Source organism: Leptosomus discolor, chromosome 1, assembly GCF_034619465.1.
Source record: "Leptosomus discolor isolate bLepDis1 chromosome 1, bLepDis1.hap2, whole genome shotgun sequence".
Lineage (NCBI taxonomy): Eukaryota > Metazoa > Chordata > Aves > Leptosomiformes > Leptosomidae > Leptosomus > Leptosomus discolor.
The window spans coordinates 184973731-185117909 of record NC_141391.1 but is presented as its reverse complement, the minus strand read 5'-3'; the positions used below and the strand labels follow the sequence as shown (position 1 = coordinate 185117909).

The following is a 144179-nucleotide window of genomic DNA, read 5'->3' as shown; positions in this document are numbered from 1 at the left end:
AGCATGAACCAGTGTTAGTATTTGTTGTCCTAACCATAGAGTTACACAAGTCTTATAAGTCCAATATAAAAATGAAGTTCTGTCTCGCTTTTGTTTTGAATCTTACCCAATTTGGACATTTGACTTAGAAAATTCATAAATGAAAATTAGTGAAAAGATCTTTATCTATTTTACAAATACTTCTTTTCAAATTAGAAGAGTGTTCATTGTCTTGGTGTACTGATGGCTTTTTCCTGACGTGGAATGCTATTTCAAGCATGTGTTGATACTGTTAAGCTTTCATTTAAGATCAGGGTTATACCTTAAATATTTTAAGAGTGATGGGATTCAGAGTGTCATGGGGTGCATGGCTGTGTGCATAAAACTGTGCTGGGGTGAAAACACAGGGCTGCATATAAGAAATCCTCTTTTTCTTCTTTTCATACCTTACAGGTTGGCATGAAAAGAATTGTGATTTCTGTAGATTAGAAGCTCCTGAGATGAGAGATACTCTCTGCTACTACCTGTGCTTGGTGTCTTGCATTCTTCACTTGTCTGCTTTTAATGTGCTGCCAAATTAGCATACCAAGCCATAGATGTTCATTTACATTTTGCTCTCCAAACAAATAGCAAAAGAAGCTATTTCCTTTCCCAGATTTTTACAAGTGTCAAGCAATGTATTTGAATTTCTGTTATTACTCTAAAAACCTTTTTCTGATTATTTTCACAGAAACGCGAGAATAAATTTTGACAATAAATACGATCTAAGATTCCTTACTTTAAAATATCTATCTTTTCCAATACTTTCAGCCATTCATTTTCTTTCTCTTCACTAAAATTCAGCCTTACAATTTTTTTCTGCTTTGCACAAATGCGTATCTGTTACGGAGTGTTTATATATTACTGGAAAAAATGCTGTACCTAATTGCAATTCTTATGACGTCCCTCAATTTATATCCATTTAATACAGCTCTCATTTCATTTAAGGAACCATTTTTCCCCAGTGTAAAATGTCACCATCAATACCTCATTTGATGATGTTACATATCAATCTTTTATGTGATGCTAAATCAAAAAGCCTCTTTGTAGTCAACTTCGGATGTCTCCTACTTCACACCTGTCGGTTTTCATTGTGTTTCCCATGAAGAAGTTAATCACGTTAGTTAAACACAATTCTCCTTTTATATAGCCATCCTGACTAGTGTGTATATGTTCATATGTTTCCCAGTTATCTTTCCAAATAATTACTGAAACAATTTTTGTGGTTTAGTTTTCTTTTAATATAACAAATCATACCTCGGTAGCATGTATTTGGGACACCAGTTAAGAGAGACCCTGGGCCAACAGGGAGAAATTATTTAGGAGATATCCTAATGTTGCAAAGAGATGTAACTGCCAGGGAATGGCCCTCTGACATGTTTACCATGTGTTATTTGACCTATCACTGTCAGTCTGTCTGTCCTAGGTACCTAAACTCTGAGTCTGCATTAGCCAACTGTAAGCACATCACTGAACCCAGTAACCCCTGTTTAACCCCTCTTCCCAGGTCATTGAAACAGAAGTCAAAAGGATGTGATCAATTACTCAGTTAAGGTAGATCGTCATCTAGCCAGGTGCTTGCATAGCACCTACTCCCTTGTATACAATTACTTCATCTCCTCTATCTTCCCCACACACTCAGGTTATTTGAATGTCTTATTTTTTTACTCTGCAGAAGGATGAATAACACCTCGATGGTACCATGTAAAAACCATTCGCTTTTCATTATTGAGGGCATTACAGCTAGCCAGATGCTTGCTGACGAAATGTTTTTGCTTGGAAGACACCCATTTGAAAATACCACAATAATTTTTGTCTAGAAGTTCATTAACAAAACTGAAAACTTACATTTTGTTACTATTGGCACTATTTTAGCAGCTAAAATACTGAGCAATCGCTCTCATCAACATGACACAGTAGGATCATCTACGTGTTTCAGGGGCAACGCTCACCTGAAATCTCCCTTTGTAGGAAACAATAATGTCCAAAGTTATTATTCCAGTTGGGAATGCAATTTCAAAAAGTCAGAAGTGATCATTAAATAGATTACTTGCAGGGTCTATGGCTCTGGTTTTCTGACTGTCTTCATGGCAGCCTCAACCGGCGGGCCATTTTTTATTCTCTCAAACCACTTGAAATACAATATTGCTGGTCACTACTACAGGATCTTCCCTTTGACACTTACAGGCAATACCTCATCAGCTGCTGACAATGTGGGGTTTTCTTACTATCATGTCTAACTTACAAAAATGTTACCCAGTTTCGATTGGAAGTCCAGTCAGCTCTTCGTTTTTTCACTAGAGATCAGACCCATACCTGTACTTCAGTATGCTTTCATAACTCAGCTTAAAGAGGCATTTGCAATATCCTCACATCATCTGTCCTCACTAGACCCCTACCCAATGTCTTGCACCTCATACAATACATTTCTTTTTCTTTTTGGATCTCATGCAATCAACCTTTTGTTTGATCTTAGCTAGACTCACCTTTGTGGATTTTTTGCCGTTTTATACCACTTCAGAAGGCCTACCACTCTTTTATCACTGTGCGAGATCGTACCATTGTACGGGGATTCTGTTCAATTTCACGTATGGTCCTTTATAGGTGCTGGACATCTGGTTTGGTTTTTTATAGAGGTAACGCTGGAACAAGTCGATTTATTTTACACCTGTTCTAATTGTCCTATTAGTTGTACTAATTACTGTTATTGTGTTATACTTACTATATTACATGGTTTTTCATTATTAGTGGTAATATGATTGGAAAGTCTAGAGATCAGCTGTTCATGGTCCATTGTGCAAAGAGCTGTAACTCACTGGTAGCACTTAGAAACCTCAATTTCAATTTCAAGTCTGAAGAAAACTTTGAACTAGAGCATGGACCCTTGAAACACAGCAGTGAGGGTCCAGTGCTATATGTAAGATTTTAATACATTATTACTTTATTTCTTGCTTCTGTGGTGGTGTGCAGCAGATACTCGTTTTTAGCTTCTCCCTTCTCACCAAGGCCTTGGCCCTAGGCACCTGGCAGTGAAATTCTGGTGAACACAACAGAACCCAGAGTAAAGATGCAGCTTATTCCAAGTAACGATTTCATCTAATATAAAAATATTATCCTGAAAAGCATTGAAAGAATAATGTTACACACAGCCTCTGCCTGTGTAAGAATGCCAATAAATCCATACAGGAAACATTAAAATCGTCAATGACCTACTGGTGATTTTTATGCTACAATTTATCTAACATGCCTTCAAGCCGTATAATTTTGCTGTTAAAGAGCAATGACTTTTAGTGGACTCAGTTCAATTAACTGCTGACTTAACTTTTCCTCTGTGTTGTAATTAAAAACAACAGCAGCTGGAAGAACAGTTTCTGTGTTTGTTTGTTTGTGCTGCTTCTGAGAGAACAAAGTGAAAATCCCAGATTATTGATGTGATAGCTTGAGGAGCCTTCCTGTTTACAGTGTCTTGACCATGTCTCAGATCAAACATATTTGGAGGCCAAAGGCCAAAATCCCAGGCCACAATCAGACATTCACTGCAGATATGACAGTGCTTGTTCAAATGCTGCTATGCGCCCCACCACCCCACCCCCTTTCTCTGCATCCCCAAAGCAGAAATGCCAAAGTAAATGTGTAAGCAGCTCTGCATCTTCCTGAATCCAAGTATCAGCAATACCAGGTAAATTTAGTTGGCTGTGAAAAACTGTTTAAGATAAACGCAATGACTTTACAATGAAGACAGTTTGAGTCCTCACGTGAGCCATTTTGGACAAGCTGCTGTTGGAAGCTATGTTGAAATTGCTGTTAACTGGTTTCATGTTGTGTCCTTTGGCCCTCCCACTTGTCAAAGGTACTGTGAAGTTGCAGGTGGCTGCTGTCTTCAGACATTCCCCATTCATACTGTGCATGACCCACACAACCAGTGGTTCCTGCCCTTTTCTACCTCACCTAATTGCACTCTTCTCAGCATCTCCCTTCACTCTTTTAATTGCCTTTGAATGAAGCGCAGAATTTTCCATTGGCCTCTCCCTCCCCCCTGTAATTCTTTTCAAAACTGTATTAACTATTTTGGCTTGGTTAAAGGTAAGCTGAGATGAAACATTTTGGGGCTGGAGCTAAGGAACTACAAGATTTGTAATCTTATGAGTCAAGGCTGTTATACAGAGATGGTGTAGTAACTAAAAAAATAACCAAACTGTAGCTGTGGAAATCCTGGGATTTTGCTTTGTAATGGCTCTCAAACAAGCAGGACACAGGCTTTTTCTATGGTAGGCAATGAACGTGAATAAATCACACCTGATTTGCCATGCAGGGTCCATTGACCACGAATTGACTATGAACTTATTTGTCAGCAAAGGTACAGCATTCCTGCACTGTGCCAGTGACCCAAATCCGTTCTGGTGAGTCTGAAGGGGTATGACATTTCCTTAGCAGATTATTTTGTTTGTATTCCTTTTACATTGTATCCACTGGTGGCACCAAACTGACTTACACAGTAGCTCGATTTAAAGCAGAAAAATTCTACACTGACTAACAAAACTAGTTTTGCTCACAGTGAAGATATGCAGGTGTCATGCAGTGCTACTTTCATCTTGCTGTTATATTAAAACAGAATAACAAATACTTGCCATATATTTCTCTGCTGATTTCATAGCATAATGTAAATCAATGTAAGGGAATACCCCACCTAGATGCCATTTATGTGCAAACAGCACTTTTCTTACTTCATCTTCCCACACCTAGCCAAACCCAAAGCTGTAGTTATTTTAATATTGGTTGCCCTTCTGAGAGCAAAACCTTGGACAGTGAATGGGGGAAATGGCCAGGAATCTAAAAGGTTCTCCTGATGGAAAGATACCTTATTGTGAAATATTAAAAGGAGTCTTTGACTGACAAAATTATCTACAAAATTTTCCTGTTTCCCTGGAAAATAAAAAGCCCTTAGGGCCCCTTTGGTTTGCAAATCTGTTGTTACTGTCTTTACAGAAAGTGGGGAAATTCTGAAAAGGATACCAAAGGCTGCAGTCTGGTGAGCTGCCTGCTGCTGCCCGAGGCAATGAGCACCAGCTTTCAAAGAAAGAAAAACGATTTAAAAAGCAGTACTTCGGGTTTTCACGTCAGAGTCTTAAATACAAAAAAACCCCAACCCACACTGTTTAAAATATGGTCCAGACACTACCTACATCATTGTGCTCAGAGGCTGAACACTACAAAAGCCCTAACGATCCACTGTCTTATATAGTGAGATGTTTTATACTGCACCCAAAGCCATAGTGAATGTGTTATCGTCCGCTAATGGCACACAGGATATTTGCCAAAGATGCTGACACTTTGTGGAGACAGGTAGACAGATGGACTATGGCCCGAGAAGAGCAAACTTGTTTTGTTAATGTCAGAAGAGTAGTTCTTTATTCTTATCTTTGTTAGGGTCAGACTCCAACAGCCTTCTGCAGCTTTTGCAGTGCCTTACTCCTTCAGTAACTCAACTGCAATCCAGGAGAAAAGGAGCATTATTCAAGGCAGGTAAACAGAGCAGAACCTGGCCCTCAGTCAATAAGTGATTTGCAGAAAGCTCTTTTAAAAACGTACTGTGAATGACTGTTTACTTGCCTTGTAAAACAAAGACAACCTCCAAATCCCACTGTAGCGGTTGGCAAGTGTAATCCTAGCCAGCGTATTTCAGTTCATTTCAAATACACTGTCCTAAGTGAAACGTGAATCTCAAGGAAGCAAAGTTAAAAGATGCTGGCAAATGAATCTCTGCTACAAAGGCTGAAATGGGGGATTACAAATGAGGGATCCCTTTAGTTAGCCTGCTAAATTGGTGTGCAGGCCTGGAAAAAGAGAACAATGAACACCTCCTGACACCAGGCTGTTTGTCTGGTGAGTATCCCTCAGTGCAAATGTTGGTAGTGTGTGAGTATTTTTTGTGTTTCTATAAAGTCCTAATGAGCTCCTTGGGTGAGAGTGAAACCCTTTGCTTTTTCACACTGTGCTCAAGACCCTTAAACTTCATGGGGTCAGGCCTAAAGAAAGGGTAATGGACCATGAGGTCCAGCTTAATAGACCCGATATTAACACAGCAGCAAGAATGTCACCAAATGCAAAGTTTAGGGCAGGCCATGAATGAAGTATTTGTTACACTTAAATAATATACAAAGATTATAACAGAGTAGTAGCACTATATCAATGTCATCACGCAGGACTTTGAAAATCTCCCATGTATGAAATAACTTTGCAATGCATCCGTGTATTATAAACACCACAATTTACCTACATGCCCTAAATGATTAATCAGATTAATGTGTGTTAAAAGTCATATCTAGCCAATAACACTCATCAGAACTTCTCGTTAATGTTGGATCTTGAAAAACCTATGTGTAAGAAAACCTCTCTAATCTATCAGGTCACAGTAAGAGAATATTTGCATATGAGAAGCAAAGAATTTATTCATTCCCTAGCTGAGATTCTAGTACAACGATTTTACTGGAAAGTGAATGAGATTTCTCACTTTGATTTTATCCCTGAAATGCTTATTTGTGCAAATCATGTTTCATCTGGCTAATGAAGTTAATTGATAACTCATGTTAAATTAGGAATCAATGTGAGGCCTGAGCCTTTGTGACTCTAACATTCATTTTAACATGAAACAATAAAGTAGCATGTGCTAATGAAAGCCCTAATAAAGCAAAGGAATAAATATAGATATTTAGGAACACCAGGAATCAGCAGTTCAACAGCCTATTTAATAATTATTTAACTTCTTTTCATAGACATACATTTGTAAGCCCGAAACTGTTTAACACTATATTTGAAATAGTCCTATATTAAACTTTATTTGCAGATAAGGAGCTTTTATTATTGTCTCCACTTTAAGTAGAAGAATTAAAATGTAGATATAAATAGTGATTTTGTGAGCTTTCTGAATGTGGCAAAAAAGCATTTCTAAAAAAAATGTTTTTCATTGGGCAGAGGTTACTTTCTCTTTTAATGACTTTCCAATAATATACTTCAAGCAGCAGCTACTCTATGAGGAATATGTACTGTGACTTTGAAACAAGGCCCCACACGACATATGGTGCTTGAAATGGAAAACAGAAAAATTAAGCAAAGCAAATATTGGTAAAGTTAGTGACTATATGTAATTTGACAAAAATAAAAAATATCTTTTTACTTTGGAAAAAAGAAATTTCCGGACATGTAGATGCCTGACATGATTCTGACCTAACATTTACCAGTATGTGCTTGCAGGTGATGGGAATGAAGAATGGCCCCGACCCACCTGGGGACTCTGGAGGGGCAGGAAGGCTGGTCTCTTCTCTTGGTGAGCACATGAAAATAACGAAGCAGCATTGCCTCCTTTTCTGCCACAGGACAGTTGCAAACAGGTTGTGTAAAACATAGATTGTTTTTTTCCTTCTGAGGGTAATTAAGGTTGATGAGTTGATGGAGAACAGGCCTTCTTCTGGGGGACTTTGTAGAAACTTGTACGCTGCTGAGCTTTCCCTGAGTTGGCCAGGGAGATGGAGGGAGATGCTGAGCTGGGCTGGTCCAACATCTGGAGGTGTCAGCAGAGACTGCACAAAACCATGGTCGTCTCACTGGAGGACTCCGGAGGAGACCTCCTTGTCCAGCACAAAAACTAAGCCCACAGCAGTGGTGTTTCTAAAGCCAACTTTAGATGTTAGTCTAACCTCAGTTCCTGGAAAAATTATGGAGAAGATTATACTGGGTACTGTCGAAAGATATTTAAAGCATAATGCCATCATCGGGCACAGTCCACATGGGTTCACAAAAGGAAAGTCCTGTTTAACTAATTTGATATCCTTCTATGATAATGTCACCTGCCCAGTGCATGAAGGGAAGGCAGTGGGTGTAGGTTTTCTGGATTTTAGTAAGGCTTTTGATAATGTCCCTCACAGCATCCTTCTCAACAAGTTGTCCAGTGTGGGATGAGCGGGTTCAGTGTGCTGGGTGAAGAACTGGTGGAAGGGCAGAGCTCACACAGTTGTAGTGAATGGGGATACAACTGGCTGGTGACCAGTCACCAGCAGTGTTCCTCAGGGCTCAATTCTGGGGCCGATTCTGTTCAATATATTTATCAAGGATCTGGATGCAGGAGTTGAATGTACCGTTTGCAAGTTTGCTGATGATACCAAACTGGGAGGTGCTGTTGGCTCTCTTGAGGGAGAAGAGGCCTTGCAGAGGGATCTAGTTAGGTTAGAGCATTGGGCAATGATTAGTGGGATGAAATTTAACAAGTCTAAATGCCGAATCCTGCACTTAGGATGGACTAGCGCCAGGCACAAATATAAATTGGGAGAGAATGTGGCTGGAGAGCAGCTCTGCAGAAAGGGATCTGGGGGTGCTGGTCAACAGCAGGCTCAGCATGAGCCAGCAGGGTGCCCTGGCAGCCAAGAGGACAAACCCCATCCTGGGGTGCATCAAACAGCATAACCAGCTGATCAAGAGAGGTGATTATCCTCCTGTATTCAGTGTTGGTGTGGGCTCACCTCGAGTACTGGGTGCAGTTCTGGGCCCCACCATTTAATAAGGATGTGAGGGTCCTTGTATGTGTCCAGAGGAAGGCAACAAAGCTGATGAAAGGTCTGGAAGGAATGTCCTGTAAGGAGTGGCTGAGGACTGTGGATTTGTCTGGTTTGGAAAAAAGGAGGCTGAGGGGTGACCTCATTGCTCTCTACAGCTTCTTGAGGAGGGGAAGGGGAGAGGGAGGTGCTGATCTCTTCTCCCTGGTGTCCAGTGACAGGACGTGTGGGAATGGTGCAAAGCTGTGCCGGGGCAGGTTTAGACTGGACATTAGGAAGCATTTCTTTACCAAGAGGGTGGTCAAACACTGGAGCAGGCTTCCTAGAGAAGTGGTTGATGCCCCAAGGCTGTCAGTGTTTAGGAGGCATTTGGACAATGCCCTTAATAACATGCTTTAACTTTTGGTCAGCCCTGAATTGGTCAGGCAGTTGGACTAGATGATTGTTGTTAGTCCCTTCCAACTGAAATTATTCTATTCTATTCTATTCTATTCTATTCTATTCTATTCTATTCTATTCTATTCTATTCTACTCTGTTCTATTCCAGCTGATGAGCCTGTCCGCATTTCCAGACCTCTCAGGCCTGGAGAGCACCCCAGGCTGTACAATGGAAGAGGAGACCATGAAAAGCAAAGAGACAAATTGCTTTACTGACCTCTCTCTTGTGGCTGCTAAAGTTGAGGAACCAAGGTAATTGCCAGGGTACCCAAAGAGGGTTAATATTACTGACCTTACTATTTGCTGCCTCTTGCAGAAATATTTAGTTCTTATCCTCCATTTTTGAAAGTTAGTGGTTTAGCCTTTCATTTAATGATTAAAACATCCTAAAACATAATAATCCTTTAAATATTAATAATTATTTTTAAATTATTTTGAAAAAGATGGTTCTCTGTGTTTTAAAACTTTGAATTTGGTGTTCTTGAGTAGGGAAGGAAAGCTCGTTCAACTCATGTATTCTAATATAATGTCCCAGACTTCAGTATAGCTCAAAGCTTTGCATGGAGAAGCCCTACCTGGCTGATCCTGGCGCTTTCTAGTAGCAGCATTGCTGCCAAGTTACCTCAAGAACAAGGCCACCAAAATTGTAGTCAAGAAAGTGAGGCTCTGCTAGACCACCATGCTGGATGGAAATGTAGCTCTAGTGCAGGAATATGCATGTCTGCATGAATTATGAGCTTAAGTTTTATCAATATTGAATGAAATTAAAGTAACATCTTCAGAACACCTTCCCTGACTTTGGATTTTGTTCCATTTTGAATTTGACTCGGGCACTTAAAAAACCAGCTTCCTCCATCTGTCAGTGAGGACATACTCAGAGATCCAGGGCAGCAGGTGCCTTTTTCGCTGCTGCAATGTGAGCAGTGACCAGAGACTATCAGATCAGAAAGAGAACAAAGCGACTTTTGAGATTGTCATCTGAGGTTACTTCATACCATCCACAGTTGGTGAACATATGTTACAGCCTTGAAAGAAAACTACTCTGCAGGTTTTTAAGCTTTTTATTTGAAAATTATGAAACCAGCAATTCAAAGTTAATTAAAATCTGAACCAAACTATTCTGACTTTAGGAAAACTAACTACAATGAAACAATTCAGTTATGAATCAAGCTTAATGAGAATCAAAGTAATTATTGTATAAATAAAAAGTCACAAATTTTTTTGAGCAATGAGTGAAATCATCAAGGAAACACTGTGTGCATTAAATCACGAATTTATGTAACACAAACTCAGAGGAAGACTTGAAACCTGCTCTCTCAGTTCTTGAACAAGTGGTACGTGAAGTATCGAAATGTGAGTATATGCAAGTATATGAAATATGCCTTAGCTAAAGAGGCAAGTAGAGGGGTTAGGCTTTTCTGTCTTACATTTTCCACTGGTCAAGCTTAGACAGCTTCCTGCTCATCATTTAGGTCATCTAGATCACTTTTCAGGTGTGATTTCAGGTAGTGGGTTTGAGATTCTCTGACTGAATGGGGACCTATGCTCTGATTTTTGACAATCTGGCTCAGACTGCATGCCTTGTGAGGTCTGGTGTAGATGATGCAGTAGGTAAGGAAAAAGATAACATCTTCAAGTTGTACGGTCTTTCAAACATGAGGGTTAGAGCTGTGACCAGCCAATTTCATTTCTGTTTGATATTTCGTACCGTGTGGTTTACTTTAATCATCAGGTTCCTCAGGCTAGCATGATATGTGGCTTCCTGCTGTTCTTATTTGGCCTGAAGACATTGGCATTTTCCAGAGAAAACCACATGTCCCAGGTTTTCTTACTCACTAAGAAAGTACCATCCATACGCAGAGGCACATACTCAACTGGACGTCAGTCTAGCATGCAGCAGACTTGCACTCAAAATATAAAAGTCATGAACTCCAAAAGGGGTTACTCCAGAAATTGTTTTGTCTGTCTCCCAGCTTCTCTATAAGGAATAAAAATCCCTCCTAAGGAGTAAGAACAATATGTGTATACATATATGTATACATATATATGTGTGTGTATTTTAAAGAAATACAACATACTTAGAAAAAATAATAAACCTTTCAAAATACTGGAATCTGAAGTTTATACATAGTAGGTTTTATTCCAGTTTATTTCTCTGTGCCTGGATATAAGGGCTTGACCTATGTGTCTATGCAAGTTTTGAAAAGGAACTAGTAATTTTGAAAATCTATTATATTATGCAGGGCTCTGAAGAGCAGGAGTGTAAACACACTCTGAGTCTCTTGCGGAACGGAAGCAGAACGTCCCATTTGTAGGCAAGGAATGTGCTTTTGTAATGTTTTTTTCTCTCTCAGGAGCTGTGTAACTTCTGTATTATATTTTAACATTTATACTCCTATTACTATTAATAAAACAGTCACTTTGCCAGATGTTGCTCCATTTTGCTTTACTGTAAATCCAAAAACCCTATTGTTTCCCTGGGTTTATACTGTTACAAATAGATAAGAAACGTCTAGCAAACCCTGGGCAACTGGACCACACTCTCCAGAACATGCAGTGCTGTATGTCTTGGATCTTGAAGTCTCTTGTATTTAGATTGTAAGTATTCATTCCGATAATGTAGTATTTCGTGTACCATTTAGGTTTTAGCTGAAGTTTTTCTTACTCTCAGCAGTCAAACACGTACTGTAAGTGCTGGTGCGCTTATATAAATGCCCACAGAGTCCAGAACAGATCTTATCAGAGGTGGTACATCTCACTTCTGGTGATGGAGAGAACAGAAACAGGATGCAAAAGCCATTGCCACAAAATTCTAGCTTTGTAGGAAGCCTTCCTCAGGAGTGATGTAGTGTCTAATATATGTTACCATACTTAGATCAACAACATATGCCATTTTGCAGTAGTCTGACAGCAAACATAGTACAGTCTTCTCCCTGACAAAGATGACAGAAGAAACATACAGCATTAACCTGTTGTCCTGTTACATTCCTTTGCAACGACAGAGCTTGGTGAATGCATTTCCAGTAACAGCCTCCGCACAGGGCTGTGCACTAACGCCAACCAACGAGACAGCTGGCAAACAACCATGCAGGTCTCTGGCCAGGTTTCTCACCGAGCTGCCACCAAAATCCTGGACTGCATCTGCCAGGTGGAGAGGAATGGTTGTGGTAAGGCTAACTCGACTTACTTCATAATAGTCAAGAGTACAAGTAGGTGTGACTACAAACCAAAAGGCTTCCATCTGTTGAAGGTTATAGTGTAAACAATGAAATTAGCAATGCCATTCCTTTCCTGGAAGTCTAGAATCTGTTTTTTCATAATGAAAAAATGCCATTTTTCAGTATAGCAATAGTAGCAAGAGCTCTGCCCACAAAAGTTTCTGAGATTATAAGCAATCTGGAGGAAAAGCCTGCCTGTTCAACAGTCAATGTCCTGGGCTTAGATTGTCTCTCCAGTAATTATAAGCTAACAGTTATTTACTTAAACAAAGTTTAAACAAAAACAGTGACAAAGCTAAGAATAAATACTTCATTCTCAAACCTCGGCAAATATTCAAAATTTTACACTTGAATTATTGGTATAATGGATCTTCTTTTCTTAGTGTGAAGGTGCAAAATGTATAATAACAAATATTTTCCCGTTCAGTTAAGTACAGAAGGGTCTCTTACTTCTACACTCGAAGAAGAATCACGTCAATATATCACCTCTCTTTTGTATTGTGCTAGAGGGAAGCCTTGAAAGGGCTCTGAGAGACAACACAGGGCATGTGAGCACCACTAACTCGCTTCTATTTTTATAGTCCATGAGACATCATTTCCCTTGTAGGCAAAATCAAACATCTGAATCACTCCTGCATAATGGTTGCATCCTGTCTGATTTCCTTTTATTTACAAATGGATTCACAGTCTAGTGAGTCAGATTAAGTACCAGTCTGTCACAATGAAAACAGAGATAATGCACTTCACGTGGCTGAGAGTAGGGGAAGAAGATTGTAAAATGTAAAGACAAACACTTTGAATACAGCCACTTTACTTCAGCACACAGAACTTAAGGAGATTACTTTCAGCAAAATGGAGTCCCATAGTGGGTCCTATACGGACCCCATTTCTTCTGTTAAGGCAACTGCTTCTAATTAAATGTTTGGCAAAGATGTGAATGCTGGATGAGGGTAACCTCCATCTGGAATTAGTATTTTCTGGGGAAAAAAATAGTGCCTGTTACAGACAGAGACAGAGGACAATACATTAAACTGAAAAGATGTCGTGAACATGCAACCTCTAATCATCACTCGCAACTCCAAAATCTTGTTATCCAGCACAAGGGACTCATGGTCAGAACTGTTTTTGCATTTGAAAGCAAACAAATGAGCAGCCCCCAAATGTTGTTGCATAGTCCTGCTTCCTTTTCTATTGCTAAGGGAAAGTTCCTATAGGAGTTCATCTGCTGTTACTTTAACTTAGTGTCTCTCCACACTGGAGGTTCCCTCTGTTTCCGTAGAATCTGCATTGAGATACAGCTGGTGAAAGCTGCTGCTTTTCTGTCTGAGCCTGATTCTTACATGCTGAAGAGGGGAAATGGCCATGTCAGGGCCGAGGAAGGAGCTTGTCAGGCACTGGGAGTAGCTGGACATGGCAAACTGGAACTTCACAACTTTGGTTTTCCAGCAATGAGAGATCCAGACAGACCTCGCTTCAACAGGACAAGACAGGACATGCCCGTCTCTGAATGTGATTTTCTAACAGCATTAAGTGAATTAAACTCAATAAATTGCTATAAGCTCCCTGACAGCGTCTCCTTTACCCTCCTTCTCCTGCTGAATTGTACTGAATGAAACTTAGAGTGGCCCAGCTGAAAAAAAAAAAAAAAAAAAAAAGTATTTTGAAAAAACCCGTGGGATAATGCATTTTTCTCTTTGGTGGAGTGGATTCAGTGGGCTAAGGCTTGGAAAGGCAAGAAAGTAAATCTAAAAAAAAGGGTTTAAAGTTGACTGAAATGTTCAGGATTTCACTCTTTATTTTCTCTTTGTTAAATTTTGCCTATTTTTTCATTCTTGGTATGAGGATCTGCAGGAGGAATGGATGGAGACTCCATGAATACACTGCACCAGGGCAGCTTCTCCTTGTGGCAAATTTGCTTGCACTACACGGATGCCAAGAAAGGACTACCTGGGACCAACACCACTATTTTGGGGATCAATTTTCCAGAAGTCTGTTTCTCGGATTCTTGTGTGATGAACAGGAGTGCTGTTCCGTGTTGCACTCCCCATGCTGTGTTGGCAAACCCAAATTTTCAGTACTACAAGTCAATTTATGCATGTGAAGTCTTTTCTTTCATTTGAAAAATCATCTACTAGGCACTGGAGTAACTAACTGGGAGGCAAAATCTGACCAGCACTTGCGTATTTTCTTGTGTATTAATCCTTTGCATGGTCAGAAATACCAAAACATTCTTATTCAGTGTAAGTTATGAGTTAAATACTGTTTACTAAAGTAACTTACATACAGGGGAAATGAATTAGTATATTCAAACACAGAGTGCGTAAAGGACACAGAATGTTTTCCTCCTTTCATTGTGTGTGGTCAAATTTACATCAAAATGCCAACAAATGTCTAATATTTTTTAATTGTTTAAGGCTGCCAGGGGTTTAAAACAATAATTAAATGCATTTTTGTTTTCCTGGAGACATGTCACCTTACCTGCTCTGTTTAATAAGATTTCCAAACACCAGCCTGTCAGTATAATGAGCCTCTCTTCTCTTCTCTTCTCTTCTCTTCTCTTCTCTTCTCTTCTCTTCTCTTCTCTTCTCTTCTCTTCTCTTCTCTTCTCTTCTCTTCTCTTCTCTTCTCTTCTCTTCTCTTCTCTTCTCTTCTCTTCTCTTCTCTTCTCTTCTCTTCTCTTCTCTTCTCTTCTCTTCTCTTCTCTTCTCTTCTCTTCTCTTCTCTTCTCTTCTCTTCTCTTTTTTTTTTCTCTCTTTTTTTTTTCTTTTGTTTCCTTTTCCTTCTTCCTCCCCCGCCTCGATAACTGCTGCCACTTCCCTGCCAGTCGCAGTGGACAGCGAGCGAACTCCGTCACAGCTGTGGGCTGAGGTGGTAGGTGAGAGCATGCTGCCACCCGGAGGCTGCCTGGCTTGCTCTGGGTTTCACTCCAGCGGCTTGCCTTCTGCTTCGAAGGTAGCCACAAACAATCCCCAGCTCTTTGACAAGGCTCGTGGGTATATAAATAGCAATGAGAGAGAACTAATGAGCTACCCCAGGGCTGCATATAAATTACGGCTAAAAGTGACTTTAGTTAAGTGGCTATTAGTGCCTACACTGGGCACGCATGAGTGAATGTGTGTTTAATTGCAGCAACACGACTGCCACATACTGCTAAATACAGCAGTGGAAATCACTGCACGCTAGCGGGGACTCTTTCAAACCTGAATCAGGAAACTAAGACATGCCCAGATGAAATAACTATGACAATTTGATATTACTAATCTTATTATTTAAACTTTGTATTAGGATTTTTTTTTTCAGTTACTTTCAGTAGCAATTTAAGTATGTTTCTAGATTACAGACATATACATACATACTGGGCAGGTGTAACCTAATGCAATTGGAGTCACTGGAGCTACCTCAGTATGTAACAGTTGAAGAGCTTTTCCTAAGAATTTCTCTGTAGAAAAACGCTGGTACTAGAGCCACATGCTGCCCTCACAGTCTCTGATAATTTATTTAATGTTATTTGGGGAAAAATTGGTACATAAAAAAATATTTTCTCTAAAGCTAATGAGGGCATTAATATGCCCTCAATAATGAGCTAATTTTTCTAGAGAATCTAGCTATCCGGTCCTGGACTATTCAGCTGATATTTTCCATAAAGATCCATTTTTACAGGCAGGAACAAGTACTCGTACTTGTTTTTACCAAACTGCATCTGCATTTTTTCCATTGCCATTCAATGATCTACCAGTGATTTGTCCTGTAGCCTTGAAAGAGTTTCTTAGCCTAGAGGTGTCTTGTAATACTTATATCAAGATCAACTAAATAATTGTCAGGAATTATTACCCTCTGTGGGACTGGAAAGGAGTTCTGAAGCATAATGATCTTTCCCTCCAGCTGAAGTGCCGAATGGCATCCCTTCTCCTGGAGAGTGCAATAATATCTGCCGAGGCTTTCTAGTAGCAGCTCAGTTCTGACAGCGGTGAGTGACATTATAGGGGTGAAGGAGCTTACAAATACCATTTTCACACACACCATCTCCGTACCATTATTACACACACCATTTTACAGATCCTAATGAACACTAGTTAATAAACTACCTATGTTTCCATGAAAAGCCATCCCAGGTGTGACTGGGGAAAGGGCTCATTTATAGTTCTGATTAGCAATATGATTCATCTAGACTCCTTAGAAACCCCAAATAGCCATAATACCAGGTAGACAACTGGCTCCTTCACTGAACGATGAGACCATCTGAAGGTAGCCAGTGTGATCCCAAGCTCCCAAAAGCAGCCAGAAGACGTGGTTTTCCTGTGCCCGTAGCTCTGCCTTCCTGCACCCTTCCCAAAAGCCAGGCAGATCCCAGCAGTTTGGCTTACTTCATGTGCACGTCTCCTGAATTAGGAAGGGGCAACTTCTCAGTGTCCAGATATTCAAAGTCCGTAACATTTGTATGGCCATATTTATTTCAAATTGTAAATAGAAACAGCCAAATTTCAAGGGCCATTCTATTTTCTTTAAAACAATCGCCTATTTTCTAGTTTTATTAGGAGCTAATGGCAGCCTTATTTTCTTTTGTACTGCTGGTATTGTTCTAAGACTATTTCCTCTACTAAGATGTTCTCCTGTTCACAAGAGGTAGCAGCTCTCCTTTGAATTTCTGAGTGCGTTGTACCACTGGCTATAACTAAAGCAGCCAGAACCATCTGGTAATTCATTCTTAAATGAAAGCATCTGCTTAGAAAATTATCATTTTGCTTTGTTTTCTGTCCGTACCCTGTTAGTGTCAGCACCCTCTTCCCATGTTCTGCACTTCAAAAACAATAAACACATTTTGAATACTAAGCCTAGCCTGGATTTTCAGAGATGAGTGCAACAACAGAAAGTTTCAAAGAGCGCTAGGATGTGGAAATTCACTAAAGGACTAACTAGTCCCACAAGGCTCAGGCTAACGAATGCACAAACAAACTTCAGAGGAGCTGCTAGTCTGCTCCCAGGCTTGAGCTTCCAACCAACTTTCACTTTAGTACACAGTTTCCCTTGATGATTCACCTGGTCTGCACAACCCCCTGAGGGCCACCTGCTACATCCACCCTTACCTTGCTTACACATCATGGTGTATGGAGCCTCTTTAAACTTTGACCAGTCGAGTCAAAAGGTTGTTCCAGAGGTGCTGGCCCTTTGACCTCACAGGAAAGGAAGGTTTTTCACATCTGAAGAAGCTTTGCAGATTATGTAGTAACAGGCTTTCCTCAAGGAAGCCCAAGCTACTGGACAGGCCAGAAACCCACCAAAGGTAAATCTGATGCTCAAACTCAGACCTAGTGGCTGACCTTCTGTGGTCCACTATAGGTCTTTGTGGGACCAGAAAAAAACTCTATTCCTGGTGTTCAAGGCTCCAAGTGCTACTTGAAGCCAGTTAGTCTGGAAACAGCGTTACTTTTCCCAGTAAGAGACAAAGGGAGGTTCCTCCAGGCTGACTGAAGTAGGAGCACCTGGGTGAGACACCCTGCTCCTGCTGGCTAGGTGCAGCACGTCTCAGTGAAGAGGAGCTACCACCGCCTGCTTGATCTCTTCTAGCTCGGTGGGAAAGTAAGGAGGAGAGGCGGAGTCATTCTAGTTGAGGCATGGAACAAGCACAGGCTTGGTTGATGTTCATCTGTTGCTCTTGTTACTGTCCTGTTAATTATTCATGGCATAGTACATCGGAGTTTCACACTTTTTAAATAGTTACAATTTCATTTTTTTAACCTTTTTTTTCCAAAAAAATTTTTTGGATGGTTACAATGTTTTTAAATTGTTACAATTTGAATTCCCCTCTGCCTGGCAGGACTGTGGCTGCCCCAGCCCATCTCCTGGACAGAGCTTGCTGGAACAATGGCAAGATTCTGGGGAAAGACGTTTTTCCTTTCTGGATACAAACTGCTATTCAGTGTTTAGAGTCTTGCTGGAAGTTTCCTTCAGGAAGAAAGGCTGATGTTAAAGTTAGATCTTTTTCTGACTTCTGTCCTTTTTATGTACAGAGACTAAAAACAAAGTTATCAAAAAAGGGCAAGCACTTGATTCTCAATTTCAAAATCCTTTCAGCAGAGCTCTCATGGAAAGATGTCTCTGGCTATAGACTTATATACTTGCTATGGTTATCTCCTTGCTTTTCTGATGTTTCTGTGTCAGCCTGTGATAGTTTTGCTGCTTCTCTTCACATCTAGCTCCATCAAACTGTGCTCACACCTCTGCATTTGTATTCAGCCCAGAGAAAACCTTCTCTTTTATCTGGGATCCTTACAATGGTATATATTGATATGTTCTTGGCAATAGCTCTTTTTGTTTCAGCTATCTAATTCCACAAAGGAGCTTTACTGTTTCTTACATTTTACTCTGAATGAAAAACAGCTGTGATGACCAACAGCTACAAGGAGATTTTGTCCAAGCCCTAGGCTAATGTACCCTAACCCTCACTGAAACCGCCTTTCAGAATGAAATTCTGAGTTTGAGATTTGACCTTTACAAAGGTTTGAGGTTCCTAGAGAAAACTTCTTGCACTAATGGGATATATCAAAGTTGAAAGTTCAGGCTATAGAGTCAGAAATATTCTTCTTCAACAAAAAGAAATAAAAAACCAGACCAAAATACTGTATCATGTTACTGCAAAGCAGACACTACAGCTGGTCTGGGAATTCCAGGCTTATAGCATGTCAATTTGTTCCCCTCATGGCCACAGGAGACTCTTATCTTACACTGGGCTCCTTCCACCATCAACTGACCCATCACTGCATCAGTCTCAGCTCACAATCAGGTGTGCCTGGCTGTAACTTCAAAGAGCAGTGCTGTCTGATGTCCCTTGCATCTCATCTGCACACTCAGATGTCTCTTGCACGTCAGAGTGCATCACTGTTCCTTATCACTGGAAGGCCACACTGGGAGGATGCTGTTGAAAAAACCTGGAAATTATATGGTCAGGGATCTCCAAGTTAGAAAAGGCTTTTGCAACTTACATTTTGTCACTAACTGAGGTTACTTTATAAAATACTGTTTTTACAGCAGGATCCTTGCTTCACCAATCCAGTAGAATGTGAGACCCACTTGGAGAAGAAACCATTCAGTGCTTTGCTTTAGCCGTGTTATCCTGTATCTACCATGGTCCGTATGCAGGGCTCTCTTCAGCTAATTTTCTATGGGCTCTGCTCTGACACTTGTGACTCTGTCAAAAGCACTCACCCGGCTTCTCATGGCAAGGCTCTAATGCTATCTTATTTTAGCTTGCTAAGGCTTCATTCCTGAGAGAACCAGTTATTATGTGGTCCTTTTTGTCCACGTTATAATTATATGTAATTATCTTGTTGTTGTAGTTGTTATTATTGTTGTTGTTGTTTTCCCATAAGACTTATGAGGGAAAAGTAGCATGATGCTGTTTTGTGGAGTGTAAATGAAAGTACATACACTGGGTAAATCCCCTAAGGATGTGCAGACAGCCAGCATTTTGACATTTCCTAAATTCTTCACAACTAATATTGCGACCATTTAACGGTTTTTAATTATTTTTAATGTCATTTTAGAAAGAGTGACAAATAGAGTAGTTTGACATGCCACATTCCTACAGCCAAGCCAAATTACTCCTGCTTAAATAACTGTACCAGAAAACAATGGATTATTGAAAAAAAAAGTTTAGCAGAAATTAACTTTAACAGAATTAATATTAGTCTTGTCCAGTTAAGGGAGGAAGCTTAAGAGAAACTGATGTTTGCAGTTTAGGCATGGATAACTAGAAAGAAGGTAAGCTCCTAGCGCAGAAGTAAATAAAAGTAAGTGAGACAGATCTAATATTAGACTTTGCTGGAACAGTTCATGTACAGAGCAATTGGAGTGTGTGGCCAACAAAAAAAACACTAAAAGTGAACACAACCTCTTGGAGGGTCTTGAGGCCTGCCCATGGTGAGATGAAGGCTGTGCTGCAGTATTTCCAGAGAATTTACTGTATCTGTCTAGAAACTGAACTTCATAATTGGTGCAATACAAAAATATGGTGGTGAAATTGCAAATAAGAAGGTAGTGAAGGTGTAGATAGATGTCTCTGAAGCGAACTTGCAAGTTAATATAAGCAGAGTTGATTTTCTTTTCACTTGTTAGCAAGGCTGTAACTCTATCCATGACTCTGCAGGGTACGCACAAAATCAATCAATGCAGAGCTGAACACTTCACTTGAGCTGTGGTTACTGAAAACCATCATCTGCTTTCAGGGGAATCAAAGTTGCTGATGGCAATACAAACACAGTAAAAGCACCCCATATCACATAATGGGGAACCAACCGATCGTTCAACAGTTGCTTCCACGAATGTGTTGCTGTGAGAGTTAGCATGATTTAATGAGCTATCCAGCGTGGAAGGAGTATGCCTCAAACAACCTGAATTTACTGAACTGATTCTCATTAAGCTGGTTTTGAAAGGGCCACAGCAACCATATAACTTCATTTCTGCATACTTCAGTATCATGTGGGAAATAATATGCAGGGATATTTTGGGTTGCAAGGGCATATTGGCTTAGAAACAGACAACAACACTTCAGGCATGCTACCATGTTTATGTAGCTTCTGGACTGGCTGGCTGGCATCTAGTTATCTCATAGCTCGGCCAAAATGAGCTCAAATCTGCTCACACCCTTCTGTGCATTGGCAGTGATGTGTCTCCACTCACATCACCATACTGAACCATTGAATTTAACAAAAAAATATTCTTGTGGTATTTGACTTTGGATTTACTGTTTCTCTAGTGATTTTCCTTCAGAATGGAAGGTTAGGAAACATAAGAATGAAGAAGCAGGAGCTTTAGTGATTTGGTGTCTCAGACCCACATTTGAGAATGGTCACATCTGTAAACAGGGAGGAAGATTTCTTGCTTTGAAACATTAATTACTAATTGCAACAAGCAGAGTTACTGTTCAGCATGGCTTCAAATTGCAGATCTGGAAAACTGCTGCAAAGAATTAAATAGATCTTCCAGTACTCTGCAGGATCACAGTATGGCCTTGATCACTTTGTGATCTACCAGTTCATCAGCACTGTGGACCGTGTGCTTAGGTACCTTGTTTCTGTAAGGAACTAGATGGGTATAGTACCTTTCAGAAGGAAGCTAGCTTTGAGATTGAAGGGGAATGGTGATAACCTTCACCTGGAAAAGTTCAAGCCAGAGAAGAGCATTACGTATTTGCTGTATTTCTCCTGGCTTGAACACAATACCTGATGTAAGGATGTTTCTGCTGCAGCCTATGCAGTCACAATGGAGAGGAGCTTCAAGTCTTCATACACCAGCCAGAGAAACATTTCTGGTTTTCCTTAGAGAAAGTCAACAAGTTCCTCGTCTGCATGGTTAGAGTTTAACACAACAGTGCTTGAACCCAACTAGCTGATTTCAGGAACCTGGGAGTCAGGAAAAATGCTCGTGCTATTTCTTGCACTTTTTTCCACAAGCCGCTCCAGGCCACTTCTGAGTACAGGATACTGGCATAGTCATACCTTTAGTTTGACCAGCCACCACTGATTTTCACCTCAATCATCAGGTGAGTGCTTTCAAAGGCTTTTATTTCTTGTTTGTGGAATTTTATGTGCCTGCATTTGGGGGAGAACAAGGTTCCATTTTATTGCAGTTTTTCTCACTCTTGAGTTTCTCTGGATTGGTAATAAGTCAGAGGCAAGTTGTTTGTAAGGTGTCATTTCACAGCTCAGTTGTGAGCATGTTCACGTAAAGCCACATTCTGCCCTTGTTTACACTCTGCAGCTCCGGTGGTTTCGCCGGGGATTTGATGGAGGAAATAAGGTCGGGATGCATCTCTGAGTCCAATCCCACGGAACTTACTCCAGCAAAAAAAAACCTTGTGGGTTTTTTCCTCCTAATACCCAACGCAATGGAAGGAAACATATGCACCTCCAAGTGACCATGGAAACTGGTGCCTGGGTTTCCAAGGCGATTTTCTGGCAAGTGGCCGAAGGAGGAAGCAGTAACAAAACAGGATCCTGGGCAGCAGAAAGCATCCACATTCCTGGTGGTGCAGCAGCCTGCGCTGAGGAAGCCGAAGCCCCAGAAACAAACAGATCAAACTCCTCACTTTAAAATTGCTGTAGGTGTCAAACACACGGCAAGGGATGCGTAACTTGGTCGGTGGTCCCAGCTTCCTCGCAGATCTTTCTGTTTCCTTTCCTGCTTCTATCTGGTGAATGATATCGGTCTTACCCAACTAATATCTTAAGGCTCATGTAAGCTTACTTTGAATAGAAAATAAAAGAGAAAAATTACACAGGGAAAGAAAAAAGAAGTAGCTTAGAACCAGCTCATAGCTTGAGGTTAGGAAATTCCCACACTCCGTAGCTAGATCTATGTTTTTAATGCTTCATAGCAGTAAATAAGAGTGTTTTTCTGTCTTGCATTTTGCAAGGCATGGAAGATATGTGGAAAAGGATCAATGTCTCTTTCAAGTGCAATGAGGAGACTTTGCAGAGCACATCAATATTCCTCTTGGAGCTCCAAACCAGCATACAGCACAACCCCTCCTTCCATATCTTTCAGAAGGATCAGGACTCTCCCTGTCTGCCTGTCAGCGTAATTCCTTGTGGACTAAAGGTGAAACACATTGAGGTGCACCATGGCACAACAGAGTGGAGAAGGAGGAAGGACTGGTGACCAGATTGTTTTCTTTTGCAGCAGAGAGGAAGGGGAGTTGACATGCACATACAGACAGACATACGGCCTCCTCCAACTCCTGCGCAAGCGTTAAAGCCTGTCACAGGATGCTCTCACATCATGAGTTATGGAGTCCGCTGATGTACACCAGTTACATGACCACAAGCAAGTATAGACATAACATCTAACAGCAGAACAACGCAGCAGCAGGAATGTTGCTGAAGATTAGATGAGGGACTGTTGCAGATGAAGACCAGCCCCAGCAGCAGAGTTGCCTATACGGATATACAAAGTCTGATCTGGAAACAGCAGAAAGCCATTTCCTTTCTGCTGGAAGAAAAAGAGCAAAAGGAGCTTGAAGCTTCCCTCTACCTGCCGGGGAGGAACTGCTGAGGAGCAAAATTGCAAACATGAATCAAACTGTTGCTAAGTGTTTTCTTGTGCGTTTATATTCATGCTTTCAGCTACAAGTAAAGCCTTATGAAGCTTGATTGCCACATTTTTCATTAAAGCCAGAAGGTCTTACTCTATCCCTGCAGGATACAGTTATTGACAAGTTATTTTAAGACTGTTTCATGGCCACAGGATAGAACCAAATTATTCTTAAAGTGCTGTGAAGTATTTTGACATTAAGTCTTCACTTATCTAATTGTGGGGTTGATTTCAGAATTCCTTTCTTCCTCTCTCTTCACCTTTCAATGGGAAATCTGTGCTTGCAAGTGGTGGGGGACATGTACAACAGCAGTCACCGAAAGCACTTTGCTTACCACAAACACAGAGCCTTTCTGAAAATATGTGGAGCTAGCACTTGCTTATCCCACTGAAAGTATGGCAAAAATGAACACCAGCTGCAGTGTGGGATGCATCGGCCACGACAGTAAGGGGAGATGGTGATGATGAAGGGAGGGGATATAATCCACATGAGTTAGTCTGACTATGCCAAGACAACCCTTTCTGACCTTATCGCCAATAAACTCCCATATGCATGTTTGTCACAGGGTAAATTCGGGTTTTTACACTGATAGCACTGCCCAGTGTAGTCTGAACACTCAGTTGTATGACGTGGTTGTGTGTACTCCTCTCCTTTACCTTCCTATCCAGACTGTACCTGCACTTGGACACGGGAATGCTGCACTACACTACTCAAAGCAGTTTAACAATTTCCTTGGGGTTCAGGTCAGTACTAAATGTAGCTCTTTGCATCTTCTCAGGGCACTAAGACAAAATCTGTTTGCAGTCTCACAAGTGTGGGACATACCTTCTCCATCAATGGAACACGATGCCCAGATACCGTAGCTAATTCGGAGCAGCTTAGTGCATCCCCATGCAAAGGGCAGCAACACGCAGAGGTACTAGCACAGACTTTGAAAGGACTAGTTATGTTAGTAATGTACCATACATGAACTAACTAACCCACACAGGTGACGTTGCCTTCCATACCACCTACCTGTGGTAATGTCTGTAGCCTACTATCTTGCAGGGTAAGTCAGGATGACTGAGAACATGCCCTCTGTTGAAGAATGAGTAAGGTTTGATACGGTCATTTACTGTGACATAGGGATATCCAGACAGATATGGGACTAAATTGTTTTTTTTGTAAGTACAGTTAAAATACCATAAAACTAGTATAGCACACAGAAATGAAATGATCGTATGCGATTGTTTGTAATTCACCTGGTGAAATAACCCCATTAACTCCCTGAAATTTAAATAAGCTGAACTATTTGAGGCGAGACATTTGTGTAAGAAAAATAAAACTATCTGAACTCTGAGTCTATTATTCTAAGATATCCATTGGCCGTGTATAGACCTTTCCTAAGAATTAAAAGCTTTGTATTAAACAGGTTAGAAATATCAATCAAAAAGTTTCCCATCTAATTGCCATGTCTACATCTCATAGTAAGGACAGCCAGTGGAAGGAGGTAAAATGAACACATAGGTAGGAGCCAGTAGAAGACTTGGCAGCACTTAGGAGACTTCTACATAAAGTAATTACACACACCACTGGCCTGAGATCAATTATTTATATCTGCTTTTATACATAGTAGCTCACATTTTATTGGCAATTGTTATTACCAATTCACTTCAATAGAGGGCAAAAGAGACTAGAGTTGTCATCTCAGACTGGAGGTTGCATGCAAGAGTGAGAACTAAGAAATCTGGGAGGATTACATACAGTTGGGAACATGAACAAAGTAAAAGAAAAATGCTGAAGCTGTACAGGGTTTGCGTAATTTTAATTTCCCTTAATGCTTCACTGCTCTCCCTATCTGTGAATTATACTGAAATAAACACAGAGCTTGGTGAAACAAAATGAACTCCAAACTTCACAGTCATTTTTCTCTGGTCTTGAACAGATTGTAAGCACTAATTTAACAGTACCAGGGCAAATATATGGTTTGGTGAACTGGAAGTACATTCTCCTACATTTTCTTTTGCTGACTTCTAATGCAGCGAATTTCTGAATAATTCAGTGCACTTAAGGGAATTTCTTGTGGGGAATGACCACCTTATTTGTTTTTATTTTCTCTCTGATTTTCTTTCTCCATTAGAACAAGGGCTTTGCAGGCTGTCTAGGAGAGTGTTTCAAACAGTCTCTTTTCTGTTAACTGAGTTTCAGTTTCAGTAATGCTTTAAAATTCATCTGTTTTCAGACACAAAGGTTGTTTAGCCTGGAGAACAGGAGGCTGGGAGGAGACCTTATTGCTCTCTACAGCTACCTGAAAGGAGGTTGTAGTGAGGTGGGGGTCAGTCTCTTCTCCCAAGTAGCAAGCGATAGGACAAGAGGAAATGGCCTCAAGTTGCCCCAGGGGAGGTTTAGATTGGATATTAGAGAAAATTTCTTCAGTGAAAGCGTTGTCAAGCATTGGAACAGGCTGCCCAGGGAAATGGTGGAGCCACCGTCCCTAGAGCTGTTCAGAAAACGTGTAGATGAGGCACTTGTAGACATAGTTTAGTTGGCATGGTGGTATTAGGTATTAGGTATTGGTTGGACTTGATGATCTCAGGGGTCTATTCCAAACTAATGATTCTATGATTCTATGATCTGTGATTCTATGAATGTCCCAGCAGTTATTAAAAAGCCTAATGTTTTATGAAATGTGAAATAATAGACTGTTTGGTCTCTGGGATAATCACTTCTTTCATTCCACCTAAGAATGCAGAACAGAAGGACAGCTGTGTTCTCTGTGTTCTACAATGAATCCCACAGTGATGGACCACTTTGACCTTCGTATCCTTAAATAATTCCTCACACAGTGATACTTGTCTCCTGCTTTTCTTCCCAAATTTTGTCTTCACTGATATAATTTGCTATAGCAACCTTAATACAGTATTTTTCAATAATTGATAGCTTTTCCACAAAACTCTTTCCCTCCAAGTTTTTTTTTTAAGTACGCTTCACTTACCAGTCCTCCACATTTGCCGTCTGCTTCCTTGGTGCTCATGGTCTTCATTCTGCTGTGACTATGGTTTAAGAAGTATGGATTTTATCTCCCAGCAGTTCACAAGCACTGTGAAACACAACATTTGAATTCAAAAATTATCTTGACATATGAGAAAGAGTTGATCAAATGAGGAAATACAATAAAAACAAGGAGGGGGAAATGTCCACTTAGAAGCAGAAAATCAACTACAGAAATACAAAAGAGGAAATGGCCTGACAAAGAACTCAGCTGTAGAAATTAATCTAAAACTTATTACAGAGTGCAAGAGAAATGTGAGTTGACAATGTGATACTGCTGCAAAAAAAAAAAAGTAGTTGTTGCTCTGGGATATGTTAGAAGGAGCATCACATTCAAAATGGTACAGCAATTGTATTCACAGTGGATGAGTTCTTCCCTGGAATACAGTATTTGTTGTTGGGCGCTGTACCTTAAAATAAAGGGTTAGGCAATGAAAGAAGGTGTACAGAGGTACTGACTTGTAATGGAAATATTAAGGTGGCAGAAACAAAGTAGGAGTGGATATAGCCGCATAAGCACGAGAAGAAACAGCAGAACAACGTAAAGAACGAACCATATTCATAAACAAGGACATAGACCACAATGGTAAAATCGAGGACTGTGTTAAGCCCAAAAGGCCTGCACTCCAGTAAAACCAACCGCAGTCTACCTGTCAGCAGAAGAGCCTATCCTCTAACAATAGGAAGATGGGAAAGAAGGTAACAGCATATCACAGATGCCATTCCTTTTCCTTTCAGCCCAGCTTGAATACAGACTGTGGCCTTAAGGAACTTTGAGCAGACTCGCCTAAAATTTGTGGAGGTGGAAGTAAGCAAAATTCTGATGCAAAATAATTATGCCATAGTGATTTTTGGCTTTTGAGTATTAAAGTCAGAAAATTAGTTTGTCATTGCTTAACATATGTGGTGAGGACCTGGTACTGCTATCTCTTCACAGAATCACAGAATGTTTCAGGTTGGAAGGGACCTCTGGAGATCATCTGGTCCAACCCCCCCTGCTCAAGCAGGGCCACCTACAGCAGGTTGCCCAGGACAGTGTCCAGGTGACTTTTGAATATCTACACAGATGGAGACTCCACAGCCCCCTTGTCCTCTGTGTTCACAGACCACCAGAACACTTACATCTTGGTTCTTGTAAGTACGTGGCTGTGAGGCTGTAAGTGAACGAGATCATTGAGAAAAGGGCTGTGAATGGGTAAAGCCAATGTACTTAAGAGATTTTAGAAGATAGTATCACCTTCTCTTTCCACAGATTCTCATACTGAGTTTTTTACACTATCTTCTTAGCAAAGAGAAACTCATAGACAGTGATAGGTGCTGGAAGGTTGAAAGACCTGGGTTTGTGTAGTCTGGATGAGGAAAGCTTCAGAGGCATTAAGCTTATAGTTTTCCATATGTAACATTATTATTAAGAGGGCAACAGCCAGCTGTTCTCATGGATGCTGGGAGAAGGACAAGAAGAAAACAGCTTCAATTGCTAGAAAATTATTTTAGCTACGTATCGACAGGAACGAAACTCTGGCAAGAGCTTACCTGGGGACCTCATGGACTCCTCACCAAAGACTGTGAAGCACATGACCCGCTAATATTTGTCACCAATTTCTGGATATGTTCAAACATTGCTGGGGCTGGACCAGACCAGCGATCAACAGTGCACTTCCGATGCTCAGCACCACATTTATTTCCAAAGACCCTGTGACTCAGAGATCCTGGTGCCAGCCCAGATCCATGTCAGTTAGGGACTTGGTGCCTGTGCCAAAGTTTTGTCACTGCTGGACTAAACAATCTCTTTTAGTCTCTTCCTAACCTATATTGTTATTGTTGCTATGAAACTCTTACTCATGGAAGCAATTTTTCCACTGGCTCCATGGATTTCTGCTCTTGTTTCTCCCTACCAGGAATGTTAAAACGTTTTTATTTCTTCTTCAATGAAATTGAAAACAGCCATGCTTGAACTGCTGGGGGAGGGGAAGAATTTGGTTTATCCTAACTTTTTCATTTCATCTGACTTTTGAAAAACTCTGTTTGTCGGCTAGAGGTTACACAGCTGCAATTCCGTGAGTGGATCTTTTGTTGTTATCCGACTGACAAAGAGATGGCAGCATGGTGGTGCTGTTGCATTTTACTCTTCATTTGCTATTTTTTTAAAATCTCTGTTTTTCAGGAGTGACAAAACCGAGCTTCTGAAGCTTTGGTGCTTTACCAAAAGTATACACAGAAATACTTGCATCAGGTATAAAATTAAAAAACAAATAGCTGTGCATTTTCAAAAAAGTTTTATGGGAATTTTAGACACTGTACTCCCACTGCCTTCTCAGATAACTGCAAAACTCGGCTGTGAAATAATCTATGAAATTGGACACTCAGATATTGAGGGCTAAATGAAGCCTACAAAATCTTCATGTTCTGTAATTGCTGAGAGAAATCTTACAGTGAGAGCAGGACTGAAGAAATAGATCATCTACCTGTATTTTTAGTAGGATTAAATTAAAAAAACACTTTTTGTGTATAACCTGGTTTTGAAATGCTCCTGTTTGGGTTTTGGTTTGTTCGGGTTTTTTTGCACTTTGCAGGTTTTTAATTACATGTTCATTCATGAAATGTGAAAATAGGAATCACGTAAATAAGATAACAATGATGTCCCTGGTGTGTATCCAAGAGTGCACAAATCTCACGTCAGAGTCCTAAGCTGTTCCTTGTCTGTAACAATCCCTGCTCTCTTCCCATCATTTAGGAAACGATCTCACCAGTGGGACGAGAGTTTGAGGAGGACCCACAAGGAAGGTGGGCAGCTGAATGTTACACAATACAGGTATGTAATGATGTTGCTGCAACTGTTTGCTGGACACATCAAAAACGTGCAGTGGCTGTGGCTGAGTCAGCCTGGGGTAAATGCTGCTGGTGAGAAGCAGGGTAATTCACTCTCTCCTTGTAACCGCACTAAGGGCGAAACCTGACAAGTGGTCGTGACAGTGAGTAAGGCCCATGCTGAGATGATCAGAGGCAGACTGGCTGTGTCACAGGGCAGCTCAGCAGATTTCCAACGTGGGACACATGAAAACACGTGTCTTGCTATGCATCATTGCTATCTACTGGGTATCCTCCTGGCATATTGCCCTTCTTCTCTGGTTCAGCTCTGTGAGATTTTTCTTTATCTAACAGAGTGAGAAAAACGGTCAGTGTCAGATGGTGCAGATAATGCTCATTTGCTAAAACCAGTGCTGGCATAAATAAGGTCGAGAGAGGTAGTTTCTGTTCTGGTGGATTCACTTACGTCTTTACAGACCATTTCTCTTTTCAAGCGATCAGTGTGAGGGGGTCTTTGCTAAGCAGAGTTGCTTCAAAACTTTCCAATTAAATTTCTCAACTCATTTTTGTCAGAAAGCACTTCTACTTAGACTTGCCATACTGCCAGGCCCTGCTGCGACCCTAACGCACAGCTGCTTGACAACAGATAACCATATTAGCAAGCGATAAGCTTATCTGACAAATGGCTTTTGGTCCAGATTCTTATTTGCACGCTGTAGACATCATGGGTCCTGTGGGCCATTTGGGTATCAGCAACAGACTAGAGATTGAAAATAGATTGCTTATAGGGTATTTATTACTTTATGCAGAAAAAAAAGGTTATCATGCTCTTCTTATCTTCTCCTTTCCCCAAACAGAACTCCCCAGTTTCTTCCAGCCAGTCTTATTTCCGTTTCTTCCCACTATTCAAACTCAGTCCAGTTCCTCTCTGGGCACTCTTCCAGATGATGTCTCAGTTTTAGGAACCCTCTGCTTTGCCCCTGGAACCAACACGTGTGAGTAGATCTGTATACTGTTGAGCACCCTTTTTATGAGTACTTCAGCCCCCAGAGCATTTGTGCATAGTGACAATTCTGCATTCCCTGTGTTGTAAAATTCTCCTAGTTTGTATCTGGAGATGGAGATGAGGACAACTTCTTACCTGTGAAACAGACAACTGAGTTGAATACATCAGTAGAGCTCTAGAGATGGGCTTTTTATTCAGTCCTTGAGCCTTCCCCCTCCAACTTCTGCTACCTTCTCCAAATAACTGCCAATGCTTACTGGTTTGGGGTTTTTAATGTATGTGGGCTTCACATTTTCAGAAGTATTTAGCAATGGTGAGCTCTTCAATGCTCAGGTGCACAACTGGACATATTTCAAAAAGACACAGCAGTTTCACTCCTGACCCAGCTTTCAAAAGGTAAACGGATGGATGGAACCAGAGGAATCTTTGTAAAATCTTCACCCTGGATCCTGTTAAGAAAAACTGTCCCTAATTAGTTTTAAGATGGCGTTTGATCAGCTTATGATACGATCACGTATATCAATTCTATGATACGGCCAACTCAAAAAAAAAAAAAACAAAAAAACGGCACAAAACGCACAATGATTAATATCATGTTTTTCCCACTTCCCCCTTTTTAGTCATCCCGGATGCTATTAAAGTAGGTAAGCGTGCCAGCTCGCAGAGCAACATTTGACAGGGCTCTCTGCCCGTCTCTGCCTCAGCAAGTGCCTTCGCCCCGCTCCGACAGCTCCAGCGAACTGTTCGAAGGCGATAACGACGCGAGGACTAAGGAGACCCAACGGCCGCTGCTCCCGGATCCCGCCCAGGACTCCCCTCCCCCGAGGCGCAGCGGGAGCCCCGCGGGCTGACAGCGACAGGAGGGGCCGTGTGCCGGTGCCGCGGCCCTGAGCCCACCGGCTCCGCGGCCGGCGCCGGGGCCGCCCCGCCCGCCCCCCGCCGCCGCCGCCCCGCCACCGCCGCCGCCGCCGCTCCGCCCCCGGGGCAGGGAGGGCTCGGGGCGGGCTGGCCTCCCCGGCGGCGGGAGAGCGGGCGCGGGGGGCCGCAACTTCGGGAAGATGAACGCGGAGAACCAAGACGTGCTGCTGGATCTGGAGGGGGAGGAGGAGGGAGAGGAAGATGATGATGATGGGGAGATCGGTGAGTAGGGGGCTGGCGCGGGGAGGGTCGTGTGTGTGTCCCCCCCCCAGGACAGGGCGGGGGGAAGCGCCGCGGCGGGGGCGCGGGTTCGCCCCCCGAGGCGGGTGTGGGCTGGCGGGGGCTGCAGCCTGGGGCCGGGTGTTCCTCTGGGAGCCGGTGGGGCGGGTGGGGAGGGCACCTGCGGGCGCCGGGGGCGGGGGGCTGGCAGGCAGGGTGCCTGCACCGCAGCCCCCCTCTTTCTGCTGCAACTTCTGGTGGTGTTCCCGTGGGGAAGACGTGGTGACCTCCGTGTCCGTGCGGGCGGTGTGTGCCGGCGGGGCGTCCTCCTGAAGCGGCGTCGCTGCTTTCGTACCATCGGCACGGGCGGGTTTTCAGAGAAGCACCAAAAACTTTACCTGTTCCTTTCCCTCTGCCGGGAGGGAAACGCGTGAGGTGGCCCGATAGCAGCACTTGGCGGTGAGTGCGGTGCTGGGGAGCTTTTGGTGTCGCAGTGCTCCCCCCCTCCAGCAGAGGCAGAGCCGCTGCCGGGGTGCCAGGGTTCGTTGGGACGCGCCCAGAATGCCACCGCGTACCCCGGGGCCGGGCCGAGCGGCGGGCACCGGCTCAAGGGACAGCGGGGGCCCTCCCCGTGCGGCCGGCTGCGTGATCTGACAGCCAAGGAAAGGAGGGGGGAAACCATCACACACACATACACCCCCCCCCCCCAAAAAAAAAAAAAAAAAAAAAGGGAGGGAGAAAATTGGCACAGCAAGACTGTAATTTTGATGGGGGGGGGGGGAAAAGGATATTGTGTCTGCCAGAAATGCAGGTAGTAAAATGATCAGAGATTTTTAAATTCAAAGACAGCATATGTTAGTCTTGTCCCAACAGCAGCAGCCCAGGACAATGACATTTGTATTTACTGTGGGAATGAATTCTATTAAAAAAACAGCCCCAAAGGGGTTGGTTCTCAGCTGGTTCAGACTGACGGTGTCTATTAATTTCACTAAAGAGACACAGAGTTACTTCATCGCAGAAGCTGTTTTCAGCTACAGTACCCAAGATATTCCAAAGTCTTCTATTTCTGCTTGACTTATTAAAATGGATCTAACAAACAGGGAATGCACACAAATGTCAATTAGACAAACAAGTAGAAGATAGATTTGCATATATAAATTTTATCAAATAAAAAGTGTTCCTGCTTATTGTTCAAAAGGCTGTGAATGTTTTTACTCAGAAGTACAGTATTTTGGTAACTTTTTAATATTGGGACTGAATTTCTGCATTTGTAAAAATTTCTCATGACATTAACTCTCTCTGATATTCCTGTCGCCCCTAAATACAAATTCTTAATAATGGCCAGTACAGTTTGCCTCATTTATTCAGTTAGATCACTCCAAAAGTGTGTAAAGTTTGAGCCTCACCCAATGTCTGTGGAAATCAGGCAATGCCTTTCTTCCAACATTACTAGCCTTTGTTTCAGATGCTGTGGGAGTGTCCCTTGCTTTGTAGTAATAGTCCAAAGACAAGTTCAATTTTCCATATGAAGTGAGGCAGAGGAATTGTTTGACTCCACTCCCTGAATTAAAGGGTGGATCAGCACTGCAATGTATTAATCAACACATGCCTTTTTCTTTCCATTCTTCACCCCAGAGAACAAGTAAATTGTTTCCTACTCACAACTCTATCAAATTTGGGGTTAGTTCAGCTCCCAGAGCCAGCAAATAACGAGCTGCATGTTCTGCTTGCACGATACAACAGTTTGGAAAAAAACACATGCTATGTGGCAAAATTGACTAAAAATTGAGCAGAAAAGATTTCATGAGTTGTTATGCAAAGCCTGTTATGCCATACCCAGCTCTGTCACATGATTAAGGGGGTGGAGTATCTCCTTTTACGATGAAAGGCTGAGGGAGCTGGGTCTCTTTAGCTTGGAGAAGAGGAGACTGAGGGGTGACCTCATTAATGTTTATATATACGTAAAGGACGAGTGTCAGGAGGATGGAGCCGGGCTTTTCTTGGTGATGTCCAATGACAGGACAAGTGGCAACGGGTGCAAGCTGGAGCACAGGAGGTTCCACGTTAACACAAGGAAAAACTTTTTCACTGTGAGGGTGGCAGAGCACTGGAACCGGCTGCCCAGAGAGGTTGTGGAGTCTCCTTCTCTGGAGACATTCAAAACCCACCTGGACGCGTTCCTGTGTGACCTACTCTAGGTGGTCCTGCTCTGGCAGGGGGGTTGGACTAGATGATCTTTCGAGGTCCCTTCCAACCCCTAATGTTCTGTGATTCTGTGATTCTGTTGTTTGCTATTCTGCCTTGCCAAATGCATGTGTAACAGTCTCAAGGGTTTTACACTAGGTATAATTGCAGGAGAGCTATTTTAGTAGTCTGAGAAACTTGTAAATCATCCATTTACCTCCAGTTTTATTGTACCACTTGCATCTGCATTTTTCCCTAGAAAGCCATCCCTGCTTTAGCAAGTAAGCAGGACTTCTGGACCCTTTCCAGTTCTATTGAAGGTCAAGCCCAAGTGTTTATAGCTTGTCAGGAAAGCATTATTACGGCATATCAAAGTTTGTAGTCATGGCACATGAAGTGAGTGCTCTGGCTCATACTGGCATGAAGTTGGTTTTGGTTATCCATGCTGATGAGCAGCAAACCACTCACTAAGTCAGAAGGAGACTTAGGCAGGAGTCCAGAGAAAGAGCTGGACTCATGAGTCCCAATCCACAGGAAGGTTACCACAACCGCGCTGCCAGCCATACACAGCTTTGAAATGGACTGGTTTGGTCCAACTTGTGCTTAAGGAAGAACATCTTGTCCTAAGGTTAGGCTTTTTTAACAAGTAGAAACCTTTTTTTCCAGTGCTTAAACAAACAACAACAAGGCAACTTTTTCTTTTGGAGTCAGACTGTTTTCAAGAGGATTGTTACATTAGTGGCATCGATTTGTTTCTCAGATATCTTGTTACCAGGCAGAAATGGTGGGAAGGACATTGACCTGTGGTTGCCCCAGCATTTAAAATTCTCCAAACCCATTATTTTCTGCCTAGAAACTGTCAGACGGTTCCATAAACTGTAAATTTTTCTTTCCCTGGTGCCAAACCTCATGCCATATCTAAATTAGTTTGCTTGTGTTTTGGGATTTACAGAATATCTGAGCGTGCTTTCAAGAAAAATTAACTTCTGCAGGCAATATCCAGAGACATTCACTCTGACTAACTGTTCTGCATGAAATACTTTTCTCTTTACTGGGGTGCATTAGCATCTTGCTCTCTCTTTGCTGTCTTGGTTTTGCTCAAACACATCTCCTTGTTGTTCCTTGAGCCTTGAGTGTACAACATCTTCCCATCTTTGGACACTGCTGCAGTAATCACCAAGCCATGCTTTATAGGTGACCAAGAAATGAATGTCCATATGTTAACATTTTTCTTGTCACACAGTGTAGATACTGTGCTGATGAGGATTCCAGCTTTTCTTTCTGAAAAGGATTTCATGCTGTTGTTCGGCACACATTTTACAATAAAAATGTACAACAGTACTAGCTTATTCAAGCAACATTATTAGTTTAGTTGCAGCCTAAAATAACCAGTTTTGTGCACCCCAAAGGAGTCCTGTCCTAAGTGGTGATGTTGTAATCCAAATGGTGAAGAGTGGGCATAGCTATTCTTCATCTCGTTGCTTTTGCTCACTGTTCTGTTCTCTGCCTGTTTCCTTGTGGAACATACAGAATTTTAGCGTATTGCCTGCCTAGAGCTTCTATTTTTTCCTATTCAATAGCTTCATTAACTTGGCCTGCTTCTCATATGACCCTACAAATATTACTGATATCATATATACTCCAATATGCTTGTACAGTTTACCAACACTGTTCTACAAATTTTTGTGTTTACCTTCAAAATGCTGTGAAACGGTCAATTGTCTATAGAAGTCTCCTAAAGGTAATGGAAAGTCTGAAACGTTAGATACCTTTAATGAAAAATGTGGCTTTGTCCTGCAATTTGTTAACTGTAATCCCCACACTGTGGGAAATTTAAAAGTGGTCTACATGGCAGTAGGTGCAGGGATTAGATCTGATAATTGTATAACATGCAAAGCTTTATAAGCAGATTCTTTAAAAAACCGTAATTCGGTTTCTGGAAGGACAGTATCTTGCTTTTCAGTCTACCTACAGTAAGTCTGCCCCAGTCCACTCTGTCACACCTGGTTTTCTTCCCTTTTTCTTTGCTGTCTTGTAATCAACCTAAAAATTACTGGGGGACATTTCAGTCACCCACCGTCCTGAAAAAGACTGTGAATGAGCTGAGAATCAAGAATTTCTGCTCCTTGATTCTGTGCTGTTTGTGACACCGTTCTTGTACGTGTGCATCTAGGAGATGAGGAACAGGAGCAAGCGGGAATGTAGGCACATGGTCTCATTTATCTGATTTGCTATTGAGGCAGTGAGAGTCATTTCATGGTAAACTGGGAGTTGTTCAGGAAACACTGGCCTGTAATACTGCAATGACCAAAATTTAAAGTACCTTTCATGCCTTCATGCCCTGCCTCTCATGCCTGTTACCCTGATGGTTTACCTACATTTCTTCCTCTCTTCTTACTTCAGTCATTTTATTTTCTGGCTTTCCACCCACTTCCCTTTGACAGAATCCGAGCCGCGCAGGAGTAATAACCTTGTCACTGAGTATAGTTGCATTTGAACAGTATACTGCTAGTACCACTCACTTTTTAACTCTAATTTAATGATTTTTCTACAAAACTACTAAAAAACAAATAGTGAGGGTATAAATATTTAACTACAATATAATTACTGTTTTGCAGCTTTTGTAATTCATAAACTCTGGAGGAGATCAGAGTATTTAAAGAATCAGGCAGGAATTTAGGAAACCAATAAACTTTACAAATTTACCAGATTTTCCTCTCAGTTTTTCTGCCATAACAGAATTCCCAGTTGTCCATTAAAAACTTCCTGTACTTTGAAAATATTATTTGTTCCTCTATTTTGGATTTAGCTGTACTGAACATGTAAGTGCTGTTCACAGATAAGTCTGCAATCTGTAGGAGGACTTGTTATCTGCCATTGTATCAACTTGTGCCATTTGCACAACTTTAATAGTAACAGTTTTGTTTCTTTTCCTGGTTATTAAGTCATTAATTTTATGTCAGATATTTATCACCAGTGATTCCTTGAAGTTTTTCCTCTATTTACACAACCCACAAGTTCTTTTAAAAAGAATACCCTATAGACATTTATGCTCAACATCTTAGATTTTTTTAAATTACTTTTCAAGCATTATTATTTGTAAAAAAGAAAAATTATTAAAACCAATACGTAGGAAACAGCCAGGCAAAATTTTGTTACATGGCACAGAACTCCAGCAGTTTCACAGTGTTATGGTTATCGAAAGTAATGCAATCAAAAACTCATTAAAAATGACCCAGTATCAGCTGATTTGCAATTTATGCAATATATGAAATTGCAGGTAGAGAGCTTGATTTTTAGGAGGCCAGAGGCATTGAAGGGGTGTTGTATGCACACCATCACAGATGTCATGTTTCCACACAAATGGACCTTTCAAAAGTAATTAGAGAAGGATTATGAGTAAGATCTGTTACTGTATGCATGGGAAGTTCAGTAAAGTTGTTACTATTTCAGTCACCTCATCCTAGTATTTCTTGGTACCTGCCATTTCCTAGGAAATGATGGGTTGCATGCTGTGGAATTAAGGTCTAGTTTGCCACTAGACATGTGGCAAACCCCAAGGGGGAACTGATAATAAAACAGATGTGGTAAAACATTTAAAAAAAAGGAAAAAAAACCCACACAAGTGTGCTTTTGTATTAGAGCAATTACCTGTCATAAATTAAATAGTCGTGTAATGCCTTCCAGCTTATCCCTTCTAAAGAACGATGGATTCTTTCTTTTTTTTTTTTTTCAGCTTGAGGTAATACATTCTTGTATTATCCCCCAAAAAAGTCAAATAAAGAAGCATTAGCCTGAGTTTGGGATTAACTGGGGTAGGTCACGAAAAAGGGTTACTTATATTTGTTCTTTATAAATAATGCAGAAATAATAAAACTAAATATCCTGGGCTTGTCATGAGAAGATCTTTTAAAAAGGTGCTGCAGGCCTTAAGCATGTGGAGCTGCTGCAGTTGTGTGTTTAACAAGATAAAGCATTTCACAGGGTGTGGATGTCAAGGAGGAGGACACTGAAAAATGGTGCCATGGGTTGGATTGTGTATTGTTCTTATATTCAGGAAACAAAGGTGGGGACAGAAATATTATGCAAGTGCTGAGCTCTGTAGCCTAATGAATAGAAAAAATCAGCTTGCTTTTGCTGGACTGTCACTGTTGCTACAGTGCATGTCTCTGGCATGGTCCTTTCTAACAGTCTGAAGTACTGCTCTATAGCATATGTATGTTATTAAACTGATATTTGAATGGTATTTTTAATATAACATTTAAAAAGAGATTCACCAACACGTGGGCCTAATATCCCTTGTAACTTTTTAGGGGCTTTTGATTCAAATCCGGACTCACCGTGAATATGGATGGAACAGTTTTCCCTCTGAAAAGCATATGTGTTCATCTGCTGCACTGGCCGCAATGAGAGCCCACTAGGATGTTGTTAACGTTTTGTGTTAGGGTTCAGGTCTGATGGATCTGGAAGTTGAAATGAAAGCCATAGGCTGTAATGTCACAAACATGCCATGCCAGCACAAACTGGCTTGGCTACCAAAAGAAGTATCCTCTCCACAACCACCTCACAGCGGCAGCTTAAGTCTGCGTGGCATTTTGGCCTTATTTCTCATTGGGGTGTATCAGTGGCAGCGTGGTAGGAATGCAAAGCTGTAAAGGACACTGTACCCTTTATCTTCCTATTGCCAGTGTCTGTGGGAAATGAAAACTCAGAGTCATGAGAATGGTCAACAATAGATTTTGTTTGGTAGTCAGTCTAAGAATGCAAACATCTGAGCACAGAATCCTTTGTCTTCTCCACCCCTCACACTTTACTCAGGCATCCCACACCTCTGAAGGCTTTGTGATGGGAGGAGTGTCTTGATTGCTTCCTGAGGAATTATACAAGCATCTGAAATATTTTTTCTTTATTCAATGGAATTATCTCTAACTGTTGTTCTCACCTCTCCCAAACCCAAGGATTTGATAACAACAGTGGACACGTAGGCACGATTCCCTGCATGGACTTCGGAAGTGAGATCCCAAAGCATGACTAGAGCTAATATTAAAAAAAAAAAAAAATTTGAAAAAGGCCTCAACCTCAAGATGGCCTGATTTGATCTTTGAGCAGTCCCCACTCCTCTGCAGGATTACTCCCCAACCTCATTACATACTCATGAGATACCTTCCACAAGGAAGTCAATAGATGTGCTCAGGCCCCATGTTTGTATATATATGGTTTCATACTCTGCCTATGAGAAGATAACTCATCTAACGCAGTTGTTGGTTTATCAGGGGTGGATTGCTGAGTGGCAAAGCGTAGGGAAAGAAGAAAACTTACTCTTTCACTAACATCAGGCTGCCCTGCACATATTTTTCCATTGCATGATACCATCAAATGGGACTGTAATTCCTTTTTCCCGTTCCTATCCTACAAGCCTTTCAGTTCCAAACTTTATCAATATAGATGGTCCATCTCCTATGCAGCAATTGACCTGTTGAACGGCATAATATTACTGAATGCAGAATAGGCAGAGCCTAGAGAGTTTTGCTAATGGAAATGGCCGTATTAATAAAATGTATGTGTTATGTTTGTAAAAGGGTAAGATTCAGACCAGCATAGACCCTGTTAGCTGGAAGAACCAGGAAGATCAAATGATTTTGGAAAGAGATCACATTTAAACACCTTGAATGAATACCAGGTTCAGATTGGAAAATTAACAAAAATATGTTAAAACACAAACTGACTGAACTTTAAGCAGTGTAGTTACAAGTCTGCTGGAGCATAAACATTCTTTAATTGATTTTATGCCTCATGTGGTAGAAATTGCAGCTTAGTTTCAAAATATTGTATAAAGCCTGATAAAGATTAAACCCTTCAATTTAGTGTTTACATTAAATAATTTCCAACTAAACCACTAATCAATATTCTTTAGACATAACCAAAAATCAAACTTTTGTAAGAACTGCCACCAATAGCAGATTTTGCTTTGCTTTTATACTTTCCCTTCCTTGCAGCTTTTTTGTTGATGGTTTTCCCCTGACCCCATTAATCTGGTTAGTCAGGTTCTCCAGCATTTTTTGGGTGTGATTTATCTTGGGATATTAAATATTTGCATAGGTGACTGCGTACAGTGCAGTCACCAGAGTAAGCTGCTGTGCCAGTGTTCTGTAGGGAACAGCCACCACTTCTGGTCTGTTCAAGGGCTGTTTGACAGCAGCTGCTGCATCAGGCTGAGTGTCTGATAACTTTAGTGTCCGTGGTGTGTTTCTGTCCTGTGGGCTTCTAGCTCAGGTGGATCTCTTGCTAAAGCATCTGACTTTCACAGTGCCTACAGGAAGATCTTGGTTCTTGCTCTGCTGCTGCTGCAGCAGAGACCCATGAGCTGTCCCTCAACCATTACTACTTTAGGAAATTCCACTCAGATGAGGCATCTTAGCTGATTAGGGAAGAGAATTTGGAATGAAGAGTGGGATCAAGAATCACTTGTGTTGAGATTCACTGAGTCTCCTATGCTGTGGTGGTGTTAATGTATCTTGGACAGGAAAAGGGGATGAGATTAGTGACTTTTCAGTGGGCGAAATATTGTAGGTTCTTTCCTTCATTTGTGGGAGGAATATTTAACTAGAAAATGTCATCTGGATTGCAGAACAGGGTGGAAAGTATGAGAGCCAATTATAAAATGTTTTCAGTGTAGCAACTCTGCTAAAGATGCTGGGAACGGATACTAGTAATCCAAGGACTGTGATCTGGCACAGTGGAGGAGTTGAAGAAGAGCCACATCCTGCCTGTGGAGAAGCTGGGGTCTGTTCTGTCAGTGGAGGGAGCCTGAGGTAACCACCAAAGACTAGAACTTAGATAAGTGGAGAGACTCCTGCAGCACAAACAAGGGTCTTGACTGAAGGGTCTGGTAAAATAAGAAGTGTTGAAGAGATGGAAGTAAAGGCCTAGGTGCAGACTAAGAAGGAAAGTAAAAGGGAAAGAGGAAGAACTCTTGACAGGATTCATAAGGGTAAAGCCAACCAGTGCAGCGATTCGCCTGTTTATCTGGTCAAGAACTTATAAGCAGTGGCATAAAGATTTTTCCAAGTCAGTTCATCAGGAAAATAAGTTACAGCAAGGGATTAAGGTGATATAACTGTGGGTGCAGTAAATCAAAATAATTAATTTGTGGTGTTTTCATGCATATTTTTAATATATAGTAAAAGTCACAATGTGTTCATTGGTAATTTGTCCAGCAGGGAAAAAAGACTATCTTTATACCGTTAATTATTTGCAGAAAATTTCCACTGCTCAAGGTTTGACACCGCAGTTAGAGACAATGACATTTAACGAAACAAGACTGAGAGGATGATCCAAAGGGCTCTAGCATTGCCAGAGAGTTGGAATTTTTTTTGTGCAATATTAGTAAAATTATTAGTGTTCTCTTTCTGTGTGTTTTTTTCCTTAAGTAGTCTAATGGAGTTTTTATAGGCATTAATGAACAAGAATGAGGTCAAACAATGCACACTTTACCCTTGTGAGCAGTCCCATTGACTAGAGTGGGAGTAGCATTATTTTTGTAAATGTTATTCATAGTAGAGAATGCAGAACTAGTCCCTAATGGAGGAAATATCTTTATTAAATCTTTCATCATCTCTGTATATACCGATTTATTCTAGGAAAAATAATTAGATTCATTCAATTATTCTGATGTCTGTAAAAAGACAAGAAGGAATTTGCACAAAAGCACACTTTCATCTATAAACTGATGGCTGTGCTGAAGTCAAACAGCCCAGCAAAAACTCCTGCAATATTTGGTGAGACTTACACATGTAATGTAATGTATTGTGGATTTAAAAAAAAAAAAAAAAAAAAAAAAAAGAAGATGCAAAAATCAATATGACTTAAAGAATAAATGAGTCAATGCTGGATTATTTTTTTTTAACTTGTTCCTTGCTGATAATAAAATGAGGAGAGAAAAAGCTTCAAGGGCAATGCAGTCTGGCCAAATGGAGTTCCAGATGTTTTTCTAAGTTTAAGGGTATTTGCAAGAGGAGCAAAGCTCTGTTTTAGACATCTTATGCACAGAAGAAGGTGGGTTTAGGTAGAAGTTGGTTATTAACCTGCAGTTCTCAGAAGAAAAATCTGGAGTCCTTCAATTGCTAAAACTACAAAGTATCTCCTAATTAGGAAGCAAAAGTATATAGTTTATTTCTGAACTCTGGGTCCAACACTGGAGATGCTTGAGACATGAGCCTTTGCACCTCTGCACACAAAGTAGCTCAAAAATGTCTGTAGGTTTTGACTTTAAACTCAGTATTTTCATAGTTAAAGTAATTAAAAATATTTTTGTGGGACCCTCCTGTAAACAAACTGTGTAACAGCTGAGTGTAGGAAACACTTTTAAAGCAAACATGCTGAGAAACTCATTACAGAAATTCAAATATATCTCCTTTGAGACATGTAAATTTAATAGCAATGGGTATAATTTTATAAACATATTTCAAACTTAAGATTTCTAATTAGATAGCTCATTGATCCATAGGCATTGAAGTCTAACCAAACAGCGATCTGCAATTACAATTTTTGGTTAATCATTTCAGTTCCCAATGAAAAGGCTCCACAGCTGCCTGGAGGCTTGGCATTGATGAGGAACACCACGGGATCAGCTTGGCTGCTAAAAAAGCTGTGTTTGTAGCTTGGGGCAACTGCTGCGCATGGGCTGCCCTCCTGTAAAACACACTGGTTCCCCATGTAATTGGGCAGTAATTTTGACGATATGCTTGGGGATGATCTTGGCAAGTCTGTGTCATGGCAAAAGCAAAAGTGGCTTGTCTTTATGTTTCCTGCCTAAGGACAATTGATTTGGGTTAGTTGATCTGAGATAAATGAAAACCAACAAAACTCACATTATGAAGAAAAAACCCTTCAGATTCAAGAAGGCACTCAAGGACTGGCAGAAGTCCAAGTGCAGTTGTGCAATGACGTGTTTCAGCTCTGGAGAGGGTATAAAAACAGCTTGTCATGCTCTTGACTAGAGGGTCCAGTCCCCACCAGAGCATGAGGTCACAGTCCTGCAGCAAATCAGCCTTCAAAGACGTGCATGTTATTCGGCCAGGTTCTGGGCATGAATGTGATCCAGGCAGGGAAGGTAGAGCGCTTGCACAAAAATGATAAACAGCTGGCGCTGCTTCTTGTTTTTATCCCTTGTACCTCTTAAAATATCAGCAATATTTTGGTTTAACAGAGCTGATTTAAGTCAGATCTTACTAACAACTTCCCTGATATTTCTCAGGGAAATAAAACACATAAAAGCAATGACATTTTATGATGTTTGGACCCAAGTAATGTAGTGCTTCTGATAGCTGTTATACTGCCATAATTTCACGTACTCCTCTCAGCCTATGGTAGGAATCCTGATTTTTACAGGGTTACCTGCAGCTTGCTCCTATAGACCTCACGCAACAGCATAAACTTCTGAGGTAGCAGGATGCTGCTCATTTCTACACACCAGTCCATGTAGGGACATATTACAAGCCCAACATGACACAAACATGAGAACAATCCTTTTGAGTTAAGCGGAACCATCAGTATCCATAAGGTTATTTAAGTGGGTAAATGTTGCAGTCTCAGCCCCCAGAGACTGTATATTGCTGTTTAGAATGGTTTTTTTCAGTGTTGGGTTTTTTCAGTGGTTTATTTTCCAAAGCTATTCATGATGGAAGCGTAAATATCTGTCTAAACAGTACGGCATTTATCTGTTGTGGTCAGTGTATCCTTGTCTTTGTTTCCTCTGAATGGAGGAGAGTTTAATTAAATGTTTTGGGTGTAGGTGTTCCTCCTGCACTCTAAGATAAGACCAAATGTGTCTGTCAGAGGAGTTTCTGTATCTCTCGCTCCATACAGTTCACTGAACAAACGAACACACTGACCATTTTCCTCAACAGGGTGTTCCTTAGGAACACCTTGCACGCAAAAATAAACTCCAGCAAAATCCTGTTTGCTTTCAGGATCAGCCTTTCAGTTCTTTTTCATATCCTTCACTATTTTCTTTGCCATTTTATTGTGTCACCTTTAGGGTCAGTGATTCTCTTGGCCTTCAGAGTGCTGAGTTTAACTCCATACGAGCAAGTCTGGCTCATGCAGAAGAGAAATATCACTCCGAAGTGACGTAAGGTGCTCTTAGGGCACAGTCAAAGTGCCAAATTACAGCAAACAGGGACAGAGGCATCATAAAATGATTTCATGTTTTGTTATTGCTAAACTAAACCAAAGACTGTGGCTACAGGAAAGGTGACCACTGAAATCCTAGCTATGCAAGTTCATCACAAACACATCCCATCAATGTTATCAGCAGCAGGGGACTGATGCAGCAAGTACTTACAAGCTTTAAGGTTTTGTCTATGCAGAATGCAGGTCAAAAATATGACAATAAGTAAGATCAAAAAGCTTTTCTTTTACATGATCAGTCACCTTTCCAACTGTGGTAATGTAGGGAACCGAAGTGTACAGAAGTGAGAAAGTGTATATTTGGTATTAAAAAAAATTCTTGCAGTCTAGTGAGCAAAGTATACTTCAGGGAGGTTGAAATGTTGAACTATACGTGTTTCTTGGGATCAGCACTGCCTTTTTTATCTTTGTATCTGAAAGTGTATGAGCAGAGTTTTCCGCTCTTTTTTTAACTGAACATTTTTGCTCCGTTTCATAATACAAGGGAAATGAAAGTGACAGTACTCTTCTAAATGTGGGTTTTTCCGTATCTGTGGACCCTTGGCTAACATGCCCCCTTGATATGGGACAGGAAGAAGTCAGGCAAGGCAAATCTCAGCTAAAGGTTTTGATCTCCAATGCATATTCCTGCTTTTTAGAATGTACATTGCTATTGAAAACAGTGGAGATGTTATGTGTTCTTCATTCTAGGCACAAAAATATGGCTTGGAGTTTAGCTATCCCACCTCAGATATTCCTCAAGTGTGTCATATTTTTTGTGTTTTATTAAAGGCTAGGTCATGCCTTTTGCAGAGAGCCCAGAGGTGAGACCACCAGAGATGCTCTGCCTGGGACTGCCCCTCTCAGTCCTCTCGGTGTGCATTATGGCTGGCACAACTAACACAGTCACCTCCTTGCTGTTGCTTTTCGGTGCTTGCTACTTCTGAAGCCCTCTTCTCCTCCTCCTTCTCTGTTCCACCTCTGCCATGTGAAGGGAGATCAGCCTGTAATATTTTCACTGTTCTAGCAGAAGATGCTGGGATTGATCTGGGTGTTGCAACATCTCCATCAACCTGTTACTCTAAGGACTTTCAAGAAAATTGATAACCAGTTAGAAGAGCTGAATGCTAAATCCCTCCAAAATGGAGTTTGCATTTAAACTTAGAGCTCTAAATATAATGTCACTGTGAGTTTTGGTTTATAAATACAGTTAGGCCTAAAAAAAAAAACCAACCAAACAAAAAACACACCAAAAAAAAAAAAAAAAACCCACCAAAAAACCCAGTATAGAGAAAGTGGATATTGGTTTGTCTTTGGATTCTTCTGGTTTTGTATGTTTGCCTGTTGCTTGAAGCATTTGCTTCACAGCTTGTATAGTTTTTCAGCAAGTTATAAATTAGTGTGTCCATATGTCAAGTTACTGATTTATGAAGTCCATACTTAGGAAGAAGTGTAAAGAGAAAATTTTCTTGATGGATTTACTGGATCCTAATTTGTTGAATGTTTTAAGAGGTCTCCTTGATATTATTCTATCAGTCTGCAATTCAGTAAAATCTTTGTAACTGAGAGGTTTGTTCGCCTTCAGCCAGAAGTTGGAGCTGGCACAAGGGATAGAATGTGAAATCCTCTGGCTTGCATTACAGGGATCAGACTGGATGACCTCATTGGTACCTTCTTGCCTTACAGTCTATGAGCTGGATTCACACATTTCAAAAGGTCATTTTTGTTCCCCTCAGCGCAAAAAATGGAATCTGCAGTAAAGCCAGCATGGTCTCCTCTTAAAAAATAAAACAAAACTCAGCATAGCCAATGTCAAGGGATTATGACTAACCTTCTAACAGCTCATCACACTTGCTTTTTCCCTACTGTTATGATGAGATTTGTAAGCCATCTTACCTAAGCTTAAATGAAAAAAAAACCCACCTCTGTAGAGGCTGCTTTTTTTTTTCATCTGAAAGCTGATTTTTTACATCCTCTCACTTCCACAGTTTTGAAGAAATGGATTAGAACCTCAGTGGAAATGAGTCTATGAAGAGGGGTATGGATGGGTCTCAGCACTGGTTGTACTCTCCTGAAGATCTATACTGTTGTATGAAATGAGCAAGCCCTGTAGTTGTTCCTGTTTTACTGCCATCTGGTATGTTCATAACATTGTAAGACAGTTTAGCAGGACTCTATAGATACCAAAGTAAAATGTCTTTCCATGCTTTCCAAAACAAAGCTTGCATCTCCTCTTTTGTGTGTGGTTTTTTGTTGGGGTTTTTTTTTAAGATTTCATGGAATTGCACTGTAGTATAGGTGAGATAGGAGGAAAACAGGAGAATTTCTGTTTGACTTTTTCCTCCTTATTATTCTTGCTGCTTGGTTTTGTTATAGCTGAATGGTATCTATGATTCAAAGCCAGTCATTTTTCATCAGCGTCATTAGTGTATAGTCCTGACTTCTTTTTGCTTCCTCCTGAGATGAGCTATCAAAATACCTGTTTTCCATATTTTTGTGCTACCTGCCAATGAAAAGGAGACTTTTACTTTAAAATTCACCTGCATTCTTTCCTCACAAGTTTAGACTGAATTTACTCACTCTGGGTTGGCTAATCTTCTAGGAAGGTGCAATGAATGTTGGAGAAATCTAGAAATGGCACTTTACGCCACACTATCATGTGCTTCCTTTGGTGGGCGTAAAGCTGCCTCCACTGTTCCCTCTCTGAAAGACCTGTTCATAATTGCGGTGGGTGACTATACTGAAATCTGAAGTATGACATTACCCAGGGAATGATCCTTATAAGCTTATAAGCGCAAATCCTAAGGTGACATAATATCTAGATACCCAATATATTATTAACATCGTTGCACATCAAGCACCGGAAAAGCTCTCGCTATCCCATGGGCAGCACCGTTGATACTTTTCCTCAGGTATCTGTGGCATCTGCCTCACAGTGTGTAGTAATATGTAATATATCTGAGAAGATTTTTAATGTGCCATCTCAAGCAGTGGAGGTGAATAAAAACTTGCTGCTCCTCACTCTTCCCAGTGCCAAGATGTGTAAGAAGCAGGTTCGAAAGCTGTGGAGAGAAATGTATTAATTAAAAAGCCACAATAAGATCTAAAGCAAAAACATACAGCTTCTGACTGATCATATACTGTGGGAGCTTCGCTGCCTCCATGCCCTCATCTTGCACTTCAGAACATTGATTGTGGTTTTGGCCCAGAGCACCACTGGTCACTTTTGGGAAGAGCAGGCTGGGCTAGGTGGACCACTGAGATGATCCGTAAGCACATTTTGTGTTCTTATGTGCCCTTGTTCTTCGTTAACTGCACACGCACTCTGTTTCTTAAAAATCACTGACCTTCCGCAAAACCAGTGAAGGGCCTTACAGTCAATAGGCAAGGCAAGCTATAGGCCAAAGACTCCATTTTAACATGAAGTTGAGGACTGGGAGCAGGCAGTCTGTCCAAGGACAAGAGCCATGATGCAGCGCTAGGCCCTGCAGCTGAATGACCACAGTCAAGCGGTGTGTTTTCTTCTTATATCGGGTAGAAAGGACAAGCCACCAGTCAGGCTGACAGGCCAGATGACAGATCACCCATCCCAACAAGAGGCTGACTGCAGCCAAAAGTGTGGTCTGACGGTGATATTACCTTGGAAATCTAGTAGCATTACCAACCCTGCCTAAGCTCAAGGCTTGGTCTGCTAAATGTGCAATACCTGATCTGTGCATTCACATCACCTAAAGCTGGGGGCTCTTTACCAGTGACTGAAATGACCAGGACCCTAGCATGGCATTCTCTCTCCAAAGGAATCCACTATATTTTTCCATCCTTAGAAGGACCATAACAACTGTTGAGATCTTACCTCCTTCTACTTCCAGGTTCTCAAAGTCCAGGGAAAAATGTTTGTGATCACTCTGGAGTTTGTTTTTGTTGTCTTCATATTTTCCAGATGTATTTGTGTATAAGTTTCTTGAGTTGGTATTTTCACATGCATCTGTTTTTTTCCTTTAGTTGTATAGTGGACTTTTCAATGCCAGGCAGAGGGAGCATATTCTTATTTTCCATCATTCTGCCCACATTACTCTTATTAGAAAGCTGCATGCACACATGCATCCTTCTTGTTAATGCCTCTTTTCCCAGAAAGTAATTTAGAAACCTCTGTGTCTTCAAAGCCACAGCTGTTTGGCATGAAGCTGTCAGATCTTGCCCAGCTGTAGTTGCTGGGCATCATGAATTGAATTGTCAGCAGAAAGCAAAACTTTTTATTCGTAGCGATTGTAATAAGTTAAAACACACTGGGTTTTTTTTCATCATGGTACTAAATTTACACTAATTACATTATTCTGAACTGACTTTTAAAACTTAATAAATTTGATATGTGAGTGGCTAAGGAAAAGTGTCCATGGTTATTATGATTACTTTTCTTACAGTGCATTTTAAAATTGCTCATCAGGAGTGCAGAGTGCGCCTACGCATGGACCACTAATCAAATTGTCTGATTAGGTGAAAATCTAGACTCTCAGCAAAGTTTCCTCATGCCAAATTGCAGTAATAATTGTTCTATCACTTCTGCTCAAGGGAATCTCTCAAATGCTTCAGATATGATTGCATTTCTAAACTGACTGTATAATTAAATAATACAGTATAGCCAGCAGTAATCTTCTCCATATTTAAATGTAAATATTACCAGTTACCAACAGGAGCCATAGCACCCCTAATTGGCTACAGCTAATTATATATTATGTCTAAAAATGTTAACATTGAGGTTGCGAAGTCAAACACTTAGAAGTTGGGCAATGTCAGCATTAATGTTGCCCAGGCAACTCCAATTTTCCTGCCATTTGTTTGCATGCATGTTACAGTTTTTAATTACACAATCACTGTTCTTTTTTTCCTCTTAAGTCCACTGCCTCATTCAGTAAACCGGTAGTAATTGCAGATTTCTTTTATTTTCCTCATTAAGAGCATGGCTCCAAGCCTTGTTTAACTCAAATTATCCAAGCCTTGCACAGCATACATTTTTGTTCCTTTCCTCCTCTGTGTTTCTATGGTGCTTTTACCACATCTGAGTGCTATATCCAACAGGGATGTGAGTGTCAGGTTGCCTAACTCCCTTTTTAGGGAGAGCTGGAGTTTCAGGAATCCAGACCCCAGTGACAGGAATGCAGGCTGCTGAAGTGGTAAGATGTGGGGAATGTAAAACACTTCTGAATGGGTTGTGCAAGACATACACTGAATAGAGACCCACATCCCATTGGCAGAAACACATCTACTACAGGACCACAAGGAAATAATTCATTTTCAACCACTTTTATACAATCAGGTCTTAATACCATTCTGGGTTTATGGTTGATAAACTTTCTGTGTTTCATACAAGTTGTCCAGACAATGTTCACCAATCACAAAAGCTTTGGGACTGGTTGGGTTTTTTTTCAGAAATAAGAGCATTTCCTAATCTTGCTATTCCAACTTCTCCAGCTAACTTTGTAACAAATGCCCAGTTCTGCTGTAAAAGTGCTGAGCTTCCTGGCTGCAACACCCTGGGCAGTTAGTTAGAAAACTCTGCCGTGAAAAGCTAGGCAAAACTTTGTTCAAGTAGCTTGCTCAGCATCACATGTATTAGATCCCGAAGCTGGGGCATAGGTCACTTCTCCAAGGCCACACACAAATTCTTTGACAATCAGATAATCCTTCTTCCTTTCAATCTTCCTGCAGTTTCTATATCCTATCCATCTTTTGCAAAAGCAATTAAAAAGCCTAGACAGAGAAATTCTCTTTCTTGGCAAACCTGGAGTCATCCTCGTTGCAGCCCCATCATGTACACAAAAGCAGGTGGGCTCCTGAAGAAAAAAAAGTATAACAATTTGGACTTTATAATGAAAAATTACTTCCTTTGCTTTAAAATCCACCAGCATCTCCTGTGCTAGATCAAGTGGCAGCACTTTGTACCTTTTACCTTTTACGTAGTAAGAACCACTTCTGAAATGGGAAGACCACGATTCAATTGCTTCCTGTGTCTTCTTTAAAATGACAGTCTTGAACCAGCACTATTTCAGTGTTTGTGAGTGAGTTTGGAGTCTTATTGTTCTGCTCACTTGCTGCATTTGGCTATAAATTGCTATTTTTTTAAGAGCCCTGAAAAACAGATTATACCATAAAGCGTTATTAACAACCAAAATGGGGTGACTGTGATTTAATTTACAGGTCATAACAAGTAGTAACCTGTACAGAGTTTTTTATCATGTTTTGAATTTTTATTTTAAAGGCTTTCTAAGAGAAAGATGTTTTTCTTGTTGAACAACTAAGACAGTAAAACCCTTCTGTTTTGCTGAATAATGACATTGCTGAAGACACCACAGGGGCTACACCCAGTGTTGTCCCTGGTGACCCCCAGGGGAAATGCCCGAAGTGAGTGAAGGTGAAGTAGGAGGCTCCTGGACCTGAATGTTTTGATTACTCCCAAATCCTGCTTTAGGTGCCTGCATCTCTTCTTTAATTCCATAAGCACACATTCATTTCAGCAATTATATAGCTCAATGCACACTTACTCTGATTTTTAATTTTTTACTGAATGACTTCTTTCTTATCTACTAGATAACAACTATTTACTCTAAACTTGTATTTAGATGCATCTTGTTGGTAAGTAGAGTTAATTAACCTTAGAGAAAAACAACGTGCAAACAAGTTTATTAGTTATCTTAGATATTCTGTACACTTAAGAAGAAAGTGCATTGGTAAAACATTTTGCATTTAAAATAATCTATTAAGCAAGGGAAACATTAACGGTAGTTAATGAAATTGATGGATCAGTTAATGAAATTGATCGATCAATTCATGAAATTGATAGATTCATTCTGGTCACTAAGGACCATACACTGTGTTTGATATAATTTGGCATCAAAACTGTCAACCTGCTTGGACACTTTTGAATACCTCAACAGGCATTTATCTGTAACTTTATATGCCTAACACCCTCTGCAAAGCTGTCCTAATGATTCCCTTTGGGTTTTTAGAATTAGTGGATCTCATCCTCTGCAACATGGATTTTATTTACTGCAAGAGAAGAACAGCAACCTGATATTCTTGATCTCTTTTTCAGACTTAAACAGATTATTCCGAGTAAGGAAAATTTTCTCTCAGAACCTACTAACAAAACTAGAAATCAAAGTTGTCTGTAAGCTGGTGCTGGATTTAGTGACCCAGCTGATCCCTTATCTCTTGTGTTCCTAATGTGACTGAGGCAGTTAACCCTAGAAACTAAGAACTTGCATTTTTGACAACAGGAATGACAATCTTTGCACTATTGTTAAAAATGGAAGAAATGTATATGTATATGTGCCTCAGTTTGTAACAACGTGACACAAGTTGAATCAATCATGAAACAGGCTTATTTGGCAGTCAACATTACAGCAGTTCTTCACCTGATTCCATATATAATTAAAACAAAGCAGCCCTTAATTGAAAAACTTAAGAAGGATTATTTGTTGCATCATTTTAATATATTTAAATTACTTACTAGATTATAAGAAGGTGTATGTGGCAAAGAGAGAATGAGTCAAGCCATATTCCAACCTGAGATTAATGCCTGAAAAGATTATCAGTCTGAAGCCTTCTGACTTAATCAGTTTATTCCATTATTTTATACTCTGACAAATCTAGCTGTTTGACGTGTATGCATTCAGTATACAACCAAAAAGCATACCAAATATTGTTTAAAATTATAGCAGGTAGGCATGGTAATGCATTCTAAAACCAAAAATTGTTTCTCTATCTGTATGTTGCCTATTGACAGATGAGAGCCAAAATAATTCTTTCTGACAGCTATTTCAGCTGAAGTTGGGTAAATTGTTTAGCTTCAGAAAAAGCATTTAGAATAGTCTAATTAGCAACTGAATTTCTGCAGTGATTTAAAGTCAACTGGTGTCTGGTGTGCAGACTGGATGCAGACAGGTTGGTTCTGGCATGCACTGCAGCCGTGAAAACCAGGAGCCAGCATTTGCATTTCAGCAGATTACTCTGGATTCACAGAATCGTAACTAAAAAGTCGTTAGCACAGTGTTTGTTTTCAAAACTGAACTTGGGGCTAGTCCAGGTCTCATTGAAATGATTTAGGATTTTTGTCACAGGTTTTGGGCAAGTGTCCCATTTTGAGCTCTGAATGTAAGAACTGTTTGACAATTTGGTTACTGAGACCCTTAAACCTTCCAGCTCAGAGCCAATATTTAGGCATTGCTATCAGCAGAATCATTTCCACAAAGTTTAATTTCTTGTTCTATAACTGCCTGCTAATTACTTCATTATTTTTAGTGAGCTGCCCTGACTCTGGCCTGGCTCTTTCAGGACATGGGGTGTTAGACTAGCAATACTCTGTATTATATTCCTAACTGAATGTTTTCCTCTTTAGGGTTAGTCATGAAAGAGTATTTATTTTTTAAAGTCATACCACATGTTCCAAATCCTTTGTTTGCACAGCTGTAAGAGAAGATAACTTAATGGCAACAATACTCTTTCAAACAAGAAAGAATTGTCTTCCAAGACAGCCATTTCACTTCCTTTGTGATTCAACAGTGTCTATAGCTTTATATTGGATACGCTTGGGTGTCTGAAATTAAAATCAATGTTTTTTTAATTGTGTAGCATAGATTAGGTTTTGGGTTGACGATACCTGAAGATCTGCTCTGTGTGAGTGCACAAAGAATGTAATTATTGACAGCTTGGAAAGTCATTTTGGCATTACTAATTGTCATCAGTTTTCTCACGTGCTGTAAGACTGCAGGCAACCATAAGAAGAAAGCAAGACTTTCACATGGAAGGCAGCTGTATAGATCTCTTATTAAATATAAATAATAGGTTATAAAGTATAGTTTGATATACAAATAATTCAATTTCACTTCAAATATATAACTTTTCAGGAAGTGAAGAATATGGGGTTTAGTAGCATGTATTCTTCAATCAAGGTCTACAGGAATGAAATAAAATGAATTTAAACGTGTTCCAATCAAATAACTGAACTTAAAAGAATGAATGCTACTAAATGCAAGCCAATAGTATTTTGATGGAATGAGGTGAAATCATTGATAATTTGTGATCGTAATGGCTGCCCTCATATGTGAGTGGAGAAAAGACTGTATCCCAGAGAAGAGCTAGTCTGGAAAAGTCACTTCAACCCAGACAGACCTTTAACCATCAAAAAAATTCCAATAATATCTCCACCTAGCAAGGAGCAAGGTAAAAAGATCAGACCTACAATTTGGAAGGGTAACCTAAGACGTTATTTTCTTAACTCTTTGCATTTATTCATTTACTCTCTGAAGTGAAAGATATTAGGTTAATATGTCATCCTAGCTAAGAAGGATTTGATGGGGTTTTCTTGTTTAAAATTGTTTAGGTGATTAAATGAAACTATCGTACATGTGGCTTGATATATAAGGATCAAGACCATCAAGAATACTTTTAAAACTGATTTTTTTAAACGAAAGAAGTAGCTCAACGAACTTAATGGCTTGATTAATTTTGTTTTGGAGCTATGGATCTCATTGCCTCTTTCTTTCTTTGATTCATATATTTTAAAAAGAAAATACATATTCTTGCCTTTTCAACTCCTAAATAGTTTCTTAGCTCTGAGAATACTCCTATGACATGAACTGATCATACCAAATAAATTACATTAAAGAAATACTCTGCACCAGCAAAACAGATCATGGCTGTTGAAAAACAGTGCATCATTCCAACAGTTTCTGTTTCCAGAAAAATACAACTTGTGCAATGGTTTTACTTCACTTCAGATTTCAGCAAGAATTACATAGGGCTTGAATAGTTTACATATAACTGAAAATTTTTTTTTTTTCTATGGTCAGCCCTTAAGACAGGTTGTAATCTGCTCTGATAGGCTTTTTTTAGTAATACTATTAGATTAATTTATTTTTTTATATACACCTATACAATTTATATATATTAATCTATAAATTTTATACACGTATATAAAATTAATGTATTAATGTATGTGTATAGTCTGATATAAATTAACAGGAAGGAAAGCAGTAGTTTTGTCTAGTCTAAATAGCATATATTCAAAGTTTTCTTTGTTCATAGCCCCAGAGCTTGTAGTCATGTTTATAACAGTATCTTCGCTTTCTAGGTAAGCATTAAGATTTGGAAAAGCAAAATGTTTGCTCAGTGGGGAAACTCCTTTGTATTGTCCGTTCTCTGCCTTTTTGATCTTCTGGGCCATTTAAAACAACACGGCATAAATTTGCCCCCTCTTCCCCCTTTCTCTCCCTAAAAGCCAGGACAGAATCATATATTTCAGTACTATTTTTATTTTTTTCGGACCAAGAGATAGGAGGCTGGGTGTTCTTAAGGAAGTTGCCATCTACATAAAGTCCCTTTCAGGACAGTGGCTGTACTGCATTCCCCAGCTGGTATTCAGGGATGACTCTGGATCTTTAGGCTGATTCACCTGCTAGCAATGCTCTCCCCTCCTTAGTATTTCCACAGTTTTGATACAGTGATTGCCATTTCTTCATATAGTACCTTGTCCTGGATATGTCGATATATGTCCTTTTTGAGAAGATGGATCTCTCTGAAACATTAGTTTTATTCCAGACAGCAGTAGTTTGTTCTTTTTTGTGAAATAAGGTTAAAGTAATTTGACTTGATTGGATGGTGGGCTTCAGAGTGGTTTTTATTCATTCCAGGACTCAGTTCATATCCAGTATTTTACCTCACGCCTTCTTGAGGCATCTGAGACAGTACCTGCGAGGTGGGGCTTTCTGTTTGGTTGCCTCTTGGGTGCTGTGCCTGATGGTATCACAAACCCCATCTTCTGCTAGCACAACTGCAGCCTGCCAAGATGGGGAGATAATACCGCAGTGTTGGTCTGTTTTCTGAGGAGGTATATGTGATGCAGGATCAGCTCTACTTAGAAAGCAGTATCTGGACAAAGCCCACTGTCTTTGGACCTTCTTGTTTATCCCAGAAGATGGGAACAGTCTGACTCAATACAGTTCTCTGAGCCTCATGGTGGCAGACCTGAGACAATCTTTTTATTTGATTTTCATTAATAATGTTTTCCATTCTAATGTGGTGACAGGGCTGTCAACAAAACATTTCAGGGAATGTGTCAATTCAGATAAGAATTGCATGTAATAATTCCTAATATTTTCCAGTCAGTGAAATATTTTGTTATTATATTAATTTTCTTCACAATCTCTTTGAGGTCTAAAAGACCTAACTGTGTCTAATTGTGTACTTATGTTTTGACATTTCTATATGCAGTGAATGTTGTTGTCTAAGGCATAGCTACATGAGGGCAGTGCCGTGAGCTAAGCCAGAGTGTGGGTTTGAAGCACGCCATCTATTCAGTGTTCTCCTTTGGTAAGTGCCTGCTACCAGTTCTTCCCATGCTTTCCACCTGCATTTGCTGTGGGACAGCATTGTGCGTGCAGCCAGGTAAAGCAGATAAGTTGATGTGGCCCAGCACCGCGGGCTAGCTTTGCAACTCATTTTCTCTAACCATACTGTAAACTTCCCTGCTTGTGGAGGAAGCATTCTATGCAGGAGGCAAATCCCACCGAGGGGCTGAGCAGATGTTTTTGAGCACATCAGTTTTGTACTTAGGAAAGCACAATGTTCTATTAATTTGTTTTACCCCCTGTAAGAACAGGATTTGGGACTTACGCTTTTTAAAATTTCTGTGACAGACAGTCGGTACTCTTACAAAATACTCTTGAGAGAGGTGGGAGGTGATATGATATCTGTAGCAAAGAAGCAATGCTTGGGGATTCCAGACATCGCTTTCTGGCTTTACGTTCATGATTACTCATGAAATACCATGTTCAGTGCTAGGGCTGAGATCTTGTCTTTTGCAATGTCTCACAGGTTTGTTGGGGGAAGTGAAGTACCAGGTACTACGAGGATGATATTGTAAAACCTTGTTGACTTCTCAGAATAATTCTGTGCCTATTAATTCAGCTTATGTAGGTGATTTACAAGCTTAGAGAGCTGCTCCCCTTTTTCACCTTTGATTGTTTCCGTTAGAGAGGAAATTAATGATAGCCAAGAATTTCTTTGGCACAAAAATTTTGGCAACTTCAGGTATGTTTAGCAATGTCCTTGCTTACAGAGCCAAGCCCAGTGGTCATTTCAAATGTCAGCTTATCCAATATCCTTGTGGTTTTCTCGTCATTAGTATTTTTTTTGGACAGCACTTTTCTTTTCACTTCTGGATACTGCTTTTTTTCTATTCTCAGGCCTCTTAATTTATAGACTCAAAAAAACTATTTTACCCCTGCCACCTGTGCTTGGGGCAGCTTCTGTTATCTCCCTATTCAAACTCGAAGGACAGGTTTAAATCTTCTTTGTGCTTATTCCAAAGGGAGAGCAGCTTCTGTGCCTATCTGTGTGCCATAGCCTCTCACCTCTGCCATAGCAAGAGGCAGAGATTGCTAGCAGTAATGTTCCTGAAAGCCTTTAAAATTGTATTATTCAATGGGAAGATCAGTGAACTTACAAAACCATTTACTGTCAATTTCAATTAACTAATGAAAAGACTGGACATTTTACGTTGGCTCTCAAGGAATTTTAGGATCTTTATTCAATCCAGTCAGAAATGCTGGCCAGCCTGTGAGAAAGCAAAGGTATAGAGAAAGCTTATTAAAAAAAAAAAAAAAAAAAATCACTGGTAGAATAACAGCAGGATTCATCTTCCATGGCCTGGCCCAAAGTGTTGGATGTATACAGGTTATAAAGAAGCAGCGTGGGATTAACATAGACTTCTTAGTACCTGTGTATAGGCATGTGTGAGGTAAGATGTGAAATTTTGACAGCACAATTCAGTGTCCTGGATTGCAGAACAATCTCTGGGCAGCTGGAAGTACCACTGATATGTTGGCAGCTCAAATACCGCTAAGATGTTCTTGTAGGGTAACACGCACAGTTACTTAAATTTTTTACAACAGCACCTTTTTTAAGGACTAGATCAAAGACCAACTGGTATCACTGAGCAGGAGCTCAAAATCTATGATTACAATTCAAAGAAATTAGATAAAATGTTCTGACAAAAGCATATGTTGCCAGGATTGCTTGAAGAGAGAACTTGGTGTATCAGTCAATTAAAATCAGAGTATGCCAGCACAAATCCAGTAGATTTCTTTGTTCTCTTACACCTTCTTTGCTTTACTTGGCTGGGTGGTAGAACATAAGCATCTACACTTCATGTGCTCTGATCCAAACATTAACAAGAGTGATAGTGCTTCTGAAGAAGAAATAGGTAAGCAGAACTATTATTTCAATATAAAATCTCAGCACAGTGGTATTTTTTGGACGTAACTATGAGAACACTATGACCAGACTTACGCTCAGAGGAAACCAGGTCTGGGAAGGACCTCAAAAGCTCATCTAGGCCATCCTCCTAAGGTTTATGCCAGATTCAACTTGGCTTAGATTGTTCCAGGGTATTTAATTAATCTGTAGTGAAGAATCTCTGATGTTGAAGACCTCACATGACCTCATCTGCCTTCCCAGGCAGTGTCTTCTTCTGTTCTTGCTGTTAGAAAGTTTTTCCTAATGTCCAGCCCCAAACTTCTGCGCTGCAATTTTCTTTCTTGGCCTCTATACTTAAAACCGACCTTACAATGCTGGAGGGGAGGCAGGAGAAATAAATTAAGTGATTTTGGGGGTAGGAAAAGCACTTTATGTGGGTGCAGCTTTTTCTGGCAAAGCCAAGTTTTTGCAGGCATTTTTGTCTTTCTGAGAGACTAGAATGGTCTCTTCCAGCTAAAAACTGCATAAATTGGCACAGCTGTCCTTGCAAACCACTGCCAGAACAAAGCTTATCTAAGTACACATTCAGGTAGTGTCAAGGCTTTGTATTTTTAGCTTCACACGAACACTAATCTGTATTTAATTTGCGAGACTTTCTAGGCTAATGTCCCATAAGAAGAGAAAGTGGCAGGTCCCTTTTGCATGTCTCCTTTTGTTGGACCAATGGCCCAGGGGCTGTACCGAGTGGTATTTCAAGTAAAAATGTGTTAAAATGCTAAATATTGGTAAAATGATAGTGTGCATGATGCTCACCATATCATGGAGAAAATATGCTGGCCTGAGACACTGAGGCAGAAGCAAATTGTACTCACATATAAATTTCACCAGAGGATATTCCTGGCCAGCGCCAGATCCATCAGGATTTGGGAGAACTGGAGTTATCCTTCCTGCTGTGAATGCCACATTTCCGTCTTCTCTTCAGTTCTGGCTGAAGGCATTTCTAGACAGCACTGATGAGGGGGTCATGTAGTTGCACATCGTGAGGACTTAGCAAAAAGGCCATTTTAACTTATGTTTCTCGTTACTGCAGTTCAGTGGCTGGCAGAAGCCTTCGTGTCTGTGTCCACATCTGCTTGTTTCATGTAGTGGCACACAGAGTTTCAGAGAAGATGTTTGTATTTCAAAGCAAGATGCTTATATTTCTCCTTCACTCTGCCCATTATATGTGGGCAGAAACATTCCCTTTTCTGTGGGTTTTCAGAAGCACATTGTATCTGGGTATCTTTGTGTCCAGACAAAGAATAAAGAATGCTCTAAGGAATGTAGGGTGATGCCCACTACACTGACATCAAGAATATGTATTTGCCCTTGTCACAATAGTCTGAGCTGAACCCATTAAAATATAATGATGCACATACACAGCAATCTTGCAGTAGCTGCTGCAATATGCTCATGTTTTCTGAGTCCTCATATTATGGTCTCCCCATTTGAAATTTGTGTGCTGCACTAGTCCACATTTTACTGCTCTTTTTTTTAAACGCTGGGAAACCTTTCTAAAGATGTTAATGTTTTTGAGAGCCCACGGACTTTGATTATTCAACTGGGCCAACCTTTGGGTTATGACTCAAATGTTTCTGAAGCAATGTTGATGGAAAAAATAATGGACTTGCTTCTGTCTCCTCCCTAGAGCATACACTATCACCCCAGTAGAGAACTGGAAACTGACAGCTAAACATCTGGAATGAAGTCCCTACCAAACTCTATGAAAAAGTATTTAAACCAGAGAATTCAGCTGCCTAGTGGCCATGAGAGAATTCTGTTGATTTGTAAAGAGCAGGCTTCTTGTGCTCTGTTTCTAACTGTTTTGACACATCTTCAGCAGTGAAAAAAAGCCTCTTAAAAATTCTTGAGAATTTGGCAACGTATGAATGAAGTTTATAAGCAAAAAAAAAACCCCAAGCACCAAACCAGGCATATCAGTTCTATTTGTCCCAGCATTGTACCTAATGAGTGTTTAGCTATCCTAAGAGTACTATAGATTAGGTTCTTTTAGAGTTTGGGGGTTTTCTTTTAGTATTATGGTATTTTTTGATAAGTTGAGGCTATCCTTTCCAGACAACACTGGCATTTAGGTACCATTGGTATCCATGACCCTTTCCTCAGTGCAGGACAGACTCGGCTAAGACACCTCACTATTTTAAGGGTCTAAAAACAACACATGGGGTCATCTGCCTGCCATGCATAGGCAGAAAACAGTTAGAGGAATTCTTCTTAAGACCCAAAAATATTTGTTAAGAAAGTAAAACCAATACCTTGCAGTGATTGTAGAGCTTCTGTAACCTATTTCCAGCAGCTTTATTAGGATGAGTTTGTGTGTGTGATCTGGTGGCTTGATCTGGTGGCCAGTTTTCCCAGTGTGCTTGATAATGTTATCATGGAGTAGCATACTTCACAGGATCATTTTTATTTTATGCTGTATTTTCAGGAAACCAATTCAGTTTGCAGGTTCTTGGGTTTTAACAGGTATTGGGGAAATTGGTGAGGAGTAACTGGGGCGTCAATACACATTGAACTTGCAGGTGTGTTAATAGGTTATGTGAAAATCGTTGCTGTTGTAGAGTGAGTTACAGCATTACTGCCTGTATCACACCCACTCCAGGATTTCTGAAGAATTCCCTGGTACTGTTGTTTGTTGTTGCCTGACAAGTACAGGCAGCATGAGCTAGGGATACTTGTGCAGCTGGAGCAAGTTCCGGTACCCTTATTCATTGAAAGATAAATGTAACTACTGCTAGAGTGTGAAAAGTTTCTGAAACACCAAATAACAAACTCATACTAGCAAAGGGATGATTTGCATCACTGTTGCTTGGTCAGAATGCTCTCCTAGCATTAGCTTGTCATCCTGGTGAAATGTATGTTTTGCTCTCTTGCCACCTGCCGATTATAACTGAATTATGAGACACAAACACTCTGTTTCTGAAACACTGAATAAGTGCAATAAAGTGGCTTCTCCACAAACCATTAATAAAATTTTTAAAAAAGCCACCTACCACACAAAATGCTAAAATGGTTTAATTTTTTGTGTTTATTTTTAGTCTTGGAACTGAACCAGGTGATTATTCCCACTTACGGAACTGTGCCGGATCAGCAAAACCTTCATAGCCCTGAATGGGTGGGTACTGCTTTACTTTAACTATGACTACCTTTAATTTCTTCTCATATAGGTATGCAACAGTCAGTAGCTGTTCCAGAAGACTAACATTCCTTTGCATTTGCAGCACATGCAGTTCATCTGTGCGACCAAATCTGAGTTGCTGTATCTCTGTTTCCCTAAAGGTACCTGAAGTCGTTGATTCAGATGTGAAAGTGCAGGTCAACACAGGCACCAGTCTCAATTAAAAGTGACCGTATATATTCACTACAAACAGATACACACACATGCACATCCTCTCTATATGTAATTTTGTACATGCATGTATAGGATTTCTGTATCTACAAGGATAAGTAGTTATGAACACACCCTACATATAAACACACGTATCCTATAGATTCATACACACCCAGGTATTAGTTGGCTGACACATGAGTTCAGGATTCATCTTTACAGAAATCTTGAAGACACCAAGAAATTCCTTATGCCAATCAGAGACTGAAGGGGCAAGAAGAAAAAGACCTGGAGGTGTCCATTCCCTTTATCCAAAATTCAAGTTCCCCAGCTCACCTAATGTTTTCTTCAGGCTTCTGGCTGATCTCAAGATGCCCTGCCTCAGATCTCATTTAACTCTAAGGGCTGGCCAGTTGACTCCAACAAGCCCTGCCATGGCACATGCTTTGCCAACCTGATGCCCAACTGGCATGCTGATAAGTCCAATTTTATTTTTTTCCCGTAAGATGGTACAAGTACGGTCTGCAGTTGCACAAGGAGATAGCTATAAGCCTGGACTGAAAACGCTGTAAAATCGTATACTTATCCTAAGGCTAATAGAGCAACTCCATATAAATAAAAAAAAGCCTGTTCTGTATTTAGTTACTCTAATGACAGAGGTTGGTGTCACTGGCTTTGGGTGTGCATAGGATTGTCTCTTCTAGTCAAGCTACCTCTTCAAGTGGATCAGTGTTACAGGAGAACAAGGCGTAAGCAAACAGGTTCAACAGTGTCAAGAATTGCTCGTTGGACCAATTACTTTTGAGCATCTAAGAGCTTCATGATAGTTTTCACATAGAGTTCATGAAAGTACTGTAATGGTGCCACCAAGTGATGAGAACTGGAGGTGGTTCCCAGTCAGCCCTGTCCAAGGCACTGACATTTAAACTATCATCTATTTACAAACAACTGAACCTTCCTCTGTGTATATCACTGTCTACTAGGTCCTACTCCAGGAATGACAACCTGGTACTGCTGCTACTGGTTATCCCTTTAGCTTGCACAGAGGAGGTCTGTTAGGACTATGGAGGTCCAGGTCCTGCTGACTTCTCTGCCTATAAGGAAATATGTTGTTTTCTTTATAGGACTAGGAGAACATACAGTACAATGAAAAATAAGCTAAAAAGTTAAAAGACTCAAATCAAGCATTCAGTTCAGGGGGCTGAATTAAGCCTGCACTGTCTTATATGTAGATATTATGACTGGAGATGTTTAGAACATTTATGGCCACTGAAAGCTATTTTGATTCATATCAAACTGAATCATGAGACAAAGGATTTCCGTGGTGATAAGTGAATTTCAAAAACAGTATAAATGAAGGGATAGATTCAGTCTTCATTGCACCAAGGTGCACCAGAACCTTTGGGAGCTGTTCTAGCACCTTACCTGGCAAAGCGCTTGTTGTAGTTATGGGTCAAGGGGGTTTGTTCTTGCCTTTGCTGTAAGAAACAAATACCCAAAGTACCAGGAAATTAGTTTCCTTCTGGGAGCTGGATACCCTCCCCTGCCCCTGCCCCCTCCCCTGCCCCTGCCCCAACGTTTTGCAGCAGGGTGTTCTTCGTTTGAAGCTGCTTTGGTCCCTGGAAAAATATTTAAACATTTTTTGGAGCTTGAAGTGGAACCAAGAGCTTCCATTTCCCAACTGAGTGCCCTGACTAGGATGTTATAAAAATCCTTCTTAGACTCTCTTTGTGGTTCGATTAAATTTTTTATATGTATTTATATGAAGTGAAATAGCATCCAAACAGCTGGAATGTCGTATACCTTGTGGTTAGAACAGTCTCCTCTGAGCAGTCTTGGTAGAATTTATTTTTATTTCTACAGAAAATCAGATGTCAAAATCAATTTTTATTTTTGGTTACTCATGTTTACCAGCAGTTGTAATTTCTGCTCAGTTTTAGCAGTATCTTTTCTGCACTATTCCTTCCATGTCAGGTCCTCTTTGTTGACCACTGGGCAGTTTCGGTGGGTTGAAGGGGCCAGAAAGATAAAATTGAGATCTTCTGAGCCAGTCTGTGAAAAGGATGAGTGTTAATTGTAGCTAGAAATGGAAACTGAATAGAAAGTCTAACCTTAAACGATCAAATAGAAGGGAAGTACTGTGCCTCTTGTCTAAACTTAGGTCATGCTTTGCAACTGGAAGTATTCTGGAAATTTGATTTGATTTTGCAAGTCATCCTGGAGTAGCCAAAACTGAGTAAGTTATTGACTAATAAAAATGGTCTTGTTCTTCTTATGGTGCTGTCTCTTATTAGAGGATCACATGCTAAGTTTGCCGCAAGATCCCTGCCTCATTTGGCACACAAGTAGGACATTAATCTTCAAAAAGCCCAAATTCTCTGAGGATGTTGTTTATAGTACTTCAGCAAGGTGCAAATGTTGCAGGAAATTGCAGGGAAGGAATGAAAGGCTCTTACCACTAGAGAAACTAAGTTCAGTCCCAGATAATTGGATTTTATCCCTGTTCCTGCTACACATCCAGCTTTTGTTTATTTCCTGAGTGTCAAAGGGGAACATCTGTGGCCCTATTTGCATTTGTTCAAAATAGTTACAGACGGACCTGAAAGTGACTGTGTTGCTCTTTGAAGAGAGAGAATTGCTGAGCTCCCAGGAAAGATGTCACTGTCCTGGTGTCTCAAGCTGGAACTCCAAATTTAGGATACAGTCAACAGGTTTTGGCATTGATCTCCTGGATGCCTTACGTGATAGCCACTAAAATTGGGGTTATAATGTTACTTTCTCTCCTGGGGGATCTTGTAAAATGAAATTTCTCAACATTTGTAGAGAATCTCAACATTGAGATTCTATGGGAAGAGTATGACCGGCGTAGTCAGAAGGAAATCTCTATTTTAAGTGTTCAGGCTATTTAGATGAGATATAACAAAAAAGACATAGAATAAAGAAGATAATAAGAACTATTCCATAACTACTATAAGGAGGGTAGAAGTATGGCATGTGGTTGTGCAATCAAGTCATGTATCACAAACAGTATGTACTAGGAAGACAAAACTGCATAGACAGCAGTAATTCAAGCATTTCCCAGCTCTCAGATGTTTCATTTTGCAGTCTTATCTACTTAATAGGAAGATAGTTTGAATTTGGATGTAACTGTAAGATTTTTTTGAGAGTCAACATCCACAGAGGGGAAGATAACTTCTTAAAATTGTCTATTGCTGCTGCCCTCAAATACAATTTCTGCAGCGAGAAGGCTTCAGGGAAGTCCAAAACAGTGAATTTCCCAACTCCTGCATCCCAAGAAAGACAGGAGGTGCTGAAAAGCAGGTTTTTAGCAGAGTGCTGTCTTCACCTTTCTTTAAAAGTAGGGCCGTTTAGTCTCTCTCTAATCAAGAGTGACTGGAATTCCTTCTGCAGCCAGCAGCGACCTGACGCTCAGACAGGAAGTCAAGTGGGTGTCTGGTCCAAACTTAGCTCAGGGCACAAGGCATCCCGATGTCTGGCCAGTTACCAACTGCTTTCTGCTGACAGAAATGTATGACTGTAATGACGCCCCCTATTTCTCTGCTTTGTCTTTAGTCTCTGTTTATTTCAGTTTGTTACATAGCAAAAATTTCTTCACACATTGAGGAAATGAAAAAAAAACCCTCCCGATTAAGCGCTTGCTAATAATCTAGTTGTTGCTAAAAGCAGAACTAAAACAGTCTTCTCTTGTTATTAGCAAATATGAGTCACAAGGAAAAATGTTAAAGGTACAACAGTTTTATGGCTCTATGGAGACAGAGCAACAGTAGTATGGTATGCAAATAAACATTTACCTTCCAGAAGTATATTATATATATATCTTACATCTTCCAGAATTAAATGCTTGTGTTGGTCAGTATCAGAAAGTTGTCTCTATTGGTCACTCAAAACATACAGTAATAAAAGGTCTTGTTATACAGCTGTGATAATAAGAACTTTACATTTCTGTAATGTTTTCTTCAGATGATCTCAAAATACTTTACAAATAATTATGGTATCCTGGTAATATAATTTGTTTCCTTTCTGTTTACTTGATTTGAAGTTTCCTGGGGACTGTAGAGAGAAACAACTGTGCTCCTAAACAGGCTAAAATTTTCACCTACGTAAAACCCACAACTGAAGTGTAACCTGCAGGTCCCCTGCAAGACTGTCTCCGTGCTCTGGCGGGAGGAATTTTTGCAGGTGCCTGGCAGCAGAGGCGATGTTAAACAGGCTTTGCTCTGCTCTGCACTTTCCCAGTACTGATTTGTTCCCTGGCATGCTGCAGGAAGCTGTTTTGAAGCATGTCTGAAAATTATGTGAGGTCGCAGACAAGTAGTTTGTCCCTCCAGTAATGATTTCATTCGGTGCTATTGACAGTCACACCAAAGGCTCATGTGGCCAAAATAAAGCACTTCTTTCATCCTTCCAGTTAGATAAGACATTCCTGCAGAACCTCTTGATATTTTCAAAAAAATCAGCTTAAAATACTGCACTTGTTCAGGGTGTAGTAAACAATAAATAATTGCAATTCCTGTGCACATTTTTTCTTCATGCTTTCCTCTGTGCTACCCTTCCTACCATTATCCCCACTGAACATTTAACAATTTAATGCCAAGAGAAGGCTGTAAAAGTGATGGTTTCTTTGTAACATCACCATTTTTTCTCCCCTGGCATGGAGCATTGCTGTTGCTGAAGGGAGCTTTCCACTAGCGTGGTCTCCTTTCATCTTCTACTGCAGGCATCACATGCAGCCATGACTACAGGAACGGTCTCAAGAGTAAGACACGGCAACTCCCCTTAGATACCAGCAAGCCTGGTTATACTGCGGAGGAGCACACAGTAGTCTCCCTCATGAGGAGCTCTGAGTCAAGGGGCTGAGGGTTGTTTCCATGATGTGGTTGCTTGAAGCCAAACCAGTTGCCTCAGCCTTTACAGCCCTGCGTGGAGGGGCAAGCTTGTCTTTATGTCCCACTTGTCCCTTCTCCAAGTGCCACTCTGTACCAGAGGCTGGGAGAGCAGATGCTGTCTGACGACTCCTTGTGCTGGATTAGCAGGAAGCTCCTTTTTCCTTTGCTGAGGTGGCCGCGGGGCGCCAGAGTCGGGGAGGATGAAGAGAAGGTGTGTAAGCAAGGGAATGTGCGTAGCAGAGGGCTGCTCAGGGCTGGCCGGGGGCCTTCGGTGTGATTGCATCAGTGCAGCATTTCTCAGCTCCGGCAGGATCCCACCAGTTGTACATACATCCACTGCTAGCGAGGACCCAAGCAGTGGTTCTGTAGAACAAGGCATTTGGTGCTGAGGAGGTAGTGTCTGCATTATACACGTTTCTGGGCTTTTTGTTACCACAGGCTACCTCCAGTCTCATTCCTTGGAGTGAAGAGCCACCGATGCTCACCTGATATGACCCCCCTCTGAACCGAAATGCAGAGGTACACCCACATGAATGTGGCTGTGCTGCCTCTAGGCTAGCCCATGTAGGGGTAACCTAAGTGTTCCAAAAAGCTTTATCCTCGGCCAGGCCCTCCTCTTCTTCGAATTCCTTTTATTAATAAAGCAGCTATTAGTTCCCCGTCTTTCAGTGGTAGGCAAGCCATTGATTGTACAGCACTTGGAGACTTCAGAAGCGCTGTGGAGTATGTGCTAAATATAATTAGTATTTTACAGCCAAATGTATTGTATTTTTTTATTTATTAATGATGTTAATCAATATTAACCTGCTCTCCACTAGAGTATTATTATAACATTAGAGTGCACAACCTATTGCCTCCATCACTACTTAAAATGTGATTATGCTGAGGCTGAGAAAATTAGATAGTGCAGTAAATAGACCCTGTGTTTGTTTCTTCCAAAACAAAGAGGTATCAATGGGCCTGTTCATTATTTTGGGTTATAATTTGCTACTGATACTTAAGAAAAATTACGTACTGGAATTTCAGCCCATTAACTTATGTGTCTATGCACACAAGCTTGTGTGCGTTTGTATGATAATAACATTTGTAATACTGTCAAATAATATTACACATTTTTAAAAAAACTAACATTGTCTCAGAGGAATTATTAACTTCAGAGTACAGCACATATTTTTGGTTTCCAGTCCTGTTTTTCCCCTGGTAATTATGTTGGATAATATATGATTTTTCATTACAAACTATCCAGTAGGGATTACAAGATACACCACACATCTGAGTTAATGTGGCTGTTGGAATCTTAACTATTACATTCCCGTTCGCATTTTACTTCTTGCTTTTAATTGAGTCACATTTAATGTTACATTACAATTTATTTGTGTGGGTCTTAATCTTGATCTCTTAAGTATTCAGGCTTAATGAGTCTATTCTTTATTATTTTATAGATATATAAAGTGTCTATGGATAGGTCAATGCCCTTGTGATTAAAAGCAATAGAGATTACATTTAAGAAGTTAACTTCAGAAGTATGAACTTCTGCCTATCTGGATTCATGCAGTCCAATATTGATTAATCTTTCAGCTATATTCCATTATATATATACATAGTTTGAGATATAGATAGATAGAATGGTATGGTAACATGTATACGCTAACGTGAATGAAATCATCTATGTAAGTAAATTCATGAGTCAGAACACTGATTAACAGGCAGTCTTTGCATCTGGTTACTGACAATCCAGATAAGCCAGTTATCGCTGAGTTACATATTAGTTTTATAAGCTTGACGGAGACTTGCCATCACAAATTATGATCAAAACTTGTTAGATCGCAACTTGATCTGGTGTTTGCTGTCTGCCATTTCTTTCTTTTCTATCCTGACATGTAGGAAAAAGACCTAAAGGCTGTAGTGAAAAAAACTCAAAGCTATTACTACTTTTATGCTTTCATATGCTTAGCTGTGAATTTCACAACTAAACTCTGTCTCTTTAAAGAGAAGTTATTATAATGCATTTTCTAAGATCCAAAAGATGAAGAAGCCCAATTAAAAAAACCTTCAGGTTTATGCAGTGGCAACACTTCCCCTGCTTATTCATTATCACAAGTTTTGGGCTCTGTGTTTCCAGCATTGCAACATGGAGCAATTTTAGCCCTGGACAGAGCCTGCTGGGGCCCCGGGGGAGGGGAGCAGAGGCTGTGGGGCTGGGCTCTGTGCCTGGCTGGGCTCAGCTCTCTTCTGCTGCTGCCCCAGCACCTCCCGTACTGTATCCCAATAGGTGCTGTTGTCAATGCTGTCCTCCCAACAGGAACCTAGTCGACATGAAATCATCATGATTATGTTTTAAATTAGATTGCAAATGGTTGTGGCAGGGCTGCATTTTACAACCATGGCTAGTCCTCAGTGGAAGGAAAACTAGTCAGGGTCAAGTCTGATTGCTTGATGGGACTATGCCAAATCTAGTTCTTGAGAATTTAGAAATTCACATTTGTGACTTGCTTTGGGTCATAGAGATATTCAGTGTCATTGTGATCTGGTGATGCCATCTGAAAGTTTAAAGCCTTTTTTTTCCTAATACTTTATTCGCAGTGTGCAGTTCTATGTTGATTTGGTGACTGCCTAGGTAGCTTCTGAATCCTAGGCCAGGTTGTGAAACTAAGGTAGAATATGTGTATATTTGCCATATGTCAGCATATATATATGTGTATATATATATATATATATATACACATACACACATGCGCTGTATGCGTGTCAGCAGCTGCTTGCTGTCAGGTTTGTCACAAACCTCTAAGCTCAGATGGGATTCAAAGAGAACTCTGCTAATCAAGAATCTGCTCAGACTGTTTGAAGCAATTAAGTTAGCAGCACCTCCTTGCGGCAGATCCTAGCCTTTGCACATACAACATAAAATAATGAGTTTAAAATCCCCTGAGTTTATTTAAAATAAGAAAATTTTGTAAAAATTATGGGGAGACACATCTTGGTCGAATGATTTGACTCAGCCAATAAACAGTAACAAAACAGCATAAAACTCCTGGGAAATTCTGTTTTGGAAACAGACACACCTGGTTCTTAAAACACTGTATACTCGCTGGAACTGGGGTGCTCCTGACTGAAGACTGGTATTCTTCTTTGTTTTATCACGGTTGAAAGACAACCGTTTCAGTCTGCACTTAAGGGGTCTCTGACACCACAACCATATTTGCATGTGCCTTTCTGTGGGCCAGACATCCCAGAGCTCCCAAAACTGGACCTGGCATCCCTCAAGAAGTTTGGTCTGCACCAACAGGGAAATTTCAGGGATAGGACATCTGGGAATCTTGTCTGTGTCCCCAAAGGCACAGCATGTTCAAGAGATTATTCTGGGTCATTTTGCCTGACCTGAGTCTATCCTGGGCCATCCTGCATGCCCAGACATCTGGAAGCCAAGGCTCTTCTGCAGTTCTGTATGGGAGTCTTGACAGCTTTGGAGAACTTATGATCTCTAATGCAATGCTGAGTCCCGTTTTAGATATTTGATATCTCAACTTCAGTGACACTGCCCTCATTAACACCATGGATGGATGGATTGGCCAATTAGCTGAGAGTTTGGTGCTCTCAGGTCTACCTAGATTTTAGTAAAGCCTTTGACACTGTTTCCCACAGCATTTTCCTGAAGAAACTGGCTGCCCATGGATTGGATGGATGTACTGTTTGCTGGGTAAAAAACTGGCTGGATGGCTGGGCCCGAAGAGTGGTGGTGAATGGAGTTCAATCCACTTGGCGGCCGGTCACAATTGGTGTTCCCCAGGGCTCAGTATTGGGGCCAGTTCTGTTTACATCTTAATCAATGATCTGGACAAGGGGATCCAGTGCTCCCTCAGTAAGTTTGCAGATGACACGAAGATGGGTGGGAGTGTTGATCTGCTGGAGGGTAGGAAGGCTCCACAGAGGGACCTGGACAGGCTGGATCAATGGGCCAAGGCCAATTGTATGAGGTTCAACAAGGCCAAGTGCCAGGTCCTGTACTTCGGTGACAACAACCCCATGCAGCGCTACAGCCTTGGAGATGAGTGGCTGGAAAGCTGCCTGGTGGAAAAGGACCTGGGGGTGCTGGTCGACAGCCGGCTGAACATGAGCCAGCAGTGTGGCCAGGTGGCCAAGAAGGCCAACAGCATCATGGCCTGTATCAGGAATAGTGTGGCCAGCAGGTGAGAAGAAGGTTTATTGCCCTCTGATAGAGAAGTGATCGTGCCCCTGGACTCAGCACTGGGGAAGGCCTCACCTTGAACACTGTGTTCAGTTTTGGGCCCCTCACTACAAGAAAGACATTGGGGTGCTGGAGCATGTCCAGAGAAGGGCAGTGAAGCTGGTGAAGGGTCTGGAGCACAAGTCATACAAGGAGCAGCTGAGAGAACTGAGGTCATTTAGCCTGGAGAAAAGAAGGCTGAGGGGAGACCTCATCGCTCTCTACAACTACCTGAAAGGAAGTCGTAGTGAGGTGGGTGTTGGTTTCTTCTCCCAAGCATTAAGTGATAGGACAAGAGGAATTGGCCTCAAGTTGCGCCAGGGGATGTTTAGATTGGACATTAGGAAAAATTTCTTTGCCAAAAGGGTTGTCAAACATTGGAACAGACTGCCCAGGGAAGTGGTGGAGTCACCATCCCTGGAGATATTTAAAAGATATGTAGATGCAGTGCTTAGGGCTGTGGTTTAGTGGTGGACTTGGCAGTGTTAGGTTAATGGTTGGACTCAATGATCTTAAAGGTCTTTTGCAACTTAATGATTCTATGATTTAACATTACAGCTATATATTACCTGAAAGGAGGGGCTGTTACATGGGATAGCACCCTCAGAGTACTCTAAGAAACTAGAAAATCATTACTCGAGGATTCAGGTTCCACCATCATCAATGTGTCTGTATCATTTCACACATGAAATAACACATTAAAATGTTATTAGTGGATATGACAATCTATTCTGCTTTCCTCCAGGGACTAGATAATGACTTAGGGATGTATTAATCCTTTTGATTTTGGCATAGATTATAACATGATGGATGTGTGGTATACAACAATGTTTTTTGCTTGCTGAGATTGTTGCAAATAAAAAGAGAAATAAATCCACATAGGATGTGTCCATTTTGAAAGTTCATCTGCAGCCTGGTCATGTTCTCTGTTCTCTGTGCAATGGTAGGTTTGGGTATTGGGGTGCATGAAACTACTGAGCTTTTTGGTGTGGTTTGTTTTTTAATTGCAGAAGTGCTTAAACTTCTAGCAGGTAAGAGGACAGATGGGAGCACACTAATTCTGAGACTCTCATCAGGCAACAACATATCTTGTAGACAGACTATCTAACATTGTATCCATAACAGCATGCAAATTACTTGACGGGTGCGTTACTTGGGAATGGCACTGCATCTAAATGCTCCTCCCATTGCCGAAAGCTAATATGTTATTTTTAAAGAACAAAATTAGGTCAAAGTTCTGCAGCTCTTATGTCATGCAGAGACAACCTAAATTTTTTTTTCTCCATTCTACTCCATGCTACTTTTGGTCTTCATCATATCAGAGTCTGATACGTTGAATTTCTCTGTTCACCGAAACACTGTGTAACAGGAAGCAAGTAAGGAACTGATGAATAAAATTCTTCATATTAACCTATCCTACCTGCCTTCCAGGCTGATTTTGGTGATAAGCCTGACTTCCTGTTCTTCAGTGATGGGCAGCGAAGAATTGACTTTGTGTTGGTGTATGAAGATGAAAGCAAAAAAATGACTCATAAGAGGAGTGATCGTAAAAAGCAAAAGGTAAGGTTTTTTCAGTATAAATCTGAATCATTTGTTGGGTATTAAAAGCAGTAGGTAGAAAGGACAGTGCCCTCACCCAGAACAGCAATTGCATTGCCCTGTCCTAGGAGTACTACTGGGATCTGGGAGACTTGGAGACTTGAAGCCCATCACACTGAGCAGAGAACAGGGGTGAGGTCAAACCAGTAGACTGCTGTGTGAATGGGCAGAGCACTAGACATCAAGTCTAGCAGTGTCTGCTAGGTGACCTCAGAGCGTCCTCCTGGGAGAGAAACCTTCAGGAGATGCAAGCAGAAAAATGCTGGTAGCAGGTTCCCCGTTAGAATTAGACATCAAGATCTTCAGACTGCAGCAATTTTCTGTACCTGCAGTAGTTGAATTAGGTACCTAGTGGACTTTGGTATTAAAATCAGGGTAATCAGAGGAACCCATAGAAGGAGGCAGCTGAGTAGGTGCTCCAGATCACAGTTATGAACATAGCTGCTGACATTCTGCCCAATAAAGTACTTAAGTCATTTATGGGAAATAATTGTATGTCACTTTGCCACCAGAATTTCTTGCTATACCAACCCTTCGCTTGAAACTTCAACAGCTTGGCCGTTCCTAGGGACCTTGCAAAAAATTTCTGACTCAAGCCAGTGACTGCTTGACACTCCTTAACAGCTATGAACAGCAATCACAGATTATTTTTAACTTTTTTTTTTTTTTAATTATTTCAGTTGCTTCATTCATTATGGCATCCAGGGCCACAAAAACAAGCTAGCCATGCCACTGAGCTATTTTAATTCTGAACTGCCTGAGAAATATCCATCCATGGGATTTTAGTCCCCTTGGCATCTGCGCTTTCCCACCCACCCACTTCCTTCTCTGATTTAGCAACTCTCCATGTTCCAGCAGCAGCCTCTGGTAGAGACAGGCAAGAACAAAGAAATCATTGAAAGCAGCTCGTATACAAATAATCATTTGCAGTTAGGAAAGAGAAGAGTAGAAGTAAAAAGGCCTGTAGCTAAGTTGGTTGATATTCATTACACAGTGTTGTCATTGGCAATAACGGGGCAGCTATAAGAAATGTCATTAGCAGGGTTTGAGGATGTCCTGCAGTGGGTGGATGTTGCATTACATATGATCACAGGATCAGCAATAAAAATTAATTGAAGGAGGTAATTAGAAACAAAAAGCTGCCCCTTTGGAAACAATTGTTTTTATCAATTAGCATTTTACATTTATGTTTGTAATATTTGGCTGTTGCCCAAATGTACTTAAAAATATAACGAGTGTCTTTTCCAAACAGTGAAGGAAATTAAATGTGAGCAATGGAGTAGTATTTTAAGTTCAGCATTAAAGTTAAGACATTAGCCAGAATGAAACCATGAATAATTAGACCAGGAGATTGTGGGTAATGCACTAGGTACTTGCAAAACCAGTTTACCTTCAGAGGTCTCAGTCCTACAAAGATCTGCAGCCACACTGAACCTGTGATGTGCTGAGGAAGAGGAGGCAGTCTACCTGCACGCAACAAAGGCAAGAAAAAGCGTATATTAAACTAATGATCAGATAAGGCGAAGGCTGAGTGGCTGAGGAGCAGCTTTGTGGAAGAGGCCCTCACGATCTTGGTGGCCAGCAAGCTGAACAAGAGCCAGCTGTGTGGCCTGGCAACAAAGTGGCCAACAAAGGCTGTATGGACAGAAGTACAGCCAGGAGATTGAGACGTGTGATTGGGATGGCATGGATGTGCCAGAAGGAAGCTGAAAACAGCAGTGATGGCAGTTTTCAGAGCCAGGATTTCCACAGACAGTGAGAATCTGAAGCCATGGGGGGAATGTGGAAAGCGTAGGCAAGAATTTTGATACTGGGAATGCATACAGTGCTGAAAGGGCAGTCGAAAGCATAGAAAGAGACAAGGATGAAGTAGTGGCAGTTACAGAGGACTTCCAAGGACAAGAACAAATTATACTAGTGTGATGACACTGAAATGGAGAACTGATGAAGAAATCCTAAGGTGACCATAAAACAGACAAAATGTTACAGATAAGCCAAAGTACCAGAGGGCACTGAAGGGTGGAGGAAGGAGAATAGGGAATGAGGAGAGGATTTTGTTCAATGAGTCTATCACCTGAGCTGAAATGAGTCACCTGGTCATAACCAAACTCCTGTGATACAACTCAGAAACACTGGCTCCCTCTCTCTAATGTCTCATGTACAGGTGTCATCAGTTTAGAAATGCATCTCCTTTATCTGCTGATGGAGAAACAGTCTTTTAAAATGTGAATAGATGTAAGCATTCTAACTTTTTAGGGTGGGATAGGTGCAGGTCAGCTCCAAGTATGAGAATGCTTTAGTCATCTCAAAGACACAGATGTCCTTCATCTCACTTGATATCACTTGCTATGCAAATAGAGGAAGCTGTATGTGCTCCAAATCTTCATTTCCTAAGTGAGTGCTGCACAGGCATTGGCAGCACTGATAACATTTTTCTTCCTGTACCTCCACACAAGCAGGGTGCAGGACACCTCGTTGGGACCTACCTCATGCTCATACTAGGAGTGAAAGGAAAGAAACTGAGAAGTAACAAAGAAATAAATGTGAATAGAATATTTGAAAAGAAACAAAGCACATGTACCTTATGTCTGAGATGGAAAGGAAGATGCCATTTATGGTACAGTTTTACGTCCTTGGAATTCCAGGGAGAGAGTTAACATTTTGGCCTACCACGGTTCACAAAATGGTGTGAGGATGATGTTGCCCAAGATACATACAAGTTTCATCAGTGTTGGCATAAAACCTACTTGATAACTTGTCTTTAGTGACACTGTTGTTTATTTGGTTGTATTTTTTTCTGTGTCAAATGAGGAGTATTGCCATTTACTATCAGCTTTAAATACTGCATACTTCACTGTCTGTCTCTGATCAATGATGAACTGAAAATGCCAAATTTTATAAGCAATATCTTGTGTAACTCAAGGTACTTTAAGCCTGAATAGGTTCCTTACTCATGCTACTCTTTCTTTGACTCCTCTGACAGTTTTATAGAGCCATTATCCAGAGCTTTATTGTTCACAGGATATAGAAACTGCAGCTTATAAAAGAATAGCAAATCCAGTGAAGTTTATTCTTTTAGGGTGAAATCCTCACCTCACTGAGTTCAGCAGCAAGGTCTCCACTGGCCATATGCAACCTTACAGGTCTGTGAAATGAAGGAACCAGGGGTGTAGTCACTGGGACAAATGCACTGCACCCCACCTGATTGCATGACGTGGAAGTCGGGACAGAATTTAAATTGTTAGTGGACATCTGTGGACCTACATTTCTGAAGTGAAAAGTTTTGGGTGCTGCACTGGGTGGTTTTGTATGATACTGAGTGGAGGAGTCCCCAAACAGTTACTGAATTTAGTCAAAAGGATTTGAAAGTCAGACCTCAGCCTAGGTATCCAATTTACTGGATTCAGAGAAACGGGGTACAGATCCATCTATCCTTCTGCAACAAGAAAGAATTGGGTCCTGGGACCATCACTATATTTGATTTGAATGGCTTTCTGTCCTTTTTCAAAAGAATTGCATGAGTGTAACTGAGAAAATGGCTCAGCATTCATTTGTATTAATTAGCAGTATTCTTGGGAAAACATCTCAGAGGACTAAAAGAAATAACTAAAAACATGGGGGTGATTTGGATAGAAGGAACAAAAATACAGGATTCTGAAGCTGTTGGAGACGCGCAGTGGTGTTGTGCTTCCCTCATTTTCATGTGTTTCTGAAATCTGTTTTAAAGGAGGCAAATTCAAACTAATGAAATGACGTCCTCATGGAAGTTTCTAACATAATTTACAGATCCAAAGTTAGTAGATAAGGTTCATACATGCAACTCAATTTGAACTCCAAAACTTCTTAAGTTGCTATACAATTAATTTTTGCAAGTACTAGGAAAAATCAAACTGTCAGAAGCAGATTCCAGAAACCTTGCAAGCAATTGAAAATCCTGCCCAAAGCATGTTTTTAAAACTTATAATTTATATACCCTATTTGTCCGGATAGGTTACCATCAGAATAGAAATTAAATATCACCAGTCTTTCCAGGAATGCTCCAAAATGCCAGTTTTATCTGTTGGGGTCCTCAAGGAGCTCATTGTTGAAAGTTAAAGGGTCAGCACCAAAAAGGCGAATTCAAAATAAATCAATGCAGAATGTCATTCTAGTCCTTCTGCTTCCCCCCAACAGAAACAAACAAAAAGACTGTCAGTAGTTTAAGTAGGAATGTGAGCAAAACCTTCATTTCCAGACATGAATTAATCTGTGCTTCACAGAAATAGACAGATTTTTTTTTTCCCCGAATTAAATGAAAACTCTAACTCACAGACTCACAGAGAGTATTATGCACATCTTTTTTTTTTAGGTACGGTCTTAAGGAGAACTTCAGCAGGGCTGGAGAAGTTTGTTTTCATAAGTAAACAATGAACAGTTCCTGCCCCTAGACTTGTATAGTGTAGATAACCAACACCACCAACAAAAAGCTTAGATAGCTTTTCAAAAACTAATTGTACTTCTCCTGCTGTTTAGCATGTTGTATCTGCGGTGAGAGGACACTACTTGAGACCTTTGACACTGGGAGGAGGGCAGCCACACCTGCCCTGGTCTCTGCTGGATGGATTTCTTTCAAAGCAGGAACTCACTGAAATAAAATCTCTGTTCCTGAGGCAACCCCAGCCCCAAATTTCACTTTTTTGCCTAATGGATGGAAGGAAGGGTGACAGAAGGATGGAAAGACAAATGGAAGGAGGGAATTGCTCTGAAGTTACTGCTTACATTCATAGGACCTGAAATGGATCTTTCCAAACTGGGTGACTAAAAGCCACTGTTGAGAGCAGGGCTAGACTGCAGTATTGCTAGTTCTGTGTGGTCATGAACCAGGTTTCAGAAAATCACGAGGCTGGCTTAAAATCAGAGGGTATCTCAGAAAATATGTATTTGGAGTTCTTTGGGTTTACATTTTTTTGTGTCAGCCTTTATAGCATTTTCTCCTTCACATTTTTATGATTATCTTCAAACATAAGGGAAAGAAGCTTACAGAAGCAGAGCTTCTCAATCAATTAATTTCCTGATGCTGACAGCTGGGACTTTCAGGAAAGCTTCCAAATACCATCAAAGAAACTGTGAGAATTGGCAGCTAATATTGATACAGTGATCCTCTCCACTCCCTTTAGCTGATTTCCATGGGGGAGGCTTTGGGCCCCATGGTCTTTCTCTTATTGACTGTGATTTATCTGTTGCCTGTCAGGTAAGGCAGAAGTGGCTATTCAAGCACTCCTTCCTTGTTAGGATTTTTCCCCCGAAGCCACACAGATATTGTTGTGGGGAACTCTTCTCTTTGCACAAAAGAAACTAAACAAAAGACGTGAGTTGGCATTGTTCTGTCACTGTAATCAAAGCAAGTGCTCCCTACCATTTACAAAGCACGGAGAAAAAAACTGCTAGCTGTCTGCTACCAATTTCGAGACCCACAATCTTGTTACTTTCCTCAGCTTGGCAAGACAATCACCAGACAGTGAAAACATTATGATGGAAAAGTGCCTCCCAAGCTCCCAAGTGCTAACCCTTCTACACGCCTGTAATACTTGGCATTTACTTACACTATGCTTTCAGTCTCTTAAGATTGTCTGTGATTATGCATCCCATAGTGTCTTAGTCTATTGGCTAGCTGTTCAGTCATCAAAATCTATGTCAGGTTTAGATCAGCAGCATTACCATGATTATGTTATTGTTACAACTTAGCCTTGCAGGTAGCTGAGCAAAATGCCAGATACTAAAATAAACTTTGGACAATCTCCACCTTCCAGCCTAATAAGCTATCATATCTTTATGGTGTATTCCCCAGTCAATGCAAAACCACTATAGACTCCTCTGGGTAAAAGTCTAGCTCCTGCATAGATATCATACACATAATTCAATCATTTATATAAAATAGCAAAGCCCCTAATTAGCAAAGCCTCCCAGGGGCTTTGTTTCTCACTACTTGCATTAATACATTATTAGAAACCTTAATATTGTCAACATTCCTCTAAGATTTTGAAGACAAAATTAATTTTGGGTACTCCTTGCCATAATAAATTATTAAAGCAATCTGAATGGTAACATTTTAAAAAAAAAAAAAAGAGAGACTTCTATAAATGAGAATTGCTCTGCAACCATCTTTGTGCTATTTCAGAAGAAATAAAACAGATATTTAGTTCTCTGCTTTTTTTAGTTGCTGAAATAAAGCAGAACTCAGGCTGAAATATTTTCATGATTCAGTGTTATTCACCTTACAAAGAATCACGTGAATCCAGAAGAATCAAAGAGGTAGGATGAAATGGCAGAAGAGTTAATGGTGGAGTAACAAACTCCTGTGTTGTGTACTACGTATATTAATGATCTGGTAAGAGGATTGAGTTCTGATATAACAAAAATTGCAGAGTAAATCACTATGTATTTTACTCAGAAGCCAAGATGTCTGTGAACCTTTAGCTTTGAAGGAGAATGGAAACCACTGTTACCTATGAAACTCTGACAAATGCAAGGAAATATGTTACTGCAAGGAAGAAATTCATTCACAATTGGTATTCTAAGTTATCATTGTTAGTACAAGGAAGAGGAAGTAAGTGTCCTTTTCAAGGTTCAGCTACCATCAGAATTCTAGATAATAGAAAGAATTATATATATACAGTATATTATAAATGTGCATATTATGTATATACAATGTTATATACACAATGAAAAAATATAAAGAGCATTGTACTGTCACCAATAAACAAGTGGATTAGTGGGACATGGAGAGATACCTCCATGAAGAGTGCTATCAAAGTTTGGGATCATGGTTTTATCCTGAGAAAAGAGAGGAATAAGGAGAAATGTGATAAGTATTGATGAAAGAAGAAAACGTTGAAAGATTTGGCTTTTCCTTTCCCTAACCCAAGAAGAAGGTTATATTCACTGGAATAAAAAGGAAGAAAACCTGAAACAGGTAAAAGAAATACGTTTTAACAAAATATTAAATTAGTCCATCATGACCATTGCCACATGCAGGTACTGCAGCTGAGAACTAACGAAGTATAAATGGGATCAGCTGTTTATATTATTATTCAGTTTTATAATTATTAATTCCAAGACTTGCTAGAGTTTTGGAAAAATATTTTTTTCTGCTTTGGGAACTTAGAACAGTCTTTAAATATTAAAGAACTGGATTAAACTTATGTGGAGATACAACTGACCAGTTCCTGTGGAACTCCTGAAGATTTTTGCCCTTTTTGCTCAAGCATCTGTTTTTTGCCCCCTAGAATAAGTGGGTCTTGGGTTCAGTCCTGAAGACCAGTTTCCATGTACCTTTCAGAGTTCGTAAGACTTTATCTAAAGCGTCATTCATTGACTCTGGTCCTTCACAGTAGCAACAAGCCTGGATCTTAAGCACAGAGCTGAAGGCAGTTAGTCTGGCTATAGAGGTGACAGAAACCATTGGACCATTCTTCTTTTAAGTTGCTGTGCTGGTAGGTGCAGAATCCTTCAAGCACAGGGCGTATATAAACAACCAAAATACTGGCTACTGACATGAGAGCAATCTGAGACTAAGAAAGTAGTATCATCAAGTCACTCTGAGAACCTTGCTGCATGCCTAGCCTAGCCTGCTTCAGGAATAAAGCCATCAGTCCCCAGTGCATTAATGTCAGCTTCCTTCTGGCAAACTGCTCAGAGAAGCCCATCGCCCCCCAGCCCCAGCTGCCTACAGGTGCCCCCCTTTACCCATGTTGATATTTTGACATGCAGTCTATAGGCCAGGGAAAGGAGAGCTGGCTACCCTTGACTTACATAAACAAATAGCTTGTTGGGGAACTATCCAGTTGATGCAGAAAGCTTTTAAATTTGATTACTTCACATAAAGTGTCAAAATTGCTTATAAATCCCTTATAGAGTTGCACATTTTGTATTTTGAGGGGAGAGGGACTGCTTGTCTCTCTGTGTTTTTTGGGGGGAGGTCATGTGTGTGGAAAAGCAAATTCAAGATTACAAAGACATTTCAGATTCCTTGTAACTCACTACCTGCTAAGTGCTGGTAATTGTGAAGTGAAATTAAAATGATCCATGAACTTCATCTTTACTGAGGAAAAGTTGCCACATCCTTCTGGGGACATTGAATGCTCCTAGAATAGCACCACTAACTCTACAAGTGCTGCAACTCTCAGCTTCTTCCTTTGGGGATGCTTATCCATGGACTAAAATGTAGTGGGCTGCTACAGTTTGAACACCACTGTGTGAACTCGTATGATTCCTATGAAAGAAGAATAAAATTACAGGTTGCTGGAGGGAAAGTGATATGGAAAGCCTTTTAGATGAAGACTTCCTAAAGGGCAGATTAATGGGGAGAGGAAGACTGCCATCAGTAGTTCAATTAGTGACTAAAGGTGAAGGAGATCACAAGTTTCAGATGTAGTTGCTCTCAAAATTCAAAATTTGGGGCACGTTTTTACCTCTGTAATGTACCAGGAACTAAGGGTGAATTCTCCACAATTGCATTTCAGGGCAATATTGCATATCAGACAGTAAAAGCTGATCAGGATTAGTAGGTAAGACTGGACCTATCACCACAGTAGCTGTCAAGTGGGCTATAGAGATAATGACCCAACAATTTTTCATTTTGGGAGGCAATTCCAGTCTTCTATGCATACATATTTGTGAAATTTGGAACAGATGTTTTATAGTGTTCAATACCTTTTCACAGAGGAAGAGACAAGTATATGAATCAAACCTGATAAACAACGGCTTGCAACTTGAAGCAACGAGATCGGTGAGTGCTCTTCTCTGTGTGGACGGCTGTATCTGAGAGCAAAGCTGCCCCTATGGGAATAAGGAAACTGGATATATTAATTTCTCTCCTCTCAGGAGAAAAAAGCCCATCGTTTTTCCATCAGTAGGGTCTCTGTGATCTGATGTGAAAGCTTTTAAACTTTATGTCTGTCCTTCCTCTGCAAAATAAAAGATGGGAAGCTGGGAGATTACATAGGTTGTGTTTGCTTAGCACTTGGAAGATAAAAATTACTGGCTGTACTCCGTGGAGAGGTTCTCCCCCTACTCTGGCTGTGTAGGATGTGTGGGAAGCCAGTGGGTGTCCAGGGCAAAATGCCCCTGCCAGAAGAGCAGTGCAGGGCTCCTGCATGTGACTGCTGCTCGCAAGGCCTGGCACCCTGAAAGCTGTTGTAACTACCATGCTTTGTATATTTTGGGCTGTGATGTTGCCTGTGGGCAGTTCAAGAGCGCCATGGTAATGCACACCAGCTGCTGGAGCTGCTGTCTCTTGCAGCAGGGTTAGAGCCCCTCGGAGCCCCCTTCCTTCCTGCCCTGCAGGGCTGCAGTGGTCCATCCAGGTCTCTCTGTCCAGGACAATCACTTCCAGTCTAAACTTTTTGTTGTTTGATAGTCTATAGTGAGCTCCAGAAATCTCCAGCTTTGCCCCTTCCTCCCAAATTAGACTCAGAATCCATGGCATCATGTTATTTATTTCATTTCTGCAGTGATGGCTCCTGCTGCACATCCAAGGATGCAGTATGTCTCTTCACATTCATATGAAAGTAAAACACTTGCTGGAAGTCTGACGTGGCTCTCTTGCTATACTTACATGTTGCAGTTTTTAATAGTTCTGCCATGATCATGACTGAAAAACTCTTGAAACTGGAAGTTTCCCCAGGCTAGATCAGATATCTAACTGATGTTCCTGAGCCAATCAGCTACGTGATGTGATTTCATGTAGCTGAGACTCACTAATGCAGGGTGTCAGTAGAAGGTCTACAGATGATGTGTAGCCAGCAGACAAGACTGTCTGTCAGGGTTCTCACTGCATGCTGGTGCTGGTTTGGGCATGCAACTGGGAGCAAATGTGCCCCATGCTGTCTTTCTCAGCAGTCTCAGCTGATTTCCCTTTCTTTCTCCTCATTCTCCATATGAAGCTGATAATTCATATTGCCCAGGAGCACCCATGGGTGCCTAGCCTTCTTCCATCAAGTCACGTCACCCTGGGGTTGTAATTGAGCTGCTGGGGAGTCACTGATGGCTCCAAGGCCACAGCTGCCCTGCCAGGCTGTGAGTACAAATGAACCCCTATGGGGGAAGTGTTGTTAAACTTAAATTGCTTTGTAAAACACTTTGCAGTTGTAAACATTAAGCATCGAGGGAAAATTTAGCTGTCTTTTTTTATATACCTTTATATGCCCAAGTGTTTCCACCTCATATCAGTGTTTTTACAGAAGCTAATGATATATTTGCTAAGATGGATGATGAATCCAACTTCGAGTAGGTCATCGGTGAGCTGTAAAGAGAAAGAAAATTCTGGATAATTTAAGAATTGATGTGAAAAATCCTTTGCTTTCATTTCCTTACATACGTATTTTTAATATTCTTTCATTTTAGGTTTTGGATGAAAAACTTATTTTTGTGAAAGTGCATGCACCTTGGGAAGTGCTGTGCACATATGCTGAGGTTATGCACATCAAATTGCCTCTGCAACCCAATGACCTGAAAACCCGAGGCTCAGCTTTCAACTGGTTTAGTAGACTCTTCAGAGTGGATGAAAATATCATCAAACCTGAGCAAGAGTTTTTCACTGCCCCTTTTCAAAAGGAACATTTGTCCAACTTCTATATTCAAGACAAAGATACATTTTTCAACCCTGCAACTAGAAGCCGAATTGTAAGTCCATGGAGTATTTCTAGCATTTAATCTTGAAAAGAAAAGATTCCTGTAATCAAATCAGTGCAATTACCCTCATGAAAGCATCCTGAAAAATTAGAAATATTTGAAGTGCAATAGTCCTGTGTCATTTATGAAACAGCCTGGACAATCCAGAAGGAAAACATACCTTACGTTTGTCCCATTTCTGTTCCACCTGAATTTAAAGAAGGGATTTGAATGGTCCAGGCACCCTGTGCAATTAATTTTGTCTTCACTGCTTACCCTTTCCTAACTTGATTATGTGCTGAAACAGGTACAGCTGTGTATGGTTACTTTCAGTCAGCAAGAGACACAAAAATATTTTCTAAATTTCAGGTTCATTTTATTCTGTCCCGCGTGGAATATGCAACCAAAAACAATGTGAAAAAGTTTGGCATTAACAAATTACTGGACACTGGAATCTACAAAGCAGCATTTCCCCTTCATGACGTAAGTCCAGTGCTCATAACTAAAATATATTTTGAAATAGAGGTCTGAACTGTATCTGTGGGGTTTATATAAAAAGATACAAGCGCTACTGATTGCCTTGCTCCTTGACTGGTCCTTATATCCACATACTAGAACAGGACATAGTTTGGCTAAAGAGATTTTCTTCCAAAGCACTGTTGGTTAAAAATGTAGCTCTGTAACTGAAAGACAATCTGTTTCATTTAGGATGTGTTAACCTTGTATTCTCTGGGAGATGTAGTTCAGTAAAGTGCCTGGCCTGAGTGCTAGTTCCCATGATGCGCTGTATCATCAGTTCTAAATTAATTTTAACACTGTCCCTTTTTTTTAGTATTCAATTTTTCAGTATTAAAATTCCTATCAAATATCAAGATAGAATACAAATCTCATCTTAGGCTGTGTGACAGTCTCACACAGTAAGAAACATTCCCGCAGTTCCCAAACATTGTGACGTATGTGCAGGGACACTCAAGTTTCTGCAGGAAGGCTTTGTCTGGCCAGTCCAGCTCCTCACAGGTGATGTCAGTCCTGTGGAGAAAAGTTTAACTAGGTTAAATTTCATCTTGCAATAAGAAATTCAGCTTTTGTATCTACGCTTCTGAAGCTTTTTAAAGTGTATCATTTAAATAAGCAAGTTATCTGAAAATTGTTTTGTATGCAAAGGCTAGCAATAGCACAGAAAATGAAAATGAAGGAGAAAAAAAAACCAGATTTCAGAGTATTTGACTAAGGAAAAACTCCATGTGAGGCTGTAGTTGGGATACAGTGAGCAAAGACTGCATTGTGTCTATTACATACCCACACCTCCCCATCAGAGCCACTGTTCTGTGTCCGAGGTGTGTTCTGTTGAGAAGACATTAACAACATGAGAGATCAGAAATGGTAACTGCTTCAGTTGTTTGGACTCTGCTTAAAATATTCAGGAGGCCTCCAAGGATTTCAAGGAAATCATTAAGGCAGAATCAAGACAAATCATGTTTCTTATAAGTAACCCAAAGCTTTACAGGATAGAATTAATGTCATTGTGACTATCCATTTTTAAGGTTTCCTTTTAAAGATTTAAAACCTGCCTTGCAGGCTATTTCTATCATGGCATGGGGAATTTGGACTCAGTATGCATAGTAATTAATGACTGTCTTTTTGTACAATTAAAGTTATATATCACAGCTACTCTGAAAATCAAAAGTAGCCTATAGATTTCTACAAAAGCCACTTGTCTTGTGGCATCGCAGATACAGAATGGAAAATTCCCTCAAATAAAACAGGCTTTACTGAAATAGGTTTTTAAATAACCTAGTAAAAAACCACAAGGATTATCTCCATGTGAACTCTCTTTTAAATTTAAAACAGAGGCTAGAAGCCCTGGATTTATCCCTCAGACTTTCCAGCCTTCATTCCAGTACAATATTATTTTGAAGCAAAGCATGTTAGCACATTAGAGCTACTTAAGATCAATTTTAATTCAGTCCTGTGCTCTAATTAGAATGGATCCTTTTCTGTTTTCTATGCCTAAGTGCCAAGACGCTGACATGTGCTTAGATTTAAGTTCATTACAAGCCTCTGTTATTTTCAGCTCACATATGTAAAGCGTTCGCTTTAGCATTCGGTGCCTTTCTGACAAACTTCTATCCTGAATCCTGGTGCACTCCCAGAGCTACCTTCCTGCTCCTTTTTCCTGGCTTGGAGTGAGACTGGGCAAAAAGGCTATTCCAGGCTCTGGCTTCATGGCACGGGGTCTGCAGAGGTGAGATCCATGCTGCTTAGATTAACAGTATCTTCTTCCCATGCTCTTTCTGTTTTGCAGTCTAGTTTTAGGCACCCGTCAACTGATCCTGGCTGCCCAAGTGAACGGTATCTTCTCTACAGAGAATGGGCTCATCCTAAAAACATTTTCAAACTGCAACCCCTGGATTTCATCAGGTTGGTGTGACTGAGGCTGGACTAATGCAGAGGGAACTAGGAATTTACATAACAGGTCTGGTTTGGGGGACGTCAAAGAGGCACAGCTCAGTACTGAGGGCAGGTACGTACACCTGTATCAACTCATGCATGGGAGCATACTTTGAGCACAGTTCCATGACAAACCAATTCATGAAAAGGCAACCACTTTGCAAGGTATGATCTTTCTCTCTTTTTCTTTTTTTTTTCCCCTCTTCCTGTCCTCTTATAAAAGCAAGTGGTGATAGGAATACCCAGCTGTAGTACTTCTGCAATCCCGAAGTTCAAACCAGAGGAGTATGAGCATACGAGTTGGCACAAAATGTCTGAAATGAAGGGCCATTTGAAACAGAAATGTGATTTTACTTACATTTCAGAAAAAAAACCCTTTCCCCTCCACAGGAGATACTATGGAGAAAAAATTGGAATCTACTTTGCTTGGCTGGGCTTTTACACTAATATGCTGATCGTGGCTGCAGTTGTAGGAGTTGCCTGTTTTCTGTATGGATGCCTGACGAAGAATGACTGCACATGGAGGTATCTGATCAGGCCTATTTTAATGTCACATGCAATTTTGATCAGTGCCCTACAGAGGGGGAATGTAGAGGGTTTGTGAGGCACTGTATAGTAAAAGAGGCAAAATGAAAGGGCCTGAGAACAGCAATGGTTGTGGGTTTGAAGGTAAAGGCAAAACATAAGAGATAAGAAAAGTGATGGATGTCCACGGACCATTACAGTGATAGACTTCTGAGAGTTTGTTATTTCATCATTTTATTTATATTTTGCACTAGATTCACCACACCTAGTGTGGAAACAGGAAGAAAAGAGTGACAATCAGGAGTCAATACAAATTGCCGTTAAGTCGTTTTCACTGTGGTAATCCTTAAAGGAGATATCCAGAAGACTTGATAAAACCCCCAAAATTTCTTTCCTCTGTTTTGAGGGAAGACTAGAGGAAGAGCAACAGCAGAGGGGGCTTCAGCTGCCCAGGATATGTTGAGAGGAGAGGCATAGCCATAGCATATGTTCCCTCGTTATAACATGACAAAATTCAACCATGGCACAATGACCCAGGAAAAAACAATGGGGTCATTGTGCCAAATCATCTACAGGCCATCACACTGTATACCCTCTTCTGGAAGGGCATTTATGATTATAAAACATGCTGAAGGGCTGTTACAGAGCTCCACTCCTTTAGCCAATTTATACCCATTTAGCCTTATGCCAGTATTATAATTTAGTTAAATAGTTCATCTCCCTCCCTGGTGTTTACCCCACTGATGTATTTATAGAAAGCAGTAGAAAACCACCTTTCAGCCTCCACCATAGTTAGGGTTAGTACGTACTAGTTAGATGGCAACTCTTTTGCCGTCTTTTAGGAGACAGATCCGCCATTCCTTGAATCGCCCTAGCAGCCCCCCTCTGCACATTTTCCAATCTGATCCTCTTTAGAAGACCACAGGGACTAGGTAACCATTTTGGTTCTGCAGCTGTTCATTGCTCTGGTAGGCAGTGTTCCTCTTCCTTCTCCCCTCAGACTTGCTATGATAGCGCACATGAGCCTGCAAGTGTGGGTTTCCTATGGAAGAGTGTGAGATCTTTGAAGAGTTGTTTTTATTTTTAATGCAAGGCGTTTTGAGAATTATCACCACAACAAGGGGTAGAAAATATTTTCCTCTTATGTCATCCATTTTTGAGGTGAGGACTAAGAATGGAAATCAGGGTGTGTTGCCAGGGTGGTGGTGAGGGGACAGAATTCTTGAGAGCGGATCACTGGTAAACTATTTCTCAGTTCCCTGAGATTGTTGCACTGTCCTCATGTGCGAAAAAGGACTAAAGAATTTAGTATTGGTGAATGACTGACTTGTTTTGTTCCTAGCCAAGAAGTATGTGATCCCAACATAGGAGGTAATATCATAATGTGCCCTCAGTGTGATAAAGTGTGTACCTACTGGAACCTCACCATCACTTGTGAATCATCCAAGGTAACTACATTTACAGCTTATAGACATGCTATTGAACTTGGGTTGCACTTTCTCTAGTACTACATACAAAGCAATGTTATTCCTCCGCTAGTGCCCTGCAGAATTACTAGAACTGTACAAATAGTTGTTCCTTTTGGTACTGCGTCTGAACTTTGAACAGTAAAAACAACATTAAATGCTCTAAGATTGATCTAAGATAAAAAAATTGGTGTTTTTTGTTTCACATAACTGCCAAATGTTTGATACAGGACTGAAGTGGTTTTTAATTGAAAATGAAACACTGGTTTCATTTGGGGGTACTTCTTCCTTTTGGTAGGGGTGGGGAGATTCAGTTACTAACATCTTGATTCAGTAGCTCTTAATCAATTTTACTAAGGAAATGTTTAAAGCAAGTCTTGACATTTCTAAATTCTGCCCCCCCCCCTCCGCAAAGAAGCTGTCTAGATCCATGCCTTAAATTTGACCTGTGTTGTCACAGAGGAAATGGGTACAAGGAGAGGCTGATGTTGGCCATGACAGAAGCTGTGACACAGCCATGTCCTGTTAGCCATGACACAGCCAGACTAACTCTGAGTTCCTGCCTAGAGGAACCTCGCTTTCTTTCTCCATTACCTTGTCTCACTAGGCTAATGTTAGCCTCCTGTCATTCCTTTCCATAGATTCAGTCACTCCAAAACCTGCAATGTTTCAGCTATTCATCAAAAATATTTTGCCCAGGTTTAATGTGTTGTTTTAGTGCACTTAAAGGGTAAAAGACATAAGAATCCAGGGAAAAGGCTATGATGGAAAGAAAAGGCACATTGTGACTACAGAGGTATCTCATCAGAATGTGTTTTTACTAACTAGCTTGATTTGTTGTCATCCTGCTCATGAGAACCAGGTGTGTCCATTGCCTTTTTGTGGCTGTATTAAAGATAGATAACTCTATACCAAGTTCCCAGACCAGAAGCACTGTTTGTCCTCTTCCTGTGCAACAGATGGAAGGAAGTTTGATAGCACACCATTTTACTATAGTTTTGCTGCATATTTGGCTTATATTTTTAGTTCTGAGATTTGCATTTAATTTCCTTAATTTACTGGAGGGTGGTATATGTTGACAGAAATTGAGGAAACACTATCAGTAAAGATTGTTTATTAAACTACCCAAAAGCTGAAAATCAACATGTTAAGTAAGCGGCTTCTGTTCTGGGTGAGTGTAAAAGAAAATAAATGATTGATTGTATTTTAAGCCTTTTTTTTCTTTTCCATTTTTCCAGAAACTCTGTATATTTGATAGCTTTGGAACACTGGTGTTTGCAGTATTTATGGGAATATGGGGTAAGTCAGTGGATTTCAACTACTGTGGTTTGTCATCTAATTTTGGCCAAGCCTCCAGCATAAGCCAAGAAAACACGGATAAATTTGCAACAGCTTCGTTTTCTAGCGCTCAGGAATTCACTAGTAGGTATTTCCATAGAAGATATGTATGTTCACAGGAACTGTTTTTTAACATCATAAGAAAGCATAAACATGGAGAACTTAAAGTTGGTCTTCAGTGTCTGTTTTGTTTTGTTTGACTTGGAGAAAAGTTTGAGAGAAGTGATTAGAGCTGCCTCATATTCATCCAGCAGGAGCCAGCCACATGCTAAAGTGTAGCTGGCAGAGGAGCTGGGTTTTTTCCAAAGAGTTTTGGAGCTGCCTGTGCCTATTAACAGCTGTGTGACTGTGCAAGTCTATTGAAAAATAGTAATTTATTATATTTTCCAGGAATTTTTTCCTTCTGTCTTTATTTAAGAAACTGGTTATAAGAAGTGTAGTAGTTACAAGCACTAGATTTATCTTTTAGCAGAATAAATTTGTCTGAAACCAGGATATTTCCCATGGGTGAAACCACTTGGTGCTGTATTCAACGGATTAGGCAAGGGTTTTTTTCCCAGAAATGGTTTTGTTTGTTCATATTAGCAACTTTGTTAACCGGCTTTTATTGCACTGTCTTATCCAGAAATTACCTAAATAAGATCAATGTTAGGTCTGTATACAGGCTACTACAGAGAAAATAACTCATGTAACATTTTGAATTCATATGTAGGCTGATAAGAACACATAATTTGTTTTCTCTGTAAAACACATTGTATTTTTATTTTCCTATGATGACCTAAAGTGCTCCAAAATAGCTACTGCTTTAAAGAAACATAAGGTGAAACATATCATTTCAAAAAGAAGGTTTCTTTCAAAATACATGCTAAAATCAAAATACCAGTAGGATATTTCTAAAGAGATGAAAATTAGAAGTTTGATACTAATGTAATCTTCTCCTGTCATCTGAATAGTTAATTTATTTGCAATTTGCTTTTTAATTAAAATTGTGTTTCCTGTTTTGAAGAATGGTTCCAAGAGTAATAATTACAAAGCTAACCTGCATGGATATAGTGATGGCTGCAAGTTCTATTAGTATTCTTGTCATAAATCCACTATATAAAGAGGTGAATTGTATTACAGACATCGAGTCAAAATTGTACTGAATCCAAATGACCCATAGTCCTGGTGCAATTCCAACTGCAATTTTCATCTTGCTCTAATACTTTCACAGACCTCCTGGTCCAAAACAACTAAAATAATATTAGATTTTTAGATATATTACTGCATCATTATCATCAATACACTTTCAATAACTGCTTTTTTTTTTCCAGTGTATTCATTTCAAAGATCTTAAAGCATTATAAAACACCAGGGAATTTGGCCTCAGGAATTAGCCCTCTATACATTAATGCTCTGGACTGACACTTCTGCCACTTATCCAAGACGGTATGACTATATTGGGGAAGGTCACGAATGAGATTCAACTTCCACTTCACTTGCTGCCATCTCACTGGATCCCCTCCCTGAACAAGATCAGTTAAATAAACAAATGTTCTTCAATGAAGGCATTTCTTTTCAGTCCTTGGTGACACAGCTTCAGAGGCAGAATACCTGGGCCATATAGAATGGCAGTGTTAAGGGACACAAGAAAGGGGACACCACAAATTACCAGTGTGAGGTGGAATTAGCGATCAGATCTCCTGATTCTGAAACGTCATTTGCTTCCTCTGTTAAAAAAATGCAGGTTCAAAATAAAAGGATTATGTCCAATCCAGCAGCAGCTCCTTCCCTCTGTGAAAGACACACCTTGGCGGCTGGCTTATTTTAGCTAGTAGAAGTTTTCTTTGTATCGGGGCTGAGGGAGCTGTCCCCATGTTGTGTGCCCTTCTTTCACTGTTAGCACAGAGGCTATCACAGAAGGAGGCCCTGCACTTCTGGACTCCCCAGCAGCAGCTGGATTTGCAGCTGGAGCAGATCAGTGTAGCCTCTAGCTTCCTGTGATTTGGGCTGGGCAGCAGTTAGAAGTTTGTGGAAGACTAAATCACCTTGCTCTGCAGGAGAAGGCAGATGTGATCTTCTGGCCCACTGCTTGGAATGGCCTTTGGGCTTCTAAGCATGAAGTAGATGAGAAGTGCTTGTGAAAGAGGCCTCTGAATAATCAGTGGAGGAGGGTGTTCTGGGGTTTTGCCTGTGTGCAGATGCCAAGCCCAAGATCTCACAGCCCACCCCATTGAGATTTCTGGTTTTGAAATGCTTCAGTTCGGGGTTTATTGACCACGCCTGATTTTGGAAATAATCTTTAATGTTTGGACTTGTAACTGCATGCCATTGATGTTTCATCATTCAGGATGTGGGGCCAAACTAATTTAAAAAAAAAACACTTTTAGGGTTAATTACTCCCAGCCAATAGGAGTAATAAGGAGTGCAGTGACTGGGTACTAACTCCTCCTGGAGGCAATGTTGCAGAGTCACACCACTCATTTAATCTGAGGATGCACTGTCTTCAGTAATAAAGCATCTGGGTGTACCGGGGAGCATGGTGCTGACACCCATCATCCTGAGCTCCTCCCAGCCTTCACAGCTGGGTCTGTCAGTGCCTCTGCTGCCAGATCTACCTGCATCATGTCTTGGGACAAGGTAATAAGTTTGACTGGATTCATGTCTAGCCAGTACCACTTAGGCATGTGTGTACCTGGTCCCCTAGTCCTTCCATTTGTAGAAGCACAGTCCAGGGAAACTGCTGGACCAGACCAGAGAGTTTCTAAGCTTCGTGCTATGCCAAAAGAGCTGCAGCCCCTTCAGATTCGTGCTAGCAGAGGAGGAAAGAGCTCTGTTTCTACCACTTTATCTGGACCATCATTGGTTCTTGTAGTTTGCAAACTGATAATTTGTCCACACAAAAATTGCAGCTGAGTGAACGTGAACTTTTCCTTGTGGCAATTTTTGGCACACTGAGTTCTTTCTTTCTAGAAGTCCTGCACTCCAGCATTTTGTTTTCACCTATGCAACAAACTTGCTTTCTTAGGCATCTCACAATAAACTTTTTCAAAAGCAATCTATAATTCAAAAACCAAAGTGCTCATATTCCAGCTTTAAGCAGAAAGCAAATAAATTTGTATTTATTCTTTAGCATGTGCTTACAACACCTTTCACCTCAGGTTTCTCTTATTAAAGTACTTATATATCCAAAGCAATAATTGGGTAAAGAAGTAGATCCAGTTATTTTCACCACCACATTAGCCAATACGGGTTTTGTTCCCTGTCTGTGAAAATCTGTATGGAAAACTGAGCCACATGTTGTAGCCCAGGGGGTAAAGCAGTGTCCAATACTCACATGGTATTGCTCATTTTGTCTATCTTCTGGACAGTTACTTTGTTTTTGGAGTTTTGGAAGCGACGGCAGGCTGAACTGGAGTATGAATGGGACACAGTTGAGTACTTAGAGCAAGAAGAACAAATTCGCCCAGAATACGAAGCTCAGTGCACTCACGTAGTAATGAATGAAATCACACAGGTAAGGAATATTTTGATAACTGACAACGGCTACTGCAATAGACATGTTGTGAGAGGACACTATGAAAATGGTGAATCTGGACCAGAGCTGTATAAATCAGCAGTGCTTCAAGGAGAGTTGATAAGCTGGCCTGGAAATAGTGAACTTGCCAAGTTCAGATGCATGGGAGGGAATTTATACCTGACTGTAGGCACCTTAAAGTAGTTGCCTGTTTGAGGAGCTTGCACTGCTGAGGTTCCTGTGTCATAAATAAACAGATGTAGGCATTGTCCCCTGCTTAGGAGACTAAGTCTACTTTATTAAATCCCCCAAGAAATTATTCAGTGTTGCTGCCAGAGGCCAAGATCACAGAGCATTTGTTATCTTTGCCTAAGAATGCATCAGGAAGAAAGGGTGAAACAGAGGCAAAGATGTTACATTACATATGATGCCAAGACTGGTTTTTTTAACCAAATATGTTTCTGTTTGAAACACGTATATGTAGGTATTTTTGCTAAGTGCATGTGGATGCAATTACGATTAATAACAGCAAACTCAGGGACAAGGATAATCCTCATTTCAATGAAATAGGATTCATATTTATGAGGATCTTAGTTTAGATCTCTATTTATTATACATTTTGAGTAGCTTTAGCTTCTGTAGCTCACTCCAGCTCAGCTTCACTTTTTATTATTCTCTGTCAATATATTACTCTGGCATTTATCTGATCACTTGCATTGCTTTCACATTCCATCCACATTATACTAATGTTTATTAGAAGGCACTTGAAAAGTTTCAAAATTAACTGCCATCGCTGAAACTATCCTGTACAGATCTTGGTACTATGAAAAAACCCTGTTTCTCTTTACAAGCTTATAAACCTATGCCACCTCTAATGTATAAAGTCATAGCTAGAAAGTTCCTTTCAGACAGATCAGAGTGAAGAATATGCTAAAACATAATGACTTTGATCCTCAGAGATCCTATAAATACTCAATGAATTTTCATGCCACCATATTGAGGTAGGCATTTTCCTGGGAAAGCCATCCCATTGTTCCTATGGGATAAAGTGAGAAATACAGAGATCAGGGTCCAAAGTTTTAGTGCCTGCTAATTTTAGCCAATGAGGTTTGAAAGATAATGACCTTGGACGCCATGATAAGCCAAGAAGGATGCATCCATTCAAAAGGACTATGTACCCTGCCATAGCTGAAGTCAGTAAGAGCTGAGGACACTCAAACTCTATGGAAGTCATTTTTATCTTAGAATGGGCAGTAAAAAAAGACACCTGTAATCATACAAGACTTTTGAAGTCATTAAAAAATGTGAGTTTCCAGGATAACGAAGCAGGAAAGGAAACAAAACCAGGGACTTCTTTCCTTTTTTCTGCCCTGAATATCATAAAGTGTTTAACAGGACCACACACAAAAAAAAAAAAAAATGAAGAAAAGATTGGGTGCATCCATGATCTGTTTCTAAATCTTTTACAGCAAGAAGAACATGTGCCATACACTGCCTGTGGGAAGTGCATACGGATGACTTTCTGTACAAGTGCAGTCTTCTTCTGGGTAAAGTTCTTCCCTTATTCTTTCACCTCATGAGTTCACCTCTCTAATAAGTATCTAAAAAAAAAGATCCTCCTGAACGGAACAAAAGATAACAATGGAACATGTTCATTTGGAGCTCAATCTGATGCATAAACCAAGCCCATAAGGTATGGATCCACATGAAGAAGGTAGCTGTAGTCACTGAATACTCATTAGCATACAGTCAATAGAAAATATGCGTCAAAGTATCCTCCAGCTGTAGCTTGTGAGTTATGCTTGTGAATGTGGTCCATTGTTTTTTCCCTCATTATTTTAAAACAAATGTTTTTGCTTTTGGGGGAGAGTAGGGGAAAGACTTTGGTTTATATGCTCTCCTCCCTACCAGTTTCTATCGTACTTGTTTCAACCATTGGTTTCAATCTCGTGTCTTGCAGTCCTGGGCCTCTTTCAGGTTTTTTGTTTCACTTAATGGAGCAAAGCTGGACGTTCTCTAATCTTCCAGAGCTGCTGCTTTAATTACATGAAAGCAGTCCAGTCACCCATGAAACGGTATATAACATGGTGAGAATGCCCAGAGAGGTTGCCTTCAAAAGCTCGGTGTTTTAGCGTGTTGCATGTCCTCCTTGCCTGTAGCACAAACAGCAGCTAGAAAAGACCTCACCCTCGGTGACAGGAGACAGATAGGAGACAGAGTAGTGGCTGGCAGCCCAGGAGACCCTCAGCACTAACAGGTCTGAAACATAAAGGATTGCTGTTGGATTTAAATAGGCAAGACATCAGGTGGAAGGGAAGGGACTTGGTCTGGATTTGTCATTTGTGTTACTGCACTCATTATGTGCAGGGTAGGGGGAGGTAGGTGGATTCATGGAAGTTTGCAGAGACAGGGAAAAAAGATTTGCAGCTCTGTGGACCTCAGTCTGAATAATAGCAAGAGAACTAGCAAGAAACAAAAGCAGGAGGAAAAGCAGAAAGAAAGGAGGCAAGAAAGTTGGGGTGCATGGATCATTATTACAACTCCTACAGATTACTTAACTCAGCTTAAAATTTGTCTGTTCCTTCGAGGGGTCTGTAGTCTGTAATGTGAATGAGAAGGTACAGCCCCCTCCATAATCAATGCAGACTTGCTAGTACATTTGCCATCCTGCCAATTGCCCGATGTCAAAAGAGGGAGATTTCTTCCATCACATGCCCCAAGGCGCAAGATTTGATTACGCATCTCATTATCTTCGTCCGCATCGGTACAAACCTTGTTATTAGTCATAAAGCAGACCATCTCTTTTCTTTTCTGCAGATTGACTGTGCTGAATGAGAAAAAAAAAAGGCTTCTTTTATGGATTCTATATTTATTGCCTTCTCTTTTATTTGATCATCGTCTTGCAAGGGAATGACAGGCACACAATTGGTTTCCTTTTGCCTATCGTAAAAAGTGTTTCAAACTCACTTTTTCCTAAAGCCAATGGTTCAACATTAACATCTTTCTTGCATTCCCTTGGCAGATTCTTTTGATTATTGCTTCAGTTATTGGAGTCATTGTCTACAGGCTCTCGGTTTTCCTGGTGTTTTCTGCAACGTTGTCACAGCACATTAGTGGAACGGAGGCAATCCGCAAGTACCTGACTCCGCAGACAGCCACTTCAGTAACTGCTTCGCTCATCAGCTTTATAGTCATTATGGTTCTCAACGTCATCTATGAAAAAGTGGCAATCCTGATTACTGACTTCGGTATGCAGCTGCTGTACCTCAGATAGAAACTTGGGGTAAAATAGCAAGAAAAGGTAGCATTTATATGTATAATAAGAATTCCAATAAATGAACACCTGTACCACATATTTCAGAATTTTCCCACCAAATCGTACAATACCACCTAGAAATTTTCAAGTACAGATTTTCTCAATATCAAAGGAATATGATGTTCAGCTCTTTGCCTGAAAATTCCTTGTATAACCAGCATGAAAGTCCAATTGTTTACAGTTTTGTGCTTGTGAAACAGACAAAGCAAATTACTATAATAACCAAGCTTTATGAAAACAGATCAGTAATGCATAACACATTCAATGACATTAGCTTTTGTTTATGGGGAAAATAGCTATTTTCTTGTAAATAAATGAAATAAGTTCACTGTTCCAAAGCTGGATACCATTCCCATGTTATTAAATAGATAAACAGTTACAAATATTATTATGCTTTGTATTCAGGCCATCACCATTAAAGTATCTATTTTACTTCAGATGTGTGAAGTAGTGCAGTGTTTTAATATAGTTTCATTTAATACTGTTTCATCAGTTCAAAGTGTTACATTTGCATCATTCCTGAGTGTGCTGGATTTGTGTGCTTTTTTTCCCCTGAGTTATCAGAATTTTTGCTTGTTCTTTTTCTTTATTGTCAGGGAACAAGGTCTTTCCTTTTTACAACACGTATACTTTTAGAATTAGCATAATGGTTACAGTATACATGGGGATTATGTACAATCTAATTTATAATGCTCTCAGTCATATTAAGGAATACAAGGCATACACATACTTTACCAGCTGAGGCTCTAAAGCAGCTTGTAGGTTACTTGTAAGTTGGCTTTTTTTCTTAATTGCAGAGCTTCCAAGGACACAGACCGATTACGAAAACAGTCTGACCACAAAGATGTTCTTGTTCCAGTTTGTCAACTACTATTCTTCATGCTTCTACATAGCCTTCTTTAAGGGTAAATTTGTGGGTCACCCTGGAAATCCAGTTTATTGGCTGGGAAAGTATCGCAATGAAGAGGTAAGAATGTATGATAGTGTTTGTTTTTAAACAGCAAGAGCCATTAGTCCAGATATTCTGCTGCAGTTAGGGGTGTATTACATAGTTGTATATATTTAACATGAGGGTTCAAAAAGTGACTGCCTCACAAGCCAATTGCCTCCTTAGTAACCCCTAGCATGAAAGAGTATGACACAAGACCAGTTTGGCTTAGGAATGTCTTAAGTATCCCCAGACAACGTTATTTTCCCGTGGTCCAACAATCTGTGAATTGGCACACAGGCAGGGGAAAACATCAATAGAAGTATTCCTATTCTGCTGGGTGACTCTCGCTTGGTGGCAGCACAGTACAGAGCTGTATGACTTCACCTGGTATTTCACTCTTTCACTAGTCTCCTGTCAGCTTATCATAATGTGACCATATGTGGCCTGGAATTGGCTTTTGCATACCTTACTGGAAAGGTTTGTCTAAATAGTCTTCTTGTATTGCTTTAAGAAATGTTGTCGTAATAACCCAGGAATGGATTATTTTAAATGCTTCATTCATACCTGAAAATTACCCAACTTAAAAAATTTTTCGTCTCTCTCCCAACCTTCAGTGTGACCCAGGCGGATGTCTCCTCGAGCTCACAACTCAGCTTGCCATCATAGTAGGAGGTAAAGCAATCTGGAACAACATTCAAGAAGTGCTTCTTCCGTAAGTTCAAACTATTAAGTGATCTGCTCTTTCATATTTGAAAGACACTGCTTTTTGCTTGATCTGTTCAGGCACTTGGTCACTAAATTTGATAGGCACACATTATATTCTAAAAGAATGACTAGTCTTTTGAGGCCTTCTTAGACAGTTCGTGTGTTTTCAGTCTGGTAGCTCTGAGCTCCTGTCTCTCTCATTCTGACTGATTTTCCTTCTAATCAGAAATGCTTCCTTCCTCTGCAAATCAGACTCAATGTGTTTCAGGTTGGATATTTAAAACTGAGAACAGTAGAAGCTCTGAAAATTTTAAGGACTGTTGCTTAATATTGAGTGGAATGATTTGTTGTTATACGTTAAAAGTCATGCATAAGTTCCTAATTTAACTCATTTCGCTTTACAGTCATATTTGACATTCATAGTGCCTATGCATTCTCTTCAGTGGGGCAGATCACTGGAAGGTCATGTTTTAATGTAAACAATAAGAGAAGTGCTAACCACAAATGCCCTCCATTTAATTTAGGTTAAGATACTATCCAGGACTGTTCCTTCTCCTTTATGCTGATCAGTGACTGTTATGTTGCTTGGGGTACAGAACTCCCAGTTTGCTCATGCCCTCCTGAATGCCACAAGCACCAGCCTACGGCATGTATTCCCTCTGGCTGTGGTTCTTTCAAGCCCATAAATTGCACTCCTTGGCTGCACACTTCGAAGCGTGTTGTAAATACTGTGTAGGGTGGAGGCTAGGGTGCTCTGCTGAGATACAGTTCTTCCAGACCCCAATGCTCCGTATATGCTGCTGGTTGCAGGATGGACCTGTAGACCCATCCTTCTTTTCAACATCTTCTTTTACCTGGGGAAGGGTCCCTAGACAGGTCATGTCTGTAGACATCAGCTCCAGCCATAGACAACTGACTCCCCCTTCTGTGTACAGAAAATACATTCATCTGACCAGAATGTTGGATTCACTTCCAAGGGTGACAAGTAGCATTTAGGTGCTGAAATGCTGAGTATCACTTCTGGATCTGGTTCTTAACTGCTCTCTCTGCATCTCTGCAAGCATAAAGAGAACCATTTTGTTCTTTTCTCTGTTGATAGACATTCCCTCCCACCACACTTTTTTTGAATATTATTCTTTGCTGAAAATGGCTACAGCAAATTCATCAGTTTTCTTAAGCTATCATGCAAACCTTTCAGTTGAGATCAGCCTCACCTCGATCCATGGGAAGGTGAAGGAGCAGCTAATCCTGGAAACCATTTCCAGTCACATGAAGGACAAGAAAGTCAAGGAGTAGTCAGCATGGATTCACCATGGTTAAGTCATGGTTGACCAACCTGCTAACCTTCTATGATTAAATGACTGGCTCAGTAGATGAGAGGAGAGCAGTGGATATGGTCTTCAGTAAGGCCATTGACACTGTCTTCCATAAAAGCCTTGTAAAGAAGCCATTGAAGTATGGGCTGGATGAGCAGACAGTGAGGTGGACTGAAAACTGGCTGAATGGCCAGGCCCAGAGGGTGGTGATCAGTGCCATGAAGTCTAGTTAGAAGCTAATTACTAGCTGTGTACCCCAGGGATCACTACCAGCTCCCTTCCTGTTTAACATCTTCATTAATGATCTGGATGAGGGGACAGAGTGCACCCTCAGCCAGTTTGCTGATGACACCAAAGTGATAAGTCAGAGGGTCGTGCTACCACCCAGAGGGATCTTGGCAGGCTGGAGAAATGGGCTGACAAGAATCTCATGAAATTCACCAAGGGAAAGTGCAAAGTCCTGCACTGGGGAAGAGCAACCTCATGAACCAGTATATGCTGGGGGCTACCCGGGTAGAAAGGAGCTTGGTAGAAAAGGATCCCAAGTTGAACTTGAGCCAGCAATGTGCCCTTATGGCAAAGAAGGCTAATGGTATCTTCAGCTGCATTAAGAGGACTGTTGCCAGCAGGTTGAGGGATGTGATCCTTCCCCTTGGCACTGGGGAGGCCACATCTGGAGTACTGTATCCAGTTCTGGGCCCCCCAGTACAAGAGAGGCATGGACACACTGAATAAAGTCCAACAAAGGGCCACAAGGACAATTAAGGGACTGGAGCACTTCACATATGAGGAGAAGCTGAGTGAAATGGGACTGCTCAGCCTGGAGAAGAGAAGGCTCAGGGAGATCTCATCGGTGTGTACAAATACCTGAAGGGCAAGTGTAAAGAAGAGGGAGACAGACTAATCTCAGTGACTAATGCCTAGTGACAGGACCAGAGGCAATGGGCACAAACTGAAACACGGGAGGTTCCCTCTGAACATAGGAAAACGCATTTTTACTGCGAGGGTGACCAAGCGCTGGCACAGGTTGCCCAGGGAGGCTGTGGAATCTCCATCCTTGGAGATATTCTAAAGCCATCTAGACACAGTTCTGGTCAGCCGGTTCTAGGCGGCCCTGCCTGTTCAACGAGGGGTTGGACCAGATGACCTCCAGAGGTACCTTCCAACCTCAACCATTCTATGATTCTGTGAATTTTGTGATCACAAGGAAATAATCTGTCTAACCACAGGCCTATATTTAACTCGATTTTTTGTTACCTTGAATTTTATATGGTCATTCACCTGTACAGTGTAAGTATAAATCACTATGATTCTCATATACATTGCCCTTTTACACTCTTATTTATGGTTGTAAATAACTGCTTTCGGTTGCCTTATAAGGCAACAGAAGATTATACTCATGTTTGAAGGAAGTTTTCAGTAATTCAAGAATAACTAAATCCACTGTTCAAAGCTGTAACAGCACAAATGTCAATTTCTTCCATTTACTGAACTTTTTAGGTTATTTTACCAATGTTAGTGGTCTTTTTCTCCCTGGCTGATAGTTGGGTTAAGAATCTAATTGGAAGATACTGTGCAGCTGCTAGATCAGAAAAAGTTGTTCCACGCTGGGAACAGGACTACCACCTGCAGCCCATTGGAAAACTTGGACTGTTTTATGAGTATCTTGAAATGGGTAAGTAGCAGTTTAGTTCACATTTGCTACCACTGCTGTATACAAACACGGTCTAAAGAAAATCGTCGTGCAAGGAGTGCTTAATAAGTGTACAGACAGAGGAGACACAAATGTTTTCCAAGAGAAGTTTTGATGCGCCATTACAGGTAGTTTTGCAAGCTTTTGTTAAACAGCTAAGTCTTGATCCAATTTATAACTAGAAAACAGCACGTGACTGTACAAGGAGGAGTACTGCTGCTTCTTTGCCCCATCCTCTAAGAAATGCAGCCAGAAAGCAGACCACTGCCATGTTCTGGTGTTGTACAGCAGAGCCCTGTGTCAGACTGCTCTACGGGGTCTGCAGAACTTGTTGCTGGTCTAGTGGGAGCTGGCAGATCTCCTGTTTGTTCCCACCATCCATTCTGTCACAGCACTGCCAACATACTTGCTGCAGCACCTGGACACCAATTGTTACTTCAGGCTTTCCAACACAGCACTGAGACAGAGAGTCACTAGATTGGCAGTTCTTCATGATGAAGACATAAGAAAGAAATGGATGTTTAAACATCCAGAATAGTCCCTCTTTGTGCGTTGTGACTTGTAAGATTTTCCTGTCCCTTTCACCCAGCAGGTTTTTTCAGCACTGTTGTGCTCCTATCTTCTCATACAGAAGATTCACTAGGAACTCAGCTACTCTTTCTTCTCTCTCTCTCCCACAGTTGGAGTATATAAAGTATACGTGCTCATACATGCATATCTCCAGTAAGTGAAAGCCTCACCCATGTATGTAACCTCTCCCTTTGACAGTTATACAGTTTGGCTTTGTCACTCTGTTTGTGGCATCGTTCCCCCTGGGTCCTCTTCTGGCTCTTATTAACAACATGTTGGAAATCCGGTTGGATGCGTGGAAGCTGACGACACAGTTCAGGCGCATGGTTCCACAGAAGGCACAAGACATCGGCGCCTGGCAGCCCATCATGCAAGGCATAGCCATTCTGGCAGTGGTCACCAATGTAAGTATGGTGCCAACAATTGCAGAAAGTAAAAAGCCTTCACTGCAGGTGTTACATCCAAATGTGGGAATGCCATGTGTGGCAATGTAGCACTTAAGTGATCCTAAATGAATTACAAGCATCGGTCCCTTAAGACTTCAGCCCCTGTGAAATAGGCTCTCAGTTACTTTCCAGATGTTTTTTGGAAACAGAATATGGCTACTGTCTAAAATACTGTATCTAAAGAAAAGAAATTTTATTTAGAGTTGCTAGAGTCTTCAGAAAAATCTGTTACATATGAAGACTATAGAGCACCTTTCCTAAAATTATAGTGCATAGTACTGAGATCTTTTTGGACACTGTACAGCTAAATGCATGAGTTTTGAAGAAAATAGGTTGCAGTTTAGCTAAGTTACAGTTGATTGTTGGTTGTTTCTAATCGTTACAATTCTTACAATCAATGCCTTCATATTTGAATTTGGCTTTAAGCAGTTTTGCATTTAAGACAGAAATTCAGCTTCTTTCTAGTATACTTAAAAATATGTATGCTCAAAATTGCAGCACTTACCTTTTGAGATCAGAATTAATTTTCTGAGAATTTGCAAATTAATCTTTCAATTGGATTTAAAATTAATTTTAAAATAATTTCTTTAAAATACTTAGAAAAAATTTTTTTCTGACAAATACACTGCTAACAACAAAATTCAGACCTTTCAGATTTCCCATATTGTTAATTCACCAAGTTCTTATACATAGGCTGCATTGCGGGGAGAAAAATAATCCGTTGGGCTTTACAACTGTGAATTATTCGATTGCTTATTCTTAAACAGTAGCTAGTATGTATTATCTTTCAATAAATTCTCACTGCTGGCCTTTCTTAAAAGAGCAATGACCGCTGGTCAACAAGGTCACCATTTTCTACTGGTGAGATCAGGGATTCCTTCTGACACAGTTAAAGGCAGTCATTTCCTCCAGGACCTCATCCTTGCAGTACCTTATGGCACTAAATGAATTTCTGGAGAAATCAGTTGAGTCTGAAGACGAGAGTTCATCTTAGCACAAGCTTTCACAGGAGGCTCTGCCTGTGTGAAGAATGGTGGACTTCAGATAAGAGGAGGGAGACGGAGCTGAGCCCTCTACTATAGATACTAACTCGATAGTTAGGGGACTTATTTCAAGTAAAAGAGCAATTCAAATTTAAATAAGGACATGAACTTATATTCCTGTATCTCAGACACCTTCTATAGTCATTAGGTGTTTGGCTGCTCTGAGGTCTCAACCCCAGGGGTTCTGCTTTACAGAAGTAATATAGGGATAGGTATGTGCACCTTCTCCTCCCACACCCAGATGAGTGTCCTTGCATATTCCTCTTTCTTTTTCCCTCCCACTTTAAGAAGTTTGTTTTGCCCCTGGAAGGATGAGGCTTTTTTGAAGAATAGATAGATGAGCTTCTATGACCTGAGTGCCTATTGGATTATCATCTTCTCAGTAGCTTGTTTTCGTTATTTTGGGGGCCAGGGGTGGTACCATATAGAAATAGGAGTCCAGGGTGGATTTCGGTGATTAGGAAAATTTTATACGTCTGCCTCAGCTACCAGATGTATTTTCAGGTATTTGAAGTTCTTCCAAAATGGCCATCACTCTTGTTCAGAACTTTATTTTGCACTATAGCAATTCAACAGTTATGGTAAACACAGCTAGGATGTAGAGAGGAGACTCAGGAGAGCATAAAGGCAGAGAATTAAGCACAGAGAAACCCTGGATAAAAAAAGGGAACTTGAGGATGGAAAATTTACAGGAGAATCTGGGAAAGAGACAACAAGCTCGAGCATATGCTCCATCTGTTTTGCACTGCTCAGCTGTGGCAAGCCAAACATAAATCCTGCTGTTCCATAGGCATGTGAACATCCAAGGCCTACTAGTAAATCTGGTGTTAAAATTTAAAAAAAAAAAAAAAAATGATGCCACTTTGGTAACACATGTTCAAATTGTTAGAAATGTCCGGTGGCACCAGAGATACTTTGGGGATCTTTTGGTTTAGTGCTTGTGCAAAAAACTGTTAATGATAACTCTCCTAGCAAATTATACAAATCCCAGCAGATAATGCAAATTCATAGATGAAGCATAGCTTCATTCAGCACGGCCAGAAGTAGAGGCAACATTATTGGTGCATCAATATCCGCTTTTGAACTATGCTACTAGAAAACTCATGAAATAAAAGGCAAAGATTTTTCTGATACCCTAGAAGAAAAACACTTATGTTATGCTATTGGATAAGCATAACTGTCTTTCCTAGTCAGTCCAGCTGAATCTTGTAATACCAGTGTGAAATAAAAAACTGGATATACATCTTTAGATTACATTAAAATATTGTTATGAGTACCTTAATCATAGTTCTTGTGATATTCAGGGCAGAGTTAAACTGGCCTTGGTGACCTTACGGTGACTCAGACGTGTATAGGCTTCTCTTAGGAATGTATTCATGCCCTGCGTTCTGCAGAAAAATGACCCAGCAATAGGTGTCTGTCACTACCAGGTCACAGCCCACTTGAGGCTAATCTGAGCTTTGCAACTATTTTCACTCCAAATTCATGCTCACCTGCTACACCCCTCAAGGCATCACTGAAAACATGGAGTCCTCGATGTGCAAAAGTGTATTTACAGCTTGGTTTTACTCTCTGTCCTCATTGACAGGGACTCAATCCCAATGTTCATGTGACTGTTAACTGCAGGCATGTTTATTTTAGAATTGCCCTTTTTGGAGGGCTGACGTGTTAGACACAGTTAATGTCAGTGTGAATGCAGTGCGTTTGCTGCTGATATCAGTGGGGCTATTAGCATGCAGGGGGCACAGCACCAGAGACTGTCGTGTTCATAAGGCCCTGCTGCCGGTGTTGTAAGGACCTTAAACAGCTTGGTATTTCTTGCTAATGGACTGTGGGCTATAAAGCCCTAGAGCAAATGCTAGAAGCAGTTTTCTTCCTTTAAGTATGTTTTTTTCTTGTTTGACATTCAGGATTTAGTATAGGTCATCAATCTTTCTTTTACCATCCCTTAGTACACAGAAACTGTTTCTTCTCTTCTATGTGACTTGTTACAGCTGATTAGACTTGAGTAGCATATCATGTTCTTCTTCATGCATTACCTTTGTAATACCTGCTGGTAACTTGCAAGCAACTTTAGCACAAAACTATCAGTTGTGATACTTGCCACTCAGACACTGGACTTGTTATTGCATGATACCAAAGCATCTGTTGTTGATTTGAAGACTGATTTTAATTAGTTATGGTATAAATGGAAAACTGTGTGCTGTAAAGCTTGGGAAGTAGAGAATGTGCTATTTGTTTGTAGTTTTCCAGTGCAATACTCTGAAATGCAGCCCATAATTCAGGAGGAGACAAAGTTTTTCCTTTGAGAGGACACTGTAGGATTAGCTTTTGTATTTCTGTCCTTGCAGCTCTCTGGATTGCATCTGGAGATCATTCCAAGAGAGGGAGGAGGGTGAGACACAGTTCAGATTTAGGATGATGAGAGACCTGAGGCCTTGTAAAAAAAATTCAGTAAGAGCAAATATTAAGTTGTGTAAATACCAGCATCTTTCTAAATGGTACAAAGAAGCAGCACCAAACTCATTTGGTCCAAAGGGAGAAGGGATTTTTTTTGCATTACTGTTCAGTTGCTATTAGTTCATTTACGATTGGATGAGCTAATGAATAGAAAGAAATTATTTTTAACTGAAACTTTCTATGCTTGTACTTTAGTTAAAAACAGAGTAATTTAGGTGTGAGGTAGTCTCCCTGCAACTGCAAGACACAGTAATATATATTTCTTGTCAGCCAAAACCACCTACTCTGCATGTAAATATAAACAACACATAATTTTCACTTCATTTCACACTGGCATGTAATGCTTAAAAACAGTTTTTAAAAGTGCATGCCAACTACCTTTGATTTAAGCCAGAATACAGTAAAAAAAAAAAAAATCTTATTCTTGAAAATTTTAAACAAGTTTATTTTAGTCTTAGGACTCCTCCCTTTTCTTTCTCATCTGCCAGATTAACTTTCTCTCAACTGAACTCAATTGTAACAATATTCTGGAGAACCAAATATAGATATTGGACCACAGTCTCAAAAGTATTGTTTCTGCAACTTTCGTCTTAGCTAGAGTTTACCTTCTCAGGTACTTCAAAGTCAGCCAGCCCAAAAGGTAAGACATTAGGATAGCGTTCATCATTTGGCAGTGGTGCTACTTGAGGTGGGGTGGGTCTTGCACCATTTCCAACTCTCTGCCCTTTCCCTTCCCTGTCCTTTTCTCCTTGTGGCTGCCTCTTGTGTTATGCTGACACCAGCACTTTGACAAACACACAACGAAACAGATCAGGGAGTGGATCCAGTAGGGATTCCCAGCTAGATCAGCATCGTGATCCCATCTGCTGCACAGGTGCAGGAATGCCTGAGCCAGCATAGGGCATGAGTGGACTGCTAGGGGCAGAGGCAGGAGGTTGTTTTAGCTAGCACTGCCGCCGAAGCATTGTTTGAGGAACTGTAGAAGAGGTGTCTGCATTTCTTTTCACCCTTTCTCCTCTTTCCCCTCTTTCCCCTTCCCTTTTTCTACAACTGTTACAAATACCTCCTCAGGTTGGGGCTGTCTTGCTGGAATGCTGCAAGAAGGTGGACAATTTTTGCCTCATCTCATGAAAATAAGGAAATACAGACTGCATGAATCACAGACTGACATGAAGGGAAATAAAATACAGATATTAACCAACTCTTATGCTCCTCTATTACCCATTACTCTTAACTTTGCCCCTTCCTCTGCCTCATGCCTTTTTTCTGCCCCTTTTGTGCATGACTGCCTAAACCTCCCTCCCCTTGATCCCAGTAGATCCCTACTTCGCACATTTCTCCTTCATGTCTCTGCCCTGTTTTTTTCCATACATGTTGTCAAGTGTTTTTTCCCCCCTGGCATGACACAAAAGAATTCTTTTTCAGCCCTAGAGCGCAGCTCATCACTCCTTCCTAGGTGCTGGGCACCTGAGATACAGGTCGTCAAGAGTTGGCTGGGCAGCCTCTTGCTAGGCACTCCACTGCAGATCTTGCCAGTGGAAATTCTTCCTCACAGGGAAACCTTTAGAATTTGCAATAGCAGAGGAGGAGATTGGATTAAACATAGTTAACCTGTCCTCCAGAATAGGATGTTTTGGGAAGTTAGTGAGTTTAGAAAAGACTTCCCACAACAAACCCACGGATCCAATTTCCTACCCAGTTTGTGACTGTCAGACAGAGACTCTCCTGGGAGCAAGATAAAAACAAATGGTCACGTCATATGTAAAACAGTACTATGCAGCTGCTACTAAAAAAATTATCTTGGCATCAAGAGCAGTTTCCACATGTCCTGACGTTGAAACTTAGGAGGCAACAACTGCCAAGATGAATTTGGGCTGGCTAGCACCTCAGAAAGAGTGGGATGTTTCTGGGGTCAGAGATGGATCAGCTATATGTAATTTATTTAATTCCTTTACTCAAACCTCAGGGTGCCTGGTGAAAGTTAATTTTTTATTGCTGAAGGACTCTTCTGTTGCTTCCATGAGTTTCATCAGGCAGGATTTCTTTAAGCATCTCACAAGTACCTCTAATAGCAAGCACATTCCCTGAAGGTTACTTTAGAGTGCTTTAAGGTGAGTTTTGCTGCTGACCTCCACCGCATGCTTGTGAGGAAAAAAGTGTATGATAGTATAACTTTTTTTAAGGCATCCAGCAGAGGTAGAGTAATTCAAAAACTGTACAGAGTGCACAGTCCAGAAAGAGATTGTTTTATGCCTGTGAGTGACTACATGCTCATTTACACAGGGAACCACTGACTGGAAAAACATATATTTTCTATTTTTAGCTCATACTGTAACTGTTGAGATACTAAGTATACAGCAAAGCCACGCATATTAAGGCTTATTTCTTAAATGTGGCTCTGCTTTTTTGTCTTCTTTTTCTGAAATGCAGGCTATGATCATTGCTTTTACATCTGACATGATTCCTCGTCTGGTTTATTACTGGTCCTTTTCGGTCCCTCCTTATGGGAGTCACAGCAGTCACACTATGAAAGGGTATATAAACAGTACACTTTCTGTCTTCAATATATCAGACTTCAAGAATGCAAGCAAGCCATTTTCCCCTTGGTTTGGGAACCAAACAATATGCAGGCAAGTGTCAAATAACTGTTCTTTCCCAATTACAAAAATAAATATAATTTTTAATATCTAAATAATTCAATTCAGTTTACAATATCTAGTAAGTAATGTTAAAACACAGTAAAATCCAGCGTATTTTGAATGGCAGAACTGAGTGGAAATATTCACCTGTAAGTTTGTGCCACTCAGAAAATTCTTACTTTACTTTGGTTTTCTCATAATTGAGAGTTTTCAAAAAAAGCACTTTAAAATTTTTATAAGAAATTGTTAATGCAGTGGCAAGAAAAAAAAAAAAAAAAAAAAGGATGTTTCAGCCAAATATAGCTTATTCTGCAGATGTGATTTTGCCCATTACTGTAGTTACATGCAGCTAACTGCTCCTGGATGCATTAAGCAGGGACATGTCTTGCTCCATCCTCTGGCCACAGTGCCGTACTGCAGAGACGCCCAAGACTAGTTCCTGACTTTCCTACATTGCTTGCAGATACCGGGATTTCCGCTATCCGCCTGGTCACCAGCATCAGTATGAGCATAACATATACTACTGGCACGTCACTGCAGCCAAGCTGGCTTTTGTCATTGTCATGGAGGTAAGTGTACAGGGTTTTGAGCATTACTTATTTAAACTTCTCTTCCCTCCATGCAGAAAATCCTTCAAAGACATTCTGTCCAGGCACAGCCATCAGAGCTGGCAATGCGTGCTGGCATGGGCAAGAGCTTGGGAGATGTAAATTAAGTGTAGCACCATTAGAAAAAGAAGTCTCTGGAGTCAAGACATCAGCTGAGGATTGCCCCACGTGTTTGCAGTCTCTTTTCTCAAGAACTGTTTAAATTATTTTTAGTGTCAGAAATAGAAGGGACAGGTACACCAAAAATATTTTTACATATACTTAGAGGCAGTTTGCGCACAGCCTCCTGAGTAGGTATACATAATACATGTGCACTAGCAGAGTGAATTCTAGAAAAACGGTCACTGCAAGAGGTGAATCTCTAGGTGAGCATCAGAAAGCAATTGCTCCTTTCTCTGCAGCTACAGTGTGGGCTTACAAAAGATGGGAGCCAGTCCCAGATGAAAGGAGAGGAATATTAGGTATTATTTTGTTAGAAAAGGCACTTAGGGCCTGCTCTAGGGCCTACTGAAGTCATCAGAAACATACGACTGCTTAGATCAGAGTTCCCATAGCGAAGTCCATTGCGCCAGAGTCATTTAAACAAACTTAAAACAATTCTAAAATAAATTAATCAATATTTCCGTGCAGAGGTGAAGGACTGGGTATCAGGATTCCCCCAAAGCAGGCAGAGAATTCCTTGTTAAAAATCAGGATTAGAAAATCAGAATTTCTTGTTTATCAAACAATCATTCTGTTCATTAGTCATGCCTGCTTTTTATCTATCCACTGTGATAGATACTGGTACAGAACTGTCTCAGAGTTTTAAGAGATAACATGACATTTAATTTGTAATAATAATAATGTCCTGTTCAGCCTGACTGACATTTTTTCATTTTCACCTTCCCAGCATGTCATATACTTTGTGAAGTTTATTATTTCATATGTAATTCCGGATGTATCACAAAAGACCAAGAGCAAGGTCAAACGAGAGAAGTACCTAACACAGAAACTCTTGCATGAGAACGATCTCAAAGTTGTGAAAAAAACCATGGGGAAAATAGCCGACAAAATTATCAAAGGAGTAGACAGCACTTTCCGACCTAAAGTTGAATAAGTACTTTTTTATATGGAATAACAGTATTTAGCCAACTAATACCTGTCCAGATACTACCAGTAGCTAATCAAACACTTTGGATTAATTCCCTTTACTAAGCATTCTTTCTTGCAACTGTTACCTGCTCGTTTACCTGTTTCGCCTGGACAAATGCAAGCACTGTGACTCGGATAAGAGTTACCAATTTTTTAAACAGCTTTGGTAGGACATATTTTTTTACCACGTGAAGATACAAATTATTTATCATCCTAAGACGATGCAGATTAATTCTCAGATACATAGAGTGCTTTCCACTTTATTTAGGCATCAGCTATTAGATCTCTTGTTTGACTTGAATAAAACCTTAAGAACAAGAACAATTTGTTGTAAGAATACCATCACGTCCTCTCAAGGAGTTTTAATCACTTGCTAATGCAAACCCCAACTCTAAAATGAAGAGGAGAGGCCAAAACATGAAGGAAAGAAGGAAAATACAACTCAAAATCATCTTGTTAAGCTATTGGAATTGACACACTAAGTGCTGTTGTGTGCTACACTGAATTAGCTATGCATACTGAGACTTAAATGGATAACAAGATATTTCAATTAATCATGGGCTTGGATCACAAGAAGCAGCAGGACTGTAAGCCCATCCTGTTCATCAATCTCTGTGTAAACAGGAGAATTGCCTTTGAAATCAATGCATACAAACTGACTTTACAGCACTCCAAGTGAGTAGAAAACTCAGGCATTTTATCTTTCCCCAGTCAATGTATTTTCATTAGTTCACTTGCCCATTCTGCTCTGAATGGCCATAGCCTTGAAGGTCTCCTACCTGTAACAGAAATGAGTGTTACAAGTCTTTTCACGTACTAAATCAATATTTGTGGAGGGCTGTCTTTTGCATGTCTCCTGCGCCAGACGCACCGTGCTCTTCCCTGATAGGTTTTGACATAGGAAGAATGTGCAGCTGGACCTGTTGTGGTACAACATTCCCTGATAAAGTGAATTCTCACAAGACCATGAATCTATTGAAACTGGAGATTGGAATAAACCATTTAATATGCCTTAACCATGTTATGAAGGTTTAAATACTAGGAAGGATGTTAGTCGTCTGGGTGAATGTGCTAGAGCCATCAGTCATCTTCAAATTAGGCTGCAGATCTGCTTGGCTGTTTTGGATCCAGTTGCAAGCTGGGAGTTAGGGAACTGCAGATTAAGCATGTATGTAGAGCTCCGCTTTGTGTCTGCAGCAGTGATATTTCAGATTATTAACTCACTTTCTCTTTTAACAGTTTTAGTGAACCAATTTCTACAAATTCTGAAAATCAAAATCTTGTTAAAAAAGCAAAAGTATGCCGGTACTCTGTAAACCAAGTGATTACTGTTGCGTTTGTAATTTTGTACTCTTCTTAATATAATAGATACGCAGAATTTTTAGGCAGATTATTCATATGGCTTTTTACATATTAAGAAGTTGATTTGCAGAAACTAAGTAGCATTTATAAGAGGTATTTTATTTCATTAATATTCAGAAGGAATCAAACATCTGAATTTTGTAGCAAAGCTTCCAAATACTGACTGCTGTGTACCTCAAGCCTATCCTTTGAAACAGGAACATTTAAACCAGAAGAGGTAGCACAAGGTGAGTTCTTTCAGCAGTCACGATACACAAACTTTCACTCAGCAAGACTTCACATGATCGCATGGAAGAATCTGAGAGGAAAGCTTGGTTCAAAAATCAAGGAAAGATGAAAGAAAGGAAATTAACTCACAGGTTCCAGAGAACCACTTGCATTTCTGGCACTGAAGGACTGAAGCTTTCTTACTATAATGCCCAGAAAACTTTGTGTAGACACCACCTGAAGACAAAAAAAAAAGATGCAGGACAGAAAAACAAGATAGACCATAACGATAAATGAGGGTCAACCAGAGCAGTGATGGAACCAGTGCTTCTTTGCACAGGGAATTCTACCCTTTGCCATTTGTTTTGGTTTCATCAGAATCACAAGTAGCCTTTAATTTACCAGGAAGACAATATAAATTGGGCAGATGGACAAACCCTCGGAAGTTTCTAAACAAGACAGAATTTCTTACCAAAATATATCCCCTCAGTGCTGGTTTGACCCTTTCCCTGGATCACAAGATGATTGGGGTTGGAAGGCACCTCTGGAAGTCATGTGGTCCAACCCTCCTGCTCAAGCAGGGTCACCTGGAGCTGGTTGTCCAGAACCATGTCCAGACGGCTTTTGCGTATCTCCAAGGATGGAGACTCCACAGCCTCCCTGGGCAACCTGTGCCAGCGCTTGGTCACCCTCACAGTAAAAAAGCGTTTCTTGATGTTCAGAGGGAACCTCCTGTGTTTCACTTTGTGCCCATTACCTCTGGTCCTGTCACCGCACAGTATACCAAACTTCTGTTTAAAATAAATTTTCGTCCAATAAACTGTTTCATGGAACCATTTTAGTGAAGTACTCAGGACTTCCCTGTGCAAAACCTGTTTGGTTAGAAAAGCCAGTCAGCTCCTTTCAGACTTGGAGCTTTTGATTTTACCTTTAACAGGCCCTTCCCCATCTGCAGTTGTATTCAGCTGAGAAATGCCATTTCCATACCCTGTCAGTGATCACAGCGCCAGCGTGCCTTAAGTACCTTTTCAGGTAGGTGTTGGAGGGCTGCGGCAGGCAAGGAGGAATCCTGTGATAAAAGAAAAAAAAATGCAGCACGAAACGGACCATTTCAGGTAATTATTTGTTCTTAAGGAAGCATTTATCGCCCTCTTTGAGAAGTAGACTAGGAAACAAAAGCATTGAGTGCCTTGCCTGGGGTCACACTGTAAGCAGTGGCAGAGCTTGAGGCTGATTTTCAGGAGTGTTCCTTGTTTGGTTCCTGTGGCCTCTCAGTTGCCCATTTTTACATCATTTGGCAGCATTTCCTAAAGAGGGAGTTGGCCTTCAGTGTTATTGAATTTATATTCCTGCCTTCAAAATAATGATTTAAAAAAACATGCTACATCGGCAAAGCATGTATATCTGTGACTTGGGCTTCTAAAATCCTAATCAGCTTTGGGTGTGTTTCTACATTACCATTTTTGTTCAGGTGAAGAGTGTGCTTTTGAAACTAGTCTTCCACTTGTCCCTGCTTTCTGGGCTGTGATGGGCTTCCCGCCACAGACTGGTCTTTGGGGCACATGGTCTGAATTCCTCTTGGTATAAACTGAACCAGAAGGCAGATGTTAGATGTGCACTTAATGGTCTCTGACAGGCACTTAAGTCCAGAGAACTAAAATCAGAGCTAGGCTGAAGAAAGCGGTGAGTACTGCGTGGGCATCACCTAGTCAACAGCAAGTTTTTACTCTAGTGATTTGCTTCTGAAATGCCGTTCTCCTTGCTAATGTAGCTGTAACATTTCGTTTCAGAAGACATTATGTCAGGAATTCAGTTCAGTGTGCCATATGCACGGTGTTATTCATAGCACAGTTCTGAATGAGAGGGAAGGAAGAGGAAGACCAATAGAGTGCCTAATAATTGCACTTTAATAGTTTGAGTTAAGCTATGCAATTTCCATAGCCTCTACCTCCAACCGTTGAAATGTGCTGTGCTTGTACACAGGGAGCTCTGCAGAGGCATCAGAACGAAATGCTGGGGGTGGGGGAAGCAGTTGCCAACATATGAGTATTTGTAACTTACTTGGGGGGGGGCGGGGGGCTAGGTCACTTTAACAATATTTAAAGATCTGCTTGAAGGGAAAATTAACAGTTTTTTTAAAACCTTGAATCAATTTTATTCTTTTTTACTCTTGATACGTAGGCCAGACTATTACTTTGTACAGCTCTGTTGAAGTCGGGGTGAATTTGGATCAGTGATCATTTCATTGCCTAAACAAGTGCCATAAATTACAGACCGTCGCCACTGTTTTAGACTCTGTGTATGTTGATAAAATTCAGAATGTAAGAATGTATTTTTTTGTATTTTTTTCCAAGAATGTTTGCTATTAGTTTCTGAATATTAAGATTTCTTTATATTTATTGTCATTAAATAAAGTCTATTTTAAAATAACAATACATCTGATGTTGATTAGCATTGCTTGGTTTTTAGCATTGTTTGTTTTTCCATGAAAAATACTGCTGCTGCCAAATGCCACATTTAAATTCTTACAATGTCATCCCCGTCTAATTTCCATATTCCTCCTCTTTTTCAATCTTCTTCCATTAAACTGTTACTAGTACTGAAATTTATCTCCTGTGTTTTCTGAATCCTCTAGATGGAAGTCATTCCTTTCAACACCAAGTTGATGACAAGGACCATTATGTTCTCATACAAATAAACAGTTTAGGTCTTTATACCCTTTCACTCCTGTCATGATAAACTCTGTGTAATGCTTCAGAGTCATCATTTATTTCTTCATCTGTGATGCTCCCACCTCCAGGCAGTCCATTCTCTCTGTCTCTCCCTGCCAGCCAGCCATCAGTTCACTTCTGCTTCTGCTCTGACTCTTCCTCTCTGCTTCGAGTAAATCCTTTTCTAAGACTTAGAGAAAAAGAAGGTTAAAGAAAAATTTGAAACAGAGACCTTCTTTGCATTGAGGTGTGTTGTTTATATTTCCTTTAGGGATTCCCAAGATCTGCTGCTTTCAGTACCTTTATGATAGTTATGGAAGCAGAGGTACTACCACTTCCAACCTGTTTTCTGCTGACTAAGGGCTATGTGTCATACAGATGCCAGTCCCCGAGCTGTTCTGCTGCTCTTGCATTGATTTGGCTTTGTCAGAGCAAGAACAAAAGGAACTTCGTGATGAAGCATAATAAGGGTTATTGTCCTACAAGTAGAAGGATATAGTATCATCTATAGGCCAAATCTATGTGATGGTGGTGTGTTTTTAAATTGACCAATACATTTAATACCCTACAAAGAACAGGCTTTAGTATTTTTCTACTTAACGCACAGATAGCCAAAGTAGCATATTACTTCTGGGGGTGCCTGCTTAGTTTTAATTCTTTCTGTCACAGAGCGGATGAATTGCACTTATTTTGGATAGCAAATATGTGCCAGATGAAAGCAAGCTGCGCTCTGCCCCACCTAGTAGACCAGACCTCGTCGCCCCACCTGCACGTCACCAGAGATGTCAGCAAAAGTATCAGCAATTCACACCAAGTCTAGATTTTTCTCTGGTATGCCCACCTGCCGTTTCCAATCTACTAAATAAGACTGTGTTTCCCATACAGGGGAGCAGCGCTTGTGGCTGCAAGCTTGATTTTTATTTGCATTTATATGGACCTCAGCCATGAATCAGTAACTGGTACACAAAACAGTGAAAAGGTATGGATGTAGGTAGACATAAATAACCTCCACATGGCTTGGGGCAATACTTTCCTCATAAGAAAATAATGTATCTTAATAGCCTGATAATAGTAACAAATACTTTCCAGGAAAGTTGAAGAAACTGGTTTTTATTTGCAAACTGGAAGTGCATCAAAACAAGTGCCTTTTAAAGTTGCTTTCTACAATTTTTATTGCATTCTCTGACACAACTCTCCTGTAAAAGCAATGCTAATTTCTGGGATTAAAGTTACAGTTTATCAGTCAGCAATGATGCAAAGAAATTAAATCCCTTCTCTCACTTTTAGAATGGATACATCAATTCTCTCGTTATTCCAGGCAGTCCTAGCATGGAAGTGCACATGTAAACACATATCCTCTGTCTTCTTTCAAGCATACACACACATGCACACGCTGATGGGGGTTCTGCCAACTATAAAGACCGTAAATCCCAGCCTGCCTCACAGTGCAAGATGCTCTTTTCCAGTAAAGAAGAAAGTCTTCCATCCAATTGTGTCAAGATCTATTATTCTCTATAAATACGTAAGTTATGGTAATCTCCTAAATGCTGAAGAGAAAGGAAAAGAAGAAAAAGCATGCAACACAGACCACGGAGAAAATCCCACTGCTTTCCATGGTGCAGCAAGCACAGGCCAGGACACTGAAAAGCCACCTCTAGCATATGAAAAAAGAGTTTATGGGGGAGGCAGGCAGAAAGAAACTCAGATTCTTAAAATGCGCAACATGAGGGAGGGAAATAACAGCCAGCTCTCATAGCATTTTACAGCCAACTCTGACAGCATTAACACAGTATCAGGGATTTTTTTTTTTTTTTTAGATATTCCTGTAATATCCCTGTAAGCCTCTTGCACCATTTCTCAGCTTCTGGGTGGACGTCACACAACAAGTGGCTAAATAAGCTGTGCTGCGAGCCACAGCCACCTGTGGCTATCGCCTTACCTCCCCATTCTCTGGAGTCCCATTTGGTCTCCTGTTACAGCCCTATTGTGCTCATTCATGCAGTCATTTTCTAAACCAGTCTCGCTGTTCACAGTGAGCAGAGTTACACGTAAGCCTCTGTGGCAAGGGCACTGCAGGATCTTCGCTTGCCAGAGCCTGGCAAGTCAGTGGAAACAGTCACCGATACCCCAAGCCCAACATTCAGCCCTGAACATCCATCCCCTCCACTGAGGGCTGATGGTGCTTGGGGTTTGTCACCTTCTTGGGTTTTACGGAGCTGAGAGCAGCCTGGTTACCAAGAGGTGAGCCAGGGGTTAAGGTTACTTGTCCCATGAAAATATTTTGGTGGCCATGTCAGCATAAGCAGGCAGGGGCTCTGCCTGTTTGTGCAGCTGCGTGCAGGGCAGGGGAGTGCCATGGCATGGGCGGCTGTGCTGGCATGGGCGGCTGTGCTGGCATGGGTGGCTGTGCTGGCACAAGCAGCTGCGGCTGCGTGGGTGGCTGTGGCTGCATGGGCAGCCTGGCAGAGGGTCATGCAGGGTGGGAAGTAGGCAGTGGGAGAGGCAGCTCAGCAGCAGGGCAGCCTCTGGCCCAAGAAGTCTACCAAAATGCAATCAGATGTGCTCATCATCCCAGGATTATTTTAAAGAGTTTTTAAAAAGGGACTTGCCTGCCTGCCTGAGCTGGTTATCCAGCTGAATGGGCAAGACTGTGCCTTTAAGAGTCCCCTGCAAAACTGCAAACAGGCAGGGCTGGTCTTGGCACCTGGTCTGGGTCCTCTGAATATCCCTATTCAGGGAAAGCTATTGTGCTTTGAGCTCACGCTTCACCTGAAACGGAGTGAATTTTTCAAGTGCAGACATGCCCTCTGGGTGCTCATAACTTTTAACTACGTAGACGATTACACAGGCGGCTAAAAATTGGCAGAATCGGGCCCTAAACCGTTGTCCTAAATGTGGTTTTGCAAAGAATACGGCATTGTTGTTTCTAAGATTGCCAGAATGCCACTTGGTCTCTGACAACCCCAGGACAACGAGGGAGTTTTGTGACAGCAGCCTGCAGAAGCCTGCTGTGCAGTTAGGGGCAGAGGTGACACCAGAAAAGGGTATTTGCAGGAGGTTTCGTCCAGAGGCAGAGGTCACAGGGCAAGGGCAACAGCAGCTCCATCCCCAGCCACGCAGCCCCTGGCTTACAGCTCTGACAGCCATGCCAAAGCAAGAGCTGAAACATTCCTGCCATATCTGCAGTTAATTAGTAACTACTCAGTTAGATCTGGGGAAGGCAAAAACTGATCTGCCTCTTGTGGAGTATCGTACTTCCAGATTAACAATAGTTTATAGACCTGTTACAGCTCACAGTAGTTTTCTTTTAAAGAGGTGCTAAAGTATCTTCTTTTCCTCTTAAAAAGTTGTATACGATATGCATATTGTATCACTGTTTTCACGCACGACTACAAATAAAAGAAAAAGGCTGCATTTGTGCTCTCCATAACCTAAAGCTTTAACTGGGAGGCATAAATACAAAAAATGAGCTGAACTGATTTTCTTTCCTTGTCAGCCTGCTCCCATATTTTTTGCCTGGTGATCTATAAGGGGGAAAAAATGTCACCATCCCCCAAGAGAAGCCATTAACAAATCCTTTCTTATCTTGCAGCTAAAGTAATGACATCTTATTGACAGCACAGCAGAACAAACAATGTCTTATTGAAAGCTCCGGTGCTGGAGGATTTAGGCTGTCCTCAGGACTTGAGACCAACTAATGAAAACAGGTTTTGCTACTAAATCAAAGACAATGGCTGCTCTAGTTCTCCAATGGCCTTTAGTAGTCCCAGACACACAGAAGGTGTGCATAGCTCACCGAGGTATCACCTGCACTACAAACTCAATCAAGTGCGGGGATCTTACTACAAGAAGGATGCCCAAAGTAGCAAGCAGTTAAAGTATGATCTACGGTGCGTATGGGAATGGTGCTGGAACTTTTTCTCACCGATGTACTTGACGTATGGATGGGCCTGGAAATACAGGTCCATCCATTTCTTACAACCTGATTTAGCCTTATCAGAGTCTAAGGTAACTTACTTGCTAATTTCTGTACCCCATTAAACTAATTGGACCAGCTGTGGACATTTTTGACACGCAAACATGTGCTGGTGATTCGGGTTTTGTTTTTCACATCTGTGTAAGTTCTTAACAAAATTATTAATGTACCTCTGTTCCTTAGATAAATTCTCCTTCTTGTAGGCTCCTCTCGGCATCCTGTGGGTGAGAAGAGATTTTTGCAAACCAGGTATCAGAGTTATGTCCGTTGTATTATATACAGCTTTGTACAGATGAAAGATCAGTCAGACAGAAAATGTAGCTGTGCCTCTCAAATTCATCCAAGAAAAGGGGAAACAGAGATGCAGAAAACAGGTATGTTGTAGAACTGCAGCCTACAGTTTCAACTAATCTAAGCCACCTCTGTCAAGTTCAACCAGGTCCTGTGTCCCCAAGCAAGCTTTCCTGCACATTTCTCCACTATCACTTGTGTTCGACATCCTGGAGAAATAGCTCAAAATGCAAAACTGGGAGAGACACAACTAAAACCATACAAATACCGAATATTTTTCTGCCACTCTAGCACAATGAACCAGCTCATCACGGTGCCAGATGGACACAACTGATGCACGGAAAGAGCAGGGCATCATACCACAGCACAGCAGGGTAGGACAACAGAACTCACTTGAATTGCATGAAACTCCCATGGACCCACATCCTGGCTGGGGAGGTGGAAAAGGCAGCTAACGGAGTGGGTCTAACAGATCTCTGCTACCAAAAGGGTCGTCCCTCCCCCTCTCCATCAATGTTCACCATGCACTTCTGCACTGCATTCCTCAGGCCCTTTGTGAAAACGACTCAACTCACCAACCCAGCAGAAAATTATCCCCTTTTTTTACCTATTCAGATTTATTCTGGGTCAGCAAGTCAAATCGGCTCATTACAGGTCCAGCCAGCACCAGAACCAGTGCAAGGGGTGAGGGAGCGCACAGCCAGAAGCTGGGGGATTGGATCTGCCCTTTCAGGGGCAAGGATATATTAGATCAGCTGAGCCATCCTCAGCCTTGCACGGGATGCAAGCTGCAGCTCTCACAGCTTCGTTACTTCACAGAAAAGTACCTTGGTTTGCCAATGCTTTTTTTCTCCTTGTCTTCATTTGTGTGTTTACAGAGCCAATGCATCACATTTGTACAGCACATATGTAATAGACTAAGGCAGAACTTGAACATACATTAAGAAAGTGCTTAATTTATCAGTTTGAAATTTAAAATATTTTAGATTAAACACAACTTTCATTGTTGAGTAAACAAAGATTAATATTAAACCCTTTCCGTGCTAGAGCAGGAATGAGCGATATGTGATGTCTTAGCTTGTGAGGACATATCTTCAAAATGCAGAGCTGAGGCCAGAAGGAAAGTGAAAGGTGGCCAAATTCAAAGCCCCTGAGGAAGCTGAATGGCCACCAAGGCTTGGCCAGGAGGACACTGGAGGATGTGTGAGGGCTTGTTCTCAGAAGTGGCTTCACAAGGAGACACTATCAATGCTGGCAAACAAATGGCTCAGGAAGACCACTTCCTTTTTCCAGATAGCCCTCTTCAGTTAAAGCTGAATTCCCAGGAAAACGAAAACAAAACAAAACAAAACAACAAAAAAAAAATCCAAATACACTTTTTTACTAGAGAAAGGAATTCTTAAAGTAACCAGACAGGACACTCCTAGCGGTTCTCCTCCAGTATTTGCTATTGTAGCTCCTATGTGAGTGTTAGTGGCTCTGTACAACACCCTGCTTGGGGTTCATTCCTGTTTCAGCTGGCAGGACACAAGCTGTGGATTTGGACAGTCAAGCCCAAAGAGACAATCTTCAGCATGGTGGGCAACAGGCTCTCCAACTTCCCTCTTCTTCACCCAGAAGTAAAATATAAGCATGCCTTAACCTTGACTCTGTGGTGGATTGCTTTTCCTTTCTCCAGGTTCAGGATTGCCTGATCTGTACCCATCTAATAAACATACTCTGATTTATTTTGCTTTTATAAAAAATAGAAATACCCAATTCATCCACTTCCAAATCCCAGGATTAGTCAGATTTGGTTAAAAATTCCCAAATCTTTGCTTTCTGCTGTTGCTTCTGGTTTTCACTTGGTCTTGAAAAAAAAAAGACAACTGACTATTCTTGCTTTTTGTGTCTTGTGGTCAAAGTGGAATCCAGGCAGTTCTGCTCTGCCCCACACTGGCGGGCTCTCTCAGGCTGATATCCTAAAGCAGACAAATGCTCGTAAGAATCCTGCACCACCACATCTAAGTCCAACATCTGGCCCCGGCCATCCTCAGACATAAGCCTAAACACTTACCACTCTTTACCTCAATATCCTTTTTTGCTTTATCTTTCCACTGTGACAGGAGTTTCATCTCTTAATATAAACATTGTCTGTCTTTAAATATCAACAGCCTCATCTGGCCTATCTATAATTAAGCTGTTATTAGAGTAGCTAACTTTCATTTCACAAATTAGTATCATAGCTCAACACGTACAAAGATCCCACAAATTAATGTGTCACTCTTTGTGTTGTTTTCATTTATTCCAGTTGTCTGGCCTTAAATGGGATTATGACTTGAAAGGTCGGGGTATCCTGTAGATAAAATCTTTGATTGTCCAGTACTGGAAGCGTTAGAAAATTGTAACCACATAGTCTGAAAAAGTAATTTACTACTTTACTTCAAGAATCTATGAATCATTCAGTTCATAGACTCCTTAAGTCCCTGTTACCTAGTGATTTATTCTAATAGGTGAATTGAAACATTAGATTTGGTCACAGTTTGTAAAACTGTTATGGATAAGTCTAATAAAATCTTTTCAACAATTCTAACTACAGGATCTTGAGGCACATCACAGCTATTCTCAGTGCAGACAAACAGCTTTCTAAAGAGGAAATCTCATGTTCAGTACAGCAAGGTGTGAAAAATTCCGCCCCCCCTTTTTCTCTAGCAAAACCACTGAAGTTGTTTGCACTCTGCATTTCCAAAGCATCTTCCCAATCGATGGTGCATCTCCACGAAGCACAAAGTTCTCCAAAGGTCACTGGAAATGTGCTTTGCAGAAAGATCAGAAAAGCCATCTTTGGTTTGTTTTCATTTTTGGATAAGACTGGCACAAAGGAACCAGGGCTGTACTGCCTTCCAGGCCAAGAAGGAACATCTCCATTCAGTCATGGTGAAACAGGATGCTGGCATGGATTTTTATTTTCATTAAATAAAAACTGCAGAGAAGATAATCACAACTATTAATGAGCTGCAGATATATTAAAGAAACAAATGAATTATCAAATACCTTAATTTCTAAAAATCTTGTAAGTAGAGAAACACGGCAAAGAACACCAGTAATGTGGTGAACAGTCCCATGCCTTGCCCTTCTTTAGAAGACTCCAGCTCTAAGGTGACACACAAATAGGTAGTTCAAGATAACTTTTTTTTACTTTTTTTTTTAGTAAAAATCCTATTATCGAATGGCTCACAGTAATGGCTGAGAAGACAAACTGTACCTCTGGGCTGATACTCAGCTTGGTGCATGTGCAAGCCCAGGTGCTCCCGGGGTCAATCCCCCAGCAAGGGACATGGCTGAGGTGGTGACATTCCTCCAGCCTGGCCGATGGCACTACCACTTAAAAGCACAATAAGAAAAATGGGCAGAGAAGGCAGAGGGAGAGGCAAGACATAGGGCCAAGTTTCACCTAAATCAGCATGATAATCACATTTCTTCGCAGAACACTGTCCTTAACAGAGGTTGTTCTTAGCTTGATCCTTAATAAAGGGGATAATAGCTCATGAGAACAACAGTCACAGGAGATATTTCTAGTCAGCTTTTGTTCTTGTACTTGGCCAGTTTATGTGCAGCCTAAGGGTATAAATAGAGAGACTATAGAGGGGATTAACAGACTTTCTTTCCAGCAGGGCTCATGTGCCAAAGCGATGGCTCTATTAGCATTGTTTCCCCTGAGAGGTTTGTTTCACTCAGAAACCAGCACAAAGGCACCAAACTCTTTCCTTAGGCCCCGTTTTCTCCTCTGAAGAGGAGCAAGGCTTCAGCTGCGATCTAAACTCTTTGGAGTTTATCCTTCCATCTTGGACAACCCAACCAGATTTTCCACCTCCCATTTTCAGACCATCATCGGTGACAACGTTTCTGAGGGGATTTTACACCCATACAAGCTCCACATCAGCAGAGTCACTTTTTCACTGCAGCTGAATATTATTGGATGAATAGGATGTTAGTGATGACCGTGGCCTTTCACTTGCTTGGAGATGGTATATAAACCATCTCCTGTGTGCTGCTACCCCAACAGAATGTGACAGAGTATGGGGAAAACAGGGATTTAAAGGCTAAGCCTCACGTCCCCAAGTTTTAGGGTTCTGGAGCATAGATATCTGTATCTGAGCAAGCCACCCTAGGACCCCTTTTTAATTAACAGAGAAAAACTATCACTTTTCAGGTGTGATCCTTCAGCTCCGTTTTGATTGACATTGAGAACTCGTGAATCACCTCGAGGTAAACATGATCTGGCTCAATTGTCCACAGGTGACCAGGAAAGGTTGTATTTCCACTTCTGTTCTCTATCACACATGGGCAATTTAATTTACTAAGCCCCTAGCTTCTCGGTTTGGTTTTTTTTTTTTTTTTTTTTTTTTTTTTTAACAATCTTATCTTTGCAAAGCCTTTTAAAAATGAAATATTCCCTTTTTAGGATTAGATCTCACACAAACACAAATGTCATGAAGAACACGGAAAGGCACAGCAGAAAGTGCAGTGACTTCCTGTGGAGCGAACAGCTGGAAAAAGACAACATGACCACATCCATCACCAGAGGATCAGCAGGACCTCAAGCTGCACATGTGATTAAATATGATCACAAGTTTAAACCCCTCTTTGGACCAACTCTAGGTCCCCAGCACACCAAAGGACAGAGCCCTTGCAGTCTATGGCTAACAACATTCCCACAGATGCATCGCTAAGCCATTTGAAAAATTGATCATTTTGATTTTGACCATCCATTGGGCACAGTCTCTTTGCTGTGCCATAATCAGCTGTATGATCCCATCCAATATATGCAGTGCTCAATTTAAACAACTAGAAACAACAGCCTGCATGACAGGGTAATCATTCATCCTGAGTGCCTTGTGCAATGCTGGGATGAAGGCTAAGAGCCATCTAAACAGCTAAGTGTGAATTACTATACCATAACTCAAAGTCAGTGGTATCTTTTATTAATCATTTATAGAGCTGTGTATTATTAATATATGCAGAAGCAGCTGTCTCTCTTGCTGGCAGAATTTGCTTTTGTGAGCGATTTGGTGGAGACCAAGGAGATGAAGAAGCAGAAGCCAAGCAGAGCCTTCCTGAATGAGGAGGAGAGCTGCTGAAGTAGGTCATGAAACATCTCAGTAGGGAGGTGGGTCATTCCCTCATTAGGCTATTTTTAAGCACACAGGACCAGATCCTTAGCTGGTATAAAGGAGTTTGGTCCCACTGATTCCATTGCAGTCAGACATACTGACACTCCTTGAAAATGTGGCCCATGATTGTTGAAGTATAAAGAAATATCCCCCAACACACCCCAATTACAAGCCCAAAAGATATATTGAGCATGCAGTAACACCAAGCAGAACATGCAACATACTGCAATAACAGTAAAACTTGAATGTTCATCAAGACATGGGGCCAAAGTGCTTTTTACTGCTGCATGATGAATACATTACAGATGAAGCTGTCTCCATGTATTTATAAAACAGATATTGCCTTCTTATTCATTGGTCTGTGTCCTTTGCTTTCTCAGTTTTGCAGAAATCATGTTCTTCTATTTAAACACCTAATTAACTTCATGACAAGCATTTCTCAGCATTTTTTCTTGTCAATCTATTTACTGGCCTGCTGTCTGCAGCACTTTACAATACAGCAAGACCAGCTTGTTTAATCTGCTAACATTTGTACATCAATTGTTCTGTGAAAAGGCAACTTTAATGAATGAATTAGCTATCTCTTAGCTACCTTTAAAATTGAGTAATAAAGAAAAAAAACTTTTTTTTTTTTTTTTTAACTAGGGCTGAATGAGAAATATTTTCCCTCCCCAGAGAGTTTCTAAGAGTTCAAACTGCTTTTATATTCCACAACCCAAGGCAAACCCAAGACCTTGGGAAGCGTTCCACAAACAGATTTAAAGCCTGGAAAAGGCCGGAGTAAAATATTTTCACCCGGGATGTGGGGAAAGCAGACTGAGGTCCCTACACCAACGCATAATTATCTAAAATGATAATATAAAATTATTTCACCAGAAGAAACTCAGAAAGTCCTCCTTCCCAGCTAACTCTTATCCCAGCTACCATCCAGTATTTGGGCGCACTTCTCCCAAGTTTGAAGCCAGGGAAGTCTGATTTGAGTCAAAACCTTCAGTACCCCAGGATGAGCCCCAGACACTCACCCGTGGTGGTAGGAAGAGGAAAAATATTCCTCCCTGCTCCTCTTTTCCCTCCTTCTCCTCCTCTTTTCTCCCACCTTGGACCAGAAACACTGTATTTAATCAAGAACTTTTCTGCAAGGATTTGTGTGTGTTAAGAGAAAAAAACATTAACATTAACGCATTCAATTTAGATTAATCAGCCTAGCGATGACAAAAAAGAGTGAAAGATATTCACTCCATAGAAAGCGTGTGAATGAACAAAAATATAGATATATATGTTAATATTGCTTTATATAGATCTCACAGTGTGAAAATTGATGTAATTCTACAAAGCCCTAAGACCAAAGTATGGCTGCTAAAATACATCTAAGTGGAGAACATTGAGCAGGTAGCACGAGAGGCCTAACTTTTCTGAGCTTTGTTGTGAACTTTGACTAAAATAAAAATGTAATCCTTTCCCATTAGTGACATTAATAATTGCTTTGAGACAATTTGCAGTCCAAAACTTGATATTGGCTAGGACTGAAAATTTTAGTTGTCAAACAGAGTAGATTTTGTTTTCATTTTGCTTTTAGGCTGATTTTCAGTCCTCTGTGTCTGTCAGGAAGTGTGTTTGGTTTTTATCCTTGCTGGGAGGTTTGATAAAATCCTGATCACTGCTTTATTATGTTTATTATAACTTGTAGGAGACTGGTCAAAATTCCATCACTTTTGTATCAATCAGTAAAAAAACTACATAGAAGTTATGTGGCTTTTAAGATTCACATTTGTAAACTTAAGTGTTAGAGGAATTTTCAGTTAAGATATTTGAGTGCTTTTGGATCTGGATCTTAGGTCTGTGTCAAGTGTGACTGAGCAAATTTCCAGGATTGTAAATCAGGAAAAAGCATAATGCACAAAGAAACTTGCAATTTTTAAAAAAACCTTGGCTATTTACACCAAAGCTATGCAATATTTTCCGATATATAGTTTACATTTGTTACTGATGTTTTAGCTTAGAAATAAAATGAGATGCACAATACTGCATGAAATGAAGCACTGATTTGCATTGCTTTTTAAAGAATGGATTTATTTTAAAACATGTTTTCCTTATTGTAAAACCAGACTTGTTTTACTGATACTAGGACAAATATTCTCACTGCTTTGGGGAGCCCCAGGTCCCACCATGGGGAACAGCTGAATGGGTGCCTGCAGAGGCAGAGGGCTGCCAGCTCCCACCCCTCCCACAGGCACACTGCAGATGGGGTTTGGGATCACAGCTTCAGCCAGCTGTGGCACTAGCCACTTGCATTTTCAATTAATGAACAGCAGAAGGGGAGTGCTCCAGTGCCTGGATTTTCTTTCCGTGAGGCATGGCCACTCGAAGTCAAGCTTTTTCTTTCTTTTCTTTCCCAAGGGCCATGTTTGCCAGCTGATTTTCTAACCACACACTCTGCTAACAGGACCAGCTCTCTGGGAAGTTTTTCAATTGTCCTGGATAGAGCTGACGGGGAGTTTTTCAACAACATCTATTTTTCTTCAGGAAAAAATACCAGTTCATTGAAGGGGAAACCTCGAGCAGAAACGTGTTGGTGTGAACAGAGAGTGGAAGAAATTGGAAAAAGAAAAAAAAAACAACTTTTTTTCTCTTCAGAGGGTGGGATTTCTACTGAAGTCCTGAGAGACAGACAGCCCTGGCCCTGCACACAACACAGTCATCTGCAACAGCCATCAGCTCCACAGCTTGCAACATCATCTGGTAAAAGCAGCCTGAGATTGAGTCCCCAAGCCATTATCGAAATTAGGTTTTTTTTTTTCCCTACAGCTGGAAAAGTAGGTAATGCCACTGCTTGATTAGTCTTCTGCTGTGTTAATGAGCTAAGCGGTTCCTGGAGGGGCCGCGGAGAGGCAGAGGGGGTCAGAGGGCCTTGGGCTCCTGGGACCAAAACCTCTCAGGTGTGAAGGCAGCCCCGTGCCGCCAGCCCGGCTCCAGCCCTCCTGCAACACCTCACCTGAAGGCTTTGCCAAGCCGTGCGATGGCCCCACCGCCTCACCCAGCCTGTGCTAGGATTTGAAACACCTGCAAACCCAAAACTAGGAGTAAAGAGTGGATAACCACACTTTATTTCCAGGGCTGGTGAAGGGGTGTCTGAGACCACGTGCACTTACAGCCTTTGGGTCTGACCTCACTTACCAGGAGGCATTTGGGGGGTTTAGTTGTGGAAAAGTCCTCTACAGCACCCAAGATACCACTTGCACGTAATGTACAATGTCTAGCAGACGTGTCTCTTGTCTGTGCAGTATTGAATAAGATTTTAAAGGGACTTACTCTAAGCTGTGTGACTCAGCCAGAGCCAGGTGCCACCATCTTTTTTCCAAACTCAAAACCAGGAGCTGATGAAAGACTTGGTTGCTCTTTCACACCTTTGTGATGTATTTCTTCAGCAACATCTCTCTATAGGACTAGTAAATGGTAATTTAATGGGCTGCTTCCTCCTCCTTTTATATCCCCCTTTTACTGGCTAAATGCAATGCAATTTACCTGTCTGATGGATTAGGAGAGCAATTCCTCCTTGTGTAAGGTAAAGCCCGTAAGTCACATACCACTCTGCTCTTCATCTAAAGATGCAGTATGGAGTTTCACTGCACTTTCAAAAGACAGGGTGAACAGGAGCAAGGCAGCAACAGAATTATTTTTTCTGTACTCATTCATTTATCTATCACGCTTCTGATTTTAGGTACTCCCTTTTTAGTGAATTTAGCCCCCCCCCCTCAGCTCTCAATCCTTCCTCGCTTTAGCTCAAGTGAAAGGTAGCTTTAATAAAGTTCAGAATTGCCTATAGGTCAGATGCAAACTTGCTGCCAACCATCAACACGTTCCCAAGTGCCAGCGACACAGTGCTGATGACAGTGGGACAGGTCCTGCTGGTGGCTGTTCCCCAGGGGTATGTGAGGAACGCCCCCACCCCCGCCGGAGACCCCACTATTAAGAGAGCAGACACGGCCGCCTCCCCACACTTCAGCAATCCAATCCCATCATCCAACAAGCTACAAGGCTCAGCGTTGCCCATACAAGCATTCGCAAAGGCAAGAACGAAGTTATTTAAGCAGAGGCCTTCATGATACGATCTAATATAGGGTCTATTTCTAAAACACAGTGTGTGTTGAAAATGGGCTGTGAAATAACGCTGTTAGTGAAGGTACTAAAGATAAACAGTTATTAGCAACAGTCTTTCTGCTGACTACTAAATTGTATGGAGTAGAATAAAGATGAGGGCATTTCACAACTGAGGCAGCAGAAGTTACATTATAAATTTGAATATGCTGCCATGCTACATGAATTACATTAAATTATTTTTCCTATATTTGAACTTATCAGCTGTTCCCTCTTTCTTTAAACAGGACATTCTCCCATGCAAAATCATTAAAACCCTATTAACATGAAAAGGCAACCCACTTTGAATGTTAATAAAGTACAAATACAGATCGTTACACTTGTCTTCCTTCTTTTGTTTTGGCCAGACGCATTTCTAGTGATTGGCTGGTATGGCAGAAGTGGTAAATAGCCATCCCTCCTCACTTGCAGCAATGCAGGGCAGTTTTCCAATGCTACTGAAGCCGAGAAAACTCAATAATTACACCATTATAAAAACAATTTGCCAGATATCTTTATAAATTAACCTTTGCATCCACATTCTGAAGAGTGGCTTAGGAATCTTTCAAATTGGGAAAATCTCACAAGATACAAATATGCTTATGCCATGTTTTATATCATTTTCCTGCTGACGACCCCTCGAGAAAATTTTGATCAATTTAAAAGCAAGTGACTTTTATTCTAGAAAAGAACAAATATGCAAGACATCAGGTCAATAAATGCAATCCAGAGGTCAGGACAGAAAAGCTTATGTATCCTTAATTATAGCTTTAAAAAAAAAATACACAAACACTAAATTTCAGAAGTTCACCTGAAAAAATATTGCAGTTGTTTGTTGCATTATGTTATTACTTTACACTTCACTTTGCAAATGATCTTTCACTTCTTCACATAAATTACAATCGAAAAAACCTGGCAGCCTGTTATTTGGAGCCTAAACAAACTTTCCTACACTTGATCATCAGAAAGCTCATTCTATGTGGGTTACACAAACCTGTTATTTTTGTCTGGGTGTTAGGAAGTCAATTCCTTTACACAGACTTCTATTCTGCTATTATTTTTGTCCACACATATAGTCAATTTTCACATAAGCATCCCAAATCCACCCAAACCCCATAAACCGAGATCTGTAATACTGCCTAAATTCCTTAGCTCGACTCACCTAAGTCAGGTTAGCATGTATAAAGGCCTGGAGAACACAAAGAGGGCAGTCACAAAGGGCTATCAGATAAAGCATCCCAGCATCTTTGGAGCTGATATCCCTCCCCAAATCCCCTCTAACGACTGTACAAACCATTTCAAGTGAAATGACATTAATTGGGTCAGAAAAATGAGAAGAAAAATAAATACAGAAATATAGCAAAATAATAGAGTAAGGGGAATTTCAAAAATAATGAAAGAAAACATGTTTGCAGAGTGCATTCCATTCAGCTCCAGCTGCTTTGCTTTGAACTTAGGGGTTGCCCCAGTTTTTGCAGGGAGCTCACCTGCAGCCTCAGCCATCACTGGAGTCAGGCTGAAGCAGCTGGGGGAATTGCTGCAGTCGAGCCTTTTGATATTAAAAGTAAAGACTCTCTGCAGGAGGAAAAAAGGGAGTCCCTTACACACTTACAACCTGTTCTTTTTGAGGGGGGAGGTTGTTGATATCGTGTTTGAAGTGATAAGCACCGTAAAGTTCCGTGTCTGGCTCTACGCTACATACTTGAGCTAAAAATAATTTTTAAATGCTAATCAGAGAAGGCTGTATAACATCAGCTAGGCAGTGCAGAGGATAGTCTGGTAGTTTTTTCCTTCCCATGAATGATTACAAATTTGAGCTTGCCTTGAAAACTAAATGGTACCTCAAAACACAGGAGATTTAAGAATAAAATTCCCATTAGCAGCTGTTAACAAGAACAATCAATGTAAATTCTTTATGCTAAGACAAGAATAATCTCCTGGAATTTGAAGACTCTTTAAGGACAAAAAAGAAGTCAAAAAGAAAAGCCCCAGAGACCCAGATCTCCCAGCAGGCTGGGAGCAGGAACCCACTGCTGCTCTTCATGGCTTGGTCTGTGTGAGCGGGTCCTGACGCCTGGGCACCTGCCTTGGCCCTTCCCATTTCCCAAATGACCACGTTTCTCCCTGCAGCCACCCCTTCGGGTGTTTGCTGGGAAGTAAGGGACCAGCCAAAGTACCCTGCCCAGGAATGAAAGATGCATTTTTGTCATTTCTGGGCCTTACCAAGTTACAAACCCAGGCGTGATGTGAGCAAACCACCGAACAAAAGGCAAGGAGATGGCACTCTCCATCCCCGCTGCTGCTGAAGCCGTGCAGAAAAAAAATGAAAAATTCATAGAATGAAGTACACTGACATGGAATTGAATTTACTGAGAAAGGCCAGCGCTATCATCAACTGCTTAGGGAACTCATTTAAGTGAGTCCTCAGAGACTGTTACGGTGGTTGTTTCCTATGAAATACAGAGGCACGAGGTGGCATGTTTTTAGGACTTGGTCTCGTGATAGCTCACCATCATGCCCAGAGTTACCAAACACCAACCAAACCGTGGTAACTGATTACGTGTTCCTGCTGCCACTCTACTGCAAACGCGTGAGAAACCACATTTGCTCTGACCCACTTTCATCCCTCTGTGAGATACTGCTTTCCACGCTGACCGTGGGGTATGTACACCTGCTAGGCCAACCCTCACGGCTCAGATGATGCAGGCTAATGACTTGGCTCTGGCAGCTAATTCCCTGGTGGGGCTGAAGCCTCAGACACCTCAGCCTTGCCTTTCCTGGGGAACATATTCGCTGTCTCTCCTTGCCCATCCCCTCTCCTGTCCAGGGAACCGCACAACCCACAGGAGCAGCCAGGCATCTTCCCATGTGCTGGCACAGGCTCTTGGTAAGCAAGAGGTGATTAAGGGAAATGAACTTTTCCTTCAGCAGTGAAAGCAGCAGAGGGTGGTCTCCTGTTTCCCAGCTCTGTGTTATAACCCTGTAGCATGAAACAGGGTACTCCTAGCTGCAAAAGAGCAAGTGAGTCCAAACTTCATTCTTGGAAAGCAAGCAGTGCCAACAGAGCAAGAGATTATTAATCAGTTCATCAATTATCACATTGCTGACCCAAATAAAAGCAACTTACTGTATAATATTGAAACACCGGCACAGAACCAGTAGCCTAGACCTTTGCCAGCCTGGGTGAGTGCCCCAGACAGCATGTACAGTCAGCCTGCTCCGGGCTGTGTGTGCTACTTTGGGATTGATGCATATTTTAAATAGAGAGACTGGACTAGTTGCAGCTGGGAAAGCTATATCTTATCACCTACCTTGTTGGGTGTTGTTGGACAATGCCTTATCACCTACCTGTTCATCAAAACAGTTGTAGAAGACACATATAAAAGGTATTTTAAATTATTTCAAGTAAAAAAAAAACAACCCCAACCCCTAAGTTGGGTATCTTGCAACTAAAAGCAGCACCCAGTCATCACTTGCAATCAGCCAGTTCAGGTCTCCATCCAAGCAGATGAATATTCCTGGGTTTTGTCATGTTAGGTTTTTGCCCGCATGGCAAGTCACATCAGCTCAACAGAGCCCAAGGCGAACACCAGCGGTAGCAGGAGGTGCGGGTGGGAATGTGGCGTGTGGAGTACTCCTTCGTTTAGTGAAAGAAATTAGCTGCTAGAAAAGTTCAAGACATGTCATGTAATTTTAGCCTATTTCCATTTATGAATTTCAAACTTTGGTTACTTTGGTGTTGTGTTAGTCTCTAACTGATCCAAAAAGATCTTCTCAGCCATAGGACGGGATTGGCCAGAGATGTAACTAAGAAAAGATGGAGTTCAAAAGAGCACTGGAGGACTCCTTTGAAAAACACTGACCCCTCTCTAAAATGAAATTATTTGCAAAAGCTTCTCTTCTGGACAACACATAGCTGGTTCTGGAGTCAAGGTAGGAGCTATTTCCTTATCAAGACCCAGAAGCACAAGAGCTGCAGCCATGATCCATCCCACTCTGAGAGCAGATAGCTGATATTAGACATGAGATCCCCTGCATTAAGTGGGGGTGGGATAATGAATGTGCCACGTTAAGATTCCCCCTAAATGACAACTCCTGTAAGCTGTTGAAAACATGGTAGCACACCTGTTAGCACCAACCAGGGGCAGATTTACAGCAAGAGGCTGGGAGGGCAGCAGCCCTCTAATTAACGCCACCCACTGGGGCACCCAGCCTGGCTTACAGGACGGAGAAACCAGTGTGCAGCCTCCCCCAGTGTGCACAGCTGCACCCAGCTTTACCAGCAACTCTTATAACCCAGGAAAGTCTCGCAGCAAAGCACAATCTCTTCAAACGTTCCTTGTTGTCTGGCTCCATGCATATTTGTCTATTATGCCGTGAAGTATCTCCTTTCCTCTGCTTTGGAATAACCTCTGACTTTCTGTGACTACCCCTATTTTCATGGGTGGGGAACAGCTGCCCTTGCCCTACCTTCCCTACTAATGATTTTTATCCTTTATACCCCAAAAGCCAAAAGAGGCACAGGACAGAGAGCCCAACTGTGCAGCCAGCCGGTGGTGAGAGGCGGGTAGCAGCAGCTTAATTTGATTATGTTGCTACGGACCCCTAAAGGTCCTTTAGCAGATCACAAGAGGTATGTGGATGAGTCTTTTTAGACTATTTATTATTTTGTCTCCTTTTTTATGTCTCTTTTTTATTTGTCTCATCTCTAAGGGAAACAACTCAAACCTTATCAATCTCCCTTGATATGAGGGTTTTCCCCTGCTCGAATCATGTTTGTCACCCTTCTCTGAACCCTTTTTAATTCTCTTGTTATTACTTTGAACAAAGATGGATGGAACAGCAGAAGCAGTTCTCCAGCCGCATGACTTGCAAACTACAGAAAAACAGGTCAAGGCTAGACTGTACTCTGGAGGAGCTCTGGCAAGGTCAGTGGAGCTACCTCAGGAATGAGTGTACTCCCCTTCAGTTAAGTTTCTTGCCAAATTCAGTTTCCTTAGTATAGCTTAGCCTGTGAAAAGCAACTGTTGCTGACAATAGGTTGTCATACTGCATGCAGCTGAAGTCACGTCAAACGTATTTTGTCTGGAAATGTGGATACACACAAGCTGTACTAAGCATTTTAGCAAAATCGTGCCTAAACTTGCCTGTACAGAATTGCAACACCTGACCAGAGAAATGATCTGGCCATCTCAGAGTCCTGTTCAGATCATTGCGAAAATGAAGGGACAAGAAACACACTATGAATTTATTAGGGGCCTGTCTTTTGTTCCCACGGCTTGTGTCATCCAGCACTGTCAAACAGGGTTTAGATCTTACCATTCTCCACATAGAGACATTTCTTTGTTTTTATTTTTACTAAATCCTTCATTTTGATGCATCAATCAATACCATAAATTAATAATGCATCACATAGGATACGCTGCTTTTCACTTCCATTTCAAATTGCCTTGTTTTGGCATTATGCTCAAGAATAAATAGGAGACCTTGATTTTCTATAACATTTATTATTTTGTGCATCTTCCACTCCGTATTGACTCTATTCATACATTTACTTTTTTATCTGCTTTCTGAATCAAGCAGCTGTGGTCCCTCCATCTCTCTTTATAGAGAAGTACTTTCAGGCTTTTAGATGATGCCTGTTGGTGTGGCAAGGCTCTGCTTTGTCCAACTACTCTGTAACATAAAGGAAACGTGATGTGATAAAACCATCCTCCTGTTAAGTATAATAATGAGTTATTTTTGTGTATGTTCTTGGGCTTCAGTGACTTTCAATCAGGCACACAAATTTCTACTAGTGGTGCCACCCTTCCTACCACCCTGTAGCCCTTGCAGTGCTTGGTCTAATCCCATGGCAGCTGACACTGATTCTTCCAGCTCTTTTCAGCTCCCTGGATCCTTTTCCTCCATTGGTTTAAGGGTACTGTAGAAAAAAAAGTAAGATGGAGCCACAATCAGACAAAGTGAAGTTTGCTGAGCCACATAACAGGGCAGTGCTGGAATAACCCATCACTGGTCTATCTCACAGTAACACTTTCGTGCCCTGGCCTTGCAGGATCCTCTCTCAGGCAGATGTTTTCAACTTGTCAGTCACTATAATTGCTTTCTATTAAGGATGCATGGTGCAACGCAGTGATTTGTATTCTGAAGGCATCTGAAGAGCCACTATTAATAGAAAAATAACCAGCAAAAGCCAAAACAGATGTCTACTGATATGTATGTTAGTGCCGAGCTCAGAGAGAATCTTGACAATCCACGATCTTGAATTTCTTCCTCAAGAACCAAATGAATAGGCTGACAGGAGCCCAGTTTCATGAAAGTGATCCAGTTTTTATGAACCCCTGCAGGTAGCCTAGTCTCCAGCTGTAACTACAGCCACCATGCAAGTGTTGGTCCCCTCTCCTGCCTGCACCAGAGCACACACATCCTTCCCCACCATGGGGCTGGGCTGTGCTTGGCTCAAGAGTTGACCTTCTCTACCGATGCAGAGAGCAAAGGGCTGAGCAGACACAACCTGCCAGTTCCCATCTGGACTTTGCTGAATAAAAGCATGTCACAGATCTCTCTAAGATTTGCAGTCATACCCAGCCAAAGGGATATTCATGAATTCTCACTTTAAATCCCATTTCATTTAAAAAATGCTGTCCCCTTGAGATTTTTTTTCAGTACTTGCAAACCTACCAGGTTTTTTAACATATAAATAGGAACATTTAGTAAGAAAACAGGGACATGATTCTAACTCTATCGAAATACATCTGATAGAAAGAGCTTTTAGGAGAAAAAGAATTGAAAAGATTCACTGCTTTTAAAGAACAGTTAAAACCCATCTTTCATTACAGCAAGACCTAGGAGGAATGGCTTTGATCCCTCAATATTACCAGAGCAAAGGCAGTTAATACCTACTTCTAGAGTAGCAGCATTAGCTTTTGTACAGAATTCTTTAAATTACTTCCAGGGCCATTAAAGTCAATTGTAAAACACCACTGCGTTTACCTAACCAGAATTTCCCCAGCAGATCAGTCTACAAAAGGCTTTAGATGTTGCAATATCGAGTGTTGCAATTCTGAACTTTTGGCTCTTTTGGCTGGCTTCACCCCACTAAGTTTGGGAACCTTAGTCAGAAACAAAACTCTTGGTGAGATACTCTGAAGTCAATGGAGAACCCCAGGCAATAATTTAGGCTGACTGTTACATGGGATGAATCCAAGATCTTGGTCCCCACAGAAATAACCAGCCCTGGGTTATGTGTCTAGGCTCCCTGCTGAATACATGGAGACATCCACATGCTTCTGAATGGGATCTAGGAAAGCCATCAGAAGGAATGGGGAACCTTCTCACCTAGCTGGCACTAAGGATCTGGGGGTGAAAGCCTCTTCTCCCTCAGCCCCAGGAAGATGTTGATGCAACCTTGTCGCTTTCCTTGCGTTCTAGGAGCAACGAGGACACCCATCCAGGTCTGTGGGAACTTTGGCTACTCTTCTCTGCCCAAGACAATTTTGACTTAGATCTAGTTGTGGTTACCAGCATACAATTGGATGGCGCTCTCCCAGTTTCTCCTGGTAAATTGTTTTTATGATGCAATTGCACGTCTGTTGGGCTAGCAAGCCAGAAAATTACTTTCTAATCTAGCCACTTAGAGTAGGAGTGGAAGAGGACTGCATTCTTCTCTCATGATTATTCAGTTACTTGATACAAAACATTGATTGAAGAAGAAATCAAAACGTTGATCTGATAGAAGAAATTATCATGTTTAGCGGATATCTGAGAGTACCTAGTTACTCTCATCAATGAGACAGTGTTGGTCATGTTCCCAACCTATCATTCAAGAAATTAAGGACTTTACTGGCAGAAATATAGGTGTCTAGAGACTTAAGATCCTGCCAGGGTCAGCTAGCAGCAGATACAAGATTTTAAGTAATTGATTATGGCTTGACATCCCCATATGCACGTAGGATGTGCTAGAAATACTACTGCTTCCAGCTTTCTCTACAACATGGATCTTGTGGGGAAGTCCAACAACTGCAATGAAAGAGGACACCCTGGACTCATTTAGTCTTGTTATCTCTCCCACATGTAGATGGAGGCATACATGTAGCATGTTGCCGTTAATAATTCAAAATTATATAAATAACTATGTAATTTTTGAATGACACAAGCAATGAGTTGACCTGCTATCTACACACCACTCACCATGGAATACTGGCATAGCGTGTTTGCCAAATAACTTAAATGCGTAGTGGTCCAAGAAATAAAGCTCACAATGAGTAGATCTGTTTTAAAAACATAAATACACTACTAGGAGACAAGAGTGTGCCACCTACGAAATTACTAAGGCTGTGTGCAAGACTGGGAAGAGGCTAGACAAAATAATATGAGGACCACCACTGAAGGGAATGGAAAATCATGTATTTTAAGCAAAGAAGCAGCCCCAGGAAAATGAAACATCAACATAAAACAATGAAAAAAATAATTGTGCAGGATAAAAAAAAAGAAATAACACAGAAAATAGAAAAATTGTACAAAAGAAGAAGAGCCATCAAGGTCATCAGCTGACAAAAGAAATCTCTGAAAAGCATTTTCATGCAATTGTGCACTGGAAGAGAACAGTTTTCTGTTCATTTACATATACTGTTTTGGTTTCCTTCTGATTGCAGAACACTATGAAATGCTTTTGTGCAATATATTCCTTATTTTATAAGGCTCTCATGGAAGCTACATACACACGTTTAATATGTATACAAATATATTTTGTACGATAACTCATTCCTTAACTTCACACTGAAAATGGAAATTATTTGGCTTTCAATAATGAAGAGGAGAATCAGATTCAGGTTAATGAGAAGACTTGTCTGATTAACCTTCTCCACAGTCAATGACTTGTAATGGTCCATCAGCCATCCATGCCTAAGTAGTGTTGCCAAATGAATTCAATCCATGCCAAAACGTGCATTTATAGAAACAATCAAATAAAATCTGGAACTGTGTGTTAGCCGAACATCAGGAAAACCGTGTTTAGAGCATTCAAACGCCTAAAGATGCACTCCGCATGACCAAACCATTAGAGTTCACAGTCTCACTGGTATTTTATACCCAGGTGAGAATTGAATCATATGAGGAAAAATGGTCACAAGCAATAAAAAATCCCCAGAGATTTTGATTTTTTAAAAATGATTCTGCATAGTAATGGCTGAAAGATAATACTGCTTAGCAACTGCAAAATGACACTCCTATATGTAAAATTAGTTGTTGTACTTAATCCAGTCAGAAGCAGTAAGAAGGTAGCTGTATTATTAAACCTTCTTGTGCTCTGATGGAACAAGGGCTGTAGTTTGAGAAGCCAAAATGAGGAGGTAAGATAGAATTCATTCCCTCTGTTAATGCTGTGGTTAAATTTTTGCCATAGAACAGTGTGGGGAAATTCCCTTTTCCACTGCCTTTGCAGTATCTGTTACAGAGATAATACAGGTGTGTGTATTTTTCTGAAGATACAAAGTAAATGGCATTAACTCTTCTCTAAAAAAAAATAAAACAAAACTAAAAACACAGTGTGCAGGTGGAACCCAGATGTTGGTCTATAGTCTTTCAGGTACTCATGTTGGGAAAAGATGTGTGAAAACATTTAGGATTTTTATTGTCATTCTTGAGGCCATAAAACAGGCACTAGCTGCCAGAAGTTAAGAACTGTTCCTGTGGGTGGGTTACTACATAATATTTTCATAAGATTTCTTGAACTTTTCCTTGAAACATACGGTATTAGCCACTGTGCAAGAAATTGTAACGGACTCATCAGACTAGTGGTCTCTTAAAATATGGCAATTCATCTGTTTCTGTGGTAATTAATAAAGCAGGGACAGCATTCATTGCCAGTAATTTATTGCATAACTGTTGATTTTTCTGTTTATGAACTGTCACAGACAAAGCTCCAAACTTTCAAATATGGCTGTTATTCTAAATTAGTTGTGGTTCCCTCTATAAAAACCTCCCAGGGATTAGAGGGTTCATTAAGAACAAAAATTTGAGAATGTGGACTACATTAGTAGGCTACATGTTGTTTCAGGCTTTAGTCAGGCTCGTATCTGCAAATAAATATCGAAGTACAAATTGAAAACGTCAAATATTACAAATGAATATGTGATGAAAAACTAACTTTTGAAACAAAGATCATAAATGATGCCTTTTGTGAACACTTGTGATGCAAAGTTGCAAAAGATCAAGTGCTTATAAAACCAAACCATAGTATATGTTGAATTTCAAATGCCAGATATTCAGCCCAGAGACCTTTTTTTTTTCCCAAATTCTGTCTTCTCCACAAGCCTAGCCAAAGGACAGACCCTGTCTCTCACCCTGCATTGCTGTGCTCTCAAAGGGCAGATTTTGACCTTCAGTGTCAGGGATACACCCACCTCACCCACAGCCTTATGGGTCTACCAGCTGTACTGAGGAAAGCATCTGGCCAGCAACTTGGTTCTTCAGCACCACCTTCTTAACTATATTTTGCTAATTATGCTATTGACCTTCCTCTGAGGAAGTTCCTCTCTTGTGAGAACAGTATTAACTCAATTAATTTAAAAATGGAAGGTGTTTCTTCTTTTTGTAATGGAGCAGAAAACATTCTAAAAATGGCCTGAAAAGGAAGGGTACCAGAGCACAAGCACCTCTGCCTACATTCGGCGATGTCACACTAATGGGAATTACTCTCTTTCTCGTTACCAAAAGTATAGATTGTGAACAGAAATGAGTGAACTACCTCTTTGCCGTAATAATCAGAAAATAAAATGTGCCTAATGCAGGTCATTGTTTCACTTAACCTAGTCTGCTATGAATAGAATATTGTTCTTCTTTTACATCACAAAAAGAAAGAAAAATATTTGATCTATATAAACAACACACAGGACAAATTGCTCAGAGGCAGGCAAAGAATATGTTCTGGTAAGCAAAAGGTAAAATTGTGAGGCAGGTCAGAAAAACATTTTGAGAGACAACTGGCTAAAGGAATCAAAAGAAGTAGTCAAACCTTTCTCAAACTCTCCGCTAGCTGGCAGCCTACCAAGTTATCAATAAGGCCCACAAGGCTTCCAGAAAGAGAAAAGCTAAGTGGACTCAGTAACCACAAAAGAGGATCTCAGGGAGATTCCCAATGCATGGGCTTTCCTGATGAGAACAAATAGGAGCAGCTCCAAAGCAGTAGGGGAAGATTTAGGGTGGATCAATAAAATAGGTAGTAATGAATCAGCAGGTCCATATTGTATATCCCCAGGATTGTAAAAAAACTGCTAACTGCAGTGCATGGCACACCACTTGGAAGCTGCTAAGGTAATAAAAAGGCAGATGTGATCCCAGTTTTGGAAAAGAAAATTAGAAGAGGTCCATAGATCTACAGTCCTGTAATTCTGACTTGGGAACACTGACCTGGGAAGAGAACTAAGAGGCACTGGGCAAACGTGATACAACTGAAAAAAAAATACTGTTACTTTCGTAGGGAGAAAATCTTACCTCATAAATCCACTGAGCTCCTTGGAAAGAGTGAGTGAGAGCACAGACTGCAGTGGTGCTGTCGATGCAGCATACTTGTGTTTCCAAAGAGGTTTTGACAAGGTCCTTCCCAAAATGTTTTTAAATAAATAAAGCTTTTGTAGTCAAAAAGAAAAGGTAGGGCAAAAGGTCATTTTTTTAAAAAAAGGGAAGATTTCCAGAGTAGTCCCACCAGCACCTAAGAAGCTGTATGCTGCATTTACCATAAATCATCTGAGAAAAGTGAATAGCAGTGTGGCAGATATTGTTGATGGTACAAAAGTGTTTAGGGCAATATAAACAAAAGCTGACTGCAATGTGACAGAGACAGCTCGTGGTATGATACACATAGGATTCATCTTACCTAATCATGGGCATATACAACATAGCCGTTAGAGAAACCAAGAGTCAGCTGAGGCTCCTTTCTTCCTCTGTGGAGAGAAACAGGCATTTTTAAGGCTTGATTCCCCTGGTCTCTTTGGGATATATACATTAGAATTGGAGGAATCACAACCTAGAGATGCTTCTTTCTCTCTGTAGCCTACAATGGGAGCACACGGTGACTGCCTTAGATGCCATTCATCTACGTTTAGTCTGATGAACACACTCTGAGTATGCAGGCAGTAAAATAACAGACAAAATTCAATGTCAATAAATGCAAAATAATGAATATGGAGGGGAACAACCTTAGCTAGACATATATAACTTAATGGATTTTAAATTGGCTGTTACCACTCAGAAAAGAGAACTAGGAGTCACTGCTGGTAGGTCTACAGGAAGCTCTCAGTTCACTGTCAACAGCGGTCAGAAAGACACATGGCTTTGTCAAGTGCCGGAGATCTGGTGACTCCAAGTGCATAATAACACGGGTACAATTTAGGACAGGTCAGATGGGAGCTTTATTAACCATGATCACAGGGAGAAAACATTTGGACAGCATTGCCCTCTCTACTCCTCTGTGCTCTGCCAAATGATTGCAGAGGCCCAGCCTATAGACTGTGTCAGTATACAGGAAAGGATTAAAAGTCAAACCAGAAATGAAATTATGGCATTGTGTAGATGGTGTGAATTTATCTAGTTTTACTGGTGGTAGTTCAGGTCCCATCATTTGAAAAATCATTGTAGAAATGGTACAGGTGTAGGACAAAGACAAAGGGGATGGTCCAAAGGTTGGAACACCTTCTAAATGGTGAAAAATTAAATCAGCAGGACTCATTATGTGGAGAAGAGGCATTTAAGGTCAATAAAATCAGGAGTGGTGCGGAGAAGATGCTTGCTTATTCACTCTTTGTTGTAATCCTACCAAAATAAATGGAAGAAAGAAAATTTGAGTCTCAGGACTGGCTTGTCATCACCAGCTTGTTGACAACGGTATCAGTCTGAACCTAAAGTAGTGAAAGCCATAAAACACTACACTGCACTGCAGCCAGCTCCCAGGAGGTAGTGTGTGGGTGGGAATGGCAGAAGGAAAATGTTCAAGGGCAACCTTTAGGAGACACTGTAGATGAGAGAATAAACAAAAAGCTAAAAGAAGGGTCATCACACACCATGCACCATGCAACTGGAGAGGCAGGGGACTGCTGACAGAGGCTGTGCAGAGTGAAGGATTCAGGGAGCTGATAGAAACATAAAGCTTAAAGAAACTGTGCGTAATGGAAGATAAGTCAAATAAACATGTGGTTTCTTAAACCTTTCTTAATCCTCTAACAGCATAGTGTCTAAGTAGAAAGCCAGCATACTTGCTGGGCTGTCGGCTGTGAGTCCCAGGGAAGCATGTTCCCTTGCTGTAGGTGGATTATCCAGAGCTGCCTTTAGCATAAGGCCAGTGACTAATCGCCTAGGGCGTCATTTCGGGGACAAAGTTTAAAAGGGTCCTAATAAAGCACAATGAAACAGAAAAATGTGACAGAGGGTAGGAAACACTGAAACACCTGGAGGTCTAACAGATTGATCAGAACCATGATCCTTCCACAGCATGCAATCTCAGAAAAACCCTGCAAAACTGAATGATGCTTGATATATAGCATACGTTACATAAATATGCAATATTTTTAATAATCTAAATATAGATATTTGGGAAAATGTCTAAGCTGCTGATTGAAGATCAATTCTAAAGAACTACCAAAACTGCAAGTCCAATAACAAAAAATTGTGAATTAGCAGTTTCCATGTTGGATACCTTCCAAACATAGATAAGACTACGAAAAACCAGCAGAAGGAAAATTAAAAAGAAGTAGGAATCTTATGCCATGTCCTTCACACTAGGTATACAACACCTCCATGCAGGAAAGAAAGCAGATGTATTTCCAGCTGTTGCAACCGCTTAGAAATTCATCAGATTATATTCTGTCCTGCTTAAAGAAAATAAAAGAGCTGACACAATATTCAATGGACCTGTACTAATGTGGGGTTAAACAAAGTGTTTAAACCACAACCTTTGCAGAGTTTGGAGCAACACAGAGGTAATCCTTCTTGCTGGACAGAGCCACAGGCTCAATTTTCTTTATGGACCCTCTAGTACCTGTTTGCAGAGTAGGAGCAACAGCAGAGGCTGGGCAGGGGACAGCAGCAGTGGGACAGCAGCAGCAGTGGCTGTGGTGGCTCCACTTCCCCTAGATCCCACTGCACCACAGCTGACGTTGAAACATTAGGCACAGGCAGGAATTTGCCAGGCCCTTCCATGGGCATGCAGAGCACAAAGTCTCCCCATTTTTTTTTTTTTTGGCCTCTCTCTTGTTCAAAAGCTCATGCTGGATGATCTAAACCTTTGTGGTTAACACCTTATTTAATAAAACATTGATTTTTTTATTTCCTCATGCTTTAGGAAATAGGGTCTTCAAGCACTTTGATGAAGTGTTGTAGTTTCCTCAAACTCTTTTCAAGGTCTAACTGAAAGTCTAAATTCTAAACTGAATGTTTCCTATTAAATTATATCCACATTTCCTACAAGTCCTATAAAAATAAAGTATGTCCACCAAGGTCGTCCGTGAAGGAGAACACCACAACTTTTCCAATTTCTCCAGCGGTAGAGGTCCATCTACAGCTACCCATGGAAAAATGGATGAGCGGAGTTTTGAGATGAAAATACCCTCACCAAAAAACAGAGGAGTGAAGCAATAAAATCTGTAATAGTTACTTGCTAACTAAAAGTTAGCTAAACAAAGTGCAGAATAAATGGTACGTATATCTTGAAGAAAAAAAGTGGATGTGTAATTTGTATAGTATGAAGTAAGTGCAATTAGATAATACATAAAATGAATGTGTACATTATCTACTTTTAATTAATGACATAAACTTAGTATTAGAGGTGAAGAGCTACTATGTAGTAAGGTATATAAATTTATCTCTTGAAAGAACGTGAAAACAGAAACCATCAATATTTTTAATCATAAATGAAAATAAAGAGTATCTGTAGAGTTCTGAAACAGGATTTAAGGGAATTTAACATGATGTTATAATAAAAATATGTAAAACAAACACCTATAGAGAACATTTTTCAAAATACCCATGGTATTGCTATTAGTATTTATCACAATGTAGTTAAAATAGAATCATACTAAAGAGTAACAGTACATTTTGTTGATGATATGTAGGAATTGTAACTCTGAACTGATAAATTCTGAAATAATGTATCATACTGCCTATGGAAAGCACTTCTTAAATATTTGTCAGTTTCTTTCACTAGTAAGTTTGTAGTTTATAGTTCACATGAAAATTTATTTTAAATCTAGTTCTACTTTTCTTTCCCCATACGAGTTCGCTGGAATAAATAGGCTTTTTCTTTTTCCTGAAAAATTCTGGAACATTTCTGTACCATATTATTCTTTCTATAGAGTATCAAAGAGACTGAATATATGCTGGAATCCTCTCTGAACCAGGATTTTTAGTTTGCCCAGTGAAAAGTAACTGGCTGCATATTAGTTTTAACCAGCATTAAAATTTCTATTTCTCAAGTAGGAATAAATGGGCTCTTGGTTAGAAGAGCTTGTGATCTTCAGCCATCTTTAAGCTTTGTTTAAATTTGAGATAAACATGAGTTTGATGCACATAACTGAAATCATTTAGAAGTGTGGTCTACACACTAATGGCAACTTAAATTAGCTCAGGATCTAGTCAGAAATATTATCCAGAGCACTCACAGAAACCTTACACAGATTGCCTGTCTGCATATTTTCAGTATACTCTGTAAGAGATTATGCTGGAGAAAGGCATAGGTAAATGCCGTTATCTCCTGTATGTTATCTGCACTGGCAAAACGAATGCTTTATATTTTTCTCTTTTTAACTTTACACGATTAAGACTTGCAGCCATTAGCGGAGAAGTCTGGATAGATAAGAGGAAAAGGTCTAGCTTAGTACAGTACTAAAGAAAACTAAAACAATGTGCTAAATGGTTGAAGCAAAAGCAAGTGAAAAGTCTTCAAAATATTGACACTACTGCCAAAGGAAATGTCCAGTTAAGTACCTTCAGGTTACTCCTTTTACTGTGATATGAAAATACTAGAAAAAGAACTTTCTGTCTGTATGGTGTGCTACAGCAACGGAGCCGCTAGAAAACAAAAGGCTTTATTTGTGGAATAGAAAACATGAGTGTTGATTTACTCTGCTACATAGAAAAAAGGTTAACCAGTGCATGACTCTTTAAACTGAAAATTCAGACTCTGTATGTATCTGAGGAAATTCTCCATTGGCTCTCTCCTTCCACAAACCACAAGCGTGTATCTGACAGCCTAGATCTCTGCTCAAACTCAAAACTGAGAAATAAGTTAGATAGACATGAAATATGATAGACACGAGGAAACTTCTCTAGGTCTTCCAAAGCCTAGACTAAAACCAAACATCACCAAGGAAAGAATCAATAACCTTGCCTTGTTTTTTCTCCCTCTTTTAATCTCCATCACCATTATTGACCACCACCAGGAAAAGACAAGACATTGTCCTGGCCCAACTATATTTAGAATAATGTCTTTGTTTGGTGGGTTTTGTGTTTATGGGAGAGAGGTGATGAGAGGCAGGGGAAGGAATTTGTTTTCTAAGGACAACACATGCAGCTCTGAACTGAATGACCAGAAGAGTTACCCCCAAAGTAAGTCCTCCCCTGAGAATTATTAGTGGACCTGGCTTGCTAATAAAAGGCTAAAATGCACCTTGACCAGCTCCTTAAGGAAAAAAAAAGTGGAAAGGAGGTGCTCTGCCACATATTGAATCATAGAGCCTCACACATCAGTGCAGGAAGTTGTGGGGGTAGTTGGTCTGTGACATGCCCAAACCTCACTGACTGCACTAAGGGTAGTATTTTAAGACGGTCTTATGCTCTGCAGGGCCCCTGGTGCAGAGGAAGAGTTGTGTCCTGATGCTGGCACGGCAAAGGTGCTGCTCCCTGCCCTACGATGCATGTGGAGGCAAAGGGTGGTGGTACAAAAGGCACAAAATCATCTCCTGAAGGCATGAGGCAGCCAGGAAGGTGAGCAGGGCACTGCTTTAGTAGGACACCCACAGCCTGAGGGGCAAATGCCAGCACACACTGTGCACTGGGGCTAAACACCCCAGCGTCCCTGTCGTGTCTCTCCCTTACAGTCCCCAGTTCCTCCTTCAAAGCCTCCCACCTGAATTCCTGAGTGGCAGGGATGACCTCCACGGGGCAGTCGCCTTGACGTGGGATGCGGTGAGCCCTCTGGATACACAAAACTTAAAAGACCTTGGTGAAGGCCATTTCTGACATCTTTCTCCCACTCTCATTTCCAAATGAAGCATCAGAGTCCCTCCCATCTTTCCAGCTGATGAAATATATCTGTTGTAAAATGCTAGCTAACCACATTCAGCAAATGGAGATAATCAAATAAAAATGAAACTATACTTACTAAAGAAACACAGTTTCCAAAACACAGACTTTGGCTAGAGACTGTGTTTTTCTTAAGAGTCTGCTAGGAGATCTGTGGACTGTTTTGTAAACAGTTCTCAAACTGGTGTTTGTGGGAGAGACACATGGGAAGGGGATAAGAGACAGATGGACATACGAAATGTATCCCAAGGGAAGTTCATTGGGAAAGAAAATGCTTGAGAGCTGCTTTGATGGGGAACTATGAGAACTGTACAGTGGAAAAAAGGTGAACGGGGAGTTGTTGTTCATTGTTTCCCATTGTTTCCTGTTACACAGGAGCTAGGGAACAGCCTCAACTGTATGTTTAAGATAAACAAAAGGAAGCATTTTTCCAACATCACACATAATTTAACTGTGTAATTTATTGTTACCGAAGTTATAAATGAGCTCTAAAGGAAATTAGATGAGTTTGTAAAGGATGGGATTACCAGGACTGTTTAGCAGCAGGGTTTACGTGCAATCTGCAGCCCCAACAGTCCAAACTCAATGACTGCTGAAGATGAGACAGTATCCTGGGGTATCAGATAGTGGTCTACACAAGAGCATCCTTCATTTGTATTCTTTCCAATACTAAAACCCTAGGCATCCTATGTTGATCAGTATTAGATGGAGCATTATGTGACGGAAATGTAATTTGACCTAATCGGTTGTTCTCACATTCCAGAAGACAATCCATGGATCTTTCAGGGTTCTTTCTGACCTTTCAATAGCTGAAAATCTCATGCACTAACCCAGAGTTTAAATGGTCCATGCTCTTACTCTATTCCTTCCACTCTGTTCCTTTGACATAAAAGTTTTCTTTTTTCTTTCTTCCACTAACAGATAAAGTAGGCTTGTGATCAAACTCAGAGATGTCTTAAAATACAAAGGATGGTTTACTGAATGCTAACTTGTAATCCTTGCTCATATTTTACCATTTCAATCTCTATTTTTAATGTTTTGCTTTGGAACTTCTTGGTTGGACCAAGCAGGGTGATGGTCCCCATCATCTGCTGTTCACTGACAAGAAAGAGCTGGTTGGGGACATCTCAGTGGTATCCATGGTGTGGATAGTGGTGAGCACTCAATAATGGAGTTCAAGATCCTGTGGGGAAAAAGGAAGGATTGCAACATAGCACAGGACCTGGATACCAGGTGAGCAGACTCCTGCTTGTTC

General features: G+C 40.8%; 1 protein-coding gene across 1 annotated transcript; it reads left to right on the top strand.

The window, feature by feature from the left end:
• The first annotated feature begins 31211 nt into the window (after positions 1 to 31211).
• On the top strand, positions 31212 to 107763 carry ANO6 (anoctamin 6). Its single transcript, XM_086462051.1, has 20 exons — positions 31212 to 31293; positions 59994 to 60070; positions 70847 to 70975; positions 79716 to 79781; positions 81398 to 81676; positions 82034 to 82147; positions 83970 to 84085; positions 84506 to 84640; positions 85983 to 86088; positions 87345 to 87405; positions 90795 to 90940; positions 92410 to 92487; positions 93963 to 94188; positions 95054 to 95223; positions 95802 to 95899; positions 98753 to 98883; positions 99670 to 99875; positions 105851 to 106050; positions 106523 to 106628; positions 107557 to 107763. Exons 1-20 carry the CDS (start codon positions 31212 to 31214, stop codon positions 107761 to 107763), a joined length of 2733 nt encoding a protein of 910 aa, XP_086318177.1.
• The last annotated feature ends 36416 nt before the right edge of the window (positions 107764 to 144179 follow it).

Coding starts and splice junctions, on each gene's coding strand:
- ANO6 (XM_086462051.1), top strand. CDS start 31,212: ATGAACGCGGAGAACCAAGACGTGCTGCTGGATCTGGAGGGGGAGGAG. Junction 87,406..90,794: donor AGTATTTATGGGAATATGGG/GTAAGTCAGTGG, acceptor TCTTCTGGACAG/TTACTTTGTTTTTGGAGTTT. Junction 99,876..105,850: donor TTCTGGCAGTGGTCACCAAT/GTAAGTATGGTG, acceptor TCTGAAATGCAG/GCTATGATCATTGCTTTTAC.